Source organism: Thunnus thynnus, chromosome 15, assembly GCF_963924715.1.
Source record: "Thunnus thynnus chromosome 15, fThuThy2.1, whole genome shotgun sequence".
Classification (NCBI taxonomy): Eukaryota; Metazoa; Chordata; class Actinopteri; order Scombriformes; family Scombridae; genus Thunnus; species Thunnus thynnus.
The window spans coordinates 17,201,695-17,324,235 of record NC_089531.1 but is presented as its reverse complement, the minus strand read 5'-3'; the positions used below and the strand labels follow the sequence as shown (position 1 = coordinate 17,324,235).

General features: G+C 41.1%; 1 protein-coding gene across 4 annotated transcripts; it reads right to left on the bottom strand.

Moving 5' to 3' along the window:
• Positions 1-14,072: 14,072 nt before the first annotated feature.
• runx1t1 (RUNX1 partner transcriptional co-repressor 1) lies at positions 14,073-72,590 on the bottom strand. Of its 4 annotated transcripts, none has more exons than XM_067613095.1 (11): positions 72,021-72,590; positions 38,184-38,321; positions 35,934-36,175; positions 33,420-33,509; positions 28,629-28,810; positions 24,588-24,850; positions 23,764-23,861; positions 22,774-22,969; positions 21,935-22,003; positions 19,290-19,522; positions 14,073-18,457 (listed from the first exon to the last, which is right to left on the bottom strand). In XM_067613095.1, the coding sequence occupies exons 1-11, from the start codon at positions 72,046-72,048 to the stop codon at positions 18,137-18,139; spliced, it is 1,860 nt and encodes a 619-aa protein (XP_067469196.1). In that variant the 5' UTR covers positions 72,049-72,590; the 3' UTR covers positions 14,073-18,136. The 4 variants fall into 4 exon arrangements, with proteins under 4 accessions (XP_067469196.1, XP_067469198.1, XP_067469197.1 ...); XM_067613097.1 differs by having other exon boundaries at positions 19,290-19,480; XM_067613096.1 differs by having other exon boundaries at positions 23,773-23,861.
• Between the last annotated feature and the right edge of the window lie 49,951 nt (positions 72,591-122,541).

Genomic DNA, 122,541 nt, shown 5'->3' with positions numbered 1-122,541 from the left:
TACTAAAGTTTCTCCAGAATTTGTTGGGAGAATTGCTTTTAAAGACACAAGCTGTCAGCGGGCTGCTAAAGAATCTCATTTTAACCTTCCAATCAAATTCTTTCCATGACTTGCTCACAACCCCCTTGTGACATCTAGAACATATGTTTTCCCAGGCGCCATCGTCCACTATTGTATTCAGCTCCAGTTCCTGTTGTCCTTTGATATGTAGGGTGTTATCTGATGTGTCTAGCCTTAGCTTATAAAAGCTTGCAAATATGGGATATTTGTTTTGTAGATGTATGAAATGGGTTTCTATATTGGTTGGTTCTCTTTTAATATTATCCCAGTCTGTGTTTTTTGTGATATAGTGTCTAATTTGTAGATATGTATATAAGTCATTCGAGGGTAAGGCTAAGTTGTCTTGGAGTTGTGAAAAAGATTTAAATATATTCTCATCAAACAGTTGGTAATTGTACTCAGCCCACTTGCAGCCTATCTTTTATAAGCATTATCACACATGGATGGAAGAAACTCTACATTTCCTACTATGGGCATGGCCTGTGACAGAGCTATAGCTCCCCTCAGTCGCTAGCTCTGCAGTTATGATAGCAAGTCAAGTGAAACTTTAGATGTTAATAGGATTTGGTTCAGGTCGGGTTATATCAGGATCTACACCTGGTCAAATAGGGTTATTTCAGGGCAGAGTTTTTAAATGTTAATATATTCCATTTACTCATATCCACCATATCTGACAAGACCTGACATCATCTGAAACTAATATCACCGCAGTACCTTTACAGGTTAAAACAAGAATCTGTTTAGACTCAGAACTAATTCCATCCAGATTTATAATAGCAGCCACATTATCTGAGACATCTATATGCTTGATATCACATACATAACCAGTTATAAAATACATATATGTAGTGTATTAAATCCAGCCTCAATACAGAAACAATGACAGCCATTTCTTCCACATTAACTGACGGTTCATTAATCACACTTGTGGGCCTGGCTGCGAGAAGACGGATCGGCCATCTGTAAATATTTATTCAGCATCTCTATAATTAAACAGAGCCAATGCATCATGTCAGGCATACATGTCTGATGACGACGGCTCACACACAGCGCTGAATAATACAGTGCGGAACAGCTTGGTCAAACATTTGTTGTAGATCTGAGAGAGAGAGACGAGACAGACGCAGAGAGCTATGAAGTGACGAAGGATAGATGAGTTCAACATGTTAGCATAGTAAAGGATGGATTGATAAATGTAAGACGTCATTTGACAAAGAGTGATAGCAGAAAAGAAATCAACAGATGAATTGATAAATACAAGATGTTACAGGAGAAAGAAGAAAGATGAGCAGCAAGGAAAGGTGAATCCAAGATGTCAGAGGAAAGAACACAGAGAAAGAGAGCGAAAGAGAGAGAGTGGGAAGGCCCGATGGAGGAAATAGTTTCATGATGGTCCGTCAGTGGCTGTTAGACTTAATGCAGCCCTGCTTTTATGGAGTCCCACCTCTCAGTGAAGGAGATGAGCTGGAACCAGGATTAACTGGGGTTTAACCTACTTCATTCTCTGGATCTTGCTATTTGGAGGAAAGTTGAAGCTGTTTACTGATGGTATCTGAAGTGATGATCAAATCATGAGAGAAGTATTCTATATGGGTGTATGTGGCGGAGAGAGGAGACGAAAGGTTCTTTGACTTGGTGAGGACGTTTGCAAGTCTCATTAACAGTTGGTCAATTTATAGCTGGCCGAGTGATATAAAGAGTAACTTAGTGACTACGGTTAGACAGACAAATTAGACTGATATTAACCTTTTCTCTGATATCTGTGTTTTTGGTCAGTAATGAGAGAGGGGTTCTGCAGCTCCCATACAAGAAGTGACCATATTTTGCCCCTTGCTCTTATTATTATGTTGGATTCAGATCACTTTGTTAATTAAGCTAAGTCAACACTACACAACAACACAACAAAAACTTAATTATATCATCATATAAAAAAACTGACAAAGTGACTCTCAAATTTCTAATACAGGTGCATGGTTTCTAATACATAATGCAGGTTTATCTAAAAGGTTCTGTAACCAAACACTATAGTTAGGGTGGGTTTGACCTGCTAATGCTAACAGCATCTGTGCTAAAGCTCCATTATGTGACTTTTGAGCACTGCAAGGCAGAAAGTAGACCCCTTGATATATTAGCCAGATGTAGACATACAACACATGTATGTCTATATACTGTACATTTATAGTATATACTTATTGCATAGCATTTCTAAAAAGCATCACTACATACAAGCTACATTTCTTGTCAGCCCAATTATTTACAAAAATGTGGGAATCTGCAGCCTGTAAAAAAACCATACTGGTCAAACAGGCATGCGCTGGATGAGAAACATGACACAGTCTAATTGCAGGGATAGAGTTTAATGTGGTTCAGAGTATCTAAGTTTAAGCCTGCTGTATGTTTTGCTTGTTTATTTGTTTATGTGTTTGTTGTTCTTGATATACATGCTTTGTGTCTCTGTCTGTCTGTAGTTTGTTTATTAGTATGCGGATTGTGTCGGGTTTTTAATCCATATGGGAACTGCCATTTCTGATCTGAGACATTTCTCGCAGATAGAACAACGTTGCAACCTCCCTCGGTCCCCTGACAACCAACCCCGGACAATCTTCATCCATCTTCCTTCCCTCCCACACCAATCAAATTTGTGTGCCATGGGAGAGTATAGAAGTCCCATGTATATTTCAACACTATATCTCAGCCAATCTGCATTGCAAAACTCTGAGAAATGTGACATTTAGAATGAAAAATTGATTTCACAAACAAGCCGTTCACCAATAAATAGCTTTTAATCAAGATGATGGCTTGACATTCCTGCGGTGCCTCTATCACATTTTAACATTTTTATTAATACATGTCTTTGGAATTCATTTATTCCATGTTGTCATCAGGGACGACTTCATGAAGAGCGCCACAATAAATATTCCATTGGCCCTGTCATGCTTTCTTCAACTCTCTTCAACTTATTAATATGAAAACTTTTTTAAGCAATCAGGACAAACATACCAAGTAGAATAACACATTGGAGAAGCATCTAGAACTCAGTAATGTTAGTATCGCTACTGTGAATGTGTTTCTTCTCAGGACAGCAGGAAACAACAACATCTAACTGATAATCCAATACAGCAGTGTTGTATTCTTTCAGACATGAAAATTGAAGCTCCATATTGTCCTTTTTTGATATTATATGAAACCACTATGAACAAATGACCTTTTAATAGAGAGAACAAAACTAGGAGGTATTATTTATCTATGCAAGATGTTCCATCATTTAAAAACTACACAGATAGGTAAAAATGGGGAAAGGTCATCGCTGCTACATAACTTATCTGACCAAACACAGAAGTATGTAGCCTGATAATCAGACTGAATTGTTTCATTTCATTATTTGGATCACCAGAAAAATCAGAGATGTGTGCAGCAATTTAGAGATCTGGAACCACACCTGGAGGGATGATGTATCTTGGCATTGTGTTGTGGATTTTAAAAAATCCCTGACAGACTTTAAGAGAGTGTTGTCAAAATAAAGTAGGTTACAGAGTTTCTATATTCTAATGCCGTGTGCACCATTTCATTGGCCAAACATTTCCTGACTTATAAACCTTTGAACAGTGCTTATATGGTATTTGTAAGCAACAAATTACATGAAGTCATAGTACACATTGGGGTGCAACCCTGGTGCTAATTTATTTAAAAAAATATGTTGAATTTTTAAGTTAACAAACCCAACATAAACATTGCATTTTGAACCAAAAAATGTTTGGGCATCAACCCAAAATTGACTGCATCCTGTGACGGAGATTACATGTTTATTGTTCACTAACTTTTGCAACTGTGCTGGTTAGACCTCTCAGATGGGGGGCTAAATTTTGGTCTCACACCTAAAACAGTTTTTTTTTTTTTTCATTTTCATCATCTCTTGACAGAGCACCCTTGACAGTTATGACGTCCCCAACTCATTAAGATTACAGACCACTGTTAAAATTCATGTCCAGTGTAGCGGCACCAACCCAAAGTTATGTAATTTACTTATATCCACAACCCATCCATGTCCCTTTGCCTCTTAAAAGATCCTACAGTCCCAAACTGCACACACACACACAAACACACACACACACACTCACACATACCTCACATGCTCCCTCAGAGAGATGGATGGCATGCATTCCCATCGCTCTCCTAGGCCAACATCCAGGTGCGCAACAGCTGGGGAAGCCAGGGGGAGGGTGTTGGATAAGGAGGGATGGGAGAGATGAGAGAAGTGGGGCCAAGGGGTGTAAAGGATGCACAGGAATAAGCTATAAATTTCCTCAGGAGTGCTCTGGGTGTCTTCTTCTCTGTCCGGACAGCAGTGCTAATCTATGGTGTTGCTGTTGAGGTGAGCCCAGTTGTATCCTGCTGTCACATCCAGCCTGATCAGGCACACATGGTCACTGTTACTCTTTTTACATCTGCTCAGAAATTCTACTCTGTCTTTTTACTGTCTCTTGATAGACAGGAATAGATGTTAGGGTGAAGAAAGAAAGCAGGATGTCAGCTGTAGACAGAAGAGAGAATAAAAAAGAACAAAAAGCTGGAGATTTAGAGAGTGTTGGGTTAAGAAAAAAGTAACTACTGAAGTAACTACGTGCCTGCCTTGGTGTTTCATTTAGGTTTGGAAACGATACAGGTACTAAATGCTCAGATACTCTCTGCATGTTCAATGTGGTGAACAGTGAGTGACGTTCACTTTTTGATATATGACTGTGATTTTGCCCAAAGTATGCAACTTATGTTTGATAGTGTATTCTACGTGCCTCCAACGCCGTGAAGAATGAGTTATTGGCTCAAAGGCCCATTTTCAAAGAAACACAATACCATCCTTTTTGTGTTACATAAATGGACAGGTTTATTTATTGCTGTTCAGAATGCAGACAGAAAGATTAAATGTAGTGAATAATGTCTAGAGCAAAAGAAAATACTTCTAGAGGTCACAGACAGTGAAAACAACCCACAACTGAACTTTCTTAATCTTTATCATGACATATATTGATTATTTTCTGGACACAACTGATAATTCTGTAATAATAATAATAGTATTCACTCCAATTTATGTAGAGCATCTGAACAATATCATAATAATTTATGTTTGTGTACAATACAGAGTTTATCACTTGTACGTTTGACATCATGCACAAATATCTCAGTCAAGGTTAGGCTGCAAATACGTACTCATTAATCACTGATCAAACTAACCTGGAAGATAAAATACAATTTCCCGTCCATCCATATGTTGCTGGGTTTATACGAGGCCTCATGCAGTGTCTATAGGAGAAGTCTGCTTGATATTTGAATGGTATGGGATGGATCCACTGTGCAGGAAACAGTGGGGTTCGAGATGACTGATGGAGTGTGATGTCCCACTGCGTGTCATGGTAAACTGTTTTTGGATGTGATTTGGCTCGGTGGGTTTAAAGTGGAACAGAATGGCTTGTGAGAGAAAATACAACATGAGAGAAAAGCTCTAAAGTTACTGTAAGGATTGTAAAGAAAGCAGGCTAACGTCAGCGGTTTCCACGGTCAGAGTAAAATGTATTACCTGGTAAATGAAGGACCTACTCATACACATATAAAGCAGTAATACCCGAAATATTTCCATATCAATATGCACGTCTTACACCAACACTTTCCACACATAGCAGTACATCCACATACTTATACTTGGAACACTATCATGTGTATGTGTTGGTCCGGTATCTCAGCGTGTCATCCATCATGTGGTAAAGCCACAGTAGGCAGTATGCAGTGTGTTTGGCCCCAACTCCTCATTCAGCCCTCATTAGCCATCAATCATCTCCTCTCCACTGGCTGCCTGCATGGGAAGAGACCTCCTGACTTCACGTCCTACCAAGATGTTCACCCACACCCAAACACACACACACACACACACACACACACAGAGGTGAAAACATATACTTGCCCGTGCCATGAATTCAATGTCAAATACGGAGGTTGAGAGAAATACTTACTTACAGAGAGGTTAGTCGCTGTGAGATGCAGCACTGATTATTTGTGATTTGATGGTCTGCCAGTTCTTGTTTATCGTGTACAGTTTGATGAGAATTTGAAAATGTCAAGGGGAGTCCTTAGTCACCGCTATAAGCACCGCAAAAGGGCAGCATTTTCCGTTTTAAAATCATTTCAGAGCTGTAGTTAATCGTGAAATCTATCTGAGTTCAGAGGAGCAGGATTTATTGTTTGCTTTGTATGGGAAATTCTTCATATAATTTATGCCATATCTCTGAGAAAATGTACTTACATGTGAAAGTATGTTTGAGATCCAAATGTGATCTTAACTCACAGCCCTGTTGGAGGATTATTCCTCCAAATTGAACAAGCATGTGTGCGTGTGTGACCGTGTATGCTTGAATGTGCATTTCCATCAGTCTGAAACAACTGTGGCTGTTTCAACTAGAACAACTGCACGGTGGATTACAGGATGCCGCCAAGGCTAAGGGTGAGATTGGAGGAGGTGGGAGGGAGGGAGTGGAGTTTAAAAGAAAAAGGAAAGATTTTTTTTGTCCCCCCCCCTGTTGAATCCTCTCGGTGAGTTTTCACTGTTCCCCAGGGGTGTAAGGAAATGTTGTGTATTTTTCTCTCCACTCACCTGCTGGGCCGTGTATGGAGGCCATTACTTGACATTGATAGCTGCATGGGATTTTGTCCTTGGCCTGTATATGTCAAAGCTGAATACAATGTGCAGTTGAGGAGACGTGAGGTTAGGGCATTTCCTCACACAGCGAGGTACAGAGTGTGTGTGTGCAGTAATTGAATGCTGTTATTGCATGGTATCCCATTCTGTTGATCTCTGCTGTATATTGACAAATAATGAAGATCTAACTAACTAACTACCCCTAATGCAACCTTCTTCAGATGAGTAGGGAATCAAAGTGGTTTAGTAGGTCACAATTCTCCATAAACAAGTGTTTGTCATGTGCTTTCACCTACTCATAAATCATTTTGAACTTTGATATTTGCGGCATTTTTTAACAAATGCTACTGCTACTGAAAAAAAGCATATATCCTTTACCCCTGACTTCTTCACTCTTTCGCTCCGTCTCCCCTTCCTTGCTGTCTCTCTCTCTCTCAGCCTGGTACTTATCTCTTCCTTCAGCTCTCCTCATCCATCTCTGCCCCCTCCCTGTGTCTTTTGCTGTTTTTCTTTTCCTCTCTACTGTTCCCTCTATGCGTGTGAGAGAGAGACGGATAGAGAGAGACAGAGAGAGGCCTGACACATGGGCCCAGTTCCTTAATAATGTCATTCGGTGTGAACGCTATTAGCAGATTACCCTTGGCCCAGGGCAGCCTAGCCATGTGCAGGAACTAGATAACCTTGTGTTCGGTAATTTAATATCAACACTTCCCCTCTTTTCTTACCACGCTTTACAACACACAAATAGGCTACCCTGCTTGTCCCCTCCGGTCCTATTTCTTGAAGAGAGAGAGGAAGGGATGGAGAGAGAAAGAGAGAGAGAAAGAGAGAGTGAGAGAGAACGGATTACAAGATAGTGACTTCTTGAAGATTCCTTTCCTCCGCTGAGAAGTGTGGCAAATCGCCCCTTGTCCATGGATGTGAGAAAATACATAAACAGGCTTATAGTGAAAATTCCATCAGATTTAATGCAGTGAATTTAGCTCAGCGCAACATCAAAGGAGCCGCCCATCTTTTAAAAAGCTCTAGATGGGGTAATGTCATTTTCCCCCTCCTTCTAGTTTTCCTCCTTGCGGGCTATCATAGGCCTAACATTTACCACATATCAGGCCAATGTGAAAAGCGCAGAGGAAATTTTCCTGTCACACAGTTTGAGTTTGTAAGAGTGGATGGGAGAGAGAGAGAGAAAGAGAGAGAGAGAGAGAGATAGAGAGAGAGAGATCTACCACTTAAAGGAGCAAGCCGTTATGGAATCAGATCCCACGCTTTATCCCCCACAAGCTGAATCACAATCCTGCATTAGCTGCTATATCACACTTAGTCCTGCTGCTGCTCTTTCTCCCGTCGCCCGTGAGCCAAGCGGGAGCGAGAGGGCCAGACGGCACGGCCCTATCACTCACCGGCACTCTCTCACACCGGCATTACCACGCCTTTATCTCATCTCCTGCAGCCCGGCACGGCCGGCCGCCTCTCGGCCCTCCAGGCTACTTTACTAATAACCTATTCCTTATCAGTCACCGTGCACCTCTGCCTGTGATCAAAGAGCCAATTAATGGAGCGGGGAAAGGTGAAGCATTCAAATAATGGAGACAGCTGTTTTTCTCTGTTTGAGAAAATCCATTTTGTATTGTTATCGGCTCCAAGCAGCTCCCCCCCGACCAGCGCTTAATTCAAGTCGCTGTCTGCTTCTGCCTGGCTTGATAAGAGAGAGTGAGAAAAGACAGGGGAAGAGAGAGGGAGATGAGGGGGAGAAGAAAAGAGACCTGGTCACAATGAACTTTATGTAGAAGAATGTGGCAGGAATATCACAGCAGTCCAACTCATCCCTGAGCTTTATCAACTCCAAAGTGGTTCAACACAAAGATAAAATTGGGGGTGGGGGGGGGGGTCATAAAAAGGCAGAGCTTCCAGAGCTGACAAGCTGCTTTATGGCTCCACTGTCATTCATTTTGAAAGGGGGCAGCTGATTGCAGCTCTTTGAGGTCCAACACAATCTTGTCAGGCAAAAACCTGAGGTTAGTTAGGAGGTTAATTGTACTGGTGTTGGAGCAGCATATAAATAGCTCCATCAGATGCTCACATCTGAACAGCTTTATTGTAATGTACTGTATATCACTCTCCTTCATTTTAACAATGCCTTTAGCCTCGTCACTGTGCTTTGTGACATTTTAAGACATAGGGTAAGGTTGTTGCCCTAATCATCTTTCTAGGATTCTACTTGGAAATACAGTAGACTATCTCACATACTGCAGTCAGTAATGTTGAGTTGAGCTCATAGGACTTGGTTTTACAATCCCGTATTGTAATCAGCAATCATCTCTTGAGTGGGCGTAAGGGTAAACGCTTCACTGGGGTCATCAGGTGGGCACCCTCCTTCCTTGGTGTTTCACTGATAAGCCCACGCAGCAACAGAACTTCAAGACCATTAATCAAGTCTGGGTTTCTTCTGTCAATGATTCAGTCTAGTTTATGCAGACTGTAAATCATCATCAGCAGCAACAGGTCTTCAGGAGGATCCATCGAGTCCAGGTTTCTTCTGTCAATGACTCAGTCCTGTTTATGCAGACTGTAAATCATAATCAGCAGCAACAGAACTTCAGGAGGATTCATCGAGTCCAGGTTTCTTCTGTCAATGATTCAGTCCTGTTTATGTGGACTGTAAATCATCACCAGTAGCAACAGAACTTCAGGAGGATCAGTCAAGTTCAGGTTTCTGCTGTCAATGATTCAGTCCTGTTTATGTGGACTGCAAATCATCACCAGTAGCAACTGAACTTCAGGAGGATCAGATGATTCGGCTTATTTGGTTCTGATGTTAGTGAATTTATTAGTCATGCATCTCCTGGAAACATATTAATGAAAAGACAATCACTGGCTACCTGTTGTTATTGTGCTGACCAGTCCAATACATCCCCACATCACTGTTGGGTCATGAGCCCACTCAGAGATGGACATACTACTTTAGAGACTAATGCATGTGACTTTAAATGGTCAATCAGACATGGTCATGAAGTTTAAAGATGTTCTGAAATGTGCTACTGTCTTATGCCACATTTATGTAACTCAAGAGTTAACCTAATTACCATTTTCCCACCATTTCACATCAACATTTAAGTCATAATTACAACTGGAAAATATAGACTTTTCTGAGAGCTCTGATTTATCCGACATTGCACTTAATAATACAGAAATACCTGAAAAAGCTAACACATACGAAGTCTTTGAGTCACCCATTCAAGGTAAATAAACCCAAACGTAACGAATATAGTGCTGTATTGTCAATGCACACTATTCTGAACCCTCACACAACCAACTCTGTAATATGAATACTCTCATGTTGTAAACCCAGGAATCTTCTCGACTGCTACCTTTCACCTCACATGACTGATCTGTTTTTTATTATCTCTGAGGCTGATCTTTTTTTATAAAATTTTAATAACTCAAAGTCCTTCCCTTATTCTTTTAGTATTTTCACATCTGTTTGGCAGGCTCACTTTTAACATTTTCCAAACTGGACCTTATCTTATAAATATGGCAAAGAATCAGTTTGTATAATGTCATCTCTGTCGGGATCAGTTCTGTGGACAGTGTGTGACAGGATGAGAGAAACAGGCAGTCTGTCACAGGGATTCAAGGAGTCATGGGAAGGAGAGAGAAGTACATTTAAAGTCCACAATTATCCTGTTACAGTTTCACAGATTAAAAGCTCCTCTGTAAGTACTGATGCATTTCAGATATTCTTCTTTGTCTACTTTTGACTGCTCCCATTAGGGGTCACCACAGCGGATCATCTGTGTCCATCTCTTCCTGTCCTCTGTGTCTTCCTCTGGTGTGCCAATGACCTGCATGTCTTCCCTCAAACCTCCTCTTTGACCTACCTCTCTTCCTCTTGCCTGGCAGCTCCATCCTTCTCCCAATATAACCAACATCTTGCCTCTGCACATGTCCAAACCATCTCAATCTCTCCTCTCTCACTTTGTCTCCAAACCGTCCACCCTGAGCTGTCCCTCAAATATACTCATTCTTATACTAAATCTTAGCATCTTCAACTCTGCCACCTCCAGCCCTGCCTCCTGTCTTTTTGTCGGTGCCACTGCCTCCAAACCATCCAACATAGCTGGTCCCACTACCTTCTTGTGAAACTTCCCTTTCACTCATGCTGGTACCCTTCTGTTGTGAATCACTTCTGACACTCTTCTCCACCCCATCCACACTGCCTGCACTCTCTTCTTCACCTCTATTTCGTACTCTCCATTACTTTGAACAGTTTACCCCAAGTATTTAAACTCATCCACCTTTGCCACCTCTGTTCCTTGCATCCTCACAATACTGCTGTCCTCCCTCCCATCCATGCACATGTATTCCATCTTGCTCCTACTGACTTTCATTCCTCTTCTCTCCAGTGCAGACCTCCACCTCTCCAGCCTCTCCTCAGTCTGCTCACCACTCTCACTACAGATCACAATGTCATCCGCAAACATCATAGTCCACGGAGACTCCTGCCTGATCTCGTCTGTCAACCTGTCCATCACCATTGCAAACAAGAAAGGGCTCAGAGCCGATCCTTGATGTAATCCCACCTCCACCTCGAACCCATCTGTCACTCCAACCTCACACCTCACCCCTGTCACACTGCCCTCATACATACCCTGCACCACTCTTACATATTTCTCTGCCACTCCTGACTTCCTCATTCAATACCACACCACCTCTCGGCACCCTGTCAAATGCTTTCTCCAGATCCACAAACACACAATGCAACTCCTTCTGACCTTGTCTATACTTCTCCATCAACATTCTTAAAGCAAACATCGCATCTGTAGTACTCTTTCCTGGCATGAAACCATACTGCTGCTCACTAATCATCACCTCTCCTCTTAACCTAGCTTCCTCTGCTCTTTCCCATAACTTCATGCTGTGGCTGACCAACTTTATACCTCTGTAGTTACTACAGCTCTGCACATTATTCTTGAAAATTGGAACCAGTACACTTCTTCTCCACTCCTCAGGCATCCTCTCACTTTCCAAGGTTGTGTTAAACAATCTTGTTAAGAACTCCACTGCCATCTCTCCTTAACATCCATGCCTCCACAGGTGTGTCATCTGGACCAACCACCTTTCCACTCTTCATCTTCGTCATAGCTGCGCTCATTTCATCCTTGCTAATCTACCGCATTTCCTGATTCACTATCCCCACATCATCCAACCTTCTCTCTTTCTCATTTTCTTCATTCATCAGCCCCTCAAAGTACTCCTTCCACCTTCTTAACACACTCTCCTCGCTAGTCAGCACATTTCCATCTCTATCCTTCATCACCCTTACCTGCTGCATGTCCTTTCTAGCTCAATCCCTCTGTTTAGCCAATCAGTACAAGTCCTTTTCTTTCATCACCTCTCTCTTCGCCTCACTGCACCTCCTTGTGCTCCTGTTTACTTTCTTCATCTCTCTGGCTATCCCACTTCTTCTTCACCAACCTCTTCCTCCCTATACTTTCCTGTACTTCCTCATTCCACCACCAAGTCTTCTTGTCTTCCTTCCTCTGTCGGGATGACACACCAAGTACCTTCCTAGCTGTCTCCCTCACCACTTCTGCAGTAGTTACCCAGCCAACTCCTCACTACCACCCATTGCCTGTTTTCCTACCTGAACTCCACACAACAGTCTTCCTTCTTCAACTTCCACCATTTAACCCTTGGCTCTACCTTCATTCTCTTCATCTTCTTGGTCTCCAACATCATCCTACAGACCACCATTGGATGCTATTGCAGTCTCCAATCTCTTTCAGATTGCACCTCCTGCTGCATAGTCTGTTCACCTTCCTCCACTCTTATATGTTACCCTGTGCTCCTCCCTCTTCTTGAAATACATATTCACCACAGCCATTTCCATCCTCTTCATAAAATCCATCTCACACCCAACATGCGGGGCAGATGCGCTGAAAACATTCATCATCACACCTTCAGTTTCCAGCTTCATACTCATCACTCTGTCTGACACTCTCTTCACCTCAAGCACACTCTTGACACACTCTTCCTTCAGGATAACCCCTATATCCTCCCATCCACACCATGGTAGTGCAGTTTAAACCCACCTCCGATGCTCTTGGCCTTACTTCCCTTCTACCTGGTCTCTTGCACACAGTATATCTACCTTTCTTCTCTCCATCATATCAGCCAGCTCTCTCCCTTTACCAGTCATAGTGCCGAAATTCATAGTTCCAACTCTTACCTCCACACTCCTACCTTTCCTCCTCTCCCGCTGCCACCGGACATGCCTTCCCCATCTCCTTCTCCTTTACCCAACAGTAGCATAGTTCCCACTGGTACCCTGCTGGTCAACAGCACCGATGGTGGCTGTTGGTAACCCAGGCCTCGACTGATCTGGTATGGAAATCTGATTTATGACCCATATTTGATTTGACATAGGTTTTACGCTGGATGCCCTTCCTGATGCAGCCCTCTCCATTTATCCAGGCTTGGGACCGGCACTAAGAATGCATTGGCTTGTGCACCCCCAGTGGTTGGATTCACATATCCTACATCTATGTATTTGTTTTTTAGATGTATGCTCTTACTTCCAAGCTATCAACAAAAAAACATAGCAGGTGCACATGTCCAAACTTAAACTGAAAGATGGACAAGCCATAAACAGTTTCTTAAGATACTGCAACAGTAGGCAGGTAATTACATTTTTGCCCTGATTAGACGTTACTGTACAAATAGCACCGTCCCTCAGTGAAAAAAAAAGTGAGGTCCAAAGCATGGAAACAGGAAGAATTGCCAACAATATGGAAAAATGAAAAAGCTGTGTATGTACTTAGCAGTCATACTTTGGGTTTCACTTATACAGCCTTCATCAGTGTCAACTGATTTTCCGCTTCTTACTGTCTGGATGTTCACTCTATTAAAGGAGCAGCTGAACCAATTCAACATCTGGCACATGTGTGTACAGTACCTATATGTTGCATTAGCTAACGAAGTGGACAGAAAGTCGGAAGCTCTGAAAAACAGCAGGGACAGATATGCGCTGGCATACGGTTTCCTCCTAAACCTTTTATTTCTTGGAGCAACTTCAGCTTTATAATTACACCCTTGACCACTTCAATCCACCTTTTGCCCTACCTTTGAAGGAATCAGCTCTAAAAAAAAGTGCTTTTTCAACATGGGTCCAAGACCTCATCTGACCTTCCTCTTTTAGAGTATATATCTAGCTTAAGCCACAAGGACATGGATGTTAATTTTGGCTGTGTCGATACTCATCCGGATACTGTTGCCAATCTCGGATACTGCTGCTGTAATGAAAGAACATCAGTCTCAAGTCTCCGAGGCAGGTATTAACATATTTATTACACCGTAAAGAGAACAACAATACCAGAATTATACTGCAAAGTTTCACAGACTGACAGACCATAGTTTACAGCCCCAAAAGAATTAAAAATAAAGAAATAAAAGAAATAAAATCAACAAGAAACCACAGTTCTGACATAGTAGACTGGAAAGCTCTCTAGAGGACACTGACTCTAAGCGATGGAAAGACCGCCCAGTGTCAGCCTACCACTAACCTGTGGTTTTCATGTCTCAATTAAGTATTGCACAACAACTTCAAATCATTTGAGCTCTTTTTTTCACAATAAATTTTCTCAAGAGAACGCAAAAAAACCCCTCCCACCCCCAAAGATCAACTCACTCCCCCAGAATAATGCTACGGCCTTTGCTATTCACTGTTGGCCCCACATACCTCCCCAATGTTTGTTGATAAGTAGGAAATTGAAATAACATTTCCCCCTATTGTGAAAAACAGGCATGCCTAAATTCATAGCCTTAAGTGTTTTTAGTTTTTTACAAGCTTTGCCTTTTGTATATCCACCCTTTTGAATTGATCCCAGCTGACAAGTCGACAAGCACTTTAGCATGTCTTCACAACAGAGAAGAGAAGACGAGAAAAAGGTTGAGGGGGAACAAGGGAGAAAAAAGAGCAAGAGAGAAACAACATTTCTTTATCTGTGACCTTAGCTTGTATCATCGAAAGAGGAATCGACAACACTTTTCTTTAAAATTAGCACAATTTTTAAAATCTGTTCAAACAATTCAAACTCTTGATGCACTCTAGAAACGCCACAGGCATAAAGGAACATAACAAAAGTTTTTTTCAGTTTTTTTTTTCTCATTTCTATTCATTTATGTTTCATTTATTTATGAGGTCTGCATTGTTACCAAGTAGTGATATGGTTTTGCAGCTGTATGAGCTTCGACTTTGGATTTTTTATTTTCCTGTTCTCTTGTGCCCATTTGGTTTCGACTAGACCAGTATCAGCGCCGCGACTGATGCTCTTATCGTGCTGTAAGAGGTAGAGTGAGACTTGTTTGCCACCGAGGAATTTGTAGCAAAACACACATAGAGGAGGGAAGAAAGAAAAAAATAGAGCTTCTCAAAGAATTATTGAGCGATAATGTTTGTCTTAGTATTTTTTTTCTTTTTTTTTAAGCCAGGTTTGCCCTGATAATGATGAACACACATGTTATTTGTTGTATACTTTCAAATACACTAAAAACAGCTTGGCTGTTTCTTCACAGCTTCTGAGGAGTCGCTAGTAGGGTGTCAGACACCTTTTTGGATTGTTTAACCCTTTAGAGTCAAGAATGCAGGTGTGTTTTTTTATTTAGACGAGAGGGATGAGGAAGTACAGAGGGAGCAAACTGCCCAGAACCTTTGTGGTCCTCCACTTGTTCCTTGAGGTCAGAATTTGTAACGCGCTTCTGTGTAGCACCAAGGTGTTTGGGTGTTTGGGGTGAAGAGCCTTTGTGTGCGTCAGGGTAAGTGCTCTCTTACTGCGAATGAGAGGTTTGTTTGATTTACATTGAAGGTTTACAACAAAGCTGCGACTGATTTATTTGTGCCAAAAGAAAAAAAATGACATACACTGATATAAATAAATATAAAACAACTGCAAAATGGCATTGGTGTGAAAGCCCAGTCTCACATTCACCTCTTTAAGAATCAAAAACTTAACTGCTTAAAGCTGAAATGGGCACTAAATCCAACATTGGTGTAATGAGAAAATGCGCAAACAAGAATAAAATCTTTGAAAATATCTCAAAAATTTCTTTGAAAATGCTTACAGAAGTTATCAGTGTTCATGTCTCATTGGTTATTATTGCTCCAGTTCAAATGTAACACTGCTGTGAAATGTTCGTTGTGTTTAATTCACACCTTCTCATTTCACAATGCAAGATGAGTGCCACTGGTTTTGCTCCTTCCAGAACAGATTAAAATAAATGACTTTTATGACATTTAAATTGGTTTGTTCCATGAATGCGTGAACAAAACCACAGAAATAAATAACCAAATGTTTGTGAGAATAAACCTCTTTTGAAAATTGTTTAAATCAGGATTTTGGTCCTTGGTGTCAGTCTTTGGCTGTTTTTGGTGTTTTTTTGTTTATCACTTGTGTTAATACTGTGTGTTACCTGGTGCTTTGCAGTGTTAAAGCTGTCAATCGGAGTCTACACCTCTGCATTTGGAAAGTTAGTTTGTTAGAATATTTTCTTTTTTTTTTTTTTTAGTTTTTTTTTGGTTGTTTTTCAGTTTTTCTAAAAAATAACAAATATTTAACAAACGTTCAGTAATGTGCATGCACTGTCTGCAACTACTAAAAAAATGTTATGGCCGCTTTTGCTAGCATGTTGAAAAGAAAAAAAAAAGTAAGTGGTTTGGTGATTTTACATTTTTCCAACCCCCCCACCCCCAAAAATGTTAAAACAGATAATGCTATCACTACATACAAAATGGTTGATGAATTATGGCTCTATACTGACAACACAAGTATGCTGAAAAGAAGCATGCCGAAATAACCTCTGTGACAGTGCAAATACATTTATGTATGTCCCTTGTACAAAACATTTAGGTTAGCATTCCGCGCAACATGCTAGTTCTCAGAAAAGATCTGGGTCGGACTCAAGTAGCAGCTCTGAGATATAGCTTGTGTCTTTTCTTGAGGACGAAGGGAAGTAAAACTTATAGAACTACGGGTGATCTACCACTTACACACAGAATAGAAAAGCAGCTTGGAAAAATGATAACTTCTTTTTTTTTTTATCTCTTTTTGCACCAGCTAGAGAGAGAAAGAGAGAGAGAGAGAGTTATGAAGGACTTAGAGTTGTGACTGGTTGAAGTACTATGCATTGTCACAATTGTCCAACACATATACAATAAATAACCATTGGTGACATCACAGGACAGAAGTCTTTAACACCATGACATCTACAGAAAAAGAATAAGAACATGAAGAAAGATGAAAATGTTTGTCAGAGTTGAGACAGGATGGGGCGCAGAATGAGCTTCCTACTGAGTTCTCCATACTGTAGGTTTCAGCTCTGAGTGACCCAACGGCTGCTGTCTTGGTGATTTGACAGTCTCACCAGTGGGGATGATGACTTCACTTCCTGTTTGATAGCTTCTGTGACCCACCAAGCATGCATGTGTGAATTGTAGCCAGTACATACTCCACATGTGCAGTGGGCAAAGTTTTGTATCTTGTCCAAGAATTCTTCCTTTTACATCCTTCAGGGAGATGGATTTGTATTTCCCAGCCCACTGACCTGGATATTATTACAAGTGAGAGGGAAATAACATTGGTTGAACAGCTGGCTCTGCTTGCAATCTGCTGCACATCTGCCCATTTCATGGCAGTCGGTCTGTGGGCCAGAGATTCAGTCCATTCCTCTCCCCTCTCCAGGCAGAAAACTTATTTATCTATCCATCCGTCATCTCGTTCAGGGTATTTAAATCTGATATCTTTCTTTACAAAGAATATTGATGATGTCAGTCTTTCTGCTAGCTAGTTATGTTCCCTTGGTATGTTGTTTGGTAAAATGTTTTCTTGAGGTCAACTAGTCTCGTGTCCAAGGTACAGGAAGGAAATAAGCATTAATTCAAGGATGGGAAATAAAAACGTTTTAAAAAGGGGAGGTCAGATATACTTGTCTCGAGTTCACGGCTATCTCTGCTCAGTCTCTTTATATTTACAAGAAAAAATAAGATAAGCTACAATGACAACAACATTAACAACAACAGGCACAACGACAAACGGACAACGAGAATAGCAAGTGTAACGATAAAAGGATGTCAATATTTAAATTCATTCATTCAAAACAAAGAATATCTTTGTGTTTCTTTAAAGTCATGGCAAGTCAATATGACCTGATTATGGACCTCCTCCTCCTCTTTCTATGACTACGCTGCAAGATAGACAGAAGCATTGCCATCTCTTTCTGTTAGCCACGTTAGCTTAGTATCTTTGCAAGGCAATGTAGACAGTCATGCTGTTTGTGGGGTCGAGGGCTGGCTGTTACGCCCCGGAGGCCTTTGCCCTCATCCTCCATGTTAGTCTCTTAACGCGGTGTGCCATCCAGGGCAGAGGAGGACGGGGTGCTTGGGGTGGATGAGCGAGGGGTAGCAGCAGGCGGGGTAGCAGCCGGACTCCCAGTCCCGCTGCTTGGGGTGCAGGCGGAGGAACTGATGGGAGCAGGGGTCTCTGACCCTGGTACGCCTCCCTGCTGCTGACTGGCCTGCTGCTGCTGGGCCTGGAGGGTCTGACCGCAAACATGGTGGTGCTTCTCCCAGTCCTTATGCTGGCAGAAGGAGCCGCAGTAGCGTGCCGTGTTGCAACCGCTGCAGGTCTCACTGGCCTTGCGACCACAGTTCCAGCAGCTCTGACAGACAGAAAGAGACAAAGTTAACTAATACAAATCAATAATGCAGGAACAGGATTCACAATCAGATGGACAATTTGCCAGTTAAGCTGATGAACTTCTTATAATTGATAAAACTGTTTGGACCCTTTGTTTTATTTTATGCGTCTATTGACACAAAAGATAATCATGTATTTGATGACTGAATCAAACAGAGAACTACAGTAGCAAACACAGCGTGAAGATTAGCAACAGATATCAGTGCACCAGTCTGCGCATTAACTGAACAAGCCTCTGCTTTTACAACACTTCAGCTGAAAACAAATCACAGACAGATCAAAAACCCATCTTTTATTACACTTAGGGCCTCTTATATATCTTGGAAACCGCAGGGAGAGAATGTCAGGGCAGCTGCATATCCACAGGAAACAGAAGAACAAGGTTACAAACAGCTTTTGAAAATTCTCCTCCGGGGTGATTCTCTCTCATAAACATCACCCCTGCAATTAATGTCAGATGTGAGCCATATTTCTCTCTCACTTAACTGATTAAACGCCAAGGTCTCCAATGGTGATTAGCAAATGAAAGCTCCTTCCCTTATTTCCGCTCAGCTGAATTGGTAACACCTTTCTAAACATGGTAGCTACTCTGTCGGAAAAGAAGAGGAAGGAGGAAAGCACGGCTAATAGATACTTTGCTTTATTTTGCTTTCCATCCTGACTATAACGTCACTTCTAGTTACAGGACCATGTTCTTTGTAGGAGCTGGCAACAAAAGTGACAACAAGGAAAGATAAAATACCATAACTACCAAACAAAGCAATGAAGATGACAGTGTGTGCCTATGTTCCTACCTCGCTGGAGTCCTCCTGTTGGTTGATTATGGAGAGCGCGTCCTCGGCCGCCTGCCGCTTGGCCTCAGCTACCGTACGCTCCATCTTGGCCCGTTCACTGCTGATCATCTCATGAGCCTTACGCTCTGCCTCCGACACGGCTTTCTGCAGCTCTGACATGGCCTGTCGCTTCACCTCATTTACTGCCTCCTCTGGAAAGAGTGTGGAGACAGAGGAAGTCAAGCCTCCCGTACCTGCAATGTAGTTTGCAATATGTTATCCTGCCTTTGGGGATTTATTTTCAAAGACAATACTGGTAAGTTCCTTCATGTTTTCACTTTTGTTGTTACTATTCAGAAAAAATCTTGATATTTCAATGTTGGCTCTTTCTCTTTAATATTTACATCGCAATAGAATTCAAAACCCTTTATTCTTTTTTAAAACTACTGTATCATTAAAAATGTGCAGTCGCCATTCTAAACACTTTAAGAACTTTTCTTTTCTGAAAAAAACAAAAAATTTCCAAGCGACAACAGTAGAAGCTAAGAATGTTTTTCCCTAAAGATTCATTTTAAAGGCTGTTGCTTTCACTCAGTTTTAGAGACACAAGCTAAAAAAATATTCTCTCTAGTTCTGGAGATAATGAGAAGTATTTCACATGGCAAAGAAGTCAGACAGATATCAGATCTAAATGTTGTAAAGAGCATACTTGGTACATCAACACAAGACTCTCAAGCTGCTTTCATTAAATTATTCGGGAGGAAATATTTATCAACCCATCACGTTTGTGAACCACACTCTTTTGATAGTAATTGTGGCATGTTTAATTAGTAAGATCCTCTAATGGGTCAATGTGTGATGTTCTCATTTAAAAAAAAAATCTGAATTGATCTTATTTGAAGATGAGCAAACAAAATATATCTTTTTAATTTAAAAAAAATATCCTCGAGACAACAGTGTGAGCCAATTAATCCCAGGTAATCAACCAGAAAATGTGCTTTTGAGATGTGTTATTTTATACTTGTTTTGTGGAATGAATAACCTTGCAGTGCGGGTGTTAAGCGGTGGAATTCCAAGCGAACGTCAAAGCAAAAGGAGGGCTTTTTGTTTGCTCCCATCAAGCCTGTAACTTGACTAATTGTGTATGCAAATCAGGCAATTTATATTTAAATTATGCATTTCCATTGTGATCCCAGAGGCCCACGCGGTGAGGGGGAAGTGGGAAACCGGTAGGACACCGTGCAAGGTGCTTGAATATTTATCACCAACTGTAAACATTTTGCCCATTTCAAACAGATGTATTCACCGCCGCACTCCATTGTGTTAAAAATCCTATTTTGCAATCCTCCCTGGGTCACATTTAAATCAGTCTCTCCTCAGCCAGAATATATGCGACTGAAGTGAAAAGGATAGTGAATATATGGAGAAGAATGCAAAATAGCTGGCACCATTTATCCTACAGACAAAAGATAAATACAGCTTTATATTCGGAAAATATGCTTCACTTTACTTCATTTCTTTTGTACACATTACACTTGTATTACAAATGTAAAATTGTGATTTCAATGTCAGAAAGAATGTGTGCATTTCTAAAGACAGAGACATTTTCTCTCTGTTGTGATTGAGCTAAATTTTTAAACCAGGGTGGTTTTGTCTTTAACCTACTGTGCTGTTGAAGTCATGGAAATTGCCCTGGTGCCGTGTGATACACGCCTTGTGCATGGAATTGTGATTACACACCAAATGCCTCAGATGGAAGATCGATCAAAGCTGGTGAGGGGAGGAGAATAGTGGAGAGCAGGCAGTGTCCCGATGGTGATACTCAATTCAATTTAAATGCATATTACTTGTTCTGAGTATCTCACACATCATGCTTGGTCAAGCAAGGGGACCATTTCTTTTCTCCAAGGGGTTTAAAAAGCAGATATACTGTATCACTGACGGTGAATACAAAGTGGATTCCTCGAGCACTGAACCCTCAATGGAAAATTCTTTCAGTTTTTCAGGGCAGCGATAATGGTGATTGCAGTTGTGCTCATGAGTTTAAAGAATGCTCTTTGTGTACACTAAAAAATGTAATGGCAGCTAATGAAAACTGTTAAAGCAGCAAATTAGTTTCAATACTTGATCTTAACTGGTTCTACAAATTTCCACGACAGTTTTACTACAGTTTCGTTAAATGGAATATCTGCAATGTCTGTTGCTCTGTTGGATTACAAAAGTGCCAAAAGCAAAGAGATATCAAATGTTGCTACTGTACTTTTAACAGCAGAACCACTGAAGCAGCTGTAAAAGCTACTTATGTCCCTTATTTGACTGGTGCAATAAAATTATTTTATGATCTGACATCATATTTGGAGCGTGCACAATGTTGTGGTGACACTCATATTTTTTAAACTTCCTACTGTATCGAATAAGACACATTAATTCAAATCTAAAAGGGAAGAAGGATGCAGACAGTAGACTACATTGGAAGGAGAGGGGGGAATGCGGTTTAAAGGAGCGTTTCTTATCCACTTCCAGCTCTGAGTCATCTGGGTGAGAAAGATGGCCTTGACTTTTACAAAGCAAAATGGCTTAAAAAACTGCAGAGAGATCATGAGAAAGAGAGAAAGGATTTGTGTGTGTGTGTGTGTGAAGATGGCAGGCGTGGAAGTGCCGCTCACCAGCTTTCTTCCAGATCTCTTCTGGGACGTAGCCAGAGACAGGCCGGTGCAGCAGCTCCCTGTGAATTTCTGGGGAAACACAAAGACACAGCCTTAGCAATCAGAGATCAACTAATGTTTTGCATGACAAGAGTGCAGAAGACTGCAGAGCAAATCAACATGTTGTTAAACCTGTTGGTTTCTCTGACGATTCTTCAAAATGGTTGAAGAAATTGCAAAGTATGCAGTTTATTTGGCACTAATACAGTGACTTAACACGGCTCAGGGTTCCAGGTATACAACTGACTGTCATTAGTATAATTATGATAACATATATTGTGTCTCTAGATGATATGTCCTTGTGGCAGCATATACAAACATAGCAGCAGGAGACCAAGAATTAACCCCTGGGGGACTCCACATTCAATACCTGCCTTTCTAGACTTGCTGACAGAGAGAAACACCGTCACTTTCATGTAGGATTCATCATAGGGTTGAAAAATGACAGATTGTATTTACAGTAGTTAAAAATGTGGTGGGAAGAGGATCAAAGAAGTAGGTGGAATTAATATTTCAAACAATGTTTGACAGATGTTCAATTTAATATGTAAAACCATCAAGAAAGACTAAAAGTAGTGGAAATCCCAGTGGAGAATTGTAAAACAATTTTCTTGAAAAGGCTTGAAATGAAAGTCTTTACTAAGTTTGACAAAACTCAATATTATTTATATATATTGATTGAAATTACCATAAGTCTGTCACTGAAACATATGGGATTGTGACCATTAAGCAGCCTTGTAAACACACAGATGCCAATTTCTTTGCCACTATGACTTATAATAATATGTGTTATACTCTACCTGGTGTTGCGTTGTCCTGTGCTGCAGGGCTCTGTTGCCTTGACTGCCCACTAGCGGCACCCTTTTTCAACTCTTCAGCATCACTGTATCGTCGGATCCAGTAGTTGAGCTCCTCACGATCGGCCTCCTGGCACCGCCGCAGTACCGTCAGCGAGCGCCTTGTCTTCTCCACCATGTCCATGATACAGTTCAGCAGCTGGAGGAGACAGGGAGCGGACAAGGCGCTGAGTTTACACATAGACATTGATGGATCGATAAATGAAATTCAGCGAGGTTATAGTGGTGGAGGGAGGGATTCTGAATTGAAGTCATTTGTATTTATCATCTGTATGATGGAATTTAATAATCAAACACAAGGTGTATTTACACTCTCTGGTTTGTCAAGTCGCACCTATCATGGATGATGCTAGTGCCTCTGACTTCATCATTTCAATCAAAAGTATATTTGTGTTCACATTACATCATCGCTTGATCGATCTTCACTGCATACCAACAACACTGAGGTGAAATAGCATCACAAACCTGACACTAAAGAGTGCAGGTTTGAAGGGACAAATAAAGCCAAATTTATTTTAGTAACAGTTATCTCCTTCAAAATGTCACCTCTACTCACTCATCTAGATGAAAAAAATGGAGGCTGAGTACACATATAACAATTTATGTTGTATTTATATTATACTTGCAAGCATGCGCACACACATCTCCACTCTATAACTGTATGAACAACCTATTATTGTTTTTTATTATTGACCATTAGTGTTGTATGCATTATCTCATTTTTAAAGGTTAAGTCCACAAAACCACTAAACTTATTTTGTATACAGAAATTAATAAAAACAAAGTTTCTGTTAACAGTAGATCTATAGTGTAACAAAGACTTTTAGTAAAAAGTTAGATATTACAATTTAATAGGACTAAAATTAAAATTCATCCAATCTCTATTATTTACAGACAGAACTGAGGGGTATAGTAATATAAAAATGTTATTACTTTTCTTACATGGTCAAGGTGCTTCCACTCCTCAGCCCACTCTCTGTCTGTCAGCCTGTGGTCAATCACTTCTTCCTGCCTGGTCCCTGCATGCATACCTAATGAAAGAAAGAAAGAGAGGAAGAAAGACAGATAGATAGACAGAAAGATAGAAAGATAAACAAAGGGCAAGTCAGTATGACAAAGAGGATCAATGTAACATTACTCCATCATTCCCTTACTCTCCTCTTCATCTATTCTTTATTTGGTCTTTGTTTGACACTCTCTCCCCATCCATTTCTTTCTCCTCCTCCCTCATTCCCCCTTTTTCTTTGCTCTCTCCCATCCTGAGGGCAGGACTCAAATGACTGAGCTTCTGGTCCAATAAACATCCATCACAAGGCGAGACATGGTAAATGTCTCTCCTATTTTTAGAACAGAGCAAAGTCGTCATTATACAGCTTTATCAAGGCTTAGTCCTGAGGTCTCAACTTCAGTTTGTGCTCTCTGGGGCAGCAAGATGGTTGAATGTGCTCTGAAAGACGGTCTGTCAACTTGCTGTACCAACAAGCATCTACCAGGCTGAAGTTGACACTGTTTGATGATCATTATTATTAAAATTACTGATCTTAGTGGTATATAAAGAGCTCAGAAGCCTGAGAAGTGATGTAAAAATGATGTAACTGTTGTAACTGTTTACTTTTTATATGAAATCCTCTTGATGTTTCTCTTAGTACTACTGCAGAGTAAAAGCTCTGACAGTATGCCATTTAGTGGGATTGGTTTGTGTGTCAGTTTCCAAATGTGTGCACACACACATGCCCATATACTGCCAATGTCCTCACCAATGGGTCTGGCTCTCTCGCGGATCTCCCGATGATTGGAGGCGGGGTGTCTGTAGGTGTCCCGATAGTGATGGGCGATGGCCATGTCATCCAGCCTGTAGTGCTGCGGAGGGAGCGGGCCCGGGTGAGGCAGGCCGTTGGGTTGGTAGGAGAGCCCATTGGATGGGCTGAAGCGCTGGGCGGGGCTTATGGTGCAGGGCCGCTTATTGGGGTGAACATCTGGGTGCAGGGCACCATCTCGCTCAAAGCCGTTCTCTTTGGTTCTGGGTGGAAACAGAGAGAGAGAGTTTGTAGTTCATTGTCACTGCATCTGGCACTGTATGTTAATAGGTTCTTTTTCCAGTGAGATGAGATAGTTTTCATCTGTTTTTAATGGAAATCAGCTGTTTGCAAGGATCTCAAGTGACAAAACATTATGAACAAAGGTGAACTATTTCACACTTCTGAATTCAGGCCAATCATCCAAATGTTTTTTTTTTTTTTTTTTGTAGTGTTGTTACCAGACTTGACCACATTCTTGTTACAGTAACAGCAGATAACAATGGGCCTGGTGAGGCACAAAGAGTGGATCAGGAAAAAAGAGACAAGGAAATAAGTGGCGGAGAAAGGAGAGAGTACACAAGCTCAAATCACTATGATGGCAACATCAAGGTTCACTTCTTGGAACCCAGTTATTTTGTAAAAATACCTGAATCCAAAACTGTTTGTAGCAGTTGTTACATACAAGCCAAACTTGAAATATATCATCACAACAATAGTTCCCCCCTTTCATGTAGTAAAGGCTTGAGTTGACCTGCTAACAGACAAAGGAACTGCCATGAAAGACTGTTTTCCCGGGAATCATCTTGAAATTCTTTCATTATAAACATACAAATGCGCACAAACAGTAAAGCCTGAGCGCGCGTGCTCATACAAATTACAGACACACACATACAGTACTCACACAAGTAGCTTCCAGGGGATCATGTGGATTTTTGTTAGCCTGCTTCTGAAGATTAATGTAGCCAGGTGTGTCTGTGTGTGCGCATGCTTGCACATGTGTGTCTGTGTGTGTGTTCTGAGCTTTGTCAGTTCACAGTTAAATCTTGCCAACCTCCCCCCTTCAGTTTCCTCTCTCTCTCTCTCTCTCTCTCTCTCTCTCTCTCTCTCTCTCTCTCTCTCTCTCCCCCCATCTCTCTTTCCGATGAACAGATTGAACTTCTTAATGAGCTGTTTTTATGGGCTCCTAATGCTCATCTACAGCTCTCCATATGCTCTATCCCTCCATCCGTCCGTCTCTCCCTGCCTCCCTCGACTCATCCATCCATTCTTGTCCCCCCCCCCCCCCTTCCCCAACCACAGTCTTATCTCCCCAGCCTTCCTGCTGCAACAATGTTTATATCTACAGGCACTGGAGTACACACATGCACACATGTTCACAGTCACTTATACAACACACTGATGTGAACACACATATTGTAATTTATCAACTGTAGATACAAATATGCCCAATTTGCATCCACATTCCAGCCCATGCCCTCAAATTTTAATACATTTTTACTCACATATAGTGGCAAACATAAATACTGAATTATGAAAACTTTGTCTGGACCCCTGCTCTGTCATTATAAACACACACACACTATGTCAAGATTTCAGAAAGTGGGTTCATATCTGTGTTTGGTAATGTGATAACAACATGACTGCAGGAGCATCTCACAATGAAGAACATTTGTATACAAATACAGTAATTTCTCAAAGAGTGAATGGGAACTTTTTATTTTCTTTCCGCTTAACTGAGAAAGGAATCAGGTCTTTATTTGAGACTGGCTGTTATATGAGGCCGACATTTTATTCCTAATATCTCTTGTTTTACAAGTAAATTTGATCAAATTTTAGTAGAAAGCCTCCCCGTTTCCCTGTTTTTGTGTCCTGTTTCCCTTTTCTGATTTATATACTCAGTTTCTCTATCTGTTTCACAGTAAAAGCCTTCCAGCAGGTCAAGGGTCAACTTTCATTTCCTTGGAAGAATTTCATTGTGAAACATCTGCAATTGTTGACAAATGCTGACTTTCATTTAAAATAGCTTAACATCAAGACAGAATGACAGAGTGGAATTGATTGGAATTAAATTAGTGAGAGAGAAGAGTTTTTAAGAAAGGGTTAACAGAGCTTTGAGTATGATGTGATTATGTTGTTGCATGTAAGAAAATATTTAATGGCTTAATTTGCCATGCGAGCCATTACAGTACCGATTCTGATAATTTTGCACCTCTGGTTATTATTTAAATATTAGCTTTTGTGAGAGAATTAGTGGTTTACATTTGTTTTTTCTCTTGTGCCTTTTGTACTTTGATATTCCTGGTCTGACTCCTGCAAACCATGGTATTAATCAGGACCAATTTATAGCGTATCGTTTGTAATTAAGGATTCCCATTCAAATTCCAATATTCTGACATAGGGCTCCAATAAGAGGAAATGCAGAGCAGAGGTAAGCAGAAACGAGAGGTGCTTAGCCAGCCGTATAGGTGCTGGAGCCTCATCTGTATGTGTTATCAGCCCATCTCCCTAGACACACACACACACGCACACACACATACACACACACACACACACACACTTTCACACTGGATAGAGAATCATGTCTACACACATGCACACACACACACATTCACACAAACATACCACATTTTCTCATTGAATACAGATGCCTACTTACTTTTTCTTTCTCTCCACATATTCTCTCCCTCTCTCACACATTTACACACACACACACACACAGACACGCACACACCTTTTCCCCTAAGCTCACTCCCCTATGCACCAGACAGCCTGCAAATATGCAGGTATTACAGAAAAAAGTCTGCCTATCTGACTGTTGGGGGAAAAGAGAGGTGAGAATTATTAATATTGCATTTGGCATTTTTGTCCCTCAGCAAATATAAAAAGTACATTTTCCACCCTCCCCTGCCTGTATTAAAAATTTCTGACCCTTAGGAATTACTCTTTATTTCAAAGGACCACATTGTACTCGAAGCACAGGCACAAACTCACAACAAAGCACAAACAAAAAACACTCCCAAATTTCTTTCCAATAAGTTAAAAATGCTTAATGGTGTGTAATGAAAGATTGTTTGCATGGATCTGTGAGTATTTACTCCAACTCTACTATTTAAAATGTACTTTATTGAGTTAGGAATCAACCGCAGACTCAAACATGCACGCGCTTGCTGTCGGCCTAGACGGGTTTCATTCTTGTTTCCGTTTCTGCTGCTTTGGGCTGAGACTCTTGGAAAGAGAGGCTTTTACAGTGCTGTGTGTTCGTGGACAGCACGTCTCAGTGCTTGTCCATTAGAGCAGGGAACATTGAGTCATTACCGAAGTCTGTGACAACAAATGGATGTAATGATTTGGCTGGCTGTGGTGGGGGAGTTGTACTGATGCAGAGAGAGAGACACACACACTCAGAGACATACTGTGTACTACTTACACACCCAATCAAGCATGGAGGTAAATAATAACCCACGTATCAAAAACATACACAGCAGAAGTATTTGAACACATTCATCGACACTTTTCACGAAGGCACAGCTTTCTTCCTTCTTTTTTTCTATCTTCAGGATATGTGTGTGTGTTTATGTGTGTGTGTGTCTGAGTGTAGCCAGGTCTACTTTTCCCATCAGTTCCTCTCCTCAATTCTGGCCCATTAAAAGCCGGGAACTGAGATGTCCAATGGAGCACGTCACGAGGCCTGGTGGCGCACTGACAGACACTTCCCCATACATATATTAACACATCACACTATTGCCTTGCATTGGCTCAGCTTGTGTCTGTGGAGTAGTGTATGAGTTCATGGGGATGCCGGCAGACTCAAAGGGATTTATGCATGAGATCAGATAATAGAGGAGTAAAAAGCCTCAGCTGCTTTAATGTTTGGAGCTGGTAAATGTATAAACTCAACATTTCCGCCCCGTAATCATGTAATGATCCAAACGCAATTTAAGACTCAAAAAATATTAAAGTCCTAATTTCAATTTGGTCCCCACTTTCTGATTGATGTACCTGTCTGGCGTCCTTCTCTTGCCGTTCTCGTTGACATCCAGCAGGAGTTCGGAGGAGTCCACTGGGGAGGTGGTGCTGGTGTCCAGGAGCAGCTGCTCATGCTGGGCCAGGTACTGTGCTGGGTTCTGCTTCGCCAGCCTTGCACAGTGAAGGAGTTCCCTCTGAAGGAGTGGCAGGTTGGCCTACAGAAGGAAACAGCAAAGGAATTTTAACAAATGTGTGCTTTAGACAACACTGACAACCATTTGTTGTATCCTGGGAAGAAAAGCAAGAATATAAATATTTCATCTCCCTTTTTGCATTTCAAAAAAATGTAAAACAATAAAAGTCACTTGCTTGGTCACTCACTCCTCTTTCTAAGAAGCTCTTAGCATTTTTGCTAATTTGAGAAACAGTGACAATAATCTGTCAGATTCTGAGCTGAGCTGTTTATATTAAAATGTTTTAAACATGTGTCTTGAAGTGGAGCTTTGGAAGTGCAAAAAACAGAAAAATGCAAAAGCAGTTGTGTCTGAGCTGCATTAAAGGTAATCTTTACATATAGATATCTGCATTCTGCATTCATTACAAGATTTTGGTACCGGAAGTGTTCTGGTTTCCATTTGTAGTCCGGGTAGTATTGACCAATCATGTTTGAGCAGGCTTTGATTGCATGCAGGTACACAGTCCGTGTGGAGAGCAAAAGAGGTGGAACGCATTGGCCAAAACCAATCTCGGAACCCATCGGCTATTTTCTGATGACGATTTAACTTTTCTTAAGCTTGTTATAAAAAAAATTTATCTGCATTCATTCTGTTTATAGACATTAGCTGAAATGTCCTCTGGACTGTCTCAAGTTGCTAATTTGACTGTAAATGTCGACCGGCGTCACACAGAGCGTTGTGTGCCTGATGCGTGTTTTCGTCAGCTCGCATTGTGTTGTCTCGTCACTTTTTGGATAAGCTAGCAAAACCGTAACCTAAAAAGTTGTTTATTAGCTCAATCTTTGCCTTAACCGCAACATCACCGCTAGATGTCACTAAATCTTACACACCGGTCCTTTAAAGGTAATCAGAGTCAATTTAGGCTCTTAAAAATGATATATGCAATTGCCATATACAAATTATACTCTCTCTATCTCTGTGATTTGGAACAAAATGTAAATCTCAATAATTTTGGACTGACATCAAGCTTGTTATATAGATATATCTCATAACACATAAACATTTACTGTCCTTCAGAGAGAACAGAAAGCCTCAAACTCAAAAATAAAAATGTAATGTTATAATGAAAGTTTCTTCTCACTGCCTTAGATTTCCAAAAACACCAATTTGAGGTAACAAGAGATCCATTTCTTCCTCCGTTTGCTCATTACCACTGAACCACTGCCACTTCCTGTGACCCAGAGTGCATTAACACCCAAAAGAATTTCTCTGTGGCATATACATTTATTTTTTAAAGAAACAACAGCTATTTTGAATCTCTTTGACATAACAAGGGGGTCTGCTTTCTTGTGCAGAGTTACAGGGTCATGCAGGTATGTGAGGATCGACTTCAAAGACATCTGATGGGTTGCATTTTGAAGCAAGAAGATGAAAGTGTTGCGTCAGTAAGGTTCAGAATGAGAGTGGGGGCTATTTTGGCGAGGTACATCACAGGAGCCTTTGGAGGGGCCATCTTTGCAAGTTTTCAGTCTCTTAATCTTTGTTTTGTCCTCAACTTAATCTCTCTCTAAGTCTCTTGCTTTGTTTTTTCTTTCCTCATTTCTTTCCATTCTTATAATCTTCTTCATGATTTTATTCACTCCATCCTTTTTTTCCTCTCCCTGTACTGCATAAGTTGTCGGATTTGCTTCTTTTTCTTTGACCATTCGATCTTGTCTTTGCCAACTGCATAAAGACTTAATACCCGTAAAACACAACTATGAGTTTTTAAGGAGTATTTATGTTTCATAATCATATGAATATCCCTCTCCAGTAGCTGGCTGTAGTAAAAGAAATGCCAAGCGCTGGCCTTCAATTTACCTGCCCGAGTTAATGGTCCGTTAATAGTTTATGATCGTAATTACCCTCTGAAAAAAGAGCATTAAATAGATTGCTTTGACCCTGGTGAACTCATCTTTCATTTATTAGAGGTCATCCTAATTGCCGGAGATGTGGGATGCATTAACAAAAAGACTGAGTCAAGAAATGCCGACCACTGAAGAGACTGGATCATTTTTCATATGATAAAGTGTGGCGATTTGCCTCTGTGTAGTTACGGTAACCAACATCTGCACTTGCATAAAAGGAAAATTTCAAGTAGTTTTTCAGCAGCCACAGCTAAAATCCAGCCAGGATGATTTATTATGAAAATACTGGATCTGTCATTTTGTCAAACAGTGCCAAAAAACAATTCACAATGTGCCACGTTCAGGATATGCTGCACTTCATCAACTTTCTGTTTCTGTGTAATTTTCCGTTGGTGGAGAATCTAGGTGACTTAGTTTTTGCACGTCTGTATTGTCCTATTTCAATTATTTCCTATCACAACTCTCTGTCTGCTTAGCTAAATGTGTTTATTCCTGTGGCTGCGACTCGCAACACGCCTGTCACTTCAGCACAACACAAGAAAAACAAAACACTTGACAGCTAAGAGGAGAGCAAACTTAAAAAAAAGCACACCTTTAACTTGAAACCAGAGAAACATTGTTACTTTGTAAGCCTGTTGTCTCGTGTGGCGGGCGTCCTGCCAACACATCACGTCACTGGCGCTGTGTGGTTTATGATTGCCTCCTTCCAGTAAAGAGTCCCAACCAATTTGCGGTTTAGTATTAAGAGAAGGGGAAAGGAGTTGAGTGGGTTTGGGTAGGGGTGGGGGTGGGGGTTTGAAGGGGTCGGCTTGATCTAACATTAGCGTAATGAAAAACTCTGAGCCCTGACGCGCATTGTTGCAGCTGCGCTTCTACGCACCTATAAAAGCTCCCCCACACCTCCAACAGCTCTCTGCTACCATATGGTAGCTGGCATTAAAGGCCCCGCAGTGGGAAGACACTAAAATTAGACTGGGGAGAGCGAGAGGCAGAGAAGTAGCGATGGAGGGAGAAAAAAAAAAACAAAACAGTTGCATCTTTGATTCCGCAGCCATCCCGGTGATACACTAACCATCTGGCGAGGAGAGGAGAAGGGAAGGAGGGACTGGAGGATGGATGGATGAATGGAGAATGGTAGATAAACAGAGACAGGAAAGGGATAAAGATATGAAGGGAGATCAAATGAAAAGAGAGAAAGAGGAAGAATACTTAAGAATAAAGGAGGGGTGTAAAGAAAAAAAGAGGGAGGACACAAAATCCCTGTTTGTGTTGTTAACAGCCATTTACGGCTGTTCTTGTGGGACCAATTTCTGCCGCCCACATCCACGCAGGACATCAGTGGATTGGATAGGCTTGTGAATGTCAGTTCACACATGCAAACATCTGCAAATGCACACATGCATGCGCACAGAGACAGAGTAAAGTGAGATGATATCGTGTTCAGGGAGAACCAACTGTCTTGTTTTCATAAATAACATTTAGCCTACCTCATACCTGTCACTCAGATTCAAATAGAAGACGTAGAGAGAGAAATAGATGAGGACTGAGGGGGGAAAGAGGAAAAAAAAAAACGGGTGGAAAGAAAGTGAAAAAGTGAAAGAGAGTCTTTCCAGAGGTGTGTAATAGAAACAAATGAGCTTTGTGTTAAATGTTAGGCTCGTCTCTGCTCTTTCAATACAGCGCTGATATTGATCTCAGCTTCACCAAGACCCCATAACATGATCTGAACTGCAAGCGGGCAGTACATCCCTCAATATAAACCCAAGTCCCATTTGTCATCTTTGACTAGCAAAACAAATCATAACACCACCACCACTACTCTCACTATGAGACTGCTTCAACTCACCAAATCCTGCAGACATTCAGAATATGCACCTATCTAACACAAACAGTCTAAATGCACATAAATGGCTACTGTTTCATGTGGAGTTACAAACAGAAAAAAACGCCATCCCTCTTCATTTTTATCTCCCAGACTGGAATAAAGAGACGTAAGGTACACTGTTGTGACTGAAACAAGATGACCGGTGACAAATGGGCTGAAGCGAAGGCACGGCTGGGTGCTTAAGAGAGCGCTCCTTCCGCTAGTAATACCACGCTAATAGCTGAAAATGGGAAATACTTGCTGAAGATGTGGCTTTGCGGGATGAACAATCAATGACAAAACAAGCCTAAGAGAAGAAAGAGGAGGAGGCTGGAAAGGAGTGTATGAAAGGGGACGTTGTTCATGTAGAGAGGCACAAAACCACACTCATTTTGCTCTGTTCCAGCACACGTTAAGCAAGTTTCTTAAAAAAAAAAACAACAAAAAAAACTTTTTTCCAGTTCAAATATTACAAAGACACATATTCTGTACAAGGTTGCTGGTTAAAAAGAGTGAACTAAAAAGAGGAAGATCAACCTCAGCACTGAAATGACTTATGCTCTGTTTAATTTGTCGGAGGGAGAAACAGACATATTGAGCAAGAGAGAGGGAAAAAACAGATGATGTGAGAGACAGAATGAGAGCGACAGTGTGTTGTGAAACTGCAGAAAAACTGAGTGAGGAGCAAGAAAGAAACAGGTGAAGATTAGATACAAGACAGAGATGCAAAGAGACTGCACAAAAATAGGGGAGAAATATCATGAACATAAGTATGCACATCTGGGTCTGGGCTTGCTAAATGTTTTCCAGATTTGGTCAGATCAGACGGGCAGGCAGGCAAACCTTATGTAGTAATTGCATATACACAAATATCTACCTTCAGAAAGGGTATGACAAAAGGTCGCAGAGGGAAGTTGGTGGCTTCTTGGAGCTTGGAGTGAAATTCTTCGATGGTTAGTGTGGAATTCTGGAGGAGAGGGAGAGACAGAGAGAAAACACATGAATCCATGTGGAAGGCATTAAGTGATAATATTACTTATTGGAAGCTAAGCTATATCCTGGCCTGGAGTGAATGTTTCGGGTTTTGTAATAGGAAGCATATGGTGCAGGCCACAGTGAAAGACCCACAGAAAACAAAGACACACATCTCCCTCAATTAACAAAACAAATACACATGCAGAAGTTTGAGTCACATCATCAAGGAAAAAAAAAAATGCTGCGTGAGGGACAAATGTGTTTAATATTTTACCAGGTGTGCTCTTTTTGAACATGGTTGTGAAAATGAGTGTCAGTGGACGTTAATACATGAATATGATGATTATTGGATTATTTTAATAACCAGCTACCCACATATGTATCTAAACAGTTGAGTTGTTTGAAGACATTTCAGTCTATTTTTTATACAAACATACATAGAAGTCTGCTTATTTGTTATTCTCAGTAGTGGCTGAAAAAACTCAAGATTGGTGAATTTTTGCCGTGTTAATTCATTTCCAGTAATATAATACATGTTTTGCACATGATATTGAGAAATTTCTCCTGAAACTCCTGTTTGTGTAACTGAACTTTGTTTGGAAGGATCAAAGGGACCAAAATACATTACAGTAGCATGTGGTGGACCAGGCAAATATGCAGTAGACAGGAAGTGGGGAGTATATTTACTGTGAGTGGGTATTTGTATGTTTTCTATGGTTGCAAACAGAAGGTGTGTATGAGTGTGTGGTTGGAGCTGTGGGGGGTCAAAAGTGGGTTATGTATTCCAGTTTATCAACCTTCCACACCCAAAACCAAGTCTAGTTTCTGTCTCTCCTTCTTCTAACTCGCCTTGATGACATGACAAGACACCAGTGACACTATTTTTAATTTTCAACATGAAGTATTCCCAAGATGCAGCGAAGAGCGAAAGAGTGAAAAACAGGGAGAAAGAGGTGAGAGGTGCACATGGGAGAAGGATCTGCTATATAACAAGCAAAAATACAAACAAGAAAAAAAAAAAAAAATCAAGCGAGACGGAGAACATAAAAAAAACAGAAGATATTATTTTTCCTCCCCACACTCTCTGTGTTATTTCCCAGACCTGAATTTTGTTACATTCAGCCTTACATCTGTTCGCCCAGATTGCGTAGGGGCTGTTCTTGACAGCTAGTGAAACCTCCTGAGTCTCCCTCTGTCCCTCTCCCCGGCACACAACTAGCTAATTAACGGTGTCACTCTTTTCAATAAGGCAGGGGGAGGGACAGAGAGACAGTGAGCGAGAGAGGAGAGGAAGGGGGGGGAGGGTAGGGGGATGTGGGAGGGAGGTATGCAAGCCAAAAGGACACAGGAGAGGCATGTGCATATGCAGACGGTGAGAAAAATAAACATAGTGAAGCCAAAAGGAGGCTATGCTCTGTGTGGCTAATTAAAAAAATTCCTCCCTCCATCTCCTCCGCCTCCTCCTCCTCCTTGCTGCACAACATTCAATCACTATTTCTGTATTCCCCTGCTTGTTATGCTCAAAATTTCTCTGATCACATAGACGTGTGGTAAATCTTTAGATTTGCACATGTATTTTATACCAAATGCTCTCGATGATATAGCCTTGATATAACCATGTCAGCTAAGCTGGAGAAACGCATCTGTCTTATCAAATCTCTCTTGGATGAATGTATTTTGATGTTTGTGGGCTTGATTTGTATTTTGCAGTATTAGTAATGCTGAATCTCAGGTGAAGAAAATGTTTTTTTTTTTCTCACTTTTTTATAGTTTCAGTTTTGTTGTGTTGTATGTTGTGTTATTTATGTAAAACAAATCATAACATGAGTCTGGTGTTAAAATAAGAAGTCTAATCCTTTTTGCTCCGTGCCTCTAGTTTTCCATGTTGCTGCATACACTATGTGTTATTTTATATAAATAAATGTAATGCAATTAAATCTATAGTGGATAATGTGCATAAAGACAGTAGTCTCCTGGTTTGAACATAATACCATGGTTTCATTAGGCACTGTGTTACACTCAGTAATGGGCCGTAAAGTACTGATGGATGTCAATCTAGAGGCAGAGATTTGAAAATCTCTCTAAGTGTTTATTTTACACTAATGTCTAAAGGACCAGGTGGGTGAGGTTTCTGACATAAGGAAATAAAAGGCTTAAAAAATCCCAAAGGAGGTTTCATAATCAGTGATACTTCAAAGTCGTGCTTCCCTGTGACTGACAACTAACCTGACACTATTTAAACTTCTGTGATTCAGTAAACCTCTTCCATCTGGCACTGCAGGCATGCTGAACACATTTTTCTCAAATAACCTGCTAATTGATTCACTTACTGTATTGCTGCTAACTTAAGGCCTGGTGTCAACTTTCACTCTATGAGCCCTTTGATCTAAAGCTCACATACAGAGCAGCTACTCACCACTAGTCCCAGCACTAGCGTGCGGACCCGCTCGCCGATTTCAGGTGAGATGTCGTTGCCAAACTGTTGTAGAGTTGTGAGGAAACGCTTGAGCTTACTAAGCTGCCGGGCGCCGCAGGCTGGTGGCAGCTGCTGGTTGGCCAGCGAGGATGAGGAGGAGGAGCTTGGACCGTTACTGTAGCCGTTGGGAGGTGACGGAGCGCCGTTGAGCGCCGTAGGAGAGTGGCTACTGCCATTGGTTACTGGTTGAGAGAAAGACAAAGAATACAGCAAAATGAAAAATATTGATACTTTAAAAGTTGTTCAAAATCATAAGTTGGTGACTATCATTTCCATAGAAACACAATGTTGTGCAGAAGTAACACTGCCTTCTCTCTCTTTTGCTATATATAAATAACCAAAAATAACATAAAATCCAGAATGCGCCTTTAACACCAACAAAGGAAACAACATAGGTCAGCTTCATGGAGACCTAACCACTGATTTGAAATGATTTACATTCCCCCGAAAACATTTGCAATCCTCAACATTTGTTTCCAATCATCGCAGTGTGTTTGATCCTTTGCGGCATCCTCCCATAAAAAAACATATTTCTGCATTTGGAGACATGTTGCCTCTCTGCACCTCCTCACTTTCCCTCCCTCCCTGCAGTCTAAACAAGCAGGGACAGTGTGACCCCCGTCGTGCCAGAGCACAGGAGCTGTGTGTGTGTGTGTGTGTGTGTGTGTGTCTGTGCGTCTATGTGTGTGTTGGGGGAGTTGGTGTACAAAGAGATACAAGGCGGCATAAAGCTTTCTCTCTAATGAGATTAGGTTTTGACTAGCGATCCACTCACTCCCCTTCTGGCCGCCGTCCAAAGCCGCCACTGTAAAGAGAGGAGAGAGACGAGATACTCAAACTGCATCTGGTAACAATTACGTCGGGTGGAAATCAAAGCATACTGCTTTGTTAAAACCTTCGGCATGCGTAATGAGAGAGCTGGGCCTTTCCTCCCTCATCGCACGGAAGCCCCGACGTTAATTGTGGAGTGTGAGTGTTTGCAAGAAAGAGAGAGAGAGAGAGACAGATACAAAGAGAAATGGAGAAAGTAAATACTAGAGACTAAGAAAGGGAGAGCAAGTGATTGAACGAGAACAAAATGATGCCTCTGTTGAAGAGAACCCGCACTACTAACACAGACTTGAGGGCTCTGAGTATTTTGAACGGCAGGGCCTTTGATTATTTGATTCTAGTGCTCTCCATGCAAGTGGTTAAGTATGCACTTCTAAGTGAATACTAGGGTGTAATTTGCTCGTCACAGACTATGTGCACGTCATGGCAAAGCTCCAATGGTTTGTTAGCGTGGGTGTTAATGAATTTGTTGGGGGGGAGTTGTTGGGAATGACTGCAATTTGAAAAGGCTCAATGCAACTTGTTAAGCAGGTCTTGTGATGCTAATGGTGCTTTTTTTTTTAGGTTAGTGTTTACTAATGTGTCTTCCCATGTGGGAGCGCAGGTGTATCTGATCAGTTTTAGTGTGTGCTGCTGTATGTTTTCCATGTGTGATTTAAGGTGGAGTTTATGCAGTCTGATATACAGCGTCCCACCTTCACCTTAGAATTGATTTATGGTTCAGCCTCACATGGCACCTGCTGACTACCACCATTGTATCATATGTAGGGATGCACATACAGTATATTTAACTTTTTCTCTCCTGATACAGATTCCAATACCACAGTGCAGTGTCTACTGATACTGAGCATCAATCAATACTCGTGCTCTCTCTTCACACATTTAAAATGTGTATTATTTACTGAGTGGAACTCCAAGGAATGATTATATAAGGTAACCTAAGGTCAGGGATGCTGAGTTGGTGGTCTGTTTTTAGTAAATCAGTGTAACTATTAGTGGAAACACTGACGTTTATGTTGTTGTTGAACACAGAAACTGTATTTAATGGTTGGTTTAATGATTGGTTATGTCATCCACTTTATAAAGTCAGATCAGTCTGTCCCTAATTACCGTATATGGATGCATAGTACATTATCAGTTCATATCATGTTTTAATTACATGATGTGTGTTACTGTATGCAGAAGATTACTGTGCCTTCCCACAACTTGTTTGATGTTGCTTTCACCAGTGGAGACTTTTACTGTAGGAGACGACATGAGTAACCCAAGCTGACTAATCACAGTTTTTCCAGTCTTCCAGGATGTCTCTGTTGCTGCCATAACCTCTTAATGCAGAGCTGTAAATCTTGCTTTACTCACATGTGGTGGGGGTGTAGGAGCTGTTGCGGGGTGCTCCTTGTGTGCTGGGTGGGGGCGGCATGGTAGGGGGGGTCAACCTGGACTGTGTCTTGACGTCCGCAGGTGAGTCGGGCATGGTGGAGCGCTTCCCAGTGCGATCTGAAAGGAAGACAAAGAAGACAAGGGGAAGATTATAGCAACATAACAAACATAACACGCTCGTATAGCTTAACACAGGAAATGAACTGCAGTTCAGGGCGACACATTCCAAATCTGTGTGCCTAGAAAGGAACGATGTCATAATTTGCACGTTAACAGCAGCAGGATTTAATTTGATAACAAAGCGCCTGTGAGGTACAACAGACAGACTAGATCTGGAAATAGATGGCTCAGGCTCACCACATCATATGTCTGCGTGTCTGGCCACATTGACACTGATGCATATGCTCAGACTGTCAAATGAGAAATGAGAAGAGAGAAAGGAGAGATTCACAGACAAACAGGAGCATAAATCTGCAGCGAGTACGGGTCTCATTCCACCACCATCTGTGCCATCCTGCATGCCCGCTGTACAGAACGGCAACACAGCAAACCCCCCTCCCCTGCTAACGACTGCAGTGCTCATTACACACACACACACACACACACACACTCACATTCTCCCAATGCTTGTATTCCTGGATACTATACTCACATCTGTTGAGGACGGTAACAGCAGACAACCAACTAGTCAATGAGCTAATTTGAGATTGCAGAAACACAAGCTAACATGCAACTCTTGTTTTATTCGTAACTTCTTAACTTCAAATTAATCCACGCTTGAAAATTAAAGCACAACGGATCATGAGAAATTTAAAACATTATCAAAACATAATATTTATTTTATGATATGCCTGTTTGGACCTAATTCAGTTGCTTTGTGTTCAGCAGATAACTGACCATATCAAATGTCTGTTAACAACAACAAAGACGTTATCAGACTCTTGCACTGGTGCGAGGGCTGAGCCCATAGAGTGCAGGATAAGATACACAGCTTCTCTCAGCAACAGTAGAAACAAACCAACAGTATCGCAGAGTCAACAGACTGTCATCGACTGTCTCTGTGGCACATTGTGAAGGATTATAAAAAAAAAAGGGCAAAGAGGGGAAAGAGGGTGCAGACAAGAGAGAGGAGGGAAGGGAGGAGCCGCTAGAGAAACAAAAGCACTGTCTGTGACACTGGGAACACGTAGCTGTATCATGGAGTGAATCCATGTGCCTTGACTCAAAGCACAGTAAAAGCACATATTCTCTGTAATCAGGGTTTTAAGGGTACATGTATCAGAAACGCACATTCTTCTCATGATAGAGACACCAAACACCCGAATGTGTTTGTGTGAGTGTGTGTGCATTTTTGCATGATGAATATGCATGCTGTTACGTAATCTTATATTTTACATGCATCTACGTCTATTTGCATATTTTCCCTCAGTGTTTGTGTATTAAATGTATAAATTATATGCACTAGAAAGCACATAAATGTTAAATGTTACTCTGTGCCGACTGTTTGGATCCATAGTGTTAAGTTTAGGTGAAATGAAAGAGAAATACTGATGTGAAAGAGACAGGATGGCCTAAGCCTGTTAGCTAGGCCTGAGCCTCAGTAACACTCTGCCTCGCTGCTGCCGAGGTGCACTGTGACTAAGTATTTTAGTCACGCTAGCTTGGCTTTAGTAGGCAGGCGAGTGAGAGATGGAAATGTCACTGAAATTCTAAATACAGGGCGCCCCATAACTCTATTTCCAGAACGTTTGGGTCACTTTTGTTTATTCTACATTTTGACCCTTTAAGAAATAAGCAGAAAGAATATGGTGTAACTGAATGAAACAATCAGTCTTGTCACAGGAAGTATACAAGATATAAATACACAGTGATTACACCGTGAAACTTCATGGCTATGACATTCTCTAAGCTTTAAAGGTTTACTGTGAGGTACTGAGACATGCAACAAAGTGAGGATTAATTTCTTGAAACTATTTTCTGAGAAAACACTAGTTGCCTCTTGAGGCTTTACTGCTCTTTCCATAACCAATTTGAGGTGATTTGAACTAGTTTGAGCACCAATATGCTATTATCAGGATACTTCCTTGTTGTCAAATGGTGATCAATAGTGAAATTTGGAGTCTGGGCAAAAATGCGCCCTCCCCAGACAGAAGTCACACTTCTCCCTACAAACCATTGAAGACTGTCCCTAACTAACATGCACTCTTTGGAGTTGTTTTAGCAGGAGTCGACTGATACAGTCACTGGGAAGATTGGATTTATCTGGCTCCCAGTACACTGGCACAAATACTAAAGGACTGGTCAGATGAACTGGGAGATGTAGACCAGGACTGAGAATCAAGATGCAACAAGGCTCGAAGCTAGACCCTTTTAGACTTAATTGATAGATCCAGTTTCGACTAAACTTCTCAAATCTGTTTGATTTGTTTGGTTTGACTGCAAGAATTGATCAATTTAAGTTTATCATCACCATACAATAAAATAAGCTTTTGCTTGGCAAAAGAGGATTGAACTAAAATGCAGAGAAAAACTGGATAAATTGCAGGAGAGCAGCATGAATGGATACACAGTAGAGACTAGTGGAAAAAAGCTGAGTGATTAGGAAAGCAGAGAATGGAGGAATGGAGGTGAAAGAAGAGTCAATATGAAAAGAAGACAGAGAGAACAGAGAGACTGTCCAAACCTTTAACTGTCTATTCATTGTGGCTAATCTTTTGGTAACTTGCTCTTTCCCTCTCTACCTATTTCCTCACACACACAAACACCCCCACTCCCCCCCCCCCCCCCCCCCCCACCCACCCCCACCCCCAACCTGGCCAGAAAAAGAAAGGTTTACTACTCTAATTTCACCACAGTAAAAAGTCTGGATTGGACTATTTATTTTATAAACTCAGGATATAGCAGAGTAGCTTGTGGAAACATATAGTCTTACCTCTGCCTGCCAGCTATCATATCCTGTATGCCTGCCTAAAATATGATGTATGAAAATACAAGGTCATTAAAAAAAAGACGGCCGAGTGACAGGACCCAAGGTAATTCATCATTTTCCAGTCAAACACAAAGACCTTACATGTATATACTTAACGAGCCCAAGTTAAATAGAGAGAAGTCACCATATCACACATGGTTGTACTTAAATTGTTTCACTCTTTCCAAATTTTTGTATATTGGCTTTTCTAATTGTGTGGTAATTTTTGGCGCAGTTCACTTAATCTATTGTTAGATACTTGGACACCAAATTAGGATCCAAATCATCTTATAATTACCTTCATCTTTGTGACTAGGTAAGGAAATGGGTAGAGTAAATGACTCACATCACCACAATGTAATTTGGAATCAGATACTGACCTCTAGCAGCCCCCAGAGTGCAAGGAATACAATGTAATTCTTTTTTTCAATTTACATCAAAGTGGGGTGTTTTAATGGGAGGCTGGAGCGTCACTTATTAGGCTACATCGCATTTTAAAAGGAACTAAAACATTTGTTCACAATAAGAACTTAAAAAGTCTATTTTAAGCATAATGTAAAACATGTAAAGTGGGGGAAAAAAAGCACAAAAGTCTGGACTCAATATCCACCTGAACGTCTGCATGGTATTGAAGGCCCTACAGCGGTGTGAAAAGATGAGTTTGGTTATAGGCTTGTAATTGGGGATTAACACCTGGGTCAGTGCTATGATTGGATGGTAGTTGTCGGGTGGAGATGAGGGAAACATAAACCCTGGAAGCATCTGAAACTCATCCGCAGTCCCTCAGGTGAAGAAGATGAAGGATAAATAATTAATTAGTGTGAAATCCATGCACACAGTAAATACACACGCATCATGGCCTTTCTCTCTCTGTCTCTCTCACACACACACACACACACACACAAATACACAAGCACTTTTGTGATTTCTAAGCAACATCTTCTCTGTTTTGGATTTGATTGAGAGCCCTGTAAAGCATATAAGCAGAATGAAATCAATGGCTTCATACTAACCAACAAGGGCTGCACCCAGCCATTCACTCAGCAATTACTATGCCACTTGAATCAATAGCAATACTCCCTCCACAAGGTAATTTACCCTGTCTTTGGGAAAAATAAAAATACATCTTACAACTGAAGCACATTATTGAAAACAGCTCACAGCATATGACTGCGTGCCATCCATCTTCATGAGCGGATACGGCATGTATATTTTCAAATAAGAAATGCATGTGCAGACAGCAGTCAGACAAGCCCTCATTTTATTACAGCAATAGAGCAAGACTGAACAATAGCAAGCTACTTCATGCATAATTCAATTCAAAAAGCACCACCTGAACAAGCATCCTTAAACAACCTTGAAAACAAAGTTGAGCCTCTCCTCCAGCCTAATACATCTGTTAAAACTTAATGGCTGAACTTAATGCACATGTATTGTCCATTTATTAGCCCTGTTACTGCCCCGCCAGTTGCGTATTGTGGGCAAAGCAGTGGATGGACGATATTCCAGGACTGGACAGGTATTGATGTGCGGAGCTTTAATGGAAAGGAGTGATGAGTGCTCTGACTTTCCCTAACTCACTTTATGACTTCTCAGAAGTGCTGTTGTCCAGGATATAATGGATTGAAGAGGATGAGGACGGTTGTTGAAGAGCCCAGCCATTAGCTATAAAGGAAGAGAGGAGCCTCTCAAATGTGTGTTGATTCACTCGTGCACTCCATGCAGGCAGAGGTGCCAAAACTATTGATGATCATGCTCATGAATGACAGTGATTAACATCTCACAACAGCCACTTGGTGTGCGGTTTTATCTAAAGCATCATACAGAGCTCTCAGTGCAAATATTTGTAATACGGATGGCCTGAAACCCATGAGAGAATCAGAGCTGTAGTGGTACTTCATTAAATGTATTGGGTGTATTGTTACCCAGACATCATATCATTCTGTATGTGTCAGAGGTAATTACACTGATATCTGAGTGAATTATAAGCTCCCTGGAGAGGCGAGGTTGTATTTGCTTTGACTACATAAAGTCAGGATTACACTAACAGCAGCAACTCTGTGCAGAGAGAAATCTTTTGCTATAAACCACCAAATTCTAGGCTTTACTCCATGTACTCTTTGTTAATATTTGAGACTAAAACATTAGAATTTGAACACACTAACCTCTCTCACATCTCCAAACAGACGTTCAAAAGCTCCCTGTTAAAATAACAAAGCGAAAGTTGAATTGCAGTTGTTTGTAACGCCTTTAATCTCTAAACAATCTATCTCTCAGACTCAGAATGCAATCCTAGAAATGAGACAGAAGCCCAGACAACTACCTGCCACTCACAAAGATGTCTTCACACTTACATCAGCCGTTTGCATCGTCCGTGATTACGTGATCCTCAATGTTTGCAAAATCTCTTTTTTTTTTCCTTCGCCTTTCTCTCTCTCCCGCTCTTGCTTATATACCTTCTTTCAGCCAAGCTCAAAGAAAGGAGATTTTTATCCCCCCGCTGACTTGTGATACACGCCTTTTCTAAGGTTACATGCAAGTTACATCACTCGCCTAAAACAAGGTTGTTGCAATGAATGATATCTAGAAGGGAACGTGGTCCCTGAGAAACAGTTCAATATGTTACAGAAAAGGACTTTGCTAACCCACAACTCAAGGCAAAAAAATACAATGATATATCAAAAGCATATACATTTCATCATCACACAAAAACCATGGGGTCATTTGACATTCAAATCACAGGGAAACGGGGACAACACCGCCTAACCTTGATATTTTAGATTATTCACAGAGGCTACAATGACTTCAAAGTCTATCATCAGGAGACAGAGTCAAACAATCTCTATTACACACTTCATAAGCTAGAATTGCCTCTGTGCGTACGCGTGTGTTTGCATGCGTGTATGTATGCGCTGTGATCGTACAGTTGGAGACCCAGAAAATGATGTGATAACAGTGGCAGTAATATGCCACTCGAGAGTACTTCACACAGGCAAATCCCATTCTTCAAAACGACAATGGATTTCAATCACGCTGGGTGAATTTTCGAGAGTTGGCGGCTGTGACATAAACAATTTACGGTGTGCTGGCGCCTGTGTGAGCACAAGATTGTATTAGTCAGACATAAGATATCATCATTATGGAGTTAAATGGAAAAATGCATATAGACTGACCCACTTATGCCCTGCACACACACAGGCAAACATATAATCTAGACAGCACACACATTGATATGTAGGTGGTGAAGTGAAAACCGTGAGGCGCAGAAGCCGTGGGAAGCCTGTGAATCGAGCACTAATGTCCACAACATGCCAATGTCTGTGCAAAATGGTGCCTCTGGGTGTGTTATACTAAGACACACACACACACCAACACACACACAGTACACAATAATGTGTGAGGAGAGGGAGCGGGACAGATAGGTAATGGAATAGATGAAGCGATACAGAGATGGTGTGATAGTGGCTTGTGGTGATTGCTCTGTGTGCTGGGTACAAATGTTGGAGAGAGGGAGCAGGGGACAGACATGAGAGAGAGATTAAAATGGAGAGAACGAGAGGACCGATGTGTTGAGGGACAGGTGAAAAGATTGAGATTCAGGCCGAGTACACAGAGAAACAAGAGAAATCTATCGGTATGCAAGTGAAGTAACCCCTCTTCTCTTTCCATCATCCCCCTCCTATGGACCCTGCATACACACACAAACACACACAAACACACACACACACACACAGAGTCATCGGCAGCCAGATGGAGCAGTATGCAGAGCATGTCCCATCAAACTCCACCCGCTTGTCAAGAAGATGTATGGATGCAACGCCCTACCGCAAGCCCACAAACACACAAATACACACACAAACACACAGCTGCAAGGACAACACAACTCTCTCTCTTTCACACTCACACTCTCTCTATCAGACACACACACACACAGATCTGATTTCCATCATCTTATTTTTTTCCCCCTCCCCAGCAGATGCAGGATGCAGAGGAGAGCAGTACCACCATCATGTGTCTCTTTGGACTTCTCTCTCTCCTTCTCATTACTGCTCTTCCTTACTACATTCCTCCCATCTCTCTCTTTCTCTGTCTTTCTCTCTCATTTTCTCCATGTCTGTCCCGCCCTTTTTCTTTTTTTCCCTCTCAGTTTCTTCACTTATTCCTTCCATGAACACACATTCTTCCAGTATAGGTTCCTGTTCACTGGTGGCTGCTGCCTCATCTCGTCTCCCAGCAACATTAAATGATGCGAGGACTTTGGGCACAGTGTGGTTTTCCCTTGCCAGTAATGGTCTTGTTATACAAGAAGTCAGCATATACAGTACAGTAGCTATTACTCATTACGCATTCAATACTGATATCATTACTTTACATGTTGCTCCATGGGATCAGTATTTTGCTCAACTAGTTATCTGTTTGTTTGTTTTTTTTAATCACACATCAAATGGTTTCCATCCTTCAAAATTTAGCTCTCTCTGTTGTATTCCATTCTAGTTCCTGTTGTCCTAATGGTCTATTAAATCAAAGTGGCTAAAAATGAATTCTACTGGGAAAAAATAAACAAAGTTTGCCATTTTTCAAACTGATCTAGGACGGGGACATATGGAAAGCTTTTGTACTAGCAAAACATTTTTTTTTGTGATTTGTGATATTGACAAAGTAATTTGTCACATTACGGGGGGGAAAAAAAAAAACATTTCCTGAACTAGTACCACCTGATGTTGTCTTGACTGGCCAGCTGGCAGAGTGGTTCAAGATTTAAAATGCTGACAATCTGAATTAAGTTACATTTTCCTCTCCAGCCATATTGTCATATTGTAGAAATATGCCGCATCTGGGAATTTGATTATCTGAAAAATGCTTGCTAGCAGTTTCCAACTTGAGACCAATTAAGAGCAGAGGAATGTTGGGGTTAAAGGTCACTGTGATAGCTTGAGATGGATTTTTTTTATCATGAGAAAAAGGCATAAGTCAGCATGTAACATCTTCGATTAAACAACTCTGCATAACAATAACAATACAACAACACAAAAAACATAAATATATCCAGGGAAACTGCAGTATCCAGAAAAGGCGTTTCCTGTTACTAAATGTTGTGAGTTTCAAGTGTAGTTTGCTGTCACTCCAGCTAATTATGACACTATCTTGCCCTAATATCATGAATACATAGACTGTATTGTATGTATATGATGAGTAAACTAGTGAAAAAGTGATGATACAATACAGCACTAGAGCATTGAAAACAGATCTGCTCCTGATCTGTGCTGACAGTCCTTTGCATCTTCCACCATATCTGCATTTTTCTCTCAGTGTAACATCGTGTGTTTACACTTTTTCAAGCCAGCAAAGACATAAGGAGATTTCTCAATCGCACACAAAGGTCTGAACACCATCTGTTCCATCACACAAACATTAACACACGCATGCAAACACAAAAATTACACCAACGAAACACACCTCAGACTACACACACACACACACACACACATATGTACACACCGGACAATAAAACATATGCCGTGTATAACATTAGAAGTCCTTCACTCTTTTTCAAAAAGATAGATTTATAGTAATGTCTGTTTTACCCATCTGTTGAAATAAAGTCTCTCTTGCAGAGAGAAGGGGGAAGAAAGTGTTAAGGAACAATAAAAATGATTCACAGTGCCCGTTACGCGTCCCCTCAAATCGAACCGATTCCTGCCACATCTTGTTGCCAGGCAAAAGTGAACTGTGGGGTCTTGTGAAAGGAAGAGTGGAGGAGGGAAAGAAGAGGGTTCAGGGAGAAGTAAAGGTAGAGAAAACTTGAGGATATGTACAGTTTTTTCATCACTATAAGACTACAGTGGGAACATGTATCAACCAAATATTTTTCCATCGCTGGGCTCAGTGCTGCTCAACATGTTGTAATAGAAAACACTATTGAAAGCATTGTATTAATGTAAAACTGGCCTGTCATTGCCATCCATTAACAACATGACGTCAATATCATGATATAAATGTTGCGTTTTGGGGGAAAAATAGAGCAATATAAATCAGACGTAAGCCTTGGTGAGCTTTGTTTGGCCATTTGATGGAAGCCAGCCTACTGAAAATTGCTTTCTGTATACAGTTTGGTTCATTTCTGATGCCACGCTGACACAGGGCCAAGTGAACCCAATGGATCTGGGTGTTTTCCCAGGCAGGACTCTACGCCAGCAGAGAAAGACTCACACAAAACACTCGACACACATCCTCATGCTGTGGATACTGACGACACATGGCTTTATTTTCCTACACTTCACACACAGCCAGTGGGTTACCGTTTTTTGATGCAGTTCAAAATAAATGCGTTACGTGTCTGATGATTCATACTGCTGCAGCACATTTAAGATAAAATTGTACAGTATGCAACAACAACCTCACTATGGGAGTCTCATTGTAAGACATGTACTGTATCTTTGTATCTGTGGGTTTTATAAAACACAAAGCTGTCTTTTTGCTGTCTGTGCCAGCATACAGTATACTGTTCAGACACATGCACAAACACTCTATGAACTGCTTGACCTTTGTAGCACAAGTACAATTTAAAATCAGTGATGCATCCACTGCATCTCTAAACACAAACACATTGATACACACTGGTACACACACAGCCAAGTGGCAATTTGTATCTTTTTGCCTTTACTATATGTCCCCCCAAAGCTAGATGGAAACCTCTCTCTGCAGCCAATTTGTATGTGTGAGTGTGTGTGTGTGTGTGTCCATGCTAAAAGGAATCATATCCCTGTCTTCGGGAGCAAAATCAATTTTCAACAGACAGTAAAGGCTCTCATGTTTTACATGACAGTTATCTTTTACTATGTGTAGAGACAGAGAGGCACAGAGAGAGAGAAGGATGGAGGAAGGGTGGGTGGATGGAGTGATATATAATGCTGGCTAAGTGAGAGTGCAGTACTATGTGTGTGATGGGTAGGAAAACAGACAGGGTGAAAGCTTAAGGAAACATATGTGGAAAACAGAGTTTTAAGAGAGGAGGAGAAAGAAGAAAAGGATAAGAAAGGAGATGTGGAGATACGGAGAAAGAAAGATGGATGACCACAGACAACAAGAGACTGAGAACCAGAGATAACATTAAGCGCCTATGAGAGACAGATGGGGAAATCAAACGCGAGAGGCAGAGGACGAGCGCAGAAAAAAAAAAGAGGGTAGAGGCTAACAGTAAGGGAGGGGGGTTCCTGGGGGGACAGTGGGGGAGGGAACCAGTCCGTCAGCCTGGTGTTTTCAAAATATCACATGACGGCCGCCATGTGTTGGAAATTACTGCCGGTTAACTATCTTCCCCAAAACCGCTCCGAAAAAATATGTCTGCAATTTATGAAATGTGTTCCAGGGCCTGCTAAGTAGAACCAGATTTGCAAAACAGAAAAAAACCCCTTTACCCCTTACCTCCCCTTCTCTGAAAACCGCTACTCTCTTTTCTCTTTACGCTCCCTCTCCCTCTTCTCCACCCCTCCCTCTCCTCTCCCCTGCAGGAGAAGATGTTTAAAACGGGGTCTTAGTCACATCTGGTGAGCAGGGAGCCAGAGAATGGTGGTTGGTGTGACCTCGTATCAGGGCATTTCCAGGCTTACGTAGTGTGTGTGTGTGTGTGTGTGTGTGTGTGTCTGTGTGTGTGTGTGTGTGTGTGTGTGTGTGTGTGTGTGTGTGTGTGTGTGTACCTGTGCGTTTGTGTGTGATATGGTGACCGTGGTTTGCTAATGGCTTTGAGAGGCTGAGTATGGCTGGAGGTGAAAGAGGCACACACACACGCACACACACGTGCAGTACCACCACGACCACTCCAGGTCAGCAATGTGTATTTGTCTCCTTTCATCTAACCATTACACGCTTTCTCTTCAGCTCTTTCCTCTGATCGTTTCACCTCTCACTGTCTCACCTCCCTGTCAGCCGACCGACAGCCATCTGAGTCACTGTCAAATAAGAAGAGAGGATCTCAAAATGGGCAAGAATACCAGTTCACAACAAAGCTTTGACATACACTGACCTCTGAAACATCAGTGACAGACAAGTTGACAACAGAGTTGCTGCCTGGGTTCAAGAGTTCTGTGCACTACATACACTATAGGTGGTATATAGGACTCATCATGTATCTGTATTTCATTTAAATATGAAAATACCTGAGAACATCAGATACAACATTGATAATTCAAAAAACAGGGTGAAAATCAGGTTTTAGACACACAACTTGCTGCTCAAATATTGTAGTTTAACAATTTACCTGTATTACTTTCAGGTGCTCTGATATACTGTAATATCAGCAGCTCATTTGGATTTTCCTGTCATTTTTTCTCTTCACTCTCTATTAGCTAAAGTACTTACTGAGCCATCATACTGGCAGCAGGACCTCCTTTACTGTAAAGTGCGGAGAAAGTGTTGTCTGCCAGCAGGAAATACAACAGCTTTTGAAACATAACATTAACATTTTCAACACAAAATCCAGAGAAAAACTGATCTGGTCCTTTTAAATACTACAGGTATTTTTCAGTGAAAATCAGTTCACACTGAAACAGATGAGCCTTTTGTATACAGCATGATGTATACAGGAAATGATCTCAACATTATTTACATCTCAAATTTGTTAACAAACTAAGAGATTGCACATCACTAATGGTACCATCATTTATCTAATTTGTGTAAAACCAGTTGTTTTTCTTGTCTGGTTTCTAATTAGCCACAATCCTCAACAATGAACAGTAAAACTTTGCTCAAAACTAATGAAAGTTAACTCTGTCTTACAGGAAACATGTTGCAGTCTTTGTTCTGCAGGAGGCGCATCAGATTACTGTCCTTCCCACATCCACCTCCACAAACAGCAGCAGCTTTTTAACCAGCACAACTCTGAACTCTGTCCCCACACCCACCACTGACACCACTATTAGCATCATCACGACAATCCCACTGTTTTTTGTTTTTTCTGTGGCATAAACACGAATTCATGCGCACACACACACACAGACTCACACAGACTCAGACACACAGCCTAACCGCTCTCCAGTGCTACAGATGGATGCCACCACTCTCTCTGGAGCGTTGCCAGCGCCAGCTAGTGAACAGCTTGCCTGGCACAGTGCTCTGTGTGTGTGTGTGACTGATTGTGTGTGTGCCCGCAGAAACAGTAGCGAAATAGCCTAGCACAGATGGGTGGCCAAAATACACCCCCCCCACACACACACACGTACATCCCCCCAGCCCCAGCATACACACAAACACGCAACAACACGGACACACACACATGCACACACATATGCTCCAGAATAGAGACGCGCACACACACAGTGTCTCGGTTCTGCTTAAGTGTTCCCGACCTGGCACAAGCTGCCGCTTGCACAGCTGCTTCCTCAGAGGCACGCACACTTATAGGCACTCACACACACAGTGTACACACAGCGGAGGATTGCAGTTACACACGCAAATACATCTGTGCTTAGTTTACACTTCCTGTTTAAGGCATGGGAAGTATAAAGTCCACACTCCACACCCACACACACACACACACACATGCAGCGCCACCACCACCACCACCACTCCCACATCACCACACACACAAGCCCACACACAGACAGACATAAGCATTCCTGTGCATCTGCCACACACACACACACACACACACACACTATTATGGCGCTTTATCCTCGGTAGCTATTCAACCTTGTATGTATCTGCTTGTTTTCTCGACACACAGAGAGAAAACATCAAGGCGTCGAGTTGGAAACCCTCCAGTGTTGGCAACCTGCCAGCAGAGGCCTATAGATCAGCATGATCACAGGAATGTGTTAAGACACATCACTCTTTAATGATTTGACAATAAAATTAAGACATGAAAGCTTTTGCTGGAACAATAGAATCAACAGAGTGTAATTAGAATGCAGCTGTGCACAGTTGAAACCGTTTAAAATGCTCAAGGTGTGATGTGAATTCTTGTGACAGGCAATCTGATGTTGCTTCATGCCTTGACTCTGTTCTTTCGTGAGATGCAGCTGTAACAGATTCATGAAGTGCTGCTTCTGAACAATGAATTCCTGGAAGCAGGAGGTTTCGTATTCATTTAAGGTGAAAGGATGCTCTCTTAGGATCAAACAAAGACAGAGAAACTTCACCAACATGAATAAGTCAGTCGGTAGACAGCCTGCCAGTCAGTCAATGAGCTTATGCGGCTGGCAGCAGGTACCCTCGCCCCGGTACATAGGGGAGAGCATGGTGGCTGGCGGTGCCAACTGTGCACTGGGTAGCTGTGCCAACTCTGCCAGCCTTGCAGTGTCTGTTTGCCAGTGCCATCTGGGAAGAACAGCTATGCGCACATACAGTACCTCTTCCCCTGCTCAGAGGGCACAGACACACACACACACACACACACACACACACACACACATGCATGGATGCACACAAGAAAGCAAGGGCAGACATGAGCTCCACATACATGGCAGCACACACAAATATGCATGGTATGAATACCGCACACACACATAAAGGCACACACACACACACACACACACGCACGCACGCACGCAGTCGGACACTGACAGCTCACCATCTGTGCGCTGCCTCTGACTTCTCCCTCTGCTTCATTCTCTGCCCTTGTTTTTGCTTTCATAAACTCTCAGTCCCTCTCCTCCCCTTCCACACATTCTCTCATCATGTCTCATCTTATTTGATGAGTTTCCAAGCTACGGATTCCTGCGTTATGTCATGACCACCTGTGTATTGATGCTTTATATACATTTTTTATATCTTGGCGTATCAGATTAAGATGTGTCATTATTTGACAAGTCTTTTTTCTTTTTTGAACAAGACAGACACAGAGCCCACAGAGTCTTTCCTCTAAACCTCCTCTCCTCTTTCGCTCAGTCTCTCTATCCCATGTACAGCTGTGTTCTTAAGTGATATATTGTGCATGCACGAATATGCAGTACTTAAGCTTGCACATGCACACGAACACATCAGCTGATCTGGAATATGTCACACAAGACCAAGTGAAACTAAAAAGAAAGATGAAAAAAATATGGAACAAAAGATAGAAAAACAGTGAGGAGAGAAGAAAAAAAATATCCCTCCATCTCAGTCATCTGACACACTGAGAGCGCAAATGGGAACAAGAGTGAGAAGCCAATATAGAGAGAAGAACAGAGTGACAACAGCAGTTTGAATTTATGAAAGTAAAGAGGAGAGGAGACGAGAGGAGAGGAGATAGGAAAATAAAAAGGAGGAGGAGAAGAGAAGTGGGAAGGTAATATGAGTTCAGAACCGTGGAATTCACATCAAAGAAAAGCTAAAACAGGTCACTGTCTTTACCCGAGTTTAGCCTTGGGTGAAGCTCTCTTGCATATGTTTCTCATTTAAACCCTCTGAACCACTGTTTGAAAAGGAAGGCCAAGGAAAGACACAAGTACTATACATGCAGCCAGTATCCTTTTTTTTTTTTTGTAGTGCTTGAGTATGTTCGAATGCAATTAGCTCATTTGCTAAGCGTATGCATTGAAAAAGGATAAGACATGGCTATTCTTTTCCATATGCTGTTCCATTTATCCTAGTATTTTTATTTCTACATCGCTGTGTAAAAGCCTGAGTTTTTGAATACCACCAAGCTATTACTTTGCTCCTCTACAACACAACAGCTGTATTATTTTCAATCACAAATCTCCCCTCTCTTCCTATTCCTCGCTCCATTTATTTCCTTTCCCTCTCACTGGCCACCACTACCTGCAATAAATGATTGTTTCTCCCACCATCTATCCTTTCCTCCTCCTCCTCCCATTCTCCCTCGCTCATCCCTCCTCCCTCTGCGTAACACCATCAGAAAGATCTACGATTTAACACTATTCCACTCCTATTATTATTACTCTCCACAGCCTCTTTCTCACTCGTCTTTTTTCATTCAGTCGTCTACCTCCTCCCAGCGCTCCCCTCTTCCTGCTTTCTCTTTACCACTTCCAACTGTTTTCACCTCTCAACTTCCTCTATCTCTCTACTCTTCTCTGTCCTTCTCCCCATCCCACCCCCTCACCCCCACCCCCACCACCACCACCCCACACCACATACTATGGCAGCAGCAGAAGAAGTAGCCTCATTACAAACAAGGAAAATCCATTTGGAGCAGCCGTCTGCTGCTTCTCTGGCCCCCTCTGAACCCTCTTGAGTAGCAATGCCCCACATCTCTCCTCTTTCCAGCACTGTTCTTCTCTCCTCTCCCTCATGGATTTCCCCTCTTTCTAATTATTTCTATCTATTTTTCTTTTTTGCTGTCTTATCTTTTTTTCGCTTTTTTTTCTTCCCCGCCTCTGTACTTCTTTCAAATTTGTTCTCTCTATCATTAAGGCCTAATATCACAATACACCTGGCACCTACATGGGAAATCATGTAATTTTATGCCAAATTATCATGAAACATAATCATGGATTACATCAGAAATGCATCATCTATCTTAATAATAGATTTATAGTAATTATAATAATAAATCTTATCTTTTTTAAGAATTTAATTACAGTTTGCTTGTAATCATTGATTTAGACACCATAATTTTGTAAAATGATAAGACAATATCATCACAATACATTTTCCCTGAAAGTTGATAAATATTGAATAAGGTTAATTTATATGATACTTATATCATATAAGATTTTGCTCTCAGGCTAAAACAAGGTACCAAAGTCATAAAAATTTGAAATACCTACTTTTATCCATACCCTGTGTATGGATAATGTATCCTGTACCTGCAGGAAACGTTTATCATTTTTGTTCAGTGACCTCAAACTTATAGTGTAGATCCATTCAGTTAAACTAATGGATTGGATCAATTCTCAGCAGTGGTTTTTGCAGTTATAAAATGAATCACCACACCACTTCCTGTCATTTTCTCTGTTCTCCTCCTCATTTCTTCCCTCCACATCCCTCTCCTCTTCATCCTCCGCGGTTGCCTTTTCTCTCTCTCTCTCTCTCCCTCCCTCTCTCTCTCATTTAAAAGCTCCTCGTTTCTTTTCACCCCTCATTCCTCCCTCCACTGCTCTCTCTGCCTCTCTCACTCTCTCCTTCTGCTCTGCCATCATCACAACATCTGATTAACATATGTCTGGGCTTTCACTCCTTGTCAGCTTGCAGGCATCTGCACACATGCACACCCACACAAGCGCACACATTCACACAATCTCATGCGCCATGTCTCAGGTTCAGGAGGGTAGAGGACAAAAAAAAAAAAAAAAAAAAAAGGCACAGAAATCCCTCCGATTCTCCTTTTAAATGCATTTACCTCCCTTTATGTTTATGTGCCTGTGTTTGTGTGTGTGCCCATAACAGTGATGATGAGAGACAAAGCATCTTAACATTATTGCAAGCCAACAAGCCACATGTTCCCTAGTGAGCTGCTTAAAATGCCAATAATGGAGGAGAGAGAGAAAGGGATAAAGAAATATAATAAGACAGAGAGAGACAGAGAGCGAGGGAGAGAGACAAGATAGAGACAGATGAGAGAGAGAATATGTGTGTGGTGTGCTGATAAACAACAGCAGTAGCTCAACCAGCTCCCCTGAGACTTGTGGCCCCTAAAATTACTCACATACACATAGTCTCTCTTTAAGCTCATATTTCCTTTCAGAAGCAGACATTGATACAATGGATTTAGTTTATTCAATAAACATCAGTCGGGAGCTTAACTTCATATCCCACCTTCCAGTTAATGTAATCAGAGATCTGTTATTGATTATTTTCAACACTGGTGCCAGGAAGGCCTGCCATGCTAACCAGTACCAGCCGACGCAGTCAAGCTATACGCCATCAGTGGTGGAAGCTTTTTTACCTGATATGGATTTATTGGCTCGCAGCACCAATGAAATCATTTCATATGTGTGGAAAGCACAGTGTTTCTGGATGCTCAAGCCTCTTTTCAAGTCATTTGTTCTCACTTCTCTGTCCCAGATTGCCTGGAATCAGTCCCACTTTCACCATCTCATCCGCAACAAAAACATGTAATAACAGCAACAGACGTCAGGAAACCAAACAAATACTTTAGCGAGCGTCTTGCCAAAACACATAATCCAACTTACAGCAACAAAAGCTTCGCAAAACTCTGCGGCCAAATAGTGATGATTGTTTGCATTGGTTTATGTTTTGTAATACCTATAATTTTTTACCTGTTTGTTATAATGGCATTCAATGCCATTTGAACACTTTTGTTAAAAAGGGGAGCAGTAACAGGACAAATACATCCGAAGCACTCGCACTGCAAATACCACATTTACAATTGTGCGGGATATGAGTCTTGCTGTGTTAAATTACTCTCTCTCTGTGTGAGTGAGTCTGTGAATGAGCATCAAGGGCTTACTTTATTCAAATATTAAACAAGTCAACTTGTCAAGATGCTGCAAACACTGTGGCTTTAAGCAAGCTTGCTGCATCCCAAACATAGATCTCCCTCTTCTCGTCTCCTCTCCTGCCTCCTAAACCCCCCACCCCGCCTCCTATTCAGGCTATTAAAGAGTCATTCTCAATATATGGGTTAATATATGTGCTTAAATTCAAAACAGTCAAATAAAAGGCTTTCTTCATACAGGCGCATTAACAAACTGAATAGTCACACAATGCTGATGAGGAGAAAACGTTTTGCTAAGGGGATTTCAATGGAGCGCAGAGGCTGTTTTGTGTGGGACGGAGCCATCTCGTGTGTGTCAGTGCATGTGTGTGTACGGGGGGTAGATGGCTTCACTAAAAAAAGAATGGGAGTGACTTTTTTTGTGGAAGACTTGATAAACTCAATAGGGCTTTGGAGAGCCCACTCAATGATGAGTCAATGAGGTGGACTTGAATAGTGGGGGTGATGGAGTGAGACACACAAAATGCACACACACACACACACACACACACACTGGAGTCCCAGGAGACAGCCTCTGGCCATTTGACATGTGTAGGTTTTAATGGCACCGAGGGATGTGTGTGTGAGAGAGAAACAAGGAATGGAAGCAGGACGAGAGTTAGCTATATGCAAAAAGAGGAGATGCAAAAGGATGTAAATACAGGGTTATGTTTGGACTCACATGGCAGCACACCACCTCACCACACACCCAAACATGTCTGCCTCCTTCCCTCTACTCCCTTTCTTGTCTCTTTGCCCACTAACCCCTGCTTGTGTGCTGTCTAAAATTGATGTGTGGGTGTCTGTGCATGTGTGTGTGTGTGTGTGCGCGCAGCCTACAGAATACACAACCCCACACAGTTTACACCCCAGTGGAGACCATTAGTGATTTTCTACCAGACACACAGGGAAGACATCGTCTGAGAGAGACACAGGAAAAGAGGCAGAAGTGCATAGAGGAGAGCGAGAGGGGGAGAGGGATGGATAGGGAGACAGAATCAGAGAAGAAGGATGAAAAACAGAGTTAGTGACTGACTGACAGACTGATTTACAGACACACACAGATGGGAAGATACATTAACAGATATTCTGGCAGCACCCCACAATACTGAGAGAAAAGGAAGGGAACATCGGGGCAAATGTCAGTACACTTCCTCTCTGTGACTTTCTCTCTCTCTCTCTCTCTCTCTCTCTTTCTCCTCTTTCTCAGTCAAAGGATCGACCAAAGATGGCCTCAGCTTTAGTGCAATCTGATGTAACTTGCCAGAAACAGAGTCTCAACGCTGCATATCAAACGTAGTCATAGCCCAGCCATCAAACTGAAGAAGGAGGCTATTTGAAATCTGTCCAAAGTGTGTCAAACTTTATGGTGGACAGTTAGTATATCCAACAAACTCCAGTACAGGTAAGTCATTGATTAAGGGTGGTATCACTTCAGTGATTGTATGATTCATAGTAAGAGAGGAGAAGAGGAGGAAAACAGGGCTTAAAAGTGGCAGCAATAGAAAAAGGAGTGTCAAACGACAAGGTGGAAGGTAGAAGGATGGATGAAGAGAAAGGAGGAGTTGGTTAAAAGAGACACATAGGAGGACAGAAAGAAACCAGCTTGTGTGAAAGTGCAATGGGCCACATCAGGCGCTTCACCGGGCTGCACTCAACTGCTCTCTGCCTCCTGGTCACACATTGCCTGCAAGGCTATATGTGTGTGGGTGTGCGCATGTGCACAAGGGCTGCATGTGAACAACAACTCCTGAAGAAGGGAGGTTACATATGGGCTTGGCCTTTGTGTGTGTGTGTGTGTGTGTGTGTGTGTCTGTGTTGATGGAAGTGAGAAAAAGAGGGAGCTGCAGAAAGAGAGCAAGTGAAAGTGAGTGTAGTCGAAACGGTGCAATCAGCGGAGGAAAAAAAAAAAAAGAGCGAGAGACTCCCCCCATGTGCGGCAGGTCCCCAGCCATCTGGACACTCTCCTCCCCCCCCCTCCACTCTCCTCCCACCTCCTTCTCCTCTCCTCTCCTCTGCCGACTGGTGTGCTATTCATGGCGGACCCATTTCACCTTTCAGTGTGTTACGCCCGCTCACCACAATACATGCTAATGAGGTAGAACAAATGACTTTTTTGCGAGGGGTGCATGCATGTGTGCGGGCCTCTGTGTGTGTGTGTGTGTGTGCGTGTGCGTGCATTTGCGTGTGTGTGTGTGTGTCTGTATGTGAGTGGGTGGATGGGTTGCTGAATTCTTCCAATCTCAGCGGCTCACTACCAAACCACTCGCTTAACTGCTGTAAGATGTGTTAATGATTATGCAGAAACCATTTTTGTTTTCTCACCTGAAGGCACTAAATAGCTGCAGATTACTGGCACATGATCTGATATCTCTTCACACAGATGCTTGGTTCCTGTGGCGCTAAAAACAGTAAACTCTCTGCAATATCAATATGTCCAGTAACCCTTTTTATACAACAACTAGGGAACTATAATTTGAATGCACTTACCCTGCTCTCTAAAGGATCTATGGCAAATAAACCATATAATCACAATAGGACACTACCTTATTTCATTTCAGCTTGGGCAACCTCAACTAGCTCTATAAATCCTCACTCATGGCCACCTTCCATTTCCAATCTGATCTGCTCGGCAATGATAAAGTGGAGAGGTGGCTGTCAGTGGAGACAGAGGAGAGGAGAGAGCGCACATCTCCAGTCCTCTGTAACACAGATGACACGAGAAGAATGGAGCATTTGATTTGTCGCAACAGTACACAAGACAGCACAACTGACATTGGCAAGAAAAGTGGCGACAGCAAGGGAAAAAAAACAAAAAAAAAACAACAAAAAAAAAAACAAGCAGGCAAGAAAGGGGAGTGCCAGGGTGTTGAAAGATTGAGGTGCAAGATTGAAACCGGAGAGAAGGGGAGGAAAGCAGAAAGGAAACATTTGAGAGGAATAGATAGAGGTGGTTGAGAACAAGAAAAGGAGGAGAAAGGCAGCAAGAAAAATGTGTAGCAATACAGACAGAATGACATACAGTTTGTCAAAATCAACTCCCCTTCAAGTATATCTTAAGGAGGAGTTACTATTCTTTTCCTTCTGTCTCACTAGGTGGCGCTAATGATACATCTGTACACCTGCCAACTCTCTCTCCTTCCCCTCTTCCTCTCTCTCTCTCTCTTTCTCGCTATCTCCTTTCATAGTGAATCACTGTGACAGCCTGACTTGGCACTCATAATTAACAGAGTACACTAGCACTCCATGCAACACATCACAGTGAGCCAGTAGTCTAAAAGGGAGAAACTCACAAGGCACAAAGTGGACTGAACTCCCAGTTAGAGTTGCCGCAAGGTAAGATGGTCTTGTGTGTGTGTTCCTTTATACCAGATGCTGCACACTCGGTGCAGACATCTGAAGGACACATGCATGCACTAAATTCTGTGTGTTCATCAGATTGTGTACTCAGTGACTCAGTGGCGGCTGCTGTATTTTGAGAGTAGTATTATCTTTTAAAAAAATTGAAAAAACATCTGCCATTGCTAGATTTGTATGAAAATGTACCTGCTTCTCTGTTGATCTATATTCCCTGTCTGTCATTGCAGGACAGAGGAAAGCCATCCATTTTTGGGCCATATTTTCTACATGTAAAACACTTTTTTTTTTCTTGCAACATATGTGAAACCAAATGTGTTATTTAGATATTTAAACACCCAAGGCATCCAATTAAACAGTTCTCCAAAAGCAAAGGAAACAACTTACTTATGGATGTAGCTGTTTCCACAAAAATAGCCCTAAAATCAGTATCAAAGCAGTTATGATGGACTAATGGAAATGGTGCCACAGTTCCTTTAACTAGTACAGCAACAGGAACCAGGCCATTCCTGGCTCCCCTCCCGGCCCCCGGGGCCCAGGGCCCAGCCCAACTCGCCACACAATGGGCCGGCAGAATGAGAGGAACCGCTGGCCATCCAGAGATAGCCCTGCTGGTCAGGAACCAGAAAGGGAACCAGAAGGAACCTCGGGGGTTGAGGGGGGTGGGGGTGTGCGTGTGACACAAGAGGATGGGAGCGAGGGAGAAGAGAAGGGCGGGGATGGTTGGCTGGTCGGGGTCAGGATGTGTGTGAAGGGGACAGTTTTGTGTGTCTCATGCAAACAAACGCTCCAACACAGCAGCACACACACACATTATAGACTAATTCACTAGTCCTCTCTCTCCGGGGCCAGGATGTTTTTGCTTGTTTTCATGTAACTAAAGTTGGAACAGCAATTGTGAGATGGCAGATGGAGGATAGTTGATGGAGGAGGGAAGGGAGGTTGGAAGGTGGCAGTGGGACCGTTAGCCCTGGGCTTGACCCCACAGTCCTGGCTCCCGCCCTGGGTAAGCGGACTGTCCTATCTGGCTTCCTCAGACACTGCCTAGGGCATCAAACAGTGAGTCAAAACACAGTCTCTGAATGGAGTCCCTTATTAATAGGAGGGAGAGGGAGAGAGACGCTAAAAAATGGAAGAAGTGAATTAAGCAAGAGACAGACAGATTGTGGCCCTGCACGGTCCTCCTGACCAAACCTGCTCCCTGCTCTATTTTGGGGGTCTCCAGTGAAACACACATACATACACACAGTGCCCCCTGTTTCCATGACAACAAGTGCAGCAGATATGGTCTCCAAACTGTCAAAGGACACACACAGGTATGCGCACAGAGTGCATAGCGAGGGTGAGAACTAAAAAAGTGCTAAAAAAGCCTGCTGTCATCGCTGGAGTGATGGAGAGAGAAAAAGAGAAACAGAAAGAAAGAAGGTTGTTATGATTGCAGTGACCATTATCTCTTGAAGAAAATCTGAGTTACCTTTTAATAAGATGTATGTGCCTCCATTATTTAAGCATCTCCCCTCTCAGTAACTTTTGTTCTTCACCTCTCTTGCCCTGAACCAGACTAGTCATGACAGTATCGGGCTGGTAAAATAAAACACTGTGTCCTTGCCTTTTCCTCTGGCATAAGTGCACCATTACTGCTGCTCTCAGACACTGGAGAGAGAGAGAGAGAGAGAGAGACTGTACGACCGTTCCTGAATCAAAACCACTTAGCAGTATCAGAATTGATGATTTTCGGGGCGCGCAGGGATGTTAGATTGTGTATGTGCTTGTGCGTATGAATTTATCTTGTACAGGCATTACCTGTGTATTATGTAGGGATTTGAAATATCAACGCTGTCTTTTCTGAATTAGATTTAGTTCTGTATTAGTATAGCAGCATATACATTCAGGGAAATTGATCAAATTACGAATCTCATTTCATTTTCTGTAAATTTACTATTTAAGCACTGTGAATTCATGAACTGAATATAGCTTACCTACTGTAAAGTGCCACATTTATATTCCAGTCCATATTCTGATTTAATTTGCAGGGTGTGAATGAAAACACTGGCGCATTTCAAATGAGAAGAAGGAATACATTGAAAATTGCTCCCCTTGCAGCACACACACACATGCAGGAGTTGCTTTGTCTTTGCTGTCTTATTCTAAAAAAAAAAAACAACTGTATGCCTCTCTATCCATCTTCATGAAATGAGAAAGCCTCACACTAGCAATCAACTGAAAAGCAAGAAGTTCTTGTAGCTGCAGGCTATGTCACATATTACAAGCTTTCTTCCACATACCATGAATACAGCATTTTTCCCAACCTCTTAATCCTCAGTTGCACTATAATTTTCTATTACAGTAGAGCAACTATATATAGTGTATACTGTGGCTGGCATGTAGCTGTGGTTAAGACTCGCTGTGTGAACTCCTTGACATGGACTAGTTAAATATAGGTTGACTGATTTCATATGTTATTTTTCCCCAAATGCTGAAATGCCTCCAGCTAAGAAGCAGTTTAGCATTAGTGGCTGGATAAAAGAGAGACAGAAAATCTCAAAAATACATTAGAGGTCTGAAAGCTGAAGCTTGTATCCGAGCTCAGAAATTTGGAAAGTCATAAATGTTGTTTAACATCTTGTACGAGGTATGTCCCTCTCTTTTTTTCTGTTGTCTGTCACTACCTCCGTCTCTGTTGCTCGACTCTGTGGCTTCTGGCGTTGGTCTCCAGTGGTTTTTAGTCTCTCACAAATGTGTCCCACTTGCTTTTTCTCTCTGTATCCCACTTTCTCTATTTTGCAGGCTCTTGTTCTCCAACTGGCACAGGCAAACTGGCTTACATCAGAGCCACAAACACACAACCTCACTCACCCGGCCTAATAATCTGGCTTTCATTCCAAAACACAAGAATCTCATTTTGGACAGTTCCCACGGGTCTCACTCAAAACTGGTTCCTAAAGTCTGACAGTCTGTTCAGTCTACAAGAATTAAATGTCAAATCAATAGCAGACCCGCATCATCTAATGTTAAACCGATCTCCAGATTATCGCTCGAAAATCTATATTAAATATTTCATACATGCAGATAGTATGTCAAACAAGTTGACAATGCAATATAGATAAGTTTGGGTTTTTGTTCAGTGACTTTGGCAATGTCTGCATCCTTTTCCAACATGATGGATCTCTTAATTTTGTACCAATCTTCATCTCCTCCCTCATCTCCCTTTGTAATCACAATCTAATCCTTTGCAATCAATTCAAATCAATTGGCATAAACACGAATTGATGTACACACACACACACACACACACACACACACACACACACACACACACACACACACACACACACACACACTCAATGCAGTGAGTAAATGTAGGTCTACAAAACACAAAAGCAGCCAACATCAGGGTCAGTCCTCACCTCAACACACTAATATTACCCACAAAGAAACTTCCCTACTTATTTTTGGTAACATGGTGGTTACACACATATAGATACACTGAACACTTGAACAAAAACCACTTAAATTAATGACATATTCAAACATTTCAGGCTGAAATAGAGAGATCTATGGAAACAGACAACAGGTAAATGTGTCCTCTCAGGGGGCTGTACTCAATTATTAAAACCAACTGAATAGATTTAGCCACAAGTGTAATCCTTTTCATATGGTAATGGTAAACAAACATGGGATCAGGATAAACACACACAGACACACACACATGTGCTCAGACCAGCGTGTGTGTGTGTGTGCGTGTCCTGCACCCTTGATCAGCTGGTGACTTGGTCTTGTTATTGTCCTACCAGGCAAAAGCCCGGGGGCAGTGCACGACTAATGCATTAGTGTCTTTGGCAGTTAGGGGCATCTGTCACGTGTGGGTACATGTTTTTGTGTGATTGTGTCTTGTAGCCTTGGGCAAAGAGGCAAAACCAAAGACTCTTGTTTTATCCAAAGAGCCTGTGTGTGTATGTGTGTGTAGTATAACTGAAACACAGGTTCATCTCCAAACATTTTGTGCACAGTTTTGTCTGCTTAGGTATGATGAAAACCATATCCTTACATTAACTTTTAGTTTAGTCGTCTGATGTAAATGTAGTTGCATATAGCGCAATTTTTTACTCGCTTAAACTTAATGATTAACCATTCACATTGATGAACTGGTGAAAACTGTACATGCTGTTTTCTTAAAATGTATTTGACGTTGCATTTTAGTGTTAAAACAAGATTCTATGAGACTGTGTTGTATTACAGTGATTTAATAGAACATAAGTAGTGAGAATAAGATCAGCATGCCTTTGTAAAGCGGCTAAATGACAAAAACGTAGGACAAGGGTATGTGGTGGAATGATGATGAATGTTGTTTTCGTGCATATAAGGAACAGACACAGAAATCAAGGGAATATTTTGTGTGTATGTGCATATCTGTGTTAATGCAACATGCTATATAAATGCTGTTCTCCCTATCAAACACACACACCAGGAACATTGTACACCATCTTACATGGCACACTCAAAGCACACTCGGCATGCTTTCATTTTAGACCGACAACCCTGCCATATGGTGCTGAGCTGCGTGTCTTTGTCTGCATATTCAACTTCTTACTGTAATGTCTGTGAGCATGTGAGAGAGCAATTTGGTGAGCGCACACCTGTGTGTTTGTGTGTGTGAGCGTGTTTGTAGATGTGTGTGTGTGTGTACGTGCAGTTCAGCTCTGTGTGTGAGATGGTTGAATTCGCAAACATAAAGTTGCAGCTGCGCCACAATACGCAATCCCTGTGCAGCTGTGAATTATTATGTGGACAATTTAATACTGCCAAAGAGGAAATGGCAAATTAAGATCTTAGTTTTGCTGTACAGCTAAAGTGTGCAACGAAATGTTTTTGTGTATTCATTTCAAAGACAGAATCCCAAATAAACGTGTCCTCGTCCAACGAGTGAATTGATGCGACGTGTCTCTGATTCTAGCCCGAGTAGCAGCTTTATGTTCTTCACTCCTCAATGGGTTGTAGAGGTGCAGACAGTGACCCAAGGGTCCAACTCAAATGGTTAAAGGGAAGGGGCTTTCCTCTCACTAAAGCATCCTCAAACTAACATCTAGGCAGTAATTTGTCCTCTCACAGGGGAGGCATAAAAACCAGAACCCAAAAATTCTTTGCAGTTATGGAAAAAGTGAAGAGAGAACAAAAAAGCAAAATACTTTATCTCCCCCTCTAACTGAAAGTTATTACATTTTCTGAATGGTATGACTTTCTAATGGTTAGCATATGTGAATATGTGTGCACAGAGAGAGAGCAGTAGTTGAGGCTAAGTTAATAGCACAAGCAGAGGGGGAACTGGGAACCCTTGGCTTATAAAGGATACTTGTTTCCCTGCCGCACCGAAAACCAGATGTTGATAAAGAGACATAGGGGGAGGAGAGAAGACAGATGGGCAAGAAATTACCATCACTTGGGCCAAACATCTTGAAACATCAGCTTGAAAAAAATTTTGGACCTTACAAGGGGAGATGGATTTATGCTCTCTCCTGGATTTTTATTGCTCCGTGAGAGCCATTCTCCCTCGTCTGTTCTAACCTACTCTCAGTGTTACCAGGACTAAAGAGTTTGCCGCAATCTGGAGCTGTTTAAATCCTGGAAAAAGCCTGGATTCTTCCACAAATGGCTTTATCATGTAGAGAAGACAAACACATCCATACACTGTTGGAACCATAAAACTTCACAGAGTGCCGCAGTATCGAGTCTGCATGAGTTCACTATCACGCCGACCGACTCGATATGAAACACTATAAATGTCAAGGTACATTGCAATACAGACACCAGGGTGTGTAGACATCCTTGTATGTGTGGGACCAAAACAATTATTCATATCATATTTCTAAAAGAGGAGTTTGGTTACCATGGAGACACATCATCTACGCTACTATGAAACGCGCAGTTGAGGATGACATGTCCATATGGTGAGAGTACGACAGAGGGGAAGAACAGATGCTTTGATGAAAGGGCTGTCAATCGCAAATCCATAAGAGCAGCTGGGGTCATGAATGTATATAAGATGACACTACAGATACAGATAGATAGATAGATAGATAAATAGATAGATAGATAGATAGATAGATAGATAGATAGATAGATAGATAGATAGCTAGACAGATAGATAGATAGAAACACACACACATATACACATCTGAGGAGAGGCCCCTCTTGAGATCTCTATCTATTCATTGATTCTGGGCGGGGGGTATGTGAGGAGGGAAATACTAGGGGACAGGATGCACCAGAAGTTAAACAAAATAGGGCTTTTACTTGGCCCCATTTCCAGAAAATGGACCATCTCCCTCCATTTCTTTATGTAACCCCCACTGTCTCCTCTGCCACTCTCCCTCTCTCTCTCTCTCTTTCTCTTTGAACCAATTTCAATAATGGCCCTTCCTCGAAATAATTGACACTTGGCGTTTATCATTTGAGGCACCTGCTGTCGGTTTGACAACAAGACAATCGGACGGAGCGAGCGACCGTCGTCCCATTGTGCCATCCCCCTGTTTGTCTGTGACACTAACTGACAACAGCTGGAAGCCCTCTCTTCCTACAACACCCATCATGCAAGTCAAATTCAGCCACAAAAGAAAAGGGCCCTCATTATTTGGCTGTAGTGGTGTGATTTTAACCAGCAAAGAGAGGAAACAATGATTTGGTTGTATGGATAAAAGGCTTGAAGCAACTGGAAATCCTAAAACAACAGTGCATGTGTCTGTTCTGCACTTGTCGGCTGTATTTTATTAGGAATTATTAAAGAAACACATCTTAAACGCAGATGTGTGTTGGCTGTTTGCACCTCCTCACACATATACACGCACACATAGTGACACGTAGGGTGTAGACACTCACAGTATGTGAACACACGCATGTGCCCATCTTTTAACACACATATATGAACACACAGCCTCCTACATCCCCATCTCTTCTTTTCTCTCCTTCTTCTCTCTCTAGCTGTAATTGACTGAACACGTCAATACTCCGAGAGAAAAAAAACAGAGGGTCCACTGTCTGCATCTATTGATCCGTGCCTCTCTCTTTCTCTCTCTCCCTGTCTGCTGATCTTAATTACACTTCTTTTTACCAGGCTAGCCGGGGCTCCACTCCAGCGGCTGCCCTTTTCATAAAGTGTACCTTCCAAATCCATACATCAAAATTAATGAGAGAGAACGGAGCTGTAAATCAAATATTGGGGGTATCCAAGCTGATAAGTTGGGATGGAGATCGTAAATTATGTCCTTTTAAAAAAAAAAAAACACACACACACACAGAGAAAGAGAAGGGTAGAAAGAGAATTATTTTCACATGCTCATACAGGTCAGCGTTGGCAATGTAGAATTTTTATGGAGGAAACAATCTCGGTTTAGGTGATTAAAACTGCTAAAGCGTGACAGGGCTGAGGTGAGGTTTCTCCCAGCCCTCACCCTCCCTCCTTCTCATCTACTTCCTCTTTCTTTGTGTCTTTCTTTGTCAATTTGTCTGATTTTCTGCCTGCCTGTTTGTTTGTTTTTAAGAGCTGTCTGTCTGTGCCCACCCCTTCACCTCTTTCTCTCTCTCTCTCTCTCTCTCTCTCTAATGCGCACACACACACACACACACACACACAAAGGACAAAAATAAATTTTATGGTCGGGTTTTATGGACTGGTATCAAAGCAAGTTAGTCTATTCTTCATCAATTGTCCTCTCATGAACTAGCGAGAAAAAAAAAGCCTCCTAATCGCACAGTTTCACAGCTCATACTCGCCATCAATCAAACCTGTCTGCGTGTCTTCGGCATTTGTGTGAGCGTGTGTGTGTGTGTGTGTGTGTGTGTGTGCAAAACCTCTCCTGAATCACAAAACAAAAGCTATTAGAGATGGCAGTGCAGTAATCTCCTTTCACGTGTGCCCACACACGTACACACTTTTCCTTTTGGTACCAACCTTCACAAAAGACATGTAAATACATGTATATATACACACATCCACACACATCCACACACACACACACACACACACACACACACACACACACACACACACACACACATCCCCTACCATCCCTGAATTCCCTTCCCTTCCTCTGTCTAATCTTTAAATGTAAATTGGGTGACAGGTGAATATCGAGGAGGTGAGCGATAACGGCTAACATCTTCACTTGGCCACACTATCGCTTCTCCACATCACTAAGAAGCGCCTATTCAATATCTTTACCTTTGGCAAAGTGCAGGGAGAAACACACTTTTGTGTGTGTTCTTTTGTATTCATTAGACATACTGTATAGACACCTGCATGTGCACTTACACTCACACACACACAGCCACAGAATCACATCCAGTGGCTTATCTTTTGGAATAAGAAAAGGGGCTTGTCAGGATGGCACATTGTATGTATGTGTGTTTGTGTGTGTGAGTGTGTGTGTGTGTGTGTGTGTGTGTGTGTGAGAGAGAGAGAGAGAGAGGGAAAGGCAATGTGCATTAGGGCGATTACAATATCAGCAGACTCCAGATGGAGGCAGGAAAATAAACAGTGGGAGAGAGAGAGAGAAAGAGAGAGAGAGAGCAAGGGGACAGATATCATGAGTAGGAGCCTAAGAGAGAGATTCTGTATGTGTGTGTGTGTGTGTGTGTGTGTGTGTGTGTGTGTGTGTGTGTGTGTGTGTGTGTGTGTGTGTGTGTGTGTGTGTGTGTGTGGCAGACTGCCTGTGTGCGATACAGTTAGAGAAAGTGAAGTTAATTAGCAACTCAATCCCAGTCTATATGAGGACAGGCAGAGCAGTGTATGTGTGAAAGTGTGTGTGTGTTTTGTCCTGAATGTCTATAAGTGTTTGCTTTAACCCAAGAGCACTGAACTATGTGGTAGATACAGTTAACCCTCTATCTAAACAACTGAAAAACTACATCACCCAGCCTGTCTTTAATACGGACATATTTATATTAGAAGAAGTTGGATTCGGTCATATTCAGGAACCGATAAATTATCAATATGATTTCCCATTTGTATCCTAAATGGCTTGAAATATTGGGATAAAAACCTATGAAGAATTAACTGGAACCATGAAACTTGATGAATTGTCAGACTCTGCCCTACTGGCCTCTTCTTCACTTGTCCTATAAATCTCATATTATCTGAAGTAAAAGCACGAACAAGGCCAATAAAATCAGTTTGCAGTGCTCACTGTTGACTCTGACATTAAATAAGCTGGTGTAAAGGCCAACTTGCAACTACAATAAAACAAAGACGTCTTGCTTTTGTGAGCATACACACACACAACACAAACAAATGCAGAAAGTCACACACATACCTGCCTTTTATACCACTGCTGCTCTTTCATGAGTGATGAAATTCAATAAGCAGTGAAGAGAACTGCCCTCTCGCTGATAACCATCAATGGGCCTATCGATCGACAAGGGCATGTGTGTGTATGTATGTAAGTGTGCGCGAACACACGCCCTGATTCCATCTATAATTCACTCTGAGACTAGGTAACAGACGGCTCTGAATAATCAGAACAGATCTATACATCTTGAAGGAGTGCATGGAACAGTGGTTTTAGTATCCAATTCTACATCTGACATTTGCCCCCCTGACAGCCCCTTAAATTAAATTTGAAAAAAATAAAGTTTTCCTTGCTCGTCCTTGAAGAGGATAGCAACAAACCACTCTAGACTGGATTCAACTCCTGGACATTAGCCACCTGAAACACTTTTAAAGCTCACCTTTTCCAAGTGCTGAAGTAAATAAACAAACAACAAAAAGTGGTCCAACCATTGAGAAGAATCATTTTGTGCCATGAGCACTTTCTAATTACCTTTGCTAAAAACGAAATGGGCACACTGAAACAATACAGATGATGCAACTTTTCTGGTTATCAGGGAAATTTTCCTGCTGCATCATCCAGCCTAACAGGCTGGAGCAGGAGAATATTTCACATATACAGTATGTATACTGTAGCTAAAAGAGAGTAAAGCCTTACAGCTGATGTGGAAATACACAAGGGGGCTTCATGATGTAGCCAGCATATTAACTCTGTTGAGTCATCATCACTTATTCACCGTATAGCAAACCTGGATCGCATCCAAGCGTCTGTGTGTCATACTTAAAAGAAGTGCTTTGTAATTACATCACAGCACTAGAGCCTCAATATGACTCCGATGCTAAAGGGGAAATCAGAGTTTTTCTCTCTCTCTGAAATAATAGTAATTCATTGTTTGAGTCTGTGATCTAAAAGCTGTGTTTGGATGCAATATAAACCACTAAAAAGCCATTAGCTGTGGTTAGCATAAAACAACACCTTGGCTGCATAAAGGAAAGACTGCAAATAATCAAACCAAATTGAGTCTGTTAGTGTGCATGTTTGTGTCACTGTGCAGATGGCACACCTACAAAGTCTTTTTCTGTATCAGTTGTTCAACCTGCCAACCAGAGGTATATAAGTGTTTGTGTGTGTTTCTGTATCTGTGTGTGTGTGTGTGTGTGTGTGTGTGTGTGTGAAGGCGAGAATAAAATGGCTGCCATCATTTTTGCAAGGCCACGTCCGTGTCTGTGAGCAGCGGTCTGATGCATTTGACCCTGTAGCCTGAGAGCTGGGAGGAGGAGGAGGAGGTGGGAGAGGGGGGTGAGGGAGGGTGGGAGAACAGGTGTGAGGCAGGCTGGTGGCTGGGCAGATGGCCCCTGGAAGTGCTAGCTGATGCTGTGGAGCCTGGACCACAGAGAGTTAGCAACTAACATTAATACAAGCCTGTTTATACAGTATGCACAGACGTGCATGCGGATGCACCAAAAACACACACACACACACACAAACAGAGTGATAACCTGCAAACAGCACTTATCATTTACCCTCCCCTCATCACCAGCTTTGTTTACCTTTCATTTACTCCTTCTCTCTCTCTGTCTCTCTCTCTCTCTTTATCTCTGTAAACACACACACTCCAGGTAATGGTCTTTTCAGTCAAGTCACTACTTTAATGGAAGTCCCAGTGGTTAAAGAATGGAAAGAAAACAACAGATGACACAGAAAATGACAGTCAGGGTAACCAATCGGACCAGTATGATCACTGCAATCAATAATACAACTATAGATAATGATGATATTAAAAAACTCTTGACAATACTGAATCTTAATTTTGATTTCTTATATTGGCCTATTATTATACAAATATAGGTTAGATAGGCATAATTACATCCTTAATGAAAATAAGGTCTTTGATTTACAGAAGACAATATATATTTTTTTAATTACTCTTCTTTTCTTTTTGGTATACATTGCCCATATCAATGTGATATACGCATATTTTATTCCTTTTTACTCACTCAGCAAATGTTACATCTGCAGTGGGTCACGTTTTTACAGTAAGAGGACTTAACAATCACCCTCTTGGATGTCTACAAAGCTTTGCATGGGACTATTTGGCATGCGTAAAAAATGTCCAAAACCCTGTGGGTTTCCAGGAGATATTTTCCTTCCTCTCTAATCCGAGCCGTGAGAACAGTCGGGCATCGACAGCAGGTTGTGCCCCAGCAGCCTCCCTCCCAAACCCGCATGTCTCCTCTTTTCCCAGTCGGTGGAAAAGATTCCCACTTGGAGTAAAATATAGCCCGAACCCTTTAATTTAAACCCTACGGAACTCCATTAAAAAAAAAAAGAATCAGTTTTTTTGTTTTTTGTGTTTTTCGGTTATGTTATGATGACAAAGTCGCAGCGGGTGGAGATGGAAAGTTCTCATGGATTTGAGGAGATGCGTTTGACAGTTGTGACAGAGCTCTGGAGAATGTTTTCAAATGCAAACTCTGAAATGCAAAGTCTCTCTAAATGCTTTCCAGGACGCCCGAGCAGAGGAGAGGAGAGGAGAGGAGAAGAGAGGAGAGGAGAGGAGAGGAGAGGAGAGGAGGAGAGGAGAGGAGAGGAGAGGCGAGGAGAGGCAGGGGCGGATTCCAAAGTAGCTGCATCCAAAAATCTTTCCACCAAAACTGAAAACATCCACAACCACAGTTTCTTGGAACAGAATGAATTATGACAAAATAATATTTTGTTGAGCTGCTTTAATAATGTGTTAACCTTGGTCAGGAAATTTTGGAATATTGGTTCTGTTCATTCAGCGAGAAGGGACTAGTAATTAGTGAAATCATGTGTGATTTTGATTTTTTTTTTTTTTTTTTTAAACCTGCCTCAGCAGGGGCACAACATTGTCTGACCCGGGCTGAGGAGTGGCGACATACGCCTTCCTACATATAACTGATAATGTCTGTGCCTTCTGGGGTTTGTCAGCTGATGTGAGGTCTAATTCACTTAGAAATGGGTCGTAACAAGTCGACAGGGAGTCACTAAACTTGATCCGTGAACTTAAGTTGCCTGTTGCCCAAGAACAACTCTCCATCCAGGGCTCAAGCCCATGAATTCATATCTGTTTTTATGGAGACAGCGACAGCTGCAAGTTGGTGTCCATATTCAAACAAACTGAGCCGGTAATTTCTACGAAGGCAAATGTTCTTTTTATAATATAAACATGAATAGTTCCTCTTAAAAAGTGTCCTTAAACACAATGATTAGTATTAGTTGATTTTGTTGTTGCTGTTTTAAGCAAGAGGATGTTAGTTGCGTAAGGTTATAGAGCCAATATGCAACTTAAATTTCTTTAATGGCAGTAAATTCATAAAACAAAAATTAATTTTCACTGCTTTGCCTGAATCTCCCACTAGAACAGAATATGTTTGTAACCATAACATACACATTATATATATTATGCAAACAGTGGCACGCATTGTTCGCTTGTGCGATAGATTTGTCATCGCAGGTCATAAAAACAAAATAAAAATATTTGATTAAATATTTCATGAGATGAGAATGTGATTGTTGGAAATATGACTCGTGTGTTTTTATACCGATAACTCCACATCTGGAGCGCCACAAATGCTTACTTCACATTCAAATATATGAAAGAAAAGCACAAATCGAAAGTGTGAAATTCTTGTAAAGCCCAGCGGACATTTCATGTATTTTTATTATTTTTAGCACACACATGTCTATATGCGGTCACAAAACACTCAGCCAAGACGAAATTGGTAGATATGGTCAATATGGCAAGAGGGCAGTTAAAAAAGACCACTTACACTGAAAGGAGTCAGAAATTCCCACCATGCGGTATGTTGATGTGAGAGGGATAAATAATTTCCAGTCTTTTTGACTCCGCGCAAGGTCCCCTCGATGATCCGCTTGTGTCGGGAACACGAAAGCTACAGAGTCCAGCCAGCTCTCAGGGGCTCTGGCGGTATACTTCCAGCAGCTCGGAAATGTGGTTCAAACTCCGACAAAAGAAAAAGGGCAGCTCACGGCTTGCAATAAGTGATCAGTCACTGGGGAAATTCAGGATGAGGGAGCCGGGAGTCTTGTAAAAGCGCAGAGGCAGAGAAGGAGGAAAGATGAGAAAGAGATGGAGAGGGGAGGATGCTGTAGCGCGCAGGACAGCCGTCTGATTTCTACCCGTCTTTCACACTTTCCTCCAGAATCCTTTAAGCGTCGAGTCGATCTAGATTGTAGAAATCATTTTTTTTTCATATGAGAAGATTCACGCACACACCCTCGGTCTCAGCTCCTTGTTTTCTGCTTCTCCGTTGGCGTGGGGAAGAGGAGTAGCGGCACTCTGCCTCCAGTCGGCGATGCGCAGCAGAGCCAGGTGGCGGTGGGCGGGACTGAAGCGCTGCTGAGGAGGAGGAGGAGGAGGAGGAGGAGGCGACTGGGCAGCAGCCAGCATCTGTATGTCCTAAAACAGGTTGGAAAAAGCAGGGTCAGGTCAAGTCGAAGTGTTTTCTACTGTAACAGCGGCTAACGAAGCTTTTCGCATCAAGGTCTTCCAGGGATTTTTTTTTACCAAAGGGCACAAGCGTATCATAACGTATGATTTTGTTAAGAATTAGTATATTTTTGCTTTATCTGTTGAGTCATTAGTCGTTGGACCGCGCTTTGAAAGCCACTCACATAGACAGCAGTGGAGTGTCATGGACAAGAACCAACCAACTGAGTGCTTGAGGACCTGTTTGGCTGTTGTGTGTATGTGTGCAAAAAAAAAAAAAAAAAAAGGACTGCGTGATGCATGTCTGCACTTACACACACACACTCACACTGTATCTCTATCTCTCTCTCAGCTGAAAAAGGCACAGGCAGGCTGGCCTGCAGTAACCTAAGGCAAACACTTTCCCTGGACCATCTGGAAGTCATCTCGCCTGCAGAGCCAGTGAAAGCACAGAGCAGAAGCTACGTTTACAACTCGGTGATAACAACCGGTCCACTTGAACTGCATGGTTGAACAATTCATGCACCATAGCTTGTTCATAACATCTCATAAATGAAAAAAAAAACGATTCTATTTTTCTCTGCAATACCTATATACATGTTGACCCTTTGGCTAAAGCAAATTAACATTATGGTGGTGGTAGCAGCAATGACTAAACTTCACTTAAAAACACACAGAATGAGATGATTTTCACATGTGCCCTCTGTAAAGCCTGGAAATGAACTGTTAATATCAGCGTTTGGTTATTTTCATGAAAATGTGTCATCAAATCAGGAATGTTCATCAAAAACACATTATGCAATCAATGAAAAAAATGAATTCGTTTTTAAATGCACTTCATACCGCTTATGGAGAATTGTCAAAACTCAAGTAGCATCTACTACTTCTGTCTGTCATGTACTGTATGTAAAACATTCAGTGAATTATCAGCGTACCATCACCGTAGAGCTCATTGTTCCCCCAGTATGATCTCTGTGGGGAAAAGATGATGCCATTAATGGCAATTGTTTGCAACAGTGCCATTGTGCATTTCTCTCTTTCACTTCATCTTTCTCTCTCTATATCTCTCCCTTGTCATCTGGAGTGCTTCAGCGGTGGGTTGCATTGTATTCTCAAAGGGAATATGGATGGATACAGTCTCTGGCACTCTCGCAAGCACAGAGCAAGGACTCTGTGCTCTACCTCCATTTTCCAGTCTGGATCCTTTTGTCAATCTCTGACAAAGGCAGTGGGCTACCCAGGATGTGTGAATAGATATGGGGAGAAAGGGTAAGGGATGGAAAGGCAGGGAGCAAACGCTGAATGATAAGAAGAGAGGAAAATGAGGCATGACCAGATTAAAAGTTTTTAGTGTATGTGAGTCAGAGGAAGGTCTGAATCAGTCATGAGAAAGGTCAGGATGGGTGCAGATGTAAAGAGACCACTCTTAACTCTCAGCAATCCAAGGTGGTTGAAAAAAGCAGCGCGGCTGTGAGGTTGCAGTCACTCCTCGCCTATTTGTGTCCTTTGGTTTGTTCCCGGAGAGCAAGTTCTCTCATGACAATCACAGCGAAACATCTTGACGGCCGGAGGCACAAGGATAGGCGTTGAGGAAACCTGCAAGGGAAAAGAGAATAGGGCAATGATCCGTGTATGTGTGTGTGTGTCCTGTGATAACGGTGCGTGAGAGCAGGAAACACACAGTGCCTGTTTTTGCTGCAGGGGTTCCTGGAAGTCAGCCGCCCAGTGTGATCGGCGACATACATACACACTCACATGTGAGGACACACACACACACAGGATACCTCGCCTCTGAAAGGGAAAAACATGCTGCGTCTGATACATGTGCACACAGACAAGCAGACTTCCTGCATTTTCCCACCTACTGGGCGGCCACCTGTAACACGGTCACACACAAACGCACACACGCACACGCACACGCACACGCACACGCTCATATTATATTCATGGGGACAAAGACAGAATGAGACAAATATAAGTTGGGAGTTGACAGTAAACAAGTGCCATTCGAACCCCCGTAATTATCTGGCATTGGATCAACGTTGCCTAAGGCCATGTAGCTACTATCAACATCATCAATACCACTGACAAAAGGAAAGAGGATAAGAAGAGAAACAAAGTAGAGCTACTTAGTACTGCTTTTTCTGATTTGTATGGACAGTTAAGATAAACAGGTCAAGATTGAAGGAAAGGATTTTAAAGTGATAAATGTTTGCATGGCCTTGTTCTTCCCAATTGAATCCCTTTTAAATCTTTTGAACTTTTGGAGCTATGATTCTTGGGTCACCAGTTTGTAAATATAATGATCTCTGAATGAATTTTACAATATCTGTAGCGCTTTGGTCTCCAAAATGGCCAGCGAAGCAGAGTGTTTGTCTTGTCTGTGTATTATAATAGCATTTATATTTTAATGGGGAAGTATAATGCACATTTTCAGGTCCATATTTATATTCTGGTGCTCTACTGGAATATCTTTGCATGATTTACGTTTACCTTACTTATCTTATAATGGCTCTTCATGCAACCCCTCAGTTCAGCCTCTGTCTGAAACAGGCTGTTTTAGTTCCTGTTTTTTTAAAGCCCCCTTCCTGATGAGCCCATTGTGTTCTGATTGGTTAGCTTCTGGTGGTCATTGAGGCTATGTAAATTAACACTAGCAGTTGGATTTCACTTTGTTGTCTTGTTCTTTACTCAAAATGGAAACTTCTCAAATTCATCCGTACATGTTCAAGGCCGAATCCAATCTGAGATATGCCAGTGGACAAGGGGGTAGGGATGGTTGGATGGGTGTGTGGCCAATTCTTCTTTAACATAGGAGCCCAGATTTTGCACCCATTACCACAAATGACGACCTTCCAGTTCCTTATGAGACTGAAAACACCCCGTCAATTAGTCTGCATTGTGTAAATGTCATGTTTTTGGAATAGAGGACATTCATTTCTGAATGGTAAAATTCCTCTGCAGACTGAAATGTGGTGGACAACTAATTAATAAGAGAAAATTGGGGTGCAACAGCAAGTATCATGTTCAAGGTAGCAGTAACTTTTGGAGTTGTCCTCAAGTGATTCAGCAGGGACTGAATACTTGATGAATCTGTGATAGAAAAAAAAAATGAAAGTAGCATTGATGGAGACAGGGAGTGCCAGTCTGTCAAGGGAAAAACGTGGCTTTTATTGAATGCCCTCAAAAGGTTAATTGGTTAGTATGTGCACTTTGAAAGAGGCAGGGAATTTTTTTTAACTGCCTCAAATTTAATATCTGAAATATTGGGGGGGAGGATTTTTGTTTAACCTGAGATATTTCTGCCACATGGCATGACTCCTTGATTCCATCATCAACATGCCATTAAATTTATATATATGTTAAATTATGGCTCAATATTCTACAACTCATGAAGGAAGGAAGTGTTAGTAGAAAAAATTAAACAAATCAAACAAAATCCCAAACCGCCCTTTGATAGAGATAGAAAGAGATTGTGGGAGGGAGGAATAGAGACAGAGCTGCATGATGGGATAGCAGCTGCAGTGCAGCATCTTATGCAGGTATAGTGTCTGGAGAGGGATCTTACTCACTCACTGGGGGATTTTGGAATTCAACCCACCGTCTGGCTCTTAGCAAAGGAGAAGAACTAAGTGGGCGAAAACTGACAACCTTGCCTTCTTCCACAAGAATGTAAATTAGTCTCTCCAACTTCTACAGAAGACTGGCTAAATATCCTGACAGCATGCAGACATGCAAGACAATAACTTTTAAATCACAGTGCAGACTAGTGATATCTTATTATGTCATGGTAAATTAAAGGACAAACTCCATATCTACTTAACAAACAGATAGGTTGTCATATTAACTAATATTAAAATTTGACGTAGGGAATGTTTTCATATGTGAATAAAAAGTGTGCGGATGAAAGAAAAGATAGGGATATCCCCACTGTATTGTCTTTTGGTACATCAAACCCCAAAATGGCAGATATATACGTCTGTCATTGCTCCTCTACTGGAGCCTGGAGGGTATCCCACAGTCCTTTGAGGTGCTATAGTTTTCCATGTGCATTTGATGTGAACACGTGAAAAATACATCTCCCCGCTTGCCACCTCACCGCCTCTCCCTTCCCTTCTCATCATTCCTGTGCTCCCTCTGGTCGTAGAATGAGAAAAAAGAAAGAAAAATTGACAGACAAGATGCAAGAAATGTTCTGTTGCTTTCCTCGTCAGTCGGTCTGACAGAAAGTCTGTTTTTTTTTTTTTCGAAGTGAGCGGAACCTCTGAAAGTTGAGTCCTGATTTTACACCAGGGATGATGGAATGAATTAATTTGCCAGGACGGGACCATGTTTTAACAACTGGAAGTGTACTCAGTCAATGAGACCTTTACAACACATCTCGAGAGGGTTTTCCAATTGCGTGGGCAAATTAAGAAGCCAGATATACTTTACATTACATATCCTTGGGATTTTTATACACACAGAAACTCAGTACAACTCACGCACACAAATATATGGGCATGAAATATTAACTGTTCATAGACATAGCCTACTTAGACATGTACCGAAGCTCCCATCTTACCCATATTGTTCATCCAATACGCAGTATCTCATTTATGGATATGCAATATAGGTATTTCCTTTTCTGTGAAGGTTTTGCCCTTTGTAATTCCTACCCTCATAGCTTCCTTTCGACAGCTGTGCTAATCCCTTTGTTATAATGTCACTCGGTTGATGAATCATCTTTTGAGCCTCTTGATGTTGGCGAAACAAATGTACAGTGGAATTCAATTGATGAAACTACTCGTCAGCTCAGAAAGTAATTAACCACCTAACATTACTCCTTTGTCTTGGGAAACAGAAGTGTGTTCTTGACGCGGTTTTCCACAGACTCAAGAACACACTTTCACTGTTTATGCACAAGGACTCATTTAATGCCTTTAGGTGTATGAGCAATATAATGAAAAACATTACATTAATTAACATTTCACAAGATTGCCACAGCAGTGGTGACAGAAATGTTTTTCTTTTCACGATTGATTCATTTCTTTTATTTTTGTCGGTGATACTGATAACTGCATTATATATGATTCCACAATAGGTAGCAGCACAGGTCCACAGTATATGCAAATTGTCTACTATGAATCTTTGTACTATCTAGGTTCAAATTAAAATTGACAGTGACTCACTTTACTGAGGACAAAAAGTCAGTGTCCTGATTGTTGCTACTGTCTCCTCACTCTGTCTAACCAAATAAGACTTCTTCTGTGGGAGCCTGTATTTATCAAACTTCATATCAAGTTATCGAGGGAATAAGCGCACCCCAGGTATTGAATCTACAATGTTGTACCGCAGAATGCGATTTTGTATTCTTTTGCTTGGATTGAGAACAACAAATGCACTGTGCAGACAGGATGAAATGGATGAAAGGATGAAATGTGATAGGAAAGATAAAGGGCAGAAAGGGGGAAAAGGATGATTGTGAGGAGAAAAGAGAGGAGATGACTGACTCAGAGAGAGGGGGAGGAATGTGTACACACAAATAAATATTAAGACAGTGTACCAAACAGCATGTGTCTACAGTAGTCATGCCTGCATACTTATGTGGTTGTGAGGCAGTTCCTCTACACATGTATGTATAATAGCTGCCAAAGGTTGCTGTGATTGGCAGCGATGCCCCTGGCCCCATCCATCATCATCACCCACCTTGCTATACCTCGCTTGCGGAGCGACTTCCCAACTTCCCCCAAATCATTGACCAGATGGCCCTCGCCGATGCTTGCCCGCTTTACACACCTGATATGAAGCTATCCGTCATCTGATAATGACCAAGCTTTGGCGGTCCCCCAGCTGGGGCCTCTGTTGCAGCACTGGGCACTGGCGGGTATCTGGGATGGGTGGTGGTGGTGCACAGCCTGACTGCCCCTCTGATGGATTAGTGCCAGGTAGTGTGGCTGGGGAGGGGCTGGGGGTGCTGAGGGGTGTCCCCTAATAGGATTCACAGTCATCCAGTGAACCATGGAACAGGTGGAAGCAGAGAGAAGGACAATGGAGAGAAACAGAGGTGTGTATGGTAGGACGCAGTACAAAGAGATGGACGTTAATCAGAGGAACGGCAGAAATGTAAAGAGGAGGAAATGGAGGTAGGACCACTGCAATACACCAAAACCTGAGGAAAGACAAAAGGAGACCATCCTTCAAAGAAAAATGACAGCATCAGTCATTTCAGCAGATGCCCCAAAATGACATGTTTACATTCAAGTGAAAAAGACATCCAGCAGCTGTAGGAGTTATGACTGTTGTAAGTTATGTGGACTAACTTGTCTCCAGTACACCATTTGTGCACTCCATTTCCAATTGGTGACAATATAAGAAGCATATTATTATTACATAGTAATAAATTCTGTCATTTAAATACTTTTTTTAAAGGATCTTGTCCTTATGTCTGGCATGATAACTTGATTAAACTGTTCAATGGATGTAAAAATAGATCAACTAAGATATAATTAATTATTTTTGAAGCTGGAAGTATGATTGTATGATGGAAGTATGATTGACAAAAATGTGCAGGACTGTGATTGTCTCCATAGTCAGGTCAATCACACAGTAACCAAAACAGACAGAGAACTTCCCAATTTTAATAGCTTGTGGTATGTATGTACATCCCAAGCAAACACCAGTCCCATATTGTGCCTAACTATAGATTATGTAAAACATATTCAGTATTATACCAGCCTGTTATCCCATACAGTATGTTTCCAAATATTCACTAAAGTTAATGGGTATAAAATTCACATATAAGTCAAAACTGTTATACTAGCCCAACCTAGCTGTGGATGAGATATTTGCCAGCAAGAATATTTCTGTTAACACTGAAGTCATTTTTGTGCCTTAACCATAGTGGTGTCAGGTCAGAAAACAGTTTCAATTTTGCAACAGTTATTTGTAAGAGTTTTGGAAGGCACTGATACCACCGGTATCAGATTAGATAATGCATGTGTTGTTCTGGTGGTCAGTTACAAACAAGGTATTTTGTGGTTTGATTTTGAAGACTTGATGGATCCTGTATATGTTTGCATGACTGAAACAAAGAGATTGAATGTGAATGAAGATGCAATGAGAGGACAGAGAAGAGTTGTAATTTCCTATATGATGACAACCACACTAAAGCTGACGCAGTAAAATAATTTTACCTGCTGTGCAAATGAGACCAAAATACCTTCAGTTTGCTAAAATGATTGTCGTCCAGACATAGTAAGGATTGTGTTTGGCTGTAAATAATGGCTTTTCAAACAGTCACATACAATAGTTTACTTGTTAACAATATCTCGGTGTTGGGGTGATTGACAGGAGAAAAATGCCTTAATGGCTTATGTTGAGCCTAATGTAGCAGTGTTTCCGTCTTTACACATGCCAGTGCACAGTGAGGGAGGCTAGCAGCATAAATACAGTATACACACACGCACACATACAGTACACATACTACTGCTCACACACACAGACACACACACACACACACTCAAAGACCGGCAGTTCTCATTAGTGGAGTCAGTGTGCTCTAGGCAGGCAGGGTCCCTGCAGCAGTCTTCGGGAGTCAGAGGAGCTATTTGTCAGTGGAAAACAATTAGCGGGGAATGATCCGTTCCATTGGTTTTAATGAGTACAGCCGGGTCACTCTGCTCACAGCAGCAACACGCAAAGGTCATCAAAGGCTGAGAGCGACGCACACCCAAGTCACATTTATACGTAGGCACACAAACACACAGGGCCCACACACATACACACGCACTTCTATTCATTTTCACCTCTTTCGGCTGCTTCCAATGTGCAACATGCACATACTTGTGCTCACACAGTGATGCAACCATAAACTGACAAATGGACACACCTAGCCACCTCACCCCACACCCATCTATTTCCCATCCATGTCAAGTAATCCATTTCCCTCCACATCGCTGCTGGCAATGAAAAGTCATTATGGTATGTGAAGTCTTGTAGGTGGTTATTGTGCATATATGTGACCTTGGACAGTACCAATGCCTTAATGATATATGTAATGCATACACAATGTTAGTGTGGATGGTTAGCTGCAATATGGTAGCTATAGTAACATATGGAAGAGCTATACACCTTTATTTTCCATTTCAAAGGAGAAAAACAGCATATGATAAAAGCATGTCAGTAATGTGCAACACAACCTCATAATGAAACGACCAGATAGGTTGATTGTACTTGTACTCCAGAACCACCCATAGTAGTGTTTTTTAATATGATGTCTCTATTGGCAGTAATCATGAAAAATAATTATGTTTTATGATATGACAATGCTGTGGTTATGGTCTGGTTAGGTTTAGGCACAATAACCACTTGGTTAGGGAAAGATCATGGTTTGGGTTAAAATGATCACTTGAAACATGGTGTGGGTTAAAGTTACTTCCTTAAAGTTACGCAACCTTTGTTATCATGGCAACAGTAAAAACCACGATGATCGAAGTTACATGTTTTTACAAAAACTGTCCCGACTCACAATGGAAACATGACACTCACGGTTGGAAATGGGAAGCAAACAGCAGTAATAATAATTAAATTTTGTCACCTTATACAGTACTGACGTCATCTGAACAGCATCACTTCACTGGATCATAATTACTACAGCTGCTAGATGGCCCAAACGTAACTATAGGTCGTTTCTGACAGCCGAATTTTTGACCTATACTGTTGTTTTTCTTGTGAGAATGGGCTGTAATGGGAATGCATGAATGTCGACTAGCCAACTAATATAGAATACACTACGCTCTGGTCTATGAATAAAGGTTATCTGTTGTATATCTAAAGTTTGTACCACTATACAGGTGCAATGGGGTAACAAGTTAAGATGTATGTTGGAGACTTTATTAAATACTAACCTTGAAATATAATTTACAAATTAATTTGATTGAACTGTTTCATGGCTGTTAAAGACAGACTAACAGAGATAATTAGTTACTTTGGAAAAATTGAATCTGTTTGTCTGCAGGTCAAACATGACTGATCACAACATGCAGGACTGACTCCACATTTAGGTCAATCATACATGACCACGGGCACATGAACCAAAACAGAGAGAGGACTGCCTCGTTTTTAAGACATTGATTAGCCAAACCACATATTTTAATTATAATTTAACACACATAAACCAAACTGGCTTTTGCATTTTGAAAGCTAAACACACACAAATGCAAAATTTGCGATGTGAGAAGTTATTTCTAAATTGAACAAGCAAGTCAGGGTTTACTTTTAATATTTAAAATCCCCCTCCACTCAAATGTTTGACCTTAACTGTGCAGAATGATGTATTTGCAGAGTTTGACACTAGAAGGCTGTTTTCACAGTCATCTGTTGATAGTCGAGAGTCTTTCTGTGCTCACTTTAAATCTAAGTTCAAGGCATGTGCTTTCGAGCACAATTTGTGACATCACAACAATTGTGGTCTAGTATGCAACTTACACAAGTGTGTTGTGGAGACTTGTAATCTCATGTGCACAAACACTGAGAATGGACTTTTCATTGAAGTAGGAGGCATCTTATATCCAGCAGTTAAACTTTTAAATTGAAAAACATAGTATTTGCATATTTATATAGTAGATTCTGGATTTCTCAATGAGGGAGAAGGAGTAGATGTAATTTTAAGAATTACAAACCAGGCAATATGACTGTTTTATGGAAAAACTACATCAGACATAAATTATTATTCAAAGCAGAATAATATATATGTCTTATAACATCTCTGGAGGGGATGCTTAAGATTTAAATACTATAAATATTAAACTAACTTAATATACACATGCAGTGTATTTCAATAACACATATTTTAACATCTTTAATTGAGGAGATCTATAACAGGCTATAGTGTCAATTCAGTTGTTGAACTGGGCTGATATAGACCCATTTGAAGACAGGCTTTGTTTAATGCAACCATGTATTAATTTTACATGAGGTGCATTACTTAGCATTTAGCTTACATATTAAATCACTCTAAGTGCTCTGAGGCACTGACCTTCAATTTTGCCCACACAAAACATGAAAAGACCGTTCTTTCTGTCTGCTGATTTTCTGCTCCTCCTGATTTCCCTCTCAATACAAAATACTCAAACCCTCATTTAGGTTTTTTCCATCTGCCCCCTTCCCACCACGCACAGATGTATATGTGTATGTGTGTGTGTAGGTACTGTATAGTGTGTATATTCTACTTTAAAACATCCCTTAAAGTGTCACAAAGATTTTTTTTCATTTAATATATGATCTTAAATGCCTCCATCTCCTCTGCGCACCACTACATAAAACAACCACAGTTTGCTCTGTAATGGCATTTCAGACACTGGGGAAATGCAAAATGTTGAAGAGTTATGTACATTACAGTATAACAAGACTCTCACAGTCAGTGTGTATTAGCTTTGGTTTGAAGAGGAAAAGAGACAGAAAGAGCAGCAGAGTAAAAGAAATGGATACCACCAATGGAAACACACCAGGGTTCATACAGTGTTCACACAGGAAAGGGTTGTCCATCAATATTGCCACTTCACTGCATTTAATGGGCACATTAAATGAGCAACGGCCATTTAGCAAAGAGCCCACCTGATGGAACCGCAGTCCCGAGCCCTTCCCCCCATCCCACACTGAAACCAGTGGAAAAGACCTCATAATGGCTTGTGAACGCTGTGACAAGTAAAATGGGGTGGTGGTGGGATTTGGGGTGTTTAAAAGGGAAAGATCAGCCCAAGCTTTTTGTAGTTATTTCTTAATACAGTAAAGCTCAGTTTCATTTTTTGAATTTTAATGTCTCACCTTAAGCTAAACAGTAAAAAACACACAGAGTGCAGTGATGTCATGGAGAGAAATCCTGGAGCTTGTTTGTAGACAGTAATTAATAATAATTCATATAAAACAAATTTAAATAGGAGAGGAGGATAATGCCACCTGTTTTTTATTATTAATGTAGCAAAAACATATTTATGTTATTTATATTCTCTGCCAACTCATAAAATTAATATTGATCATTTCCTTTGTTTTCCTACAATATCCATTCCTTGTAGTTATTTTTGTGGTGCGGCAACTCAAAACACAAATTAAGGGAAACACTTTCCACATGATAGAGAGAGTGTACTGTACTGTAAATCCCTGATTCCAAAAAGTACAGTTCAGCAATTGCCAGGTGGAACGTGAAAAGATTGTGAGGCAGCTCAGCCCACGTACTTGTGTTGTAGGAGAAATTACAGGGAAATAAACATAGAAATAGGCTCACAAATTGGTGTGAGGCAAATCTTCAATACATTTATTGTCACTGTAATTAATTAACTACCACCAACCTGAGTCACTTGTAACACCTTAACACCATGTACTGCCATTGAGAGTGTGTGAAAACTAGTAGATAAATAGCGCTATCTAAAAGTACTGGATAAATGGTTAAGATGTGCAGAGTCTGATAAGTGGTAGTAGTAGAATTACAACCTGACCAAACCTACTGAAAAAAATCTAAACATTTCCTGGATCACTATGTTTTGTGTGTATAATATTGTAACAATACGTACTTTTATATAATTAAGAGTGTTAAATATAATCCAGTTTGAAGTCCATTCAAAAGAACAAAATTGAAACATGACGTGTTAATGAAGGGTGTACTTTCATCATCCATCTGACATAGCTGCAATGGCAAGTCAGACAAAAAAGGTTAAGAACCACTGGTGTAATATTACGTTTAAGGTTAGGCAGTTTTGGATAAAAATGATGGTATTGATTAAATACCAAAAAAATTCACCATGAGACAGGATGCTATCGGTTTGCTAAGGACATGACACTATATACTGGATCAGAATTATGTTAATAATATGACCAGCATTAAATTACCTTTAAAAGATATTCATTGCTGCAAATTATACAGATTCAAAGCAAAGCTTGAAAAGTTCCTTGCCAGCATTGATGTTGCTACTTTGGTAACGCTAGCGGACATTTGCTAACATCCTGAACTTGAAAACATGCATTTGGACAACTGCATTGCCTTACAATAACAGCAAAGCAACTGCAAGCCAAATACACAACACATTAAATGTTTACCATTGTTATCTACAGCATCCTCGAGTACAATTAAACCCACCTGGATCATGGGAAAGCGTGCACCGTCGTCATCTTAAAAATCAACTACACTGTTCAGGACCGTAAATGTTGATCAGCCAGAGGGACCAACTCTCACAAGTGCAGTTAGGGTTAAGGTTAGGATTAGGGTTAGGCATACAATGAAGAAACACAATGCCTACAAATCTTGAGTTTCGCAAATCGTCCCTCCAGCTGATCCAATCTACAGTAGCGCCAACCATTCAGGACCTGCATGGGGAATGAACACAGTACAACCACCTGCCCTCTGATTGGACAGTTTGACTCTACGTTTGACCAATCGGATTCAGCTGTAAAAACAGGGTCAAAATCTGTACTCGTAACTTCAGTGTCACACACAGTGTAGGAACTTTGAGCGCTGAGTTTCACACACAGTTCTTTGCTTTGAATCTGTAGGGAGGTGTACACAAAAGCACTTTGATTTTCACAATGTCTTTGTGGAACCTCACCACTGATATAATTGTTAACAGATATTTTTTTTACAAGTCTTTTCTACATATTGACAAACTTGAATTTCTCATGCAGATTTTTTTTCACAGGTTTACAAAGGTTGATTTAGCTACCAACTTTGGAATTATGTGTGAGCATCACTTTACAAGCTCAAATTCTTATCGACCTTGATTTGATCCCATATCTACAGAGTCACTATTTCACAGTAGAAGGACCATTTCCAGACGTAAGCTGCTCACTTCAGCTATTGTCGCTTTAATTCTTTGTTTGTTGATACTCTTTTATGATGAATGTGTGTCTGATGGCATCAGTGGTTTTGTGGTGCTGTCCTCTTTCTTTCTTGCTCTTTCTCTCCTTTTTTTCTTGCTCACATACACATACACCCGCAAAGTGCATCAGTGAATGAAAGGATGTGTCACGGCAATTGGAACAATATAATTAGAAGTGCTAGAGAGGTGGAAAGTGCTTTATGGTGATAATGTGGCACAGTAATTAAGGGGAAATATCATGACCCTAGTGCCCACGGCATTTTAAAAAAGAGTCATTTAAGCCCGAGATTACACAGTGATTGTCAAATCAATGGAGGAGAAGGAGGGGGGAAAGAAAGTGGAAAATGAACCTGTCGTGATGGGGTGCATCGGTGATGAAAGAGGCAGGTTCAGTACGCATGTACACATTTGCATGTGTGTGTGAACGTGACAGTAAATGGACTTGCTGATGTGTGTGCAGATACATAGATTTATATCATTGATTGCATTTTTCCTGCACTTTATAACTGAATACAATAATCATAAATGACCAGATTTTCTGCACTTCTGCTTAAGTTTTGTTTTACTGTATGAGGAAATGTTGGACTGTATTTAAAAAAAACTACAGCACAGATGCGGAGTGAGATTACTTACAGACTTGCAAATATATCTTTTTCCATATCATTTAATATTTTAAAACAAATGACAGTTTACTGTATATGTGTTGTGTTATTGCACTAATATTTTGACATGCCAAGCTGCAATTGCAGAACAACCACAACTAGCAGACAAAGGAGAGAGGGGAAAGAGTTAGACAAAGGGAACAAGGGAAAATAGAAGGGGAGAGATCTTGGTAATGACAAGCACTTCACAGTTAGATCCGACCTCCCTCCACCCACGCACCCCGATGAGATAATTCTTCCTCCAAATTGCAATCAAAGCTCAGAAAAACACTTGAGGAGCAGGAGCCCTTTCAGCCATTAACTCGCCAGGTCCTGGGGTGCTGCTTTTTAAATATTACATTTCTTTGAATGTGTTTTGTGAATATTGTTTTTTTTTCTTCTTAATTAGTATTCCTTTTTCTTTTTCTCCTCACCTCATCATCAGTGCTGTTTGGGAATTATTAATATTCAAGCTGAGCAACTGCATTGACAAAAGAATAATAAAAAGTTTATGCACTTAATCACCCTTTTTTCCCCCCAATCCCTTTGTACATACTTGCATGACCTCACTTGGCAATGTTAGACAAAAGACCACATTCACAAGAAGGCTGCTACTTTGGTCATTTTCTTCTGGTTACTGTCTCACACTGAAAAGGACACTGTGAACAACAACAAATGATGTATGTTCATTAGACTGTAGGAAATACAAGTGGGACCAAATACAACCAGCCCAGACAGCTAATGTCATTAAGGACACACCTTAAAGGAGTCACCACTGTTGTATGCAACAGTGGGAAATCATATCCAGTCAAAGAAATGGCTTAGTTTACAACCATCTTCTGTATTATTTCCTACATCCTGGCTCCAATTTGAGAGCTTAGCAAGACTCTGGCAACATAATATAACCGATGTCCATTAACCAGTGTGGTCATCCAGCTCTTCAGGACATGTAGGCGTGCTGATGAGGAACATCATGAACATCAAGCATAATCTGTCCAGAGGAAATGGGGGTGTTTCAGTGAAAACACTGTGTGTGGTTACATGGAGGAGATGCCTGATATAATGTTTTCATGTATAGGTAAAATGTGAACAACAGGTCAGTGCCTTTAAATCGCTGCAGAAATAAACAGTATTCGTTCGGGATAATGCAGTGACCCATTTTGACGTTTTCATGACTCACGCATTGATCCCCAAACAGGACTTGAAAGACCCTGAATGGCAGACAAAAGAAAGCTCAGACCTCTGCTTTAGATTTGGTGTCAAGTGGCTCTATTTGTCATAATTATGTGGTTGTAAAAGGAAAGTCTAGAAAGGTCTAATCAATCTGATTTAATTAAGTGCAGTCAGTCATTTGAAATGCGCAGAATAGAATTAATAAGCACATTGTAAATTTGCATTTATACCCATGTAATTATGCCAATTCAGTAGCCTCACAAGCACATTCAGTTTTTTTTTCAAAAGAGCAGCAAAGCGACACAATTTCTCTCTTTCTTTATTTGATTCTGAATCGATATGCAGTGAGAGGAGTGAGAGTGGCTTAAATAATAAAGATAGCATGTGTAGTTTACTGTATGAAAACCATTGTGGACATGTCTGTTGCACTGATGCTAGTGGGTAGGACACTGTACTGGCATATTGGCATGTCTGTCAATATGCCAGTATCAGCCATCCCAAATAATGTCCCAAAAGGGCAGAGCTTTTGAATGATTAAGTTTGACAAACATCATTATTTTATGAGCAATTATATCATTTCCAAGTTAACTGTTCAAATCTGACTAAATCAGTGCTTCAAATATTCATATTTTTTAAGATTTTCAGCAATATTTAATTTAAAAAAAAGCAACTTAGATATCAGTAGCTGTGTCTGCAATGTACGGCTATTGATATACCAAAACTGGATCTGGTCTGGCTTGCATTGTGATGATCGGATCTCATCTGGATATAAATGCAATTCTTATAGCATGACCACAGTCTTATAAAAAATATGCCAACTGTAATTTGAAAAGTCACCAAAAACTACACCATAAGTACAGCAGCTACCTTTGTAGTCTTACCTAGTAACAAGTGATTTAAAAATGAATGAAGCCCATCCATATCATCATACAGATAATGTATCCACAATACAGATCATATGTTGATATCAAATGTAAATGTGCTCATAAAAAAGTGTTTGCCACTAGATTGGAGCACAAACATGTTTCCTAAATAGAGTAAGAATACAGAAATCATTCTGACCAGCCGATGAAGAGTCTTGGGGAGTCGGGGGAGGGGAGGGGGAGGTCCTGACCTGAACTCCACCAAGCATTAGTAAGTGGAGGAGACACTGGATCATTACAGGTCTATGAAGCTCAGTTGGTGTTGCGGGAGTTTGGGGAGGAGGGGGGGGGGGCACCTCAGAGGGAAAGAGAACGATCAGTGACTGGCACGCTGGATAGATGGATGACTGGGTAGTGGACTGGATGGTGAACTGGCTATACTGGCTCACTGACTGATTGACAAGGTGACTGACAAGGTGACTGTTTATGTGGGTCTTGCATGGATGACTCTCTGAGATTCACTGAAGCATTTCCTCTGGAGAGTGGCCGGCATGTGGAAAACTTCCTCGACTTTCCCTTTGACCTGTTTTTATTAGAATACGCTTTGCAGAAAACATCGAGAAACTCTCGGTTACGGAAGACAAATGGCCTCTTGAGAACTTTAAAATAAATAAATAAAACACCTCTACATTTTAACCCAAGTCAGTCTCTGTTTAAACACTCCTGCTAATACAATCTAGTAGTGGATTTTCTCACAGTCCAACTTTGCCTTTAGTACTGATTTTTTTTACACCTTTTTTTTTCATGGATATTTTTTGAAAGCATGTCAAACATAATTTTACATGCTGCGCAGAGAAATAATGGCACACAAATAAACATCACAGCCTTGCCGATACAGCTTACCTGCCATGGAAACAGCTGAAATTAACTACCTCCCACAAGCCTTTGTTCTATTTATGTGTCAAATTCTGCTTGAGCAACTCCTCCTCTCCCACTGAATACCATATGGGCATGATGCAGGCCCCTGCTCTAAACAGATATTACACTTTCCGTCACAAGTAGTGCTGCACATCTGTCATTTAACAAAGAAACAGCTGAAAAGTGTGTGTTTGTGTGTGTGTGCGCGCGCGCTTGTGACAGAGATAAAGAGATTCGTTGTTGAGAGAAAGAGAGAGAGAGAGAGGGGGAAGTAACAGTTGTTGAAAAGATGCCTACGAGGATTTACTGTATCTTACACATCTATGTTTTTTTCTTTCTCCTTGATATCAGAACGCTGCCTCGCACTCCCAAGATTTCCCAAGCGGCGTCGAGTCATTTCCAAGCGGCTTCCTCCATCTTGCCGCTAATCAACAAAGTTAATTTGTTTCCCCATTTATTTTTATGAATCCTCAAGCTACCACACTTTGGTTTCTGCTGTTCCACAATATATTTCTCCAGCTAACTGGCAAAAGCTCTCTTCATTTATCAGATCTACACAGCCGGCTTATTACAAGAGTTCTCTTATCTGTCATATTTCCTTCCAGTAGCACTGCAGTGGTTACAAATGGGACTTAGTCTATCTGGCTTGGAGCTGATGAGGGGGGAAATGAAATTATTGCGATTAGATCTGACCCATATGCTGGAGCGCTCGGAGTGTGTGTTGATGTGTGTGTGTGCGTGTGTGTAGTGTTGGCAGAGGTAGTTTATTGTGTTTGTGTGTCTCACACTGTGGTGGGTGGCAGTGGCTAGCAGCTAGATTAAGGCATTAGGCGGTGCTTGCCCCAGTGAAGGTGGGTGATAATGAGAAGCAGATCTTTTTCAATTGGTAATATCAGGTGATGCTCTGAATTGCTCTGTTTCACTTCTTTCTTCTTTTTTCTTTGTTTCTCTTTCCCTGGTTCTCTCACTCATTTTTTCCCCTAGTTTCTTCTTCTCATACACACACACGTACACAGAGACACACACTCCCCCTTTCTTTCTTTCTTTCTTTCTCTTTCTGTGAATAATTGAACAGCTAGCCTGGGCCAAGGTTTAGCGCTATCATCCAGTGTGCCATCTGACTGCCAATCAGTTGACTCATCTACTCTTGTGGAGAAAACAAACAGGAGGGCACTGATGCAAGCCAACAGGCGGCACTCCAAATCCTGAACCAACAGAATGAATAGTATGCTGTTATCTGGAGCAATCCGAGCACAATGGGAGAAAGAAATGCATTCAATAGATAGTAATAAATAGATTCAGGTTTTTCTTAGACATAAACAAGTCAATGGAGATCTGACTCATAAGTATTCCAGCAGTGATGATTAAGTTAAGAAGAGATTCTCCACGGGGAAAAAAAGAAATTGCTTTAAATGAAAACCCTTCTTGTTGGAGGATTAGTTATGATTTGACGTGAACCAGTAGTTGTACTGAATAATACAGAGCTTTGAGACTGAGCTTCTGGTTCCACTTTCCACCATATATCAAGCCATTTTTAAATCTGTTCCACAATATACAATATTCCAGACATACCTGTGTGACCCTCGCACTCCCTGCACAATTAGCCAGGATGAATAAGGAACTATTCATTGCTCTGGGTAAAGCAGGACAGGGGAAGTTTGTCCCTGTTTTAGTTATTAGTTATAAGTAGCTGCATGACCCTGCTTTAAATCAAAAGATGTGATATTGGGGGAAGGAAAGTTTCAGAGGACTCTGGCTTGAGACATTGTAGTGAAAGGAAAATGAGCCAGACTGAGAACTGCTGCAAATGTAACACCAACAACACCACACTAATAATAGTAACAGTAAAAACAAGATAATTCATAGTAAGATAAATAAATTACATACCTGAAATGTAAAATGATATGAGTATGTTTTAAAGGAACACTTTAACCAAAAACTGCAGTACATCAGTCCAACAATCTACAATGCTGAATGAACAAAACACAACCTTGAGCTCATTGCAGTAGATGTTGAGCGCCACAGTTGCCTTTGTGAGCCACTGATCAGGACAGAACAAGCCAAAAACTGATTTCAGGTTTCAAGTGCAGGCACAGGCCTGTGATACCATCCTTCTAAGGGAACTGATTATTGTCATGATAATTTAGAAAAAATAAACACTGACTATATTTGCAGCAGAAATGGGTAACACTTTTTGAAGCTCAGTGGAGCTCAGCAGAGAAAAAATGTGTGCACACGTATGCAAACACACGCACACACACATACACACCCACAGCTGTGCACTTCTATATGAGACTATCAAACACATGCAACCCTACACAACCCATTCAAAACATGTCTTTGCACCTCAAACCCCCAAATATTCAACTATGTCCACACGCAGCCTCACACCAGAACACCTCCCTCCCTTCATCTCTCTGTCTCCCCTCAGAAAAGATCAAGGCACTGCACCACCACTCAAGCTGTCACCTTAAGGTGCCCTCTCCATACTTAACATGGCCCGATCAATAATCATTGGCCGGGAGGACACAAGGGCGAATAATGAGCAACAGGCCCAGGGGATGGACACACACACACACACACACACACACACACACACACACACACACACACACACATACACACACACAGACAGACAGACGTGCGAGTATCAGTTTTTCCCCTTGATATCAATTTGTTGTTCTCTACTTATTATTTCAAAGCCGCTCTATTGCTCCACCCATTCACCCCTATATATACATTGATGTGTCGGTTTACATGTGTGACCCCCAACACACACACACACACACACACACACACACATGCGCACACACACATGCACATGCAGATAGACAGAGAGCAATTTCTTTGGCTTACGCAAAGAACTGCATTCTGAATCAGAACCAAGTATTGAATCATTGGTGCAGTTTTACGGCATAAAACAGATATTACTGATATCAGATCAAATCAAAATGTTTCTGAAATGTCAAATATTTTATAGTAATAACAACAAGAAACTTAAAAAGTCTTGCAGGATGAGATAAAAGGGCGTTATCTGTTTATAGTCAATAGTATATAATCAATTAGTTGACTATATATAGTCATATATATCATATAGTCAATTAATTGATTAGTCGATCATTTGAAAATGAATTGTCAACAATTTTGATAATAGTTTAAATCATTTATTAGAGTAAAATACCAAACATTGTCTTGTTCCAGCTTCTCCAATTTGGTTATTTTCTGCATTTCTGTTTTATTTCTTTGTAAAGTGAATATTTACTGTTGATTGGACAAAACAAAACATTTTAAGACATAACCTTGGGCGCTCTGATGGACATTTTTTCGATTAAAAGATTAAACATAAAAGTAAAACAGATGAATTGAATGAAAATAATCAGCATCTCAGGCCCCAATTCTATTCTATTCTTCGTATTAATTTCTTCTATTTTCCCTTGAAGCAACATGAAGTAAATTTAGAGGTTTGTATCATATTAAAGGTCAAAATTGTAAAAGTGGATGTGCTGCAGATGAATAAAGCCTGTTTCTAAGCCTGTCCACTGCTTGTTACAGTGACAACTGTTCACAAAACATACATGGGAATTGGATTCCTATGCCTGGTTGTGCCCATATTTTATTTCTCTGTAATGGCCTTAATGCAAGTGGTTCAATGCTGCCGTTCCCTGCTCATTTCATTTGCATCAAGTCCTTGGACAAGACCGTCCGCAGTCTCTCCAAAGCAGCTTGTTTCTATCATAATGGGCTACGAGGCATGTAAGTAGCGAACAGAGGAAACATCAATATTTGAAACCATTTTGAAAACCATTAGGCTTGTTGAGTGCATGCGCATGTGTGTGTTTTATTCTGGCCATTGAGTAGTGAGAGGTTAGCGACTGTTAAGTAAATAAAATGCAGCAGGGAGTTTTCGTACCAAAAATCCTTGATGCAGAGGGAAGGCAGTGTTGTTTTGTTAGTCTGTCTGTATGAGAGTCAGTTCTGGAAATCTAAGTAGGTTTGGTGCATTTTTTTTTCTGTGTTTCTTTGGTTTTATATTCATGAACAGTCCTGCCTCTATGAGTGTGTATGTGATTTTCTTTCTGAAAATATGGGCTTATGTAAATGTGTATGCTCACTTCCATGCTTCTGTGTGTGTGTGTGTGTGTGTGTGTGTGTGTGTGTGTGTGTGTGTGTGTGTGCATGGCGAGGCAGATTAGCGTTTCTTGGCCTCTAAGTGAGCACATCTGCAGTGAAGGCTTGACATCTGGATCTCACATTTTCTCCCAATGCCACTGCTCCCATTGAAAATGAGTGCACAGGAGAGAAAATAGGAGAAGGAGTGAGGGGAGGAAGTGCTACTCAAGCAGAGAGATAACAAGTGTTCCTTTTAAAAGGACAGACCACTTTCTATACTTAAAGCCATCTTTCCTCAGAGCTCTCACTGCCCTCTTTCCCTCCATTCAGACACATTTCATTGTTCATATTCAAATTGTAATAGTTATGGTTTCATATAATCATGTGAACAAATATGTGGACATTTATTTTACCATAACCTGTCTGGGCTGAGAAGAAAAATGTGTCTGAAAAATGTGTTTAAGAACAAATAAGCCACCTCTCAATTTTTTTTTAGAAGATACAATATAGATTGCTGACAAAACAATCTCACTTCAAAGTCCTTTCAGTAGCTGCTCTCATTTTATATGAAGCTTTCAGTCATATAATATGATCTTTATCAGCAAATGAAGTTTGCCCAGTTGTCACTGTAGATGTTCGAATTTCTTTAAAGATCCCATCCAGACATTTAAGATATATAAAAACAGATGTAGGTTTTCCACAAAAATGTTAAGTCAGCTAGTTAAAAATGCTTAAAATTACATCTACTCATCCTTTCTAGTTAAAAAAATCCAGAATTTATGAATATGCAAATGTTTTGTTTTCATGAACTGCTGGATGTCTCCTACTTCACTGAATCCATTCTTCAAATTTCATTGTACCTCAATTGGGTCCAAATAAGTGATGTCACAAATCATTCTCGCCTTAGACTCAAACATCACAGTCGAGTAACAGTAAGAAAAACAAATGTTTGAGTGGACTTCAAGGATTTCTCATCCATGTTGGCTTAACGTTGAGATCCAGAGTCATTCTTCACCTTGGAAACAGCAGTTGACAAAACAAGCCAATCTCAAGGTCCATTCAGTGGCTGTTTTGGAGCTTTCGATCATATTGAATGATTTGCAGAAAGAAGAATGAAGATGAACATCATGTGATATCATAAGCTCCGAAACAGCTATGAAATACAATATATTTCCTCAGTAACTGTCTTATTTTACAGTATGTGGCAGCAGTTAAAGAAACCTTTACTTCAGTTTTCTCATTTATTTATTGATACAGACATCCACTATTTTTGTGCTGAAATTGTTTCTTTCATTTGTTTTATTCCCTTATGCCATGGCTGTCACACTTCATCATCACATCCTCCACTAATATTAATCTGTATCACACACACAAACTTGTAATACTATACTTGTGAAGACTCTAACATATCCTATATTGTAACCTTCACCAAAACCGCTGCATCTCTAACCCTTACCCTAACTTTAAATGCTATATTTGCGGGAAGTGATGTAAGTCTCTCTTTTATGATGGCGTGAACAGAATTCTGCCCCCACAAAATGATGATAAAACACATAAAAATATAACACATATACACACACACACACATACACACACACACACACACACACACACACACACACACACACACATGGCATGGCAGCTTTTCAGCTGGGCTGATTTAGTGGTTACAGAGTCAAGCTCTCTTCGCTCTGGGACAGACAGTTGGTCACAGAGCCCATCCAAGACCCATTTAGCCCTCTCACCCAAAACAGATGTCAGAACACAGGCCACAGATACTCTCTCTCTCTCTCTCTCTCACACACACACACAGTCTGACCTCACAGCCATATGAGATACCTGGGGGATACTTCCACTTGATGTACAGTGAAACTGTGCTTCACACAAACATGCAGTAATACAGTAAAACATCAGTTTTAGCAAATTACTGTCTAAATTAAAACATTTGAGACATTTAAATATATGTCTATTTACTTTAATATAAACCTGTTTAGGCACCTGGAATAACATTGATAACATTGTATGAGTACTTGATATTTTCATATTTGCAGCACATTTTCTCAATGATTTAACAAAGAAAAATGTAAAAAACCAATGACATTTGGAAGACTAAGTTATAAATGTTTGGTAAAGTTTAACTTAACTTCAACTCTGGTTGAAAAAAGTCTGAAGGGCAAGAGGTTCTCTGTCTTTTTCCTTCCCGTCTTCCTCTCTCCGCTTTTCTTTGATCACGATACAAGTATATTCACTTCAAAAAGTCCCCAGGCCTTCTCTCCGTTTCCCCTCTCTCTCTTTTGTCACCCCCCCCCCTCCTCCTCCCACCTCTCCATTCCTCTCTTGCCACCATCCATTAGATGACAAGGGACCAGTTCAGAGTCCGTATCAATGCCCATCTGGGTTTGAAGTCTGTCTTTCTCTGCCTTCCAGTCATCCTCTGGAGTTGGTGTACAGCCGTCCATGACCGCCCCACTCCCAGTCCCCTTGACTTAGGAAGGTTTCTGGGACTGCAACAGCCTCAAGGTGGGTGGCTAGATAGAGCATGACCTGACTCCATGCTGGTCAACTTCATTATGAGGCTGCTATTGGCAAAAAATTTAGGTAGTGATGTGGAGAAGGAAATGGCTTCATAAGGTGCGTTTATGTTTTCTAAACACAATACTTTAATCCCAATGAGCTGTACTAATATATCAACATATTGTACATTATTATTATTCTTATAATGCCAATGATGGTCATATAAAATCATATAGTTCATGTCCTATCTACAACACAAGCACTGTGATATATAATCCATGCAGACGATTTAACTTATACAGGTGAGTCTGTTACTTTTTGTGCGCTAGCATACGTATGTGCTTATGTGCACATATGTAATGTCAACCACTCGCTTATTCCTTTGGCTTTCTGGATCGTGAGTTCACATTAAAATGGATTAGATTGTGTATTGGTTTTGACAAATCTCCTCAAATGGGAGAAAGCAGCTGTGACTCTATGAGGCAGATAAAGCCCAGAATGGCAATGTTTTCCATGTGGGAAGCAGACACTCTAGAGGGTACACACACACACACACACACACACACACACACACACACACACACTCACAATATACACACATATCTCACAGCCTCTACACCACATTCATTCTTGTCATCCTGCCCATATCCAATCACCAATCACTATCTTGAATGTTTACAAAAACAAAAGATATATTTTTTCACAAGCTACGGTCAGATAGATGGAAGTTGTCATCGTCTGGACGGAGAGATACAAATATCACGCTGCTGTCTGGTTGTTACTTCTGTAATGAAAAGAAAAGTCTCTCCTACTTTTATGCTTCCTCAGTCACACAAACTAGACTTTTGTGAAATTGTTGAATCTATCCTTGTAATCTCTTATATGAGCTCATTTTACAACATCACATACAATATAGGAATTATGGGATGGAGTCACAGTATGTCTTCCCTCATGCATGCACTGACACTTTCTCCCATAACTGCAAACCACATTTTACTGTCTTGCTGTGACACCATCACAATACCCCTTGTCTTCTCCCCCTGAGTTCGCACACACATCATACACTTATTAAAATATTAACTAGATGCGTCTTTTAGCGCTGCCAGCCCCGCTGAAATATAGCTGATGGATTTATAGTTTCACACAACCACTCCAGTGAAAGGACCCGCAACGCCCCCGCCTTCTTTGGTGCTTTTTTTTTTCTTCTCAGTAGCCCCTCTGCGACCTTCCTCCAGCTGTTTAAAGTACAGCTCCATCTGAGGAAAGGGGTGGAGGAGGGAGGTATGGAGGCCCACTTACTCCCTCCCAATTCCCCTGCCACACACACTCACATAGCCCCCCTTCTCCATGCCAAATGTCTTCACCTGAAGCCCCAGCTAATATGCTAATAGCTAATAAGGGTCTCGTGCCGAACGCAATAATAGCGGAATGGGCTTGCATAGTTAAAAGATTGATGAATTATGCAGATTTTTTTTTTTTTTTACATCTTCAACAGTAGCTCTATGCTTTTCTTATGTAGAGAGTATAATGATTAGAAGAATGGCCTTCTATGGACAACCTGTATCACAATTTAATGACTTCTCTAGGCTCTCCTTTCATATTTGTATGTACTGTACGTACTCTTTACCTCTCTTGTCACATTCCAATGAGTTTGACAGAATCACTGTTACCGTCATGCTTACACAACACAAACTCATGACCTCTGTCAGCATGGGAAGAAATGCCAAAAGAAGACAGATGTCTGCTTTTGTGGAAATGACACAGAACAGCTACTTTCTCCTCATACCTATTCCCTTTTAAGGCTCTGGTGGCTGTGAGCAGCTCAGCTACATATAAATTCAGTTTGCTCCACCTCCATTCTTGGTCTCATTTTCAACCCAGGGGTTCCTGGCAATGCGCTTATTGATGACAAGACCATTCCTAGGTGGCTTTCAAGTGGTGGATGGAGTGAGTGTAATTGATCATTGGCATCTGTGACAAGAATAGGTTAGTGTGCCAGAGAAGCTGTAAAAGAGGCAGAAAACTGCGAGCGGAGACTCACCTAAACATAAATCCTAATCCTCATTCTTTTCCCAAACCTCAACTCTAAATCTAAGCGAACAGCTTCACCACTGAATCAACATGCTTTTTAAAAGAGACGCTTTTTTGTCAGTCCTAATATAATGAATGGTTTTAGCAACCTTAACATGAACTCCGGCTAGAAATTACTGCACAGTAAGGGCATACAGTAAAGTGAGAAAAGTTCAAGTTGAGAATTCACAGAGGAGCGAGGCATGAGTTTAACCGCAAATGATCTCATTCAAACACTTCACAACTGCGAGAGATCATAGATGCAGTCAGTTCAGCACCAGAATGTCTTGACACTGTGGCAAAATCAAAACACTGAGACCTTTGAGTTGCCTGAGTGATCACTGTGGCTTTGAGATGTGGGAGTTACTTGTCAAATCAGACAGGTAGATAGGATGCTGACAGGCAGCAAGGTAAAGACGCAGGGGAGTGCAGACCAGCAATTAGTGCAGATTGATTTAGGTTGAGGAGCCACCCACGTCCGTCTTGGCAGGAGCAAAGTCGGGGCCAGCAGCTGTGAGAAGCACCCGGTTAATTAGCGGTGTGTAGATCTGTTCAAGTGTGTGTGCTGTGTGCTAATATAACTCTCTTCTCCCTTCTGGTCTATATGACCAGATGTATGCTAAATCACACACATTACCAATGCCATCCCCCTGCAGACAAAATCCCCCATGGGTTCGCATACATGAAAACACATACAGACTCATAGGACTACAGAGAAAGTAGCAAAACAGCTGGCACCATCATGCTCCACCATTGGTTGATTAGAATGACTCCGCCTCAGTGTCAGAAACGGCCTGTATATGAAGAGACAAAGATAAGACACAAACACAACCCTATAATCACAAATGTGTGCTAAAGTGTGTGTGCATTCATCATTTTGACTCTCTCTCTCTCCATAATGCCTGACTTCTCATCCCTGGCAATTAAAAGGTACCAATTGTGGTTGTCATTAATCAGCATGTCTGCATGGCAGTCTCCAATTCATATCTGTCAAATGCAATGGGCAGAAAGTAATAGGTCACCAATTATACACAGGGAGTCTCATAAGCCTTTGGAGACAGTGGGTTTAAACAGAGCACACACTGAGTCACTTGGAAACACATGTATACGCACGACTGAGTAGACATGAGTGCGCTTAGAGACGTGCACACACACAGAAACACACGCACAAACATAGAAAACACACTTAAAAACACACACCTCACCATGGAGCCGCACACCTTCCATTTCTAACCCGGTGAGAGGTTTGACAGGACCTGAGGTGAGGAGAAGGGGAGAGAGGGAAAGAGAGGATGGTGAGCGAGCGGCGATAAGATGAGAGAGTGAGTGTTCCAAGTCCTTAAACAACAGAGCGGCTAAAATGAAACAAGATGTTTTCCCTCGATGGCCAAGCTCTGTTTTAGTGAAGACGGGAAGCAGCTGTTGAACTGGAGCCCCAGAAGAAGAGAAGCCACAATCGAAACCATTGCCATTTTTCTGAAACCCACTCCTCATGCAGTTCTGTGATAAAAGCTAATGGAAAAATTGTTGACCCAAAGGAGAACACGAATTGGCATTCTCAGTCAAGCAAATGCCAAGGGTCAAAGACTCATCTCTCGGGGACAGAAAACTGTAAAATATGATTTAGGGGATTTGAAATCAGTTGTAAACTAATAAGTCAAAAATCTGACTTCTCTGAACTGACAACATGTTTTGTTTGCGGATCACAAGTAAAACCTTGTAGTAAGTCATGTAGAACACACGCACCCACACACATACAGTACAACACAAACACACACACACACACACTCTCTGATGTGATGCAACTCCCACATATGAGTTGAATTCAGCATGTGGGATGGAGAGCTGAATGATATAATTGCCACCAGATGTAATGGCCTGTCGAGAAGCAAGTTCGGGTTTCTAAATAAACAGGCTTTTATGACTCATAGCCTCATAGTGGTGACGGAGCTCCGGTTTCCCCTGTTGAAACACAAATAAATAATCAAGCGCACCCCCTCAACGTTCCACCATTACCATTTTGTTCTTGGCGAGCTGTCGCGGGGGACTGTATGGTTTGTATTAGCCTGAAAGGAAAGAGTGAAATGTTCATCCGATTTCAATATGGATCTGTGTATTGTTTTATTTTTTGGCAGACTTTTGCAGATATGCAAACACAGCGAACACACGCTCCTGCATACATCAATAGGCTGTGCATCAGTGCACAAGATTCCGAGGTTTCTGCAGTATCTCGCTTTTTCTACCACTTTTTCTTTAACGTGTTTTATGTGTATTTTACATGTGTGTCACATGATGCAATAAAAATGCAAAACTTGAAAAAAACACGTCATCCAAAAGTACAACAACTAACCCCGAGTTCACAAATTCATGTGTAGCAGGCTGCAGATTCTCTCAAGGTGGAGCTTGTCTGTCATTATTAAACCAACTCTACTCATGCTGATCTATAAGAAAAGAAAGTAATATTTGAAGCGATTTAAATCTGTAGATTCACGTGTTGATGTTGCCTCCTACAGGCAAAGAGTGTAATTACTACTGTAATTTTGCTCCATCTGCAGGCAATGAGTGTTACAGCAGCAGTTTCTTTCTGTTTTGTAGCTGCTGTTATGAGTTACTTTTGTTGTCTTCAGGTAGAAAAGTTGAACTGAAGGTATCAATGACATATCATGACACTGCGTTTTTTTAAAGGAAAAATTCACTGCTGTGAATATGATGATTTCTTAAAACTAGGTCACCTATGTAGTAGAAATGTGCATTACTTTTTTAAATTGGTGCCCCATAGAAAACTGAGAAAAAGGCTATAGAGTCCAGATAGCACTCTTAAGGGGGAATCCTACAACAACCAGAATGCATTGCACGTGTCTCGTCCAATCAGCAACTGACTGATTCGAGTGGCGGTCTGTTCATGGTCAGTGTAGCACCAAGGACAAAGTTAGCAGAGACAAAGCAGCATTATCTCTCTTTACTGAGGCTTATTTTCATTTACAAAACGTTTTTCCTCCTCGAGTCTGGATAAACCGAAACCTGTTTTCTAAGGATCATAAAACAAACCAGTGCGCTGGAGTCAGTTATTTTATTTGGATCAACGTACCGAATGCTGCACAGTGCTGCTGGATGTAGCTGCAAGTACAGATAACACAGTCGCTGTTCGCTGTTGTGTAGTCAGAATTGGTAAAGTCTGATATAATATTCTGTCAGAAAACAAAGTCAGATTCACCAAAGTACCGCCAAGTTTGTTGCAGCACAGTCTGTCTCCCTGACGATCAACACCGGGCACCGGTGTTCAGGCTGTAGGCGTGTCTCTCTTGGCTGATGCTGTTACAGCTCCTGTGGTCTCACTCTCCTCCACACTCTGTTTTGTCTGATTCCACAGCACTATATTCAGCCTCAAATTGTAATAGTGGCGCCATATCTCTGCTCCGACATTATATTTTAAAGCTAGTTGTTTATTTGTGTTTGTGTTATGACTCAAACTCAGCAGCTGAAGTTTGTGTGTCAGGCTGCGGTTGTAATGTAGCTGTGGTTGTCGCTTTCTCCTCCAGTCCACACTCCGTTGTGTCTGATTCAACAGTGCAACATTTGGCCTTGTATCATTAAACTAGTTTTCTTCCAAATATACTGATATTTTAAAATATTTAGTAGTATGATATTTTAGTGTCTGCTTTTCCCTATTGCTATTATATTTTGGAAGAAACATATTTGACCTTGAAGGCACCACTATTGAAAATGCATTTCCAGCAGACTTTTGCCTGCAAATAAGCAGGGAGCTCTGGGTGCAGGCAACATGGAGGTAAGTTAAACATCGTTCATTTGCATATACTACCCACATTGTAATGATACAATGCTGGTTGAAGTTTCCCTTTAAATATCAAGGCTCCATTAAGATATGCAGCATATGAAATCACTATCTTGTCCCATTTATAGAGACAGAACTGGTCGCCAATTTATTGGCTTACCATTACAACATTTGTATTGTTAAGCAAACGGCAGCCCTTCATTTTCATCCACGCCTCTCATTCCATATACAATTATCCACTCAGTGTGCTGGGCCCAGTGTCAAACCTGCAGTACCCAGGACATCACCTTCACATTAGCCCGTGTGTGTGTGTGTGTGTTAGCAGTCAGTCCTTTTGGGTTCCAGAAATGAATGCTGGGGACCTTTTGCCTCTCCAAGTGCCAGCAGGTAGAACTTTAATAACTGACGGCCAAATTATAGAGATTCTGCAGAAAGCAGACAGGTTAATAGCCTGCGTGGAAGAAGAAATGTGTGTGTGTGTGTATCTGAAAAGCATGTGCACATACTGTACAACTGCATGCGAAAGACAGAAGTTAAGAATCATATATGTAGCAGGAGAAACTGCATAAAATATAGTGTTCTTCATCTTCGAACGCAATAAAGCCGACTCAGTCCCTGCATTTAAAGAGAGCTGCGTCCCTTGATCTCGCTAATTGTGAGAGGTTAGCCATGCATTACACTGATGAGCTGAGTGGGGGGCCCATTTACCATTAGTGCCTCTATGCATCTAAATGAGGAGATACATTTTAATAAAGCAGTGACACAAAATGGAGATGAGAAGATGTATTTTGTAAGGTTAGAAAGGAATACAAATATCAAAGGACACATTTAGAAGTAGATTTTTGGGTCTGGTTGTGCACTTACAGTATATGTGACTTATATTGTATATTGATGTGAATGAATGTGTGTAAGTACTGTATGTGTCAAAGCATATGAGTGTATATAATGTGATCCTCTTGGCCAAACCACAGTGATTATTCAAACACATTTTTAAACCCTTTATGTATCCATAAAGGGTTGATGGAGTGCACGTGCTCTTTTTCAACAACACACACCAGTTACACACACTTTCAACTTCTGCTCAGTACAGCCGTCCGACAGTTGGCTGCTCAACAACTCTGACCAATATCCATCTATTTGCCTTGCATATCTTGAAGTGTGCTAATTTTTTTTTTACCTTGCATTAGAATAGTAAAAAAAAAAATCTCCTATATCCTTACAGTTTTATTGTACTTTAAATGCGAGTGAAAACACAAATGACACAAAAAGAAGACAAATATTAGTCTGCCACGGACTGTGATGAAATCCAAAACAAGATGATTTCTATTTTTCCTCAAAAACATACACAAACACACCTTTTCTCTGACTACAAAAGACTGTCGGCATTATCAGTATTGACAGATTCAGAAACATGCCTACAAAACATAACGATAGTCATATCTACTTTCTATGCATTGGGTGCAATCCACAACATTGCCGCAGCATTTTCTATGCATGGGTAACAGCCAGGAAGCAATCTTTACTGGTGTTGTCGATGCACAGTAGTCAAAGGAGAGAAAATCATTCAGAGTTGAGACCAAAAAGCAAGACTCTGGCTGGGTGCTGAATATAATTCTAAAGTCCATGAAACTCCAGGAGTTGGGAACAACAACAGTTTGAATCGAGCAACAGTATTGTGTATTGTATTGTATTAATGATTTATTGGTGTGACCCAGTCAAAAATTGTAATGCAGATTTTAAAAGATGCTTTCTTACATGATATATGTCATTACTTTTTCTGTTTGGAGGGAAGATTTGCCATCAGGGATCTTTGCAATGGCTACCCAGTTTTGTCTGCTCAGCTTGTAAATTGCTTCATTTTAGCCTTTTGACTGTGAAATGAAACATCTCAAATGAATTGCCTCTTCATGAAAAAGCTTGGTTTTGATTCTGACACATGCAGTCGCATTAAGAGTGCACTATACTTTCCACCTGTTCAGTTCCTATTCAAGCCTGTCAATTTGGCAAATTTCAAAAGCCTGTTGATTTCAGCATAAGCAACGCCCCCCCTCCCCCCCCCCCCCCCCCTCTAAAATTGCCACTTACCTATCAAGCAAGCCTAGAAAGTGGTAAAAAAAAAAAGAAAAAAACATACAAAGATACACATTCACACACAGAAACCACAGATCATTGCTTGGATAAAAGAACCAGCTACAACAGAAGGTGTTAAAAAAATGGACAAGGAAATGATGTAAAAAGGATGCCAGTGATGGAACTCAAATGTATTGAAGCCACTTATTCATCAAATATATTTTTCTTTGGAAACTCAAGGCAATCTTTTCAATTTGACTTTTCTTGTGTACTTTGTCGAGCAAAAAATATGTTTTTCAGAGCTTATTGTTAAGCGATGAAAGAATGTGAATCACTATTGGCTTAAATGTTGCAGTTTTAAAGGAGAAATCATTTCAACATTAAATGGACTGTTTGTTCATTTGATTTCAAAAATGACAAATAACAAAATAGAAAATAAAAAGTTGCTTGTTTTGTAAATATTAATCTGTTTGTCACCACACAAAAACAGGCTAATGTTTAGATCTCACAAAATTGCTATTGCACGAGGGCATACAGTGCTCAATGCAAGAATATTCAGCATACAATATCTTAATGTCTTTAACTCCAGTTCATGCATATCCTACAAAACAAAAAGTAACACCTCCTCTTATATTGGCAACATTCCAACCAAAATTACCTCTAATAATTTGTGTTTAATATGTTTTCTCCACATAAAAACAACCTTTACCTCATTAAAATCTTTTAAATTATACTCTTTCTCCCTCCAGAATCCAGAATCTATGAATATGTAAATATTGTTCATTTCAAAAGTTAACTCCTACCTCACTGAAAAGTCCATTCTCAGTGTTGCATATTGGACCACAATTGGCTCCCAACTAGTTGTTAGGTCACAAGCCATGCTTGTGGGTCCACCCCCTTAAACTCAGATTTTAGGTGAGCACAGAGAAACTTTTCACTTTTAGCAGATGAATGAGAAAACAAACTCTGCACATATGCTATTCTCCACAGAAGAAGCTCAAACATCCAACTGAAGGAACAAGAAGAAAAACACATTTTTGAGTGGAGGAAGACTTTTGTTCAGCGTTTATGGATAAATAATTATTTTTGATGGAAATGAACACCCGGGTGTAACCAACGTCTTGCCAAGTGGATGTAGGGATATCTGGATTGCTGCCACCTGCAAACCTGGATAAGTGGGTATAGACAACAGATGGATGGATGGATGGATAATGGTTGTATGGTTAAGGTTAGATCATGGATTTGCTGGTTGAAAGACATATCAGACAAAAAAGGAACATTTTAAATTGAGTTGTACAAATAAGTACGATTTTGAACCAGTGAGATCTGACAACACACATACAGTGCATGTATGTAAGGATGCATGCATGTTAAATTGGTTAAATTCAAGATAAGAGACAGGGGAAGTCGTGGGTGCACATACCGGAGATACATAGTTTTTCCTATCAGTGGTATAATTCCTCCTCATAAATCCAACCTGGGGATCCACTATGTCCTCACTACACTCCTGCATGACTACTTTAACCTTCCCCTCATCCCTCTTGTTTCCCACCTCTGATAGCTTCTTACCTCCCTGTCCTCCCTGCCTCCCCTCCTGTCCTCTCTCTGATACACAAACAGTACAACAGCTGGAAGTGGATTGCTTCATCCAGGCTTGGCTAGCCACCAACTTTCTCTCTCTGCTATTTTAAGCTCCTACCTCCTTTTCTCTCTGTTTCTCTCTCAATTTAGTAGAAAGCATAACAGACACTGACAGATGTTGAATCCCCGCTTTACTCCTTATCCCCCCCCTCTCTCTCTGTTTGACTCTCTCCTTTCCCCTTGCTCTGTTTTATTGGTGAAAATTTGTGCAACAGCCATTGACACAGATGTTGAATTTTGTTCGCAGGGCCCAATTCTCTCTCCTCCTTTCACCCTCTCTTCTCTCTCTCTCTCTCTCTCTCTCTCTCTCTCTCTCTCTCTCTCTCTCTCTCTCTCTCTCTCTCAGTCTGCACCTGTGCAGAGTCGGTGCCAAGCTCCTGTTGAGTCTAAATGGGAGGTCCAAACATTCCCGGAGATTAGCTCATGAAAGCAAATCTCCCATTATTATACACTGTATTATGGGCTGTCACTGGGGCAGCCCTGTTTGGAGAGTCACCAGCAACTAAATGATGCGAGAGGTCATTGGTACGCAAAAGCATGTAAATACCCACAAGCGTGTGTTAAGTATTACATACATACGCACAGATGTGCAGGCATGGTAGACTGTATAACTCTGAACTGTAATTATTAATGACATGCATCTGTTTAGAGATTCCTGTTCTATTCTTCATAAAAGCTTTAAGTGTTATTTGCAAATTATGGTTGTTATCCATGTACAGTAGCAGACCAGCTCTGCAAGGTTTGATAATTATGTCTGTTCTGTTGCTCTTCTGTTTCTTATAATTAAAAAACAATAAAATGAATGAATGAATCTATTTATTAAACTTTAATGTGCCTCCATGACCTTTCCATTTTCTCTGCTGAGAAATTTTAAGCTTTCCCGAAAACACTCCATCTTAAAATTAACTACAAACATCTCCACCAGCAGTACACAGGCAAAATGAGTTTCAGGTGTTCAACAGAAGGATTTTTTTTTAGGGCAGTTATGCACAGCTGTGCCTGTTTTAGTTGGCAGGAATCAAATGTTGCTCTTCTTTTCCTTCTTTGACCAATAATTTTATGAGGTTGCTCTTTTGTTTTGATTTTGAATACTTGGTGGGATGTTAACGCTAAAGCAAGCAGAAATTTGTAACCATTAATATGCAGTATGAGTGTGAAATTAAATGTGACACTAATTATAAAAAGACGTGACTATAATCAAGGTAAGAGGCAGTCACTGTCTCTCATGAGTGGTATGTCAGATACTTTACTTTAAGTCCCCCTATTTAGCATCTATAAGCAGTATCCAACACTTAATAAATGGTTTGTAATATAACATAATAAGTTATAACTTATAATAGATGTAATTGAAGGCTGGTGTATAAATGGATATGAATGACAGCAGTTGTAGTAATATAAAATATGTCTTCATAGTAAAACTTAATTTATGTAGCATATTCATGGGAGAAGTTATAATTGCTGACAAATACTGTACATTAATACACACTTAAAAATGTCCTTATACAGTATAGTTTATAAACCATTTGTTAAATGCTTGCATACAAATACTAAATAGGGGGACTTAAAAGTGTTACTGTTAAATACACATTCACTGCAAAAAAAAAACCATGAGTGGAAAGAAAAATCTCTAAAGAGTCCCTAAAGTTTTTGTGAGAGCAAGATCTTGTGGGAACATAAAACTATATTGTTGGAAAAAGTTACAAGATAAATTGCATATTGTGGGAAGTTATAATATAAATTGATCTTTTCGCCAATACCTACTCTGTGAACTATAATCTCTTGTTAATAGGTGATAATAACTTGTTTGCACAGTATGCCACCTGTCTTTTTAAGTCATCCAGCTGAATAATGTTTTATGTCAACACATATTTTCTTCTTTATGATGCATTTAAGACTCATTTTGCAGTTATACTGGTATTATTATAATACTACATGTAGTACCTTTTAGAAAATTACAAGAAGGATGTCACTTTCCAGGAATTGGTCTTTATTGTACTGACTTATACAAAAGTGTAATGTTTTATATGTAAGATTGATGGTTGCCATTGTTTTCTGTGGGTAGTGGTTATTTAATATGTCAAACTCTAAAGTAAATAACAGATGGAAGTCGAGAGGAAAATTAACCATTGAGGGTAAGAGGATAGGTAGGTGGGATGGAACAAGTTGAGGATGAAAATGAGAAAAATGTAATGTGTGTACCAGGAGAGATGAGTATGGGGAGAGAGAGGGAGGAAGAGATAGAGAGGAGCGAGATAGCTGAAAATGAGTGTGAAACAGATCGGAGGCTGTGTGCAGAAGCAGCAGATGGACTGGGGAGCAGCAGAGCGAGGCGGAGGAACACAGCCTTTGTTCTCCCTGCTGTCTGTCTGCCTGCTTTTTTTTTTGTCTGTCTGTCTGTCTGTCTGTCTGTCTGCTTGTCAGTTTGTTTGGAAATGTTTTAATGCTCACCAGTATGCTCCTGCTCTCCTCATGTCATCCTCTCTCCTCTCCTCCTCTCTCAGTTACTCAAACTTAACAACTCATATGTCCTCTCTTGTTTTACCTCCTTGTCACTTCTCCCCTCTCCTGTTTCTCCTTTTCTCTCCTTTAACAATTCCATTAACCTACTTTTCCCTCTCTCTTAACCTCTATCTCACCTTCCCTCCATTTCTCTTACTTCAACCTCCAAATTACCTTTTGAAAATGTCCCTTTGTTCTATTTCTTGTTCTCTCTTACTACTTTTTTTAAATCAACAATCCCACTATCACCTTTCCTCTTACATCCACAGCACTTATTCTCCCTGGAGACCTCATCTCTCTCTCTCTCTCTCTCTCTCTCTTTCTCCTCTCTCCCTCCTCTGGCTGCCCATAGCCCAGATGTTATGGCACATGCCATTACACCTACACGCCATTACTCCTAATTTCTCACCGGGGTGAAAGCGTGCACTTGGCAGAGCTCATCTGTGACAACTCCTCTCAGACAGTAACACACACACATGCACACACACTCATGCAGGTGTAGAGTAGATTGAAAGGCCACAGATATCATATACACAAAGCTGTGCATCCTCACACACACTGAGAAATGGAGGGAGATTTCATCTGAAACCTTCATTATGATTCAGTCTTTGCTCATTTTGCTTTCACGTGGATATTTTCAAGTTCTTTGATTCAAGATAATATTCTTCACATTCACTTGTAACTCACACAATTAATCATGTATCATGTAGCAATCAATGTAACTGTAATATTTTGTTTGGGCTATTTATAGTATGTGTTTGATTTTCAGTACAAACTCTGAAGTGGGAGTTTCAAGTGAAATTTTCTCGATTGTTGCGTAAGCCCTTCAAACATGTACTGTATGTATGATTCTGTCTGAGGCACCCTCCAAAGATCATCGCAGCTCTCCTCACAGCGGGGGAGTGCAGTGGCATACCATGAACAAAGGATTAGGAGGAGACAGTGTGTGTGTGTGTGTGTGACTGCACACATAACCCTATATCCTCGGGGCTGACTGCTGCCTAGTCTCTATTCTCTTACCATCCATCTCTTATTGTGTGTGCCCGTGAGTGCGTGTACACGCGTGCGCATCATCATATTAACATAGATGACAATCTGGCGCGAAGGTGCTGATCAAAGATAAATTTCCCTCCCTGGCTCGCCTCCCGTTAATTACGCCATCTGTGTAGGAACGTAGCGTCCCGAGTGTGGGGGAGGCCGATCCGTCAAACGCTCCCACTCTCCGGCGCCGACAGGAATTCACCAGAGACTGATCGCCTCCAACCCTCAGATAGGTTACGCACACATGGCCGCAAGGGCACAACACACATTCATTGCTCAGTAACATATATTCACAGACATATCCCTCTACAGTCTTCTTAACACTTTTTTTGCTGTAAAAACTCAAATCCATCCCACGCACACACACAAACACAGATACATGCATACACACTCAACTTTTTGCTCACCTCTCACCACCAACCACACACATTTCAACACCTCTCATAGAGCATTTAGCTCAAATCTCTGTGACAAGTTGCCATTTGGCCAGTGTCAGACACAGCTTTCAGAGACTTTAAATCCTTAAGTTGTTGTTGGTATAAACCCAGTGGAGCAGTAGCAGTAGTTCATGTTGCACGTCTGAACTAAGAAAACTACAGCACAGTACAGATAATCACATGGAATAGTAAATATGGCTCCTCAATTCTGTGTTTTATGGTAACAACAAGACAACATTCATATTGAATAATATGCAAACTGTACTGTCAACGCATTTAATGTATTTTCCGCTAGTGTAAGCGCTATTTCCACATTTATGGCTCTGTTTAAGCAAATCAAAGCACTCGGTTAAGGTTAGAGAATGATAGTCATAGTTAAATACCGAAAAAGTCAACACTGAACTTCAAGGCAGGAAATTTTTTAAATATGTAACCAAAACCATTATCTTATCCTATCCTTAACCAAATGTTTTAAATAGCTTCAACCTAAAACACAGGAAATCTTATGTTTTGCTTACCCAACCATTAACCCCAAGCTCTTCCCTTCCCAACGTCACACTTCCTGAACTGGAAAAAAACATTGCCAGTGAATGTGATCCTGGCAGTAATTACATTTCCTCCAAAACATATTTGCCAGATTAGTACTATATAAACATGTTTTGTGGGAGATAGAGTTGGAATCAGCTAATTGCAGTAGCTTTGGTGAAGACATACTGAGCCAGGCAATACAACCAAAACTAAAAAAAATATACTTGTTCGTATTCATTTGTATTCAGTATGAGAGTAATCCTATCAGTGACTAACAAGGTAATTGTATTACTGTGTACATGAGGGTAACATGAAACACCATTCCCAATAGATCAGTTACTGAGTGCTTTAATTGACAGATATTCATCTGGTGAACACAAAGGAACCATGTAGAAGTATGTTATATCACACGGTCATCTCAGAAGTACAGATAAAATAAACTACTAGTAAAACTACTACTACAAACTAGGCTACTACACATATTCTCCACCAGTATCAGGTTCTCTTACAGTAGTATAAACACAGTGTAGCAGTGCCAAGAGGAACTTCCTCCCTCCAGAGAACGAGTGAAACAGAGACAGAGAGGGATTGGGGCCCCATGCCCTGCGTTTCTGCCAGATGTGTGGGGTGTGCTTTATGAGGGGGCGCTTGGCACAAAGTGCCACTGTGACGAAGAGGCACACGCCATTAATCTCCTACCTCTGGGATGCCTATATGCTGCTATGCTTTAAGAGTCCTCCATCCCCCCTTCTCTCTACCCTTCTATCCTCATTGCCTCCGCTCTCTCATCATTCCATCAATCCTCCCATCTGTTACGCTGTAAACCAGAGACTTTTCTATTCCTCTACACTTTTCTAAATGAAATCTCAAGCTTCCATGCATGCATATATGTTCACTCACTCCATCACTTACTCATCCATCCATCCATCCATTCATCCATCCATTCATCCATCCATCCATCCATCCATATCCCTCCAACTATCCATCACTTAATCTCATTTCACTATGAATCTCTCATCTTTCCCTCTTCCTCCTCCCTCCCCTCTCTCCCACCAGTCAAATGAAGCAGTCACAGCTGTGCAGCCATTTCACGGGGGGCCGCACTGATCACACCATTACGATTATTGACTATATTAGGCAAAGATGGCGGGGGGGCTGGTTGTAACATTGACCACAGTGCTGCATGATCAATACACCCTTTGAGGGAAAGAGGGAGATGAAAGAGTAGACTTAATATTTAACACATCAGTAGTTTGAGTTGGGTATCTTTGAAAGGACAAATAAACAGACATACATCTCATACAAACACTAAGACAATGCAAAGGTCCTACTGCTGCTCATAATCTAAAAGTTATGAGCAATGAAAGTGCTTTCACATATATGTTCTGTTTTTGATGTCTCCATAGTGTGAAATCTATTTGGCATCATCCAGTTTAAGACTGAGTGTTTCCTTTGAATTCAGAGGTCAGACAAACCAAATCAGCTTTAACTATCAAGGCAAAATAAACACAAACAACCAGTTGGCTTAATACACAGCTTCTAAAAGAAGGTTTACATCTTCACTGAGTAATTAATTACAATATCCACCACCCACTGGTATCCTTGGAGACGTTATTGGACAACCAAACTTTAGTCGTTTATGTGCAGGGGCCTTTATACATGAGTGAGAAACATTGATGTGCACTCTACTCCCCGCTGAAGCATTTGATTCACACAAGAATCAAGGTCATCATTAAAATTTCAAAGACTTCAAAGCAATACAGTTTTAAGCACTGCTCAAATTGACCATTAAGAGAAAAAAATTGAGTTCGGCATCTTAAAAATTCTCTTTCATCTCTTGAATCATTTTCATGTGATAAACCTATTGAGGAAAGGTTTTGTGGGGGGAAGCTATAGGCAAACATAACCAGAGTGCTCTGAGTAACCAAAGTCAGGATTGTAAGTTTTGGTCACTGATGTTTTCAAAGTGAATGAACCATGACTCTTCTTTTTTATCTGTTTATATCAAATATTTTACCTTATTTTACAGTCTTTATATTGAATAGTGTATTTATGGTAAACTTACAGTGCTGAATTAGTTAAGCTAAAGCTTTTTATGTATGGAGGTTTGTAACTTTCAGTACTAGTGTGGAACTGTTTGTGTCTGGTTCTGCATTTGTGTTTATGATTATGGTGCATTCAGGTCCCAGGCCCCACTGATGAGCGCCAGGCTCTCCCAACATCCTCCTGGAGCTTTCCCAGATGGCCTGTAGAACTCCTACCCGTCTCTGGACTGGCATCGCTGCCAGGCCTGCGCTCACTTGCAGGGCACACAGACTGGGGACTTGGCACATCACTATCTCCCAGGACAAAGGAGCAACTTTTGGAGGTCATCTCAGTGTTCTTGGACCAGCTGCACTTTTACCAAACTGGTGCTTTACATTTGTCAATTTCAAAGATTTGGCAAGATGTAGACAGATATGGAAAGCATATTTTAAGCATTTACCATCTTCCAGTGTGCAACAATAAAATAGGCTGACTGTCCGACAGCATTAAATATTACAAGCAACCAAACAGCGAGATTTACAGCAAAGGCACACATGCCTGTAATGAAGTCACAGTCAAGGACACTAGTGTTACAGCTTTTATTGAGACATTCCAGACCAGTGAAATGAAGATCAGTTAATGCAGAGATGTAAACAGCAGCAGTATTTCTAAGAGGCCAAAATCTATGATGGTCCCTTTTATCTATTTGTGTGTACTAACCAAACTGATCGTTTTGACAAAGGGTGCAGTTCAAGTGACTCTGAAACATTGCTATGAATTGTGGGAAAACTAATCAACAACTAAAGACACTATGTGTAACTGTGATTGTGAGTGAAAAGAAAGATGTTTACTTTACAAGTCCATACTCCACTTTATTAATCCATACTTTACTGTTTAGGTCTACCAGCTTGCTGCCATATCACTAAAAGTGAACAATTATACGTTATAAAAAAACGCCCTGTCATACCAAGGTGACATTCAGTGGTCATTTGGCATGACATGTGAATTCGCATGAACCCATTCCACCTCTACAAACCATGCAATGTGTGTCTTTGGCAACTTTTTCAGTCGAGTTCTTCTTTATCAGAACTCCAAATGTGGCGTCAGGAGAAAAATGGGGGGTGATGAAGATAGGGAGCAGAATTAAATGATACGGAAATTAGAGTAGGCGTAAATGACTCGGCAAGGGTGAAGGACGGAATAAATTGGATTGGACTGATTCTGGAGCCAGCCGATAAAATCCAGCAGGGATAAAAGAGGACCATCTAGGCTGTCACATGGAACAAGATGTGCATGTGTGTGTGTGTGTGCATGCACATGTGTGTGCATGAATGTGCACCCATATAAACAAAATTCATTAATTTGTTCATTATTAATAGATTCACCCTCTTTTGCACCCTCTTTCTCTCTGTCTTTCTCTCTTTCTCTCTCTCTCTCTCTCTCTCACACATACACACACACACACACAGGCTTACAAGAATGTCCTAACATTTTGGCATGCTAATCACCTTGTTGTCCTGGACTTTTTTTCCTGTTGTTGTTTTCATATGAGAAGCTCAGGGAGGAGGGTTGGAAGCTGTGCAAGCATTGGTGTGTGTGTACTGTTGGCAGTTAGCGAGGTTAAGTGAGGATGTTGCAGGATGTGTTGCTGGGATGAAAGACATTCCTGCATGGTGCCATCTCTGGGAACTGCTGCCCTATCATCATGGTCTTCCAGTTGGAAGTGTTGGAGTCTTAAGCCAGGCGTCTTCCAGTTGCACCTGTTGAGGCCTAAACTGACTGTGTATGTGTGTGTCCATCTCCAGAAATACTGTTTATCCCCAAGGTATAACATGCCAAAAGAGTGTGAAGAAGGGGGGCAAGACAGAGGAAAAAACAGAAAGAGCAGTTGAGAAGGAATAGGATAGGAGGAGGCAAAAGAAAGAGAAAAAAATTAAGACAAAAAAAAATGCAAAAAAGAGAATGAGAGAGAATCATAGAGGGGTCCAGATCAAGAAGACTACTGGAAAAGCATCCAGGGACACACTCAAAGGCAAGCCCCGAGGGGAGTAGAGAGAGAGAGAGAGAGAGGAAGACAGACAGTGTGTGAGAGGGGTGAATAATCCTTTCCCCCAGAGAATTTAAAGAGCTCCTGACCACAGACAAAGAAAATGACTTCCACCCACACAACCAAAATGACAACTGTTGATAGAGAAAGAGAGGGAGTCTGTGTGTGTGTGTGTGTGTGTGTGTGTGTGTGTGTGCCCTATGTCCTATGCATGTGACAGATGTGTGGAGTGTGTTTTACAAGGAGGTGATTGGCACAGAGAGCGTGAGCAGGGAAAGGGAGGTTTGAGCAGCAGGGAAATATGAGAAAACAGAAACAATGGATAACGGTTCTGTCTCCAAATGGCTCTTCCCTGCTGAAGTGCCCTTGAGCAACACATTTAATTTCTACCTTGACCTCTGACCTCTGAGGGGGACAAATGTAAGAGATATAGATGAACTATCATATATGTTTAAGTAAAAGACAACTTGGGACCTGAACTGGAAGCGATACATCTAAAATCGTGAGGAAAACATATCCATGCACCTAAACCATGCCTGTAACATTATGCAAAAGCCTTTTTATATGGTTTGTACATACCACAGTATTGAGTATGATAAGAATTATGGAAAAAATTGTGATATGTGCTGCACACCAGTGAACCCCCTTTATAAAGTTGGAATGAAGTCAAAGTCAGATGACCTCTTTGCCTCCTGTTAAAAGCTACAAGCTCTTTAACTTACCCCTAGGTACTGAGACCTCCAGAGCGAAGCGAGAATGGCGCCTGGTGAGTTGCTTTAATTACTTCTCTCCCTCCCTCGCTGCTAATACCTTTATTTTATTAGGCCTGATCTGATTCATATGCATAGGGCAGACATAATTTTGATTTGAAATTCTTTCTTATCTGCGGTGGCTGGGACTACCCCTGCATGACTGCATCCAAAATCAATTACCTTGCTTGGTCCCCTGGCGAGCCTCTGGCGAGGAACAGAGTGGCACAGTGTGCACGGCTCTATCACAAACTTTCAACCTTAAAGACAACGTTGTTTTCCACTTTGAAGGACATCTCTGATACCAGGGTGATGCAGTGTTTTATGGATGAGGAGATTGTCGTATCACTTCAAAACACTCCCTCATTCAAATCACTCACTGTGAAAGCCGGTTAGAAGGAGTGATTTTGTCATGTCAGTCAGGTTGGAGCAGAGACAACAAGTGAATGCAAAACTTGACTTTTAAAGCCTCGAGTTGCCATCCCACCTCACTGACTCCTCATGAGAACTGTGCAGACAGAAAAGCTGTCTCCTTCCCACACACACACACACACACACACACACACCTACAGTACCTCTGTTTGACAACTTACCTTGTAATACAGCACTCACCATGATATTTACAGAGGGGCAACACCTGTGTTAAAAGAAAAAAACCTCCTCAACTCAAAGATGTTTGGCAATTCATTTGCAGCAACTTCTCGTTATAGATCCATTATGGAAAGAGCCCAATGGACCGGCGTGTAATGACACAGGCAATGCTTGCTGTAAAACAGTGGCATATGGCTAAACTACACAACATTAAACATTTTGGAGACTGTGCCTCCCTGGTGCCTAAATAGCACAGTGCTTTGGCAAATAAACCATTACACAGTGTGAATGACTTATGCACTCGCATGCCAAGCTGAGCTTCTTAAACACGTTTTACTGTGACAAACACAGCAGCACACAGAGTGAGAGCAATCTACATTACAAGATTAGGCAAAAACACACACACGCCGCGTGTGAGTTAACTTAAAAGTATAATAACAATACATAATTAAGCTACATGAACATACAGTATATGCTTACATACATCATCCATCTATCCAGCTACAGTATTCAGCAATCCATTTTTGGCTGCTCATCACAACTGCACAGCTTGCTTCTGCATCTGTGTCTACTTTTCTGGGCCAGACATGCACAATGGTGATAGACTGCACAAAGTATCCCAAAAATCCTTTATCCCAACTACATCCTCCAGCTTCTGTTCGGTTATCCCGAGGTGTTCCCAGCCCAGCAGGGACATATATAATCCCTGCCATCCTGTCTTGACTCTGCCCCGGGGTCCTCACCCAATTGGGAGTTATTGAAATAACTCCATGGGGTTCAGTGTTCAGGACACATTGTAATCAGATGCTCAAATCACCTCAACTGGCTCCTTTTGATGTGGCAGTTCTTCTCTGAGCTCCTCACTCTTATCTATTACTACCCCTGCCCAGCAAACTCTTTTGCTGTCAGTCATTTCCCAAAGCTTAAAGCCACTTTTGAGGACTGTAGACGAACTATAAAATCAAAAGTTTCACCTTCAGCCTTAGAATCTTCTTCATTTTGACAGCCTAGAGAAACACTTAACCTGCTGTTTATCTCTTACTCCATTTTACACTTCTTTTCGAACAAGATGTCAAGATATTTCCCCCTGGCACAGTATGCCACTGCCAACTTATAGAGGACAATTGAGGAAAATTTAATTGCAGCTACTGCAAGCAGAGGGTCACATTCTGACAAAGCCTACAGGACTATCCCTCCTGCCAAATGTAGAAATGCAAACCTGAGTCCATCAAACAGGATGCTCACCAATCCTTATAATCATTTCCATAAAAAAAACAAGTCAAGCTCATTCTCAGGGGTTGTTGGACACTCACAGCATAAAAAGGTCTCACGAAACTTCTAGATAGACCTGCACTGGTAGCCTAAACATATGTAATGTGAGCCTTTCTAACATATACATGCATGTGATCACACACAGACACACAGTCTGCAGGTAATCATCGACTGGCATCACAACTACACATTTTGCTGTAAGCTTAAGTGGCCTCACAGCCTGCCTCTGCATCTGCATCTACTTCTCTGTGCCAGGCATGTAAACCCCCTCAGTCATGCAGTTCCAGCCATTTCTTTGTGATTGATGTGAGTGCTTAGCTGGGCGACAGAGGTCACAGTGCCTGGGAGATTGTTTTAGCCCTACCTGCTCCTCTTTTCCACTTCCATCTCTTTTCTGTTTCTCTTCCCCCCCTCTCTCTTTCTCTGTTTCTCTCTCTCTACCCACCTGGAGTGTCGTGAACCCTCTCCACACTCCACCACCTAATTATATCCTGGACGTGTAAATGTATTCATATTCATGAAGGCACAGATGCTAAATTAACTGTGGCAGGGACACGTCGCACTGTGCCGACTGCACAATCTGCTTCCTCCACTTACAGAAAGGAGGGAGGGAGGGAGGGAAGGGGCGTTGTAGCTGGAGGAGAGAGCACTGAGGGGAGAGAGAGAGTTAAACAAAGAAGGGAAGAAGAGGAGGAAGAAGAAGAAGAGATAAGCAGATAAAAATGACGGTAGGGGAGGAGGTAGAGAGAATAACGAAGGAAGAGGAAAGGGAAGGGGAAAGTTGGATCAGCGGTGTCAGGAGGTGACATCCATGGCTACAGCTGGTCAAAGTCACTTATTAAACCTCAGCACTGCCTTGAGTCACCTGAGATGTCACCATCCCTGATCCCGCCAAATGCCCCCACCATCCTGGGGTGAGCACGCTCAGCTGGTCACATGGGCCTACTGTAGGCGGCGATGAGTGACAAATCAAAAAGCCAGAGTGCATAAAAACTTGGAGCCGATGGCGGCAGAACGGCACGCAGGGAACTCAGGGGCAGATGGAGGGAGGTGCAGCGGTGCGCAGCGAACAGATGGCCGTTCCGAACTTGATATATGAAATTAATAACGTTTCTCAAATAGAATTCAGAAACAGGAATACATTACCTGAATTTTAATAACTGACTTTCTCTTTTTTTGAGGAGTGGGGGCAGAGGGGAGCATTTGCATGTCAATGAGAGATATGTGGGGGTAAACAAATATGCAATGTGTCCAATTCTAATGGTTGTTTTTTTCTCCAATGGAAAAGCATACAATAGAGGGTAAATGATGGCAGCTGAATTGTTCAGGAAAGTCAGTTCAAATCATGGTCATATCCTTTTGTGGTTGCTACAATTACATTCATATGGTAAATTTCTTCAAGCTAGAAGCTTATTTTATTTTCAGCTTAATATTTGTAATTTATATTATTACAATTTTCAATTATAAAAAAATAAGTGAGTTTGAGAACACTAACAAGTGGTTGAACTTTACAGTAACCTTTTCCTCTGCTGCCTGAATGATGAAAAAAAAAAAAGCCTTGAACCTAATGTTGACTGGCTGACTTTCACATTTCTGTTTGAGGTCTTTCATTCACGTGGTTTCAAAAATTGAATTTTTGTGAGAGGTTTGGCTCATTCAACAAAGAGTGTTATTCACTGTTGCTTGGATTTGCTCCCACCAAAAACAGAGCCATGCATATTCACAGGCTTACAGTACTATGGAGTACGACTTTCTGACACATTGGTTATTCAGGGGCCGAAGCTATTCAATTTCATATAATAGTTTCTTTCCCTTTGTTGCTGAACTCAGTAAGACTGTGATGACAGAAAAATGATACTGGAATTAAAAATCAACCATAAAGTCATTTTGCAGAATGAATTAAAGCAAAACATTTCTGTCAATCAATACTTTATTGACACTCAAAAGGCTACATATATAGTATGTTTACAAATGATTTCATGAAGGTTTGTATTTTATACCTGTCATTTACTTTTTATTACTCAATCCAGCTAGTGGTCATATAATCACATGCAGGAGGGGAAGGACAACAGCAGTTTCTGAAAGTTTGAAAGTTACTGTTGGTAAGAATTTTCTTCTATATATCTGAGTATATTTGTTAGCTTTAGGATGCTGTGCATTTTGCACCACATAGAGCAGTTCTGTGTATCTTCATGTCTACTTTGATTTGCATGTATACTGCTCCAAAATTTCACTTCACTTTGTATATTACCGCTGATTTAAAAAAAAAAAAAAAACAACGACACATTGTGGCTTTACAAGGGTATTGTGTGCAGGTCTATTTCTTAGTTGTGCATAGTGACTTCCTGGTATCTTGTCATCACCGTGAGGTTCAGGAAGTTACTGTAACGTTGGGTGCATATCCTCCTGTAAACCCATAACTTGCTGTCTTTACACTTATGTTCGGTTTTTTTTTACAAATTAAACAAAGGAGGTATAATGTGTTTATTACTAACCTGTAGAGGTCCTGGTAGGTAGATTTTGTTAGCTAGCTGTTTCCAGTCTTTATGTGAAGATAAGCTAACCAGCTGCTGGTTTAAGCTGCATATTTACGATACAGACTCATCTAACTGTTGGCAAAAAAAGCAAGTGTGTCTCCCAAAATGTTAAACAATTCCTTTAACTCATTTGCGAAGAAATGAACTGGAACAGCTTCTCTCTTGCATCGAGTGAATAGCATCAATAAGAAAACCTGGAGAATGCTTTGTGTGGAGAAGTTGCTCTACTGACATAGACGTCCCTTAACTACCCATTAAGTCTAAAAATCAGACTGAAATATTTCTTTAAAACATCTGTGGTTTAAAAAAGGAATGAATTAAAAGCCTAGATTTGAAGTGAGTTCTAGATATAAAGATGTCGAAATACTAGGGCTAGATCAAACTGTGCTTTGAAGTTACAAAAAAAATATCACATCAAGAGAAAACAGTGCAGTACCTACACTTTAATGATGTTAGGTCTTATAATTCATAAACATAAACTTAAATTCTAAGCCAATATCTCAATAATGCAAGGCTATGATTTCAGGGTTTCCTTTAGCTGGGTGGAATAGGGCCAGAGGAGGACTCAGTTCAAATAATAGGCTTCAAGTAACATAAAATTAAGCTTAAAATGTTTGGTAGCAGAACTGTGTATTTTCATAGCCTCAAAATGACACCAGTATATCCAGGGAATTGTGGGACCCACACACAGCGTTTGTGTGAGACTATATGGGCTTAATGCCACATTTATGACCAAAACTTTTCCTCTCTCTCTCTCTTCTTTCCAGATTTCAAGCAGGAAACTATGGCTCGAGGATAAATAAAATGAACCGCATATGTTTGTCAGTCTTCCTCACCTCACTGTGCTGGTGAGATGCATTAATGAACAGAAATTTTTGGTCTACACATAATGGCAGAGAGGATTCAAACAAGCACATGACTGTAAGATGGACACATATGGCTATTCATATACAGAGGTGTTGCTGCCTTCCACACTACACTTTTGATTTAACCACATTGTAGTTTTGTAATTCTCGTCTATCTCATTCCTTACTCTGGATAATACTCATACTAAAGTCAGGCATATTCGGCATGTTTCAGTATTCCAATGTGTGTCACATGATTATATTTTGGGACAATTTGTGAGGAAGCCATCCATGCTGATGGTAGAACTGACAAACTGCTGAAACTGATGAATATGCAGCAAAGCTGGTGACAATGATACTGTACCCTTGCAATATGTAGTGGGAGTGGTAGCATAAGAAACTTGGAACTGGTTCAGGCACACAGTCTGTTCACCTTCATGGGTAGAATGACAGATGGCCCGGGTAGCTTTCTGCAGTAGAGCATAGCAGAGCAAAGCTACCATGTCATGAAGAAGAAGTTTGCATGTGTGGGAGTTTTGACAAGCTCTGGTCTACAGCAATCTGTGCATGCACAGACATTTACACCTGTGCATGCATTCACGCACCGACATTGAGTAAAACCTCTATAGAAACTGTTTGATTTCCCTCCCAAACCGATCGCTAACACAAAATCCATTACCATGGCAACGTCATTATCAGTGGCGGTGGGGCAAGTCAGGAGCTTCAAGGTACGTCTCAATCCACGGGGGTACACGTTCCCTCCAAAAACAGAAGGTAGAAGTTGGCGAGGCGTTGTGCACATGGAGAGTGTTACTTACTGGTTATTGTGGTGGTCATACTGTGTCCCGTATGGCAGTGTATAAACGAACAGCATGCAAACACCTTCTGTCCAAACATCTGCGACAGGCACATTTTTAGGCTGCCTTCCAAAAACTAAAAAAAGATGAGAGGCAGAAGAAAAAAATCTCTGGAGCTGCTTGGCTTGCCTGAACCTGCTCTCTAAAATCATTGTGCGACATGCAATGCATACAGGGCATTGTTTACACTGATCAGCATTTGTAACTTCAGTGGTTTACAGTTGATTTGTGCAGCAATACAAAATCAGACCTAGATATCATTCCTTTTTATCTTTGAACTACATTCCTATGAAGCTATCTAAGGCATGTCCTCATGAGTTTACATTGACAAAATGTTACAAGTGTAGCATTTTGTGATTATTAGTGATTATAATAATAAACAAATAAGTAAGATATGCTGTAATGAATCAATCTGGGTCTGTGTGAGAACCCGTGGCTTTTAAATCATATTTGGGATACTTTTGTTATGTTCCAGCATGTGGCCAGCAGTGAGCTCCATTGTGGTATCCCAGTAGCAACAATAGCAAGTAGTAAGAATCAAAATTTTTTAAAGAGCATCTGTAACTTTTTGAATATCTGTGGTGGTTTTATGGATGCAGATTTTTTCAAGCTAGAGTCAAAAAGAACAGCCCAGCTCTGGAGTGTGAACTCAATCAACTATGGAGGATTTGGGGTTTCGCCTCGAGGCAAAAGCTTAAAGGAAGATCCGAGTTAAATGGCTTTTAAACAAATCTTTAAGAAACGTTGTAATTAATTACCCCAATGTAATGAATTAAAAACTTTTCTTAGGTAATTTCCTCTAGCTCCAGCATAAAACAGCATGTAGTTCCTCTGCAATTCTATGTTTTCTCCAGTCACTGAACCTATCCTGGCAATGATGTTTTTCATCTACAAGTTACATGACCTGGCCAACACTGTGTACACAAGTACTTGGCACGACCATACATAGCTGGCCAAGGAGGCGCCTGTTATAAAAATACACAAGTGGAAGCTCGGCTGGAGAGACTCTGCTGCTCCTTCTCAAGGCATCACGTCATGCATTCCTTCTGTTTTCACTCATTTTCCAGCATTTTTGCCGCCGAAGCTTTGCCCCCTGAACACGACTTATAAAAGACATCCAGTGTCAGCCAATTATTTTGGACTTTGATGGTCATAAATCAAGGCTGACCAATAAAAATGAAGACAGCCAAGTATAATGTTCGTGTGTGACTCCAACTGGATTGTAAATGAAGCCAGATGGGCTGGGAGAGTGCCACTGAACAGAGCTGGATCCCATCACTAAATGGCTGTGTGTGTTTTCCCCTCGTGCACAAATTACGGCATCACCTCATTCAGCGGCATAAATCAAAGCCCAAGCTGTGATATGCGCAGGGCATCTCTCCATCTCATTACTAAAATAAATTCTCTGGCAGCCTTGGATGTGTGAGCCCTGTTCGAATGGTTGATATTACCACAATCGGTACTTTTGTAGCTGCTTTTATTTTTAAGCAATTTTGGAGCCATTCATGTGATTTCAAGCAAGCCGAGACATGCATGGAGATGAAACAGACCCTGGGAGTGTTACCTCATAGGAGACCTCTGGACACTTATTGAGAGGGACTGACATGCTTGGATCTGGGAGAGTGGAGAGATAGAGGGAGGAAGAGTCAGGTAGTGTGAGAAGCAAAGAGAGTGGGAAGCAGCAATACAGCTCATAAAAAGCACAACCACTTCTGATGGTGCTGCTCTGCTTGCAACCTGGCCACGTGGTATGCTGCATTTGTTTGTTCGTT

What these genes read in the sequence shown, in the direction of transcription:
- runx1t1 (XM_067613095.1), bottom strand. Translation starts at nt 72,048, where the DNA reads ATGGTGGGAATTTCTGACTCCTTTCAGT. An exon ending in CTCCTACACCCCCACCACAT is followed by an intron (nt 36,176 to 38,183) that starts GTGAGTAAAGCA and finishes TCTCTCAACCAG; the next exon opens with TAACCAATGGCAGTAGCCAC. An exon ending in TTGTCATACCCTTTCTGAAG is followed by an intron (nt 28,811 to 33,419) that starts GTAGATATTTGT and finishes TTCCTTCTGTAG; the next exon opens with GCCAACCTGCCACTCCTTCA.